This window comes from Moschus berezovskii, chromosome 9, assembly GCF_049115385.1.
Source record: "Moschus berezovskii isolate FMDL1 chromosome 9, NW_MosBer_1.0, whole genome shotgun sequence".
Lineage (NCBI taxonomy): Eukaryota > Metazoa > Chordata > Mammalia > Artiodactyla > Moschidae > Moschus > Moschus berezovskii.
The window spans coordinates 14532308-14676444 of record NC_142468.1 but is presented as its reverse complement, the minus strand read 5'-3'; the positions used below and the strand labels follow the sequence as shown (position 1 = coordinate 14676444).

Here is a 144137-nt window from a genome sequence, read left to right as displayed (position 1 = left end):
GTAGGGTCACTTCCTCTGGTGTCAATATAATTTCTCTCTCTGACCAAAGGACTCTGAATGTGCCCCTGAGGTCCTGCTAGCTCCTCCTTGCCTCTCAGGTAACCCTTTATGAGTCTGAGTAAAGATAACCTAACCGATGTAAGCTCTGAAGCCTGGATCTCTGTCTGCCCAAGTGGGTTGTATGTGTGTTAAGTCGCATCAGTCATGTCTGACTCCGTGACCCCATGGACTGTAGCCCGCCAGGCTCCTCTGTCCATGGGATTCTCCAGGCAAGAATACTGGAGTGAGATGCCATGCCCTCCTTCAGAGGGTCTTCCTGACCCAGGGATTGAACCCGCATCTCCTATGTTTACCTGCATTGGCAGGCAGGTTCTTTACCACTAGCACCACCTGGGAAGCCCAGCCGGGTTAGGTAATTACAAACACAGCCCAGGGAAGCTTGGCTTAAGAGGGCAGCAAGAGCTCCCTACAATTTCTCTGCTCCGCTGAGAACTCAAATTCTTTATCAGACAGAATTAGAAAATAAAGTGCTTTGTTGCTGAAGTTCCCAGAGAGCTTCAGGGCAGCTGTCTAAGGGCTAGAACTGAAGTGACCAGCCTTTTAGAGGCTTTTGTGAACAGAGATAACTGGGACATCTGCATTTCAACCCCACAGAAGGCAAGAAGTATGGTTGCAGAGGGGAGAGGGAGGTGAGGGTGAGGGGAGGCAGGGTAGAGACAGGAGGTGCTAGCAGAGCCGATCATACACTTCTCTTCCCAGCTCTGAGCTCAGTGCATTCAGCGACATCACCTTGGGAGTTTGAAGTGGGCCACAGTGGGTATGTTTACACCACATAAATTGCCCAAACACTGTAAACCAGGACTGTCCCCTAACACACAGACACACACCCACCTACACCCACACACGGAGAACTGATCTACCAGCTCACCCTGCACCTGACCCGTCCTGCATTGGTTCTGAGTCTTACCAAAGCCTGATCCTGCGCTCAGTCAGGGTGGTGTTATCTCCCAGCCCCACAACATTCCTACGAGTTGGATAGAGGTGAGCTGGACAAAGAAAGCCCCCAGAACTGGTCGATCCCTGCCCCACCTGGATATCCTGCCTCGTTTTGGCTGCCTCAGCCTATCCACTTATGTCTCCACCGCGGACCTTCGGCCCTAGACTGAGGTGGTTTCCACTGGAACCTCCATGGGAAGCAGCTGCGTGGAAGGGCTGATGACCACCCTCCCAGGAGGGGTGGGCAAGACGGCCACGTGCCACCGCCCAGAGCCGAGGAAGGTAGCTGGCCCGGGGCGGCGGCGGGGAGCCGCGAGGTTGGCAGGGCTGGCCCTCCGGGCTGGGGCTTTTGGAGGACTTAACACCCGGGAATCACCGCTGCGTGTGGAGAGACCGGCTCACCCCTGCTCCCAGGCTGAGGGAGGAAAATGGGTGGTCAGCCTGGGACAGCGCTTCCCATCAGGCGTGAGAGGAGTTTCTCCACAGACAACGCATTTCCCGGCAGCCCCCGCGGCCGGGAGGCGGAGCTCCGGCTCCTCCTGGGCCCCTGGGGGGCGGGGCTCCGGCCTCCCCCCCCCCGGCCCCTGGAGGGGGCGGGGCTCCGGCTCCCCTGGGCCCCTGGGGGGCGGAGCTTCGGCTCCCTCTGGGCCCCTGGAGGGGGCGGGGCTCCGGCTCCCCTGGGCCCCTGGGGGGCGGAGCTCCGGCCTCCCCCTGGGCCCCTTACACACCCTTCAAGCAGACCCCACACCGTGCTGACCTGCCCGCCCCAGGCTCCCAGGCAGAGGGCTCAAGGCTCCAGGCTGTCCTCACCAGGTCTGGGCAGAGGTGGGGCGAAGGCGGGGGCCCCTGCGAGGAAATGTCCAGCGAGGCAGCCTCTCGTTAGTAGTTTTTGGCTTCCTGCAACTGGGCCAGGTACTCCTCCTCGGAAGGGTTGTCTGCGCAGGCCCGGCCGTTGTTGGCGGGCCGCACCGCGTGGTAGCGGCTGCAGTCCGCCTTACACGGGATCCAGGGCAGCGTGTCCACCTTGAAGTGAAGCTCGGGCGAGACATCGGTGCTGACCAGGTCGGCACCCTTGCCCCGGGTCAGCAGCCGGCTGTCCACGTCGTAGCAGCAGTGCTGGGCGGCTGGAGTGCTGCAGAGAGTGCAGGCAGAAGCGGGTTGTGGACCGGTACATGTCCAGGCGCTCGCGCGGGCCGCTGGCATCCCTCCAGCGGAAGCTGCGGCCCTGAAGCTCGTCCCGCAGGCTCACGGCGATGGACACGGCTTCCAGCGCGTACACGCACTGGCAGCTGGGTAGGGCCCGCAGCACCTGGCTTCAGGTACTTGGCCGGGAAGTCACTCTTGCAGTTCAGCCACTTTTCACAGCTGTCCACATCCGCAGAGGGCAGGGGAGGCGGCGGGGGAAGGAGGGACCGGTCACCCTCTGGGTGGGGTGGGGGTGGCTTGGAGGCATCTTACGGGTAGGCGGGGAGGGACCCACACCCGAGCTGGGGGCAGAACGACCTGGCCGAACGGTCGGGAGACACCACACATCACCACGCAGACAAGCTGAAGCAACAGGCCATGACCACATGGACAACGGCCAAGGGGCTGGAGGAGGGGGCCGGCAAGCCCTGATGAGCTACCCTTTGTCCTTTTAGATGCTGGGTGGTGGGAAAGATCCTGGGATCTCGGGGAAGGAGCTGGGGGCATAGGGGGCAGGGACAGCTGTTTCAGCCTCCTGGTAAGAGAACATTTCCCTGTTTTAACCACTCTCACTGGTCCATTCTTGTTCTTAACCCTACCCTTCTCAGGCTCACTCTATCCTTCTGGGCCCCCAGCGGCTCCTCTGTCTATGCTGCCCTCCTCCCCTCTCCCTCCATTGGGACATGTGGCTTCTCTGACCACACAGAACAAACTGCTCCTTCCTCTTTGCTCCAGACCGTTAGGGCCCGCTTGGCAGTGCTGGGCCTAAGTTGGTCCTGTGCATCTTTCCCTCGAAGACCCGAGCCCCTTGAGGGCTGGGACCAGATTGTCTTCTGGGAATCTCCTGCCTGACACACAGGGCCGGGTGCACCTTCCCGGCTCAGCGAGCTTCTGCAGCATGCAGCATAGGAGTCAATTGCAAGCAGGCTTCTGGCAGCTGCCTGCCTCCTTGGGGGTGCAGGTGAACGCCAGAGACACAGATGGGGAGTGTGCTGGTGAAGGCGTGGTCTGCTCCTCACTGCTGGAAAGGAGCGGTCCTGGAGCTCTAGACCCTGACCAGTTTTGACAGTACCTGCTCCCCAGACAGAGCTTGCCAGGAACATCCAAGAGTGACCAGGGAGGGCAAGCCAGAAGATCCCTGTCCTGTTCTGTTCCATTGGCTGATCTCCCAAGCTCTGTGGCTCCTCTCAAGACCTTCTTCCCAGCAGGAATATCAGGCTGGGAAAGGCCAGTGGGCCTGGCAAGGGGGGGCTCAGAAGTGCTGTGGTCTCCTTGCTGGGGAGATTAACCTTCCAGCTGGAAGATGTGCTTTGCATCCAGGAGGCACTATTCCTGCCAGTGCAGTGAAGTTCCACTCTTCCGAGAGAGGTTCACCTCCAGACCCCCAGAGGGCAGGGCTAGCCCCCTACACTGACCTGGGCTGAGCATGTCCGTAGCATCGTGGGCCAGGGGCTGCCACCTCTCACTGGGGAAGCCCAAGGGGTTCTTGTCCTCAGTGTCTTGGGGAAGAGAGGAGGCCAGGCTGGTGGTGCCGCAGGGCATGTCTGTGCCCCCGGTGGGTGCCAGCCCTCACTAGGCTCAGGGTGCCCACAGCACCTGGGATGGGGCAGGACCACCATGTTTGCGAGCTTCCTGGCTTCCCTCTCCCTAGTCCACTCTGTACAAGGCTCAGACAGTGCAAGCCACTCTCTCTGCAGGCGCTGGGGCTCATCTCACCAGGACAGGGGGGCAGGTCACAGGCGCGGGACTTGGAGGCAGTGCAGGCGTAGCTGCAGGGCTGAGTCCTCCACTGGCCACCACCACATCTCCCACTGCAGGGAGACCAGGGGCTCCACTCCTCCTAAAGCTCATAGTCTGGGTCAAGGCAGGGAGCCAGGGGTGAGTGGGCAGAGCCCATGAGGTGCCCTGGTGTGAATTAGCAAAAGGCACCCCCTTTCTCGGAAGGACGCAGCCCCGGGGCCAGGACTCCGCTAGTGGATGAAGCAGGGGTTGAATTTCAGCCCCACTCACCTGCTCAGCCGGGCATCCCTGTGCAGTGAACACCTGGGCAAATGCAGGAGGTGTCACAAACCCCAGTCACCCACTCTGTGCCCACACAGCTACACAGAGCAAAGATACCTGGAGGCCACCTGATCACTGCTGGGGGGACCTTGGAAAAGTTCCCCTATGTCTTTAAGCTACAGTTTTATGTCAATCAAAACCATAGTTGACGATACTTCCCTGGCACTCGGGGTATTAAAGAATGTCCTCACTCCCCACATTAGCAACCCAGTCCTGCTCTGAGGGACCCGAAATGCACCAGGGCTCTCACTGGAACCCCTGAAGTACTGAACACACATGCCCTGCCCTCCCCTCACTTCCCAGGCAGGTCTGAACAGGCTGGCACCAAGTGCTTAAGAAAAATCAATAGAAGAAATGTCAAAAATCATGAAAATTCTGCCTGTTAGCTTACAGGACTCTGGTGAAACAGGGAAAGCCTGCTATGACTTAGTCTGAACCAATGATGAGACACTAGGGCTCTGGGAAGCAGAGCTGTAACACTTGGTGAAACATTCTTACCCAGGGAAAACCAGAACTGCAATGTACAAAAATAAAAATGCCTGTTGTGGGGCGTGCAGGCTTCAAGTGATATTTTCTGAACAGTCTGTGTTGTCATGTTGCTTTCTAAAATAATAATGGCCAAGACTTTGTTTACTATGTACTTAGACTTTAAACGCATTAACTCAGCTCTCTTTACACTTAGTTCCATGTAGTAAGCGTTGTGCCCATCCCCATTTTGTAGAGGAAGGAACCGAGGCCCAGAGAGGTTAAGTCACTTGCCCAAGGTCACTCAACGGGTAAGCAGCAGACCCAGGATTCAGACTCACACCGTCTGAAAATGAGGTCAGTTGTGAGTGGTGGGATTTATAATTATTTCTTAATTTGTTGGAAAACTGATAGATGTGAATAAATATATTATTAACAAATGCCTGTTTTGCTTAGGAGATCTCAGGGCTATTGTGAGAGTCAAATGTTTAAAAAAAAAGCCTTTGTAAGCCTTGGGCGTTACTATTGAGCTGATGATGGTGTTGGTACAGGGCCTAAGCTCCAGACCTCCACTACTGCCCCTACCCAGGAAGCTGTCACCCTTATTTCCGCTCAGGACCTCCAGGGGCAGCAGCCAGGGAGGTCAAGATGGGGGTACTCACCACAGCGATCAGGCTCCTCAAAGGCCCAGTCTCCGGGGGACAGCGGGCCCTGCTCCCAGCCTCCTGTGGCCTCACTGAAACCCGGCCCCTGGTCATCTCCACCATGTTCCTCACTGTCCTCCTCCTGGTCCTCACCCCCACTGTACTCTGGGGGGTCGTCCTCCTCTTCTTCCTCCTGCTCTTCCCCCGGGGCTCTGCCCTTGAGACGGGCCTCCCTTCCTTGCCCCCCGAGTAGCCCCAGGATAGGGGCCAGAAGAGTTCCTCAGCGGGCAGCCAGTGGGGGGCACCCTTGGACCAGCGATTGTTGGGCTCAGCCATCAGGTCCATCACCAGCTCATCCCAGGGGTCCACCACCACCTCAATGGTCACCTGCAGAGGGACAGACACACCTGGCCACGGAGGGAGGGCTCAGAGCCAGACTCTAAAAAGGGAGATGGCAGGCCTAGGGTCAGCAGGAGAGGCCCAACCCTTTCTCTAAACCAGCCTGTTCTGGCCAAACTTCTTGGCCTCCTTGGGGCAACTGGGGTCACAGCCTAAGCCCTGGCCTTGCGTCAGAATTTGTGGGAGATTCCTGACGCCCTGACCTCACCCCAGACAGACTTAACTCATGTGAGATGGGGCCAAATGTGATGGTTTTAGCATGTGTTGCCAGGTTGGAGATCCATCTTTTACAAGAAGCTGGGTTTGAATTCTGGCTCCAGTAGCCCACAGGCTGCCCAGCTTCTGAGGCCACCAACAGCCCTAAACCTCCATTTCCTCATTGTAGGTCCAGAAAATGAGACCAAGTAACAGCAAACCCCCCAGCAGCCTGGGAAAGGGCTCTTGTTCGCCACTTTGTGGACAGGAAATAAGTAACATGAATCGTTTTTGTGAAATTGAAAAACATCACTTTGCAGCTATTATGAAGTAATATGAGTTCAAAGGACAAAATTTGGGAGGGGATCCAACAAAATATAAAGAAAAGGGAAATCACCCATATTCCATTCTTGACAGGTAACATTTTGGTGATTAACACTCCAAGCTTAACACTCTTAATTAACACTCCAGATACACACACACACACACACACTTTAAAACAACTTTAGAATGTTATATGTTTTATATTTTTGTGTTTTTTTTTTCTCTTTTAGTGAAAGTGTTTTGTAAGCTGTAGATGGTACACAAAATGCAGGAATTATTATCTTTAGGGATTCAGGGCTGACAGTGAAGACTGTAAGCTGGAATTCCACCAACCTCTCTAGTTTTCTCTCCCATAAAGCCCCTCTGGTGGGCGATTACCCTATTCTTCTTCAGGGGACTGCAGCAAGGAGTGGGCCTGGCCAGGGAAGATCAGATCTTCAGGGCTTTCTACTTGGCCTCTGCCCATATTTCAGGAACCCCCTGCAGCTCAAGAAACATTCTCTGCTCATTTGGTCCTCATGATAGCCCTGCCAGATTGGTGCTGTTTTGCCCCTTGCTATGGTCTAACTTTGGCCACCTCATGCGACGAGTTGACTCACTGGAAAAGACTCTAATGCTGGGAAAGGTTGGGGGCGGGAGGAGAAGGGGACAACCGAGAATGAGATGGCTGGATGGCATCACCGACTCTGTGGACATGAGTTTGAGTGAACTCCGGGAGTTGGTGATGGACAGGGAGGCCTGGCGTGCTGTGATTCATGGGGTCGCAGAGAGTCGGACACGACTGAGCAATTGAACTGAACTGAACTGATGGTCTAACCAGACATGATTAGATAACATCATCAACTCAATGGACATGAATCTGAGCAAACTCCAGGAGATAGTGGAGGACAGGGAAGCCTTGCATAATGCAGCTCATGGGGTTGCAGAGAGTCGGACACAGCTGAGCGACTGAACAACATGGTCTAGGCTACAGAGCCTGGGAGAGTCACGCAATGGTCTGCAGCTAAGAAGTGGGGAAGCCCGACTCCTCCTAATCCACAGGTGGGGCATGGGAGTCACCTTGTCTGACCCACACAGGACCCCTGTTCTCCATGGAATACAGGATGAGATGCCTGACCTCACAGCTTAGCTGTTGAGCCCAACTTCTCTCCAGGAATCCACTGGGTTCATGGCCGCCCCTGTAGCCCTAACCTGGATGCTGGGGTTCAGGACACTCAAATCTGTATTGGCTAATCCCGGCAATTTCTGCAGCTCCAGCAGCAAGGGATCGTCCTCCAGGGTCCCGGGTGAGGGTGTCTTATCCAGGGTCAGGGGTGCTGATTCAGGGAGCGCCCAAATCTGTGTTGACATGGCCCTGCCTGGAGGTGGGCCCTGGAGAGCAGAGGGGTCTCATCCTCTTCTCTGGGAGAGCTGGGATCTGGGGAGGCTGAGACCTGAGGGAGGGATGAGCAGGGAGGTGCCTGAGGTCAAGGCCCATGAGGAAAAGGCTGGGAGCGGGTGGGGAGCAGGGCGGAGGCAGGAGGTTTGGGGGCAGACCAGGTCACACACTCACTTGTGACCACGAACCCAAACATGTCTGTCTGGGGATTCCCTGGTGGGCCAGTGGTCAAGAATCTGCCTTCTAGTGCAGGGGACGCGGGTTTGACCCCTAGTCGGGGAGCTGAGATCCCACAGGCCGTGGGTCAGCTAAACCCGTGCGCTGCAAGGAATAGCCCGAGCACCACAGCGAAGATGCAGCACAGCCAAATAATAAATCAATTAAACAAAGCCAAACACATTTGCTTTGACACCTCAGAGGGTGGACAACGCGCTCGGGTGAAATGATGCCAGCGTGAGGCATGAGGATGAGGGGTCAAATCAGGTTTCTACACACGGAAGAGACAGTCCCACCTCCCCATTCACAGATGGAGAAACGGAGGCCTGGAGAGGAAGGGAGGAGTTTAAGGCAGCAATTGCAAAGTCCAGTTCGCAGACACTTACGTCACAATCCCCCAAGGCCCTTGTCAGAGAACAGACACTCCGGCCCTCCCAGGTCAGGGCAGGAGGCTCAGAAAGCCTTGATGCTGGTGTGGACAGAGGGAACGGACCCTTCCCCTCTGACGCCCCCCTGCCACCTGGCCTTCCCAAGCCATCCGTGTGGGGGCTATATTTCCTGGCATCCCTGACCACAGCTATATCTGCCTTTGCCTGCCCACCTGGGGCCTGGATTTCCAGGCCATGTGTGTGTCCATCTGTCTGCCAGTCAATTCCCTCTGCAGGCCAGTGCCATGAGGTCCACACTGGGACTGTCCTTGCTGCAGTGCAAGTAGTGAGTGAAAGCAGATCCTGGATGTCTCTGGCTCTTTGTCTGGCCTTCTCTGCTCAGACTGGGACACCGGGAGCTCAGCACCTACTCCCAGGCTGCAGCCCCATTGCCCAGGTCCCTACACCAGGGCAGAACGAGCCTGTCCAGCTCTGCCCCGTGAGCCTCAGGGGCCGGGAGCCTCTGGACCCTGCTTCCCCCAGGCCACAGCCTTGACCCCACCTCCCACTTCCTAGTCGGGCACTGTGGTAGCGCTGGAAAACATGGATCTGGAGAGTCAGATCAGCTTGGGTTCAAATCCCAGTTCTCCTTCTTACCAGCTCATTCAATCTGGTGATTTCCCATCAACAAAATGAGGACAATAATTCCTGCCTGGAAGGACTGTCAGAATTTTACTTATCAAACACTTCCACAGCATCCACTGTGTGCCCAGCACTATTCCAAACACTTAACCGCTTGCTTCAGCCTCCCAACAACCCTCAGGTGTCAGTGCTAGCTGTCACCTCCATTTTGATGATGCAAACTAAGGCACCAAAAGGGCAAGTAACTTGCCTGGGGTGACACAGACATTTAGTGGGAGAACCAGGATTTGAACCAGGCAGCTTGGACCTAGAGCCCACACTCTTAACCAACAAGCTCAGCCCTACAGGTGAGAGCACTGGGAGTCTACTGCACAAATCAGGGGCTGAATCAGTCTGATTTCTCGCATCTCTCCCCTTTGACCACCTCCCTCTGTGGTCCCCAGATGCCTGGCTCCAAGGCTTCTGCCCTAAACACCTGGTCCCAGGGCCCTTCTTAACCGGCACTCGAAATCTCCCTGAGTGAAAGTGTTCTGGTCCAGAGAGCCAGGGTGGATGAGAGGAGGACAGAAGAGTAGGGCAACAACCCAACACCTTCACTGGCCAGTCCTGGAGGCCTGCAGCTTCCCCAGATGATGGCTTCCTAGCAGTTCCCACCCGTAATTCCTACCTGTCCCTGTGACTTTGTGTAGTCGTTCCTGTCTGCAGCCTCTGGGCACAGAGAAGGGAGACTTGGAGGAACAGGAGCCTTTCCAGCTGATTCAGATGGCTCAGCCTTGTGGGCATAAGCACCGGGTTTCGCCATTTGGCAGTGATATTGGTATTAATAGTTATCACAGGAGGGAGTGCTACTGGCATCCAGTGGGTAGAAGCTAGAGATCTTACAATGCATATGGGTTGCCATTTCCTCCTCCAGGAAATTTTCCTGACCCAGAGATCGAAGCCACTTCTCCTGTGTCTCCTGCATTGCAGGCGGATTCTTTACCGCTGAGCAACTGGAGAAGCACTTTCACAGCAAGGAAATAAAAAATCAAGGATTTTTCCAGGCTAGAATGTCAACAGTGCTATAGTTAAGAACCCCTGATGTAGAGGCTGCTAGGTCCGAATCCCAGTGGTGGCCTGGTTTCTGACTTGTGGGACCCTGGCAGGTGTGTAACCTCAGTGAGTGTCCTCATCTATAAATGGAAACAGTGACGGAACAGAACTGGTATCCAGCAGTCATTCAAAGTCATTTCCAGGGCACCCGCCCTGGTGCCCCATCGGCCCAGATGATGAGCAGAGCCCATAGGAAGCCCTGGCTCAGCTTCACAGCCACGCACACTCCCTTCCTCTCTGGGAGACTCCTGCCCTGTATCAGCCCCTGGGGAACTCCCCAGGGTGGAGGGGGATATCTGGCCTTAGTCTGGGTTCCCTGAGAAGCCAACCCTGAGACAAAGCTTCAAGGGCAAGTGGTTCCTTTGGAAGGTAATCCCTGGAGACCAAGCGGGTAGTCCGAGAGTGAGCCGGGAAGGGAGGTGGCTAATAAAGAATGCTCCATGAAGCCAGTGACCACAATGGACCACTAGGGTGCATCCCTCTGGGCGCCCCAGTTACCTGTCAGTCACTGGTTGAGGGGGGCTGGGTGGGGGAGAGGATTTGCACTCCAGCCATGTCCAGCTTGCCATGAACAGCTCAGAGCAGGTCCCAGTGCTGGCGAAAGCCCTCAGACAACGGGAAGTGAGGCCCGTGGGGAGGTGGGCAGAGCACCAGAGCATCATCTGAGCATGTCTTCCATACCAGGGCTGGGCCAGATCCTTTACATACCTCCTGACACTTACTCCAGCTAGTAAGTGTCAGCCCCATGCAGGAAGATATGTCAGTCTGCTTTGCTCACATGTATCCTGTACTTAGTACGGTGCCTGGCACCCTGCAGGCGCTCAGTAAATCACTGCTCCGTGACTGAATGACCGCCAGCAACACTGAGGGGTGAGTGTGACTACCTCTGTGTTAACGATGGGGCTATGGAGGCTGAGAGAGGGCGAGGGATTTATGTAAGATCTCACAGGTTACACTGAGGGAGCTTGCATTCACGTGCAGCTCTGCTGGATCTCAACGCCCAGGCGTCAGGGCAGAGGTGCCTGTGCAGACGCTGAGGCAATAACCCCTCAAGGGCAACCTCCCCGGCATGCAGAGCACCTCTGCTTTCACCTTCTTGTACAGTCCCTGAATGTGGGGGTAACGAGTGCAGGCTGGAGGCCACATCGCCTGGCTTCAAACCCCAACTTGGACACTTACTGTGTGACCTTGGGCAGGTTACTTAATCTCCCTGAGTTGCTCCCCCTGTGAATTAGGGAAATGGCTGGCCGTCCCTATCTGTAGGATGGCTGGGTTAGAATGGCGCCTGGCACATGGCAAGCGTGCGGTGAATGTCACTGAGGGGAGGTGATAGTTCTTGCCATCACAGTTAGCTCTTTACGTCTTATTTGGTCTGAAGACCACATCCGCCACCCCACCACTAAGGCAGGATGACCAGGCAGTGTGCGTGCCTCCAGGACGTTCTCAAGCAAGTGCTGAGGCTCCAGCCTGTGTAAGAACACCTGCTCCACCCCACGGGGCCACCTCCCACATCTGTTATGCTCAAACGTGGAGTTTCCCGTGTGTACAAATACACAACTCCATTCTTTCGGGGGATGGTGCCATTACCCTGCTAAACATGAGACACACAGATATATACCAAGGTATAGCCCCACCAGCTGTTGCCCCTCTCTCTATCACACACACACGCGCCCACATGCCAGGCTTGGCAGGACAGCCCTGACCCACGTGTTCCCAGTTAACACAAGAGCCTCCCCCCACAAACCCTTACTGCCTTGCTTGAGCCTCCCTCATGGCCCCTTGCCCCTCTCCTCTCATACCCCCTCTCCGGGGTTGGGAGCTTGTTCCAGATAATGAAACCCAGTTGCCAGGTGCAGCCCAGCACCCCGCCGCCTCTAACCCCCTGCTCCTGAGGCCCAGGTGGGCCCCTCCAGAGCCAGGCTGCACACAGTCACCCCAGCTTCCCAGAGGTGCTGGAATCCCAGCAGTCAACGCCCAGAGGGCCACAAGCAGAGAGACAGGGCTGGACATCACCCTCCTTGCTGGCGTGTGCTGTTCCAACCCAGCCCACCCTGGCCCCCCATGTAGACCTCAGAGCATGCCCTCCACACACCATGGCTGGCTTCAGGCTGTGTGACCTGTGTACCTGCGCCAGGCATATCGCTCTGCTGTTGCCATCTCCAAATGCTTAGAGAACCCACATTATCATTCTGCACGGGGCCACTGCTACCGGGCACCCTGTAGGTACTGACATATACCAGGTCCTAGCATCATCCCCACTTCCCAGAGGAGGCAAACGAGGATCAGAGAGGTGAAGTAACTTGCTCAGGGTTACACAGGGGGCTTTTGAACTGTGGTGTTGAGAAGACTCTTGAGAGTCCCTTGGACTGCAAGAAGATCCAACCAGTCCATCCTAAAGGAGATCAGTCCTGGGTGTTCATTGGAAGGACTGATGCTGAAACTGAAACTCCAATACTTTGGCCACGTGATGCAAAGAGCTGACTCACTGGAAAAGCCCCTGATGCTGGGAAAGATTGAAGGCAGGAGGAGAAGGGGACGACAGAGGATGAGATGGTTGGGTGGCATCACCGACTCAATGGACACAAGTGTGAGTAAACTCCTCCCGGAGAGTTTACTGGCGTGGACAGGGAGGCCTGGCGTGCTGCAGTCCATGGGGTTGCAAGGAGTCGGACACGACTGAGTGACTGAACTGACTGACTGACACAGAGGGCTGGCAGAGCAGGTCTGGAGGCAGGTGATAAGGCTGGAGAGCCCATGCGCTCAGTCCTTATGCTTTGCCAGCTCCAGGCAGGGGCTACACCCTCTGGCTCGCTGCCTGCCACTCCAGGGTGCAGAATGTGTCAAATGATCAAACCACTAGAGCAGGATGCCCTGCTTTTCTCATCCATCCTTCCCTTTGGTCCTTGGAACCATCAAGTAAGGTGAGAGTGGCAGGGGCGAGGTGAGGACACCGAGATCCAGCGAGGAGGCTGCAACCTGCCCGGACCACTGAGCAGCTGCGCCTCCGGGCCCCCGTTCCTGACTTTCCCTCTCTCCCTCACCTGGCTTGTTAGTGGTTCCAAGCTCTCAGAGCGAGACGGGTGGTCTGGAGGGAGAACGAAGGTCATATTCAAGGTGAGGGGAGGAGCCCAGGTGCCGGAGGTGGCAGAGGGCAAGGCCACAGGATTGGCCCCACACAGGCCTGGGTGCCAGTGGTCTTCGGTCACTTACTCACCCATTAGGCTAGAAAGGCCTCAACCAAAGAGGGCCAATCGTCAGAAAGATACCTGCTTCTAGGTGCCACCTACCTGGCAGGTGAGACCTTTGAACCCCCCAGGCTCCTCCTGCAGTCCACGCCCTGCTGCTGGGTAACTGGATGATGGACAAGGACTGAATTGCCAAATACCGCACCCCCAAACACACACACACGCATGACGCTGCCCTGGACAGTGTCCCTGGAGAGGCTCCTTCCTCCGTGTCCAGTCCTTCATCTCAGCTGTGCCCTCACAAAGCGCCTCCTCCCGCCGTGGGTGAGCCCCTGCTGCCGCAGCATGAGTGTCCCCAGCTCTGCCCCCTGGGGTGGATCCTTCCTGCAGGACAGTCCTTGCAGTGGAGGAGCTGCCCTCTCTCGGTTCTTCTCTCTTGGCCAGTTCTAACCTCCATCACCTGCCTGCGGCTGCAAGCCCCCAACTCTCCTCCGCCCTACCCCAGGGTCTTCCCTTGCCAGCCAAGGAGGTGGTGGGTGCCAGGGTTAGGTGTCCAGAGCCTGGAGAATTAAGCAAAGCTGGGTTTGGATCCTGGCTGATGAGTTACCAGATCCACTGTCAGTTTCCTTGCCCTTCAAATGAGGACAAAAAGACTAGGAACACAAAATGCTAGGCCCTGTGGCTGTTTGCTCAAGGCTGTTTGATGTTTGGCTGTTTGCTCCTAACTAGAACAGAAGATGGGCTTCCCTGGTGGCTCAGACAGTAAAAAATCTGCCCTCAATGAGGAAGACCCAGCTTCAATCCCTGGGTTGGGAGGATACCTTGGAGGAGGAAGTGGCAACCTACTCCACTGTTCTTGCCTGGGAAATCCCATGGACAGAGAAGCCTGATAGGTATAGTCCATGGGCTCGCAAAGAGTTGGACACAACTGAGCACACATGCCAGGCTGTATACTAGGGCTGTGAATGTGACTTTGGCTCTGAAACAACTCATCCTCTAGGCTGGTCTTGGGGGAAGATCTGGCAAACATACTAAAATAATTACAATATAAAGCGGTGAGTACAATACTAAAGTATTTATGCCCAATGGCTAGAAAAATGCCAGTTCAATTAATTAACTTTATTTCCACTATCATGTCTACCCATGAGGTGGGACTGGCCAGAGGCTGTTAGGTTCCTCTGGATAGTCTTCAGCAGTGGCTCCCAACAGCGGGTGGGAAGGCGAGTATCTCTCAGGGAAAAACGTCTGGTTCTGTGGTGGGGGTGGGGGGGGTGCTAGAGGCACCTAGTAGGTAGAGGCCAGGGATGCTGCTAGACATTCTACAATGTTACAACACAGAATTGTACAACCCCAAGATGACGGCACTGTGAAGGCTGAAAACCCTTGGTCTATAGCATGTACTCTCAACAGGGCCAAAAGTTAGATATCAGGGAAGAGGCAAACAAACAAACAAACAAACACAAAGTATTACAATGGTTTGTAACACTCTGAAGGGCCATAGTGCATGAATAGACAGTATATATGTGGTATTAACATTTCATGGGGGGAGGTACTTAGAACAAAATAGAGTCTAAAAATCTCCTTAGGAGGGAGGGCAGTTGTGAAAAAAATATGGATAGACAGCAGTCCAGAGACCCCATTAAAATGCAGTGTGTGCGTGCTCAGTTGTTCAGTCTTGTCTGACTCTTTGGGACCCCATGGACTATAGCCCGCCAGGCTCCTCTGTCCATGGGACTTTCCAGGCAAGAATAGTGGAGTGGATTGCCATGCCCTCGTCCAGGGGATCTTCCTGACCCAGGGATAGAACTCGTGTCTCCTGTGGCTCTGGCATTGCAGGTGGATTCTTTACCACTGAGCCACCAGGGAAGCCCCAAAATGCAGTGGTGGGAGGTTCCTTCTTCCCATTGCCTCTGGAGTGACCTCAGCAACCTGAGCACCAAGAAGGTTCCAAACTGGGGCTCTCTTATTTCACAGTGCTCTCTTGCACCCACCTCGGCCCTCAGTCTGGAAAAGGAGGACCACTCTGGCCTCCTCCCGGAATTGCCAGGCACAGGGGAAGGGCAGGACCTATACGATACAGGCCTGCTCCTGCAAACCCCAGAATGAGTCGGGCAGGGTCTGTTCCCGTGGGATGAGTGTCCACTGCAGTCCAGGAGGGAAGGGCGGGGCTGAGGACGACTAGTGATGGGAGACCTGGGTTTTGACAGACAGGGGTTTCTCTCCATGCAGCTCAGGCAGTAAAGAATCCCCCTGCAATGCGGGAGACCTGGGTTCCATCCCTGGGTCGGGAAGATGCCCTGGAGGAGGGCATGGCAACCCACTCCCGTATTCTTGCCTGGAGAATCCCACCGACAGAGGAGCCTGGTAGGCTACAGTCCATGGAGTCGAAAAGAGCAGGAAACGACTGAGAGACTAAGCACAGCACAGAAACTACTCTTGGTCTCACTCCTCACTCAGGCTTATCCAGAAGCCCACTCACGGGTCCCCTCGGCCCCAGAAAGTGTTCCTCTACCTCTTACCGGCCTCTTCTGCTTGTCCAAGCGCCTAGTATTACAAAGATCCCAGCCAGCAGTTGGAGGACCCCACTTACTACCTCAGTCAGTCAGTTCAGTAGCTCAGTCGTGTCTGACTCTTTGTGACCCCGTGGACTGCAGCACGCCAGGCCTCCCTGTCCATCACCAACTCCCGGAGCCGACTCAAACTCATGTCCGTTGAGTCGATGACGCCATCCAGCCACCTCTTCTGTCGTCCCCTTCTCCTCCTGCCCTCAATCTTTCCCGACATCAGGGTCTTTTCAAATGAGTCACCTCTTTGCATCAGGTGGCCAAAATACTGGAGTTTTAGCTTCAACACCAGTCCTTCCAATGAACAGCCAGGACCGATTTCCCTTAGGTTGGACTGGTTGGACCTCCTTGCAGTCCAAGGGATTCTCAAGAGTCTTCTCCAACACCACAGTTCAAAAGCATCAATTCTTCGGCACTCAGCTTTCTTTATAGTCCAACTCTCATATCCATACATGACCACTGGAAAAACCATAGCCTTGACTAGACGGACCTTTGTCGACAAAGTAATGTCTCTGCTTTTTAATATGCTGTCTAGGTTGGTCATAACTTTCCTTCCAAGGAGTAAGCGTCTTTTAATTTCATGGCTGCAATCACTTTCCCTCAATTCACACCCTTAAGGACTCAAATCCTTTGCAGATCTGACTGAAGAGGCTGCACCGGAGGTGGGGGACTGGACCGTCGGAACCTCAGCAACCTCCGCCCGCCGGCCCGCAAAGGGCTGGGGTCCTCGCCCACCCTCCTCTCGGAGCGCGCCCCGGGCCGGCAGCGCTGCCGGCGAGGTTCGCTCAGGGCCAGGCAGCGGCGGGGACGCGGCGGGCGGAGGGGAGAGGAACCTGGGCGGCTACGGGGTGACTCCACGCCCCACTCCGCCCGCAAGTTTCTCCCCGGGGGTGGGGGCCCCGCAGGTCGGGCGCAACGGGCCAGCGCCGGGCGCTCGGGGACGTCGGGGCCGGGCCCCGGCTGCCCGCCCTCGCGGGCCGGGGGAGCAGGCACCGTGCGCGCCCCGCCGCTCACCTCCGCCGGCTTCGCGCGGCTGCTGCCGGGGCTCCCGCGCCTCCCGGCCGGCGCCGCCAAGTGTGCGGACGTCCGGCCTCGCCTCCTCCCGGCGCGCAGGCCAGGGGCTCCGCGGGGGCGCGCGGCTCGCCGCGCTCTCGGGCCCGGCCCTCTCCGGCCCGGCGCCGCGGGAGGTGTCTCCCGCCCTCCCTGGAGGGCTCGCCGCCCGCGCTAGCGGACGCGTCTTGGGCCAGCGGGCGGTTCCCTGTGATCCGGCAGTCTCCCCGCCCTCGGTCCCCGCCGCAGCCCTGGCGAGTTCCTGTTCGGGGCAAGTGGCGGCCTCTCGGCCGCGCTCTCCAACCCTGCGCTGCGACCCTGGCGGGGTCGCCCCCACCCCTGCTCGGGCGCTCGGCGGGCGACGCCGGGGCTCACGGACCGCCAGGGCCTCGCGAGCAAGGGACGCGCCTCAGCCCAAGGCGCGGGAGTCTTCAGATTTTGGGCAAATGTGCCCGAAACCAAGAGAGGTTGGCTTGGGGATGGAAGGCCTGGAAATCACTCCTCCAGGGCTCCTTCAGCTCCCTTCCGGGAGGTTGAGACCCGTAGAACACCTGCTATTCTGCACCCAGTTCCCCCCCTGGTGTTCTTTGAGCACTTCAAGAGCTAGGAAAGAGCTGAGACTCGGGTGTGAGGATCACGTCCCAGGACAGCAGCCAGCCACATCTGAGAGAATGGTTGGAAGATCCTGCCCTGCCCTGTCATCCTGCGTAAAAGACTGGGACCACCGAAGCCCTCCAGCCAGACACTCGTGCAGGGATCCTCCTGTGTAGAGCGTGCCAGTCAGCTTGTGCAAACGATCGGGAACTCTTGAGTGGCAGTGACGATTTTAGAGGCCCGGATGGGACTGTCAGGGACTGTGAGCCCCGTGACACAGGGCAGGTGGGGTGGGGTTTGGACAGGGAGGTGAGGAAGCATCAGTTCAGTTCAGTTCGGTCGCTCAGTCGTGTCCGGCTCCCTGTTCATCCAGAGGATATGGAACAGCACAAAGGCTGCCTGGATTCTGGGCAGGGACAGCAGATCCCGGGAGAGGCTGGGAAGGATGGCCAGAAACCTGGCCCTGGGGTTCCATTTGGGATCTGGTTTAGCCTTAGAAACTCCTAGGAGACCGGACGCATTTCTAAGAAACCACCCCCATCGCAGACAGCCCTGCCCCGGATGGTCCAGTGTTCTGAGTAGCGCATCACAGGGGTTACAGCCGGGAGTCGGCCACGTGGGTTTGAAACTTGCAGCTATCATTTACTAAGCAGGTGATACTGGGCAGATTCTTTGACCCCTTGGTGGGTGCTTCTGTCATCTGTAAAAGTGTGGGGGATGGGGAAGGGCTACTCACCTCATAGGTGTGAGGAGTGAATCCAGGGACTTATATTATATTGAGCTATGTGAACTTGCAGGGCTTCCCTCATGGCTCAGATGGTAAAGAGTCTGCCTGCAAGGCAGGAGACTTGGGTTCGATCCCTGGGGTGGGAAGATCCCCTGGTGAAGGGCATGGCAACCCATTCCAGTATTCTTGCCTGGAGAATCCCATGAACAGAGGAGCCTGGTAGGGCATGGTCCACGGGGTCACAAAGAGTTGGACATGACTGAGTGACTAAGCACAGCACATACGAAGTTGCCATTTTGGGGTCAAAAGGGTCAAAATGGGTAATTTCATGTGGTTCAGCCTGATAAGATGTCTAGTGTATACATGTCAAAACTCACAGTAAACACTCAAATACTAGCCCAAAGAAACCTAGCATTTGAGTACCTGCTATGCCCTATTGCTTTTACTAAATGTGGAATTTTTTTAAGGGTTTTTTTTTGTGTGTGTAACATGTTTTTCACATCCAGTTCAATATTTTGTCGTTTCATCAAACTTTTGCACCTTGCACCAGATTAAACATGGAGTTTGAAAGTCACAAGTTCATTCATTCATGTGTACCTGTCTCCAAGTCAGTCACTACCACTCCACTGGGAGTCCCTCCGATCATTACCTGAACGGCTGTAATGGCCTCCTCATTAGTCTGTATCCACTCCTGTTCTCACTCCCTCCTTCCCAAACGCTGTTGGTTATCTTCTCTTTTGTTGATCAACTTTATTGAGGTATAACTTACATACAACAAACACACCTATTTTAGTTTTCTTTGTTGGGGGGTGAAGTAGAAAAATATAGCTTTATTGCTTCACCAGGCAAGGGGGACAGAGTGGGCTAATACCCTCAAAACCAAAGTGTCCCAACTTGGGGAAGATGGTGACAAGTTTTATTTTTTAAAAATTTATATGGCTGCGCCAGGTCTCAGTTGAGGCTTGCGGGCTTATGTGGAATTTTCCTGAACCAGGGATTGAACCCATGGTCCCCTGCATTGCAAGGTGGATTCTTTACCTCTGATCCACCAGGGAAGTCCAACAAGTTTTACGGTAATTGTAAAAAGAGGGCGTGATCAGCTGGTGGACATTCTTCTGGTGGGTGCGTGGTGAGGTAAGTAGGAATCCACACCATCAACCTTCAGGTCTAATTGGTCTGGGGTGTACATGCTTCTGGGCAGCATATCATCACTAATCATTAATTGTTTCCACTTGGAGGGGGTTACACTACCTGCAGAATAGCTCGAAGATACTGTCGTGTGCATCCTTTGATGGGGAACCAGGACCTTGCCCCAAAGCTGCTCTTGACTGTTTCTCTCGGCTCTGGCCTCCTCTCCCTTCCCTAATTAACAAGGGCTTGCATCTGCCCACTGGAACTCAAGAGGTCAGAGAAGCTGAAGATAGGCTCAGTTCAGTTCAGTCGCTCAGTCATGTCCGACTCTCCACAACCCCATGAATCACAGCACGCCAGGCCTTCCTGTCCATCACCAACTCCTGGAGTCCACTCAAACTCATGTCCACAGAGTCGGTGATGCCATCCAGCCATCTCATTCTCCGTCGTCCCCTTCTCCTCCCGTCCCCAACCTTTCCCAGCATCAGAGTCTTTTCCAGTGAGTCAACTCGTCGCATGAGGTGGCCAAAGTATTGCAGTTTCAGCTTTAGCGTCAGTCCTTCCAATGAACACCCAGGATTGATCTCCTTTAGAATGGACTGGTTGGATCTCCTTGCAGTACAAGGGACTCTCAAGAGTCTTCTCCAATACCACAGTTCAAAAGCATCCATTCTTCGGCGATCAGCTTTCTTCACAGTCCAACTCTCACATCCATACATGACCACGGGAAAAACCATAGCCTTGACTAGAAGGACCTTGGTTGGCAAAGTAATGTCTCTGCTTTTTAATATGCTATCAAGGTTGGTCATAACTTTCCTTCCAAGGAGTAAGCGTCTTTTAATTTCATGGCTGCAATCAGCATCTGCAGTGATTTTGGAGCCCAAAAAAACAAAGTCTGACACTGTTTCCACTGTTTTTCCATCTATTTCCCATGAAGTGATGGGACCAGATGCCATGATCTTTGTTTTCTGAATGTTGAGCTTCAAGCCAACCTTTTCACTCTCCTCTTTCACTTTCATCAAGAGGCTTTTTAGTTCCTCTTCACTTTCTGCCATAAGGGTAGTGTCATCTCCGTATCTGAGGTTATTGATATTTCTCCTGGCAATCTTGATTCCAGCTTGTGCTTCTTCCAGCCTAGTGTTCCAGAAGGTAGGCTAAAACACACTTATTTAAACTGTGAAGTTGAATGAGTTTTGACAAATGTATACACCCAGGTAATCACTACCATCGTCATGATACAGAAATTTCTCAGAACTCCAGTTTCCTTTGGAGTTGCAGGAAGAATAAATAAGATTCAGTGGAAAACAATGGATTGTCTACAGTACATCCTTTGAGTTATCTAATTCTAGTCTTTCACTGTCTTGGAGCTGTTCTACAACTTTGTACGTTGTAGGTAACTAATAGCAAAGCAAAATAATTCTTTTCTATTTAAATGCAAATTCTGTCCTGTCCTGTGGAGGTCCAATTGACCTACCACCCCTAGTGTGAAAGAAATCAGTTTTGTCATTTGTACATTTAATATTCCTGCCCCATAAAGTTTGTTTTCTAGTCTCCTTTGAATTGGTTGTAATACACTTAACAGTTTCCTCATCAAGGAGTTAAATAAAAATCTTTCATTTTTACATCTGTGAAAGAGTCAAGATTTTAGTCCCTTTCTTCAGTTAATCCCTACGTCCCCACCCCTGGCTCCTGGTGAGCACTTCTCCACTTTCTGTCATCATGGGTTAGTTTGCCTTTTCAGAATTGTGTGTATAATCTTTATTTATTCTTCTGTTTGGCCTCTTTCTTTGAGCATGTTTGGGATTCATCCATCTAGTTGTCAGTAATCTGTTCCTTTTCACAGCTAAGTAGTATTCCATCACATGACCATTTTGCTTCTTTTCCTGTTAATTATGATGGCATTTGGATTGTTTTCATTTTGGGGTTATTATGAATAAGGCAGCTATGAATATTCAAGTGCCAGTTCTTCTGTGGATGTTTTCACTTCTCTTGGATGAAACTGCTGTCAAAAAACTGCCAAATTGTTTTCTCAAATGGCTGTACCATTTTGCATTCCCCCCTTCATCAACACTTGGTATTGTAATTCTTTTTAAATTTAGCCATTCTAGCAGGTGGATGAGTGGTAGCAGCTTATTGCAGTTTTAATTTGCATTTCCTTAGTAACCAGTGGTATTGGAGAAGACTCTTGAGAGTCCTTGGACTGCAAGGAGATCCAACCAGTCCATCCTAAAGGAGATCAGTCCTGGGTGTTCATTGGAAGGACTGATGCTGAAGCTGAAACTCCAATATTTTGGCCCCCTGATGCAAAGAGCTGACTCATTTGAAAAGACCCTGATGTTGGTAAAGATTGAGGGCAGGAGGAAAAGGGGACAACAGAGGATGAAATAGATGGCATCACTGCCTCAATGGACATAAGTTTGGGTAAACTCTGGGAGTTGGTGATGGACAGGGAGGCCTGGTGTGCTGCGGTTCATGGGGTTGCAGAGTCGGACACGACTGAGCGACTGAACTGAAGTAACCAGTGATACTATTTTCCCATGTGCTTCCTGGCCACTAGTATTCCTTTTGTGAAGTGTCTGTTCAAATCTCTTGTCTATTTTTTACTCAACAGTCTTGTCTTACTGAGCTCTAAGAATTTTTTATACATTCTAGACAGCCTTTGTCAGATAGATGTTCTGTGGATATTTTAACCCAGTCTGTGACCTACATTTTTGTTACATTTTACTATTTTTAATAAGGCCAGTTTATCACTTTTTTGAGCCTTCTTTTTTGTGTCTGAAGAAATCATTGCACCTAATCCAAAGTCACAGATTTTCTTTTACAGTTTTTCCTAGAAGCTTTGTATTTTTTATTTTCTTATGTTCAGATCTATGACTTAATTGTTATGTTACGTAAGGGTTGAAGGTCCTTTTCCCATTGAATTAACTTGGCATGTGTCGAAAATCAACTAACCATGCAAGTGTGTGTCTATTTCTGGACTCCCTATTCTCTTTTATTGCTCTTATATGACTAGTCTAGTATCAACTGCTTGGTTGATACCACTCTTGGTTACTGCAGTTTTCTTTGCACAAAGTTTTGAAATCAGGTTCGATCCCTGAGTCAGGAAGTTCCCCTGGAGTAGGAAACGGTACCCCACTGCAGTATTGTTGCCTGGAAAATTCGATGGGCAGAGGAACCTTGTGGGCTGTAGTCCACGGGGGCCCCAGAGTTGGACATGAGCACATATACACGTGTTAAGTCCCGTTATGAAATTTTTTGGCTATTCTAGGTCCTCTGCATTTCCATACAAATTTTATTAATTTGTCATTGTCTACAAAAAAGCATGCTAGGGCTTCCCTGGTGGCTCAGAGGTTAAAGCGTCTGCCTCCAATGTGGGAGACCCAGGTTTGATCCCTGGGTTGGGAAGATCCCTGGAGAAGGAAATGGCAACCCACTCCAGTACTCTTGCCTGGAGAATCCCACGGACAGGGGAGCCTGGTGGGCAACAGTCCACGGGGTCGCAAAGAGTGGGACACGACTGAGCGACTTCACTCACTCACTCACAAAAAAGCATGCTAAGGGATATTCTTTCCAGTGCTTGGAAGTTTTCACTCGTTCCCCCAGTGAGATAAACTCACAACAGCCTGTGCAGCAGGCCTCCCCCACCTCACCACTGGCCCTTTCCTCAGTGACCATCAGCCACACTCTCTTAGACTCTCCACTCCTTAGAAGTTTCCTCTGTCACCTTCATCTAAACCAGGCGCTGGTTCCGATCGCCTCACGTCATTCACCTTCCCTTCATGGCACTTAGTCGTTTCTAATGTACTTTGTTCCTGCGCTTATTTGTTTACTTCAAAGTAGGAACCCTAACTTTTTTGTTTGTTGTGGTTACTGGTGATGTGCAGTGCCTGGCATGGGAATAGCACTCGGTATTTATCGGTTGAATGCTGTGATGACCCAGACAAAGTACAAGGCGGGAAGAAGGGGTGAGTTACGCTGTCAGAATCTCAGGTTGTTCTGTTACCATTCGAGCTGCTGTGCACCCGTCTCCCACCCCCCTCCTTTTGACTCCCTGTATGGATTCCTCTTGGGCTTCTCAAGTGGCTCAGTGGCAAAGAATCTGCCTGCCAGTACTGGAGATGAGGGTTCGATCCCTGGGTCAGGAAGATCCCCTGGAGAAGGACATGGCAACCCACTGCAGTATTCTTGCCTGGAGAATCCCATGGACAGAGGAACTTGGCGGGCTGCAGTCCATGGAGCTGCAAAGAGTCGGACACGACTGAGCGACACACCGCGCAGTGCCTGGCAGGGAAACAGTACTCAGTATTTATTGGCTGAATGAATAAAGGCAGATACAGCTTTTCGAGTATTTTATTGGAGCAAAACAATATATTTGCATGGGATGATTCTTAAGTCATCTCAAGTAGTCCCCTTCAGCTCTTAACATACACTCTCAGAATGGATATACCTCCCCCAAGCCATTATTTATAGCTCAACCATCATCCAACAAATCAAAAACAAAAAAATCATTCAGCAAAGAAGGGAGACGGGGTGACATTTTAACACAACACTAAATCTTAAAAAAATTAATTTATATAGTTCCCTTCTCTTTCTCAGATTATATGAGCATTACAGGGCTGGAGAAGGGTTATCACAGCACCTATTGCAAATTCCAGTTTTTCAGGAATGAAAAATATACAGGCCAACAAAATAAAGAGCTCAGCTCCCCATAAGCTGTGTCTCTGTTCTTCATTTATCTTTCCCCCTTCTCTTAATGTTAGCTGCCTTTATCCAGAGAGGGATCATTAAGACTGTGTCGGCATGCTGGCTGACTTTGTGACCTCACGAGTCTCCTCTGAAGAACCACTGAGGATGCTTTTTACTGTTACAACCCTTAAGAACTGAGGAAACAAGACCTAATGCTAAGGGTGATGACATTCCACCCTCGCCAGGGATACGTCCCACACTTCTTAGGAAGACCTGGGCCAAGCGACAAAGCTGTGCACGAGGAGCTGCGGGACTGTGGTGGGGAAAGCAGACACTGAGGGGGCTCCAGGCTCCTCGTCTGCGGGAGGATCCACTGTCCATGCAGACAGCAGCAAGGCAGGATGCCTGGCACAGCATCAGGGCGCTGAAGTAACCTTTACCGTTCATTCAACCTCCCCACAACTGCTCCAAAAGAACAGAGCTTTGGGTATGCTTCATTAAAAAACATAGGAACGGCAGTTTAAGATAACCACTGAATTCTTTACGGTCAGTTGAATAAACTCATCATACCACAAAGAATCTCAGCTTATAAGGCCATTTATTCATGTGTACTCCGAAGTAAACGCAACCTTGACCACAGCTCCCCCAAGTCCTTCCCAAGAATGACTGGGAATGTGATAACTCCAGACTCAGCAGAGACAGAAAAACATTTCCAATGTTTTGAGCTAGTCCCTTCAGTGTCCTCCCTAGAAAAGGCTCAATCTATAGGAAAAGGTGCTTAGAAGTACTAGAAATGACTAAAGGGGCAATGACATTTTTATAGATTAAGAGCAAAGGGATTACTGGCGAGGCCTGACATTTCTTCTGTACGATAAGGCAGGAAGCCAGCTGTCTAACTTAGCTATCTGGGCACATGGCAACTGGCTAGGAGTCTGAACACCGTGTTTCATGGAGGTAATGCTGAGGAGAAAATGGAAGATATTTTGATTAACTGGCTTCACGGGTTAAGATGCCTACTGGGCACTGAGCTTCCATGTTAGGCAGGTCGCAGCATATCAATCTATAGGCTGAGGCTGCATTGAAGCAGAGAGCTGCTCAACGGCCAAGACAAATCCTGTGATTTTCTTAACTCCCCCTTCATTACTCCTTGGGGCTACACTGATTTTACCTGTGTGAAGTGCTCAACAGTTCTTGATGTTCCTGACAGTGGACAGAGGAAAAGAACTCTTTCGTGTTTTCTAACCACATAGGTTATAGCAAGCAGAGATTAAAACCTATTCTGGTTTACCTAGAACATCAAGAGAGGCACCCTGGGAATGCGGTCACAGCAACTCTTTGTATTATTACAAAAGAACCAGGAGGGACTTTCCTGGCAGTCCAGTGGTTAAGACTCCACGCTTCCACTCCTGGAGGTGCGGGTTAGATTCCTGACTGGGGAATTAGACTTCTGCATGCCATGAGGAGTGGCCAAAAAAAAGAGAAACCTGGGCGACAGTCAATTATATTCAACCTTCTGAAGGTGGTTTGGCCACAAATTCATACAAAGCAAGAAGAACCCAAATTCTCTTTCTTCACATGACTAGCAGTTCTGTGCTGCTGCCTAATCCAGTATGACAGGTTGCCAGAGATCCTCATCAATTTGGAAACGGAGGCGAGAAGGAATAAACACAGCTTTGGCTTCTGAAAAGGCACCAGGCAAACACACAGCCCTCAGTAGCTGTGCCCCTTACTTCTGCTCACCTTCCATGACCACATAAGGAAGAAGCTTGTCTGACCAACTGAAATCACAAAAGTTTAAGATAGTGATGAAAAGATTAAAGGGGCCGAGTTCTTCAAACGAGGAGTACTCTGGGCTCCGGAAACCAGAATGTTTTTGAAAGGGAAAAAATGTTCCAAAGCAAAGTGAAAAGTTTGGTGCTCCAAAGACCTTAACCCTGAACCGTCCCTTTCAATATTTACTTGTTCCAAAACACATGCCATATTCTAGGGCAAAGCTTTTAATAAAGATGGGAGGAGAATCTAACATTGCCACTTGATCCATTCTTTGGATGTGATTTTGATGTCCCCTAGTTATACACTTCCAGGTTTCTGATGCAGTCTGCACAAAACAGTCATATAAAGCTGAAATCAGGATGAACACAATGCTACATGAAAAGAGGGATGAGAAAAAGTAGTAAGGATTAGTCACACCTCTATCAACTAACTCTGATGGGTCAGCTTTGGTAGTAATGGTTAGCAGATACCTGTTTGAATCCCATCAGATTCCTGAAGCAGGCTGTGTTAAACCATGTATTAAACAACACTTATTTGTTCCAGGTTTGTTTCTACTCATTCCCAATGACTTCATTTATATACACTTGTATTTTCCCAAATACGTGGTTAAATAATGGTGTTTGTGATATGACTGGACCCTAGATTTACATTACAGTTTCAGGAAGAGACAACCAGTGGGCATAATGTTTTGTCCTCTAGAAAGTAGAGTTCCTGGTGAGATCACAGTTTTATTACTTCAAAATAAACCTATAACTTAACTGCATTTATCCTGAAATAACTGCATAGCAAAGTGATATATATAGATATATTTAAATGCCCATATAACTGACATTTTAAGTTGCAGGGACTTCATGCAAGTCAAAATAAAAGACTGGCCATTAAGTTCCTTGCTTAAAGTCTGTGACTTCTGCAAACTCTGTGCCAGCAAAAGCTCTCTGGCATTCTAATGGGGTTCTATGGGGAGGACCTAGATGTGCAGGAATTGTTAGTATTTTATTTCACACGACTAATTACTTAGTTTACCACAGTCTTTTTTACTCCAACTTGTACATGCTAAATACAGTCCGTGCATCTCTACCTGGTTCATTTTTTTAAATTCTTTAAAAAAGTATAATAAAGCCTCAGACTACTTCAAGGGCTTAAGGTTCTCAGATGCTGAGAGCGACCTAAGATAACTTAAGACATGAAAACAAAACTTCACCAGCAATAGCATCGTTTATGTCCTCCACGAAACGTATCAGCACAAAATACCACATCTGATGACAAGATGTCTAGAGAGAACTTGGACTGAGAATTTACCAATAAAAGGAGTAATTTCAAAAATGTACAAAACTGCTTTCACACAAAGTTCTTCCATTCTGTTTCCACTCCTTCCCCTGTAATACTTGATGGCTACTAAAAGACAGATGATCTTGGGGACAAAAAAGTCCAAAGTTCTCTTCACTTAAGCTTTGGTCAACGGAAAAAAAAAAAAAGTAAGAACATGGTGATTTTCGGATTTATTCTTTGGTCAAGCAGTATAAAGCTCACTGAAAGACGTTCCCTTGCCTGGTATGAAAACAGAGTCAAAAGAGGATCTCAGGTTAGTGAAAAAGCGTGTTCAGAATTTCGCAGGGAGAAACAAGGAGGTAACGGAAGGAGATGGAGCCCCTGAGGCCCAGATGCCAGCTGAGACCTGCACTAGGTCACTGAGGACGAAAGAGCAACGCCACTCTGTGAGTGCTACTCACACGGGCCACCCTCTAGAAGGGCGAGCTGACAGACTCAGGAACATGACAAACGATTCCTGAGCCCTCCGGAGGGGCTACCCACATTCTGCTTCATCAGCTTCAATCCTAATCTGGACCCAGACCCAGGCAGAGGCTGTCATAATTCTGAAAAGTAGAAAGCAGTAATAACCAAACCAGACGTTCTGTGGATATGAGGAGCCACCACCTCTTTCCATCCCACCCCTGCCCTCTCGTGCTGGCAGGAGGAAGGATCACCGAGCGGCCGCTCTGCACACAGAGCAGAGAGCGTGGGCATCAGCTTCAGTACCGAGGTCTGACCAGGGTGGCACGTGGCTGCAATCTCCGTGTCTTAAAGAGGGGGTGGGAGTGTCAGATCGCAGCTTGGGAAACACCCAGAAACTGGACATAACCTTCAGAGGGTGACCATTACGGAGAAACATTTCATGGTGAAGAAGGATTATCCTCTGGTGGCCAGAACAAAATGGACGAAGGCCAAGGCTCAGAGGCTCCTGGCCAGACAGAGTTCCAAGCAGAGGGGGGCAGTTTCAGCAACGATAGTCTTGACTGCCTTTCTTACACGGCTAGACTTCAGTCACCTTTAAAACACTGGTGGATTGTGTTGTGACTGGCTCAGTAGGGATTCCAAGGCTGGCACCCTCTGAGACCTGGACTGGAGCTGAGTGGGAGGCACCTGCTCCGCAGGAAGGAGGGCCAGGGACAGCAGGAGCTCTGGCCGGGCCCAGGAGTGGGAGGGGGCTGCGAGAGCGAAATGGCCTGTGTGGTCAGCCAGAGACGGGCTAGGGTCAGCGTGATTTCACAGGTAGAATAGTTATAAAACAAAACATTTTTTTTAATAGACAAAAAAAAGCAAAGTGAGTCACCCTCTTTTTTTTTTTTTAACGGTGAAATGTAGCGAAGGAAGGGTGTGCAGCAGTTTCTCACTATTTACAAAACGCCGCTGAGAGTGGAGGTGGCCGCCGTCAGCAGCTGAGGAAACGTCTTGCACGTGAGATGTCCACGGAAGTGTGGTTCCTGCCACTGGCTCGGAGAGGCCACACGCAGTTCCTGGGTGAGGGAGACAGCTCCTGTAGCGGAGCACCAAAAAGGCTCAGTCTTCTGTTTCTTCGTATGTCATCTCATCAAAGGGCCTGTCCAGGAGGGGTACTGAGCGATGACGGGAATACTTCAGGTGCAGCAGGTCCCCAACTTCATCTATCTCCTTTAAAGCCTAGTACACAAGACACAGCAGGAGTCAGTCAGAGCCAGGAGGAGGAAGGCACACTTGCTGCTTTACCTTTCTGAAAACAATCATGGCACGGTTATCCTGTGGTGGGACCGTACCCAGTGCACTTACTCTGAGTAGACTAGAGTCTGGCAGTGGAAAGAGTTGGCTTTTGAGCAAGGACATCAGGCTGACCATGAATAACAGGCTGTGAAGAGCAGGGATTCAGGATGAAGGGTATAATTAATCAACATATGACATGCTTGCTAGAAGAAGTAGTGTATACCCTGAACTGGCCAGGATGGCTACAACTCTTCGCCTCTCGTTTTATCCTCCAGTACGTGTTCTTTCTGGTATCACACTACCAGAAACGCGATAAGAAGTTGGCATTGGGATGCTTCCTAGATGAGAGATGAAGAAAGTCCCCAAATGCACTGCTGTGCAGACTCAGTAACAAAAAGGAAAGAACAGAGTCAGCATTTAAACTCAGGTTTGATTTTAAACCCCCAAATCCTAACATGGACAGATTATCTTGTCTTTCCATCAAAACTCTCAGTATAACTTTCTTGTCTGTAAAGTTTGCTCTTCTATTTTTCAAAGATAATATGTTTCTTATAAAAATTAAAACACTAAGACAAGTGATGAAGTGAAAAATCTCTTCCTGATTGCTACACTAGTCTTACCTCGTAATCGGTGTATGGTTTCCTATATGTACTTAAAAACAAACAAAACCCAACCCTGGCTGAAGTATACATACGGACATACAGCAAAGTACACAGATCATAGTTCACACAGTTAACTTTCCAAAAGGCAGCACATAGAGAGTCAGAATAGAGAATCAATGTAAGAAAGGGATGTGTGATACGTGTGATCAGAATTTCTCAGAGCAATCCACTGAAGACAGCCAAAATTCTGAAATCCTAGGCTCTAAGGCTTTCTAATAAAAGCACCTGGCACAGGTCACAGGCCGCATTTCTGTCCAAGGCAGCTCTCTAGCACTGTCGTTGACTCCTCAGGCATCTGTGGATGTGAGTCTAACAGGCCTCGGCTCTGGTGAGAATGGCTCTATCTGGGACACCACCTCATTAGACTAAGAAAAGGTAGAAGCCCGGCTGTCTGACTGTGGCTCTCCAAATCTCCATCACATCATATAAATCATCTGTCCACTCAGGGTTATAATTACACAGGAAAATGTATACCATCTAGCTCAGAAAAGAGAATCAGTTGATTATTAGTTAACAGACACATTCAACTGTTCTTAAGTTTAGCCTTTAAGAAATCAGTGTTTATGGCGGGGGGGGGGACACTAATAAAAAGTATAGCATATTTATTCTAACGTAAGAAAAAAATACTCTTCACTCCAAATGTGAAAAATATAAAAAGCAAGTAAGAGTTAGACTTCAATATGCTATCAGAACAGTGGTACCTTTGAGGAGAGGTTTAATTAAAAGTTCCACATGGAAACAATTTAAGATTGAATTTCAGCTGAGAGAATCTCTTAAACCATTTATTCTCCCAACCTCTGGTATAGGACTTACTAATTTAAAACAACATATGACTCACTAAATCACAAAGTAAAGGATATTCAGAAGAACATGATATTGTTCATCAATTAAAAAAGAAAATGAGCAAGAAAGCCACGGCAGCCCAAAGGGATGTAGACTGATACTGTAACAAATATCTCAGATGAACTGGTTTTACTGACACAAAAGAGAAAACTGTAACTACAAACTGCTGGCCACGTTGCGAGGTTACCTGGTTAGACTAGGAATAAGGAACAGTTTGTTAACAAACAGTCTACACTGAACTTCTGGGTGACAGGGTAAGATGAGTTCTTAGGGAAAAAACATGTTAATTATAGGGTTGAATATGGTCTTTGAATAAGAGAATATTCTAGAATAGCTGCACATCCCTGAGCTGACAATTTTCCTCTTCTGTTTTTAAAAATAACAGTTTTACTGAGATATAATTCACAAAATTCACCTCTTAGAAGTTCATAATTCAGTGCTTCTGAGTATATTCAGAGTTGTACAACTTTCATCACTATCTAATTTTAAAACATTATCACTTCAAAAACTAAACCCCATACTCAAACCCTCATTCCTCCCTTCCCTAGGCCCTGACAACTGCCAGTCTATTTTCTGGCCTGGTGGATCTGCCGCCTTAGGCACTGCTTAGGAACGGTCTTCTGTGTCTTCCTTCACTTTGCATCCTGTTTTCAAGGCTCACCCCTGTTGTAAGGGTATAAGTTCATCCTTTGGCATGTGGTTATCCAGCTGTTCAGTACCATTCACTGAAGAGACTAGACCTTTTCTATTAACCAGTTTTAGGCTTCCATGTTGAAAACCAGTTAGCCACAGATGTTTGGGTTTATTTCTTGACTCGCGATTCCACTCCATTGGTCTACAAGCCTATCTTTATGCTCGTACTCCACCGTTCTAATTACTGTGGCATTGCAGTAAGTTTTGAAATCAGGAAGCTTGAGTTCTCCAACTTCTGTTTTCCTTCTCCATATTGTTTTGCTGATCTGGGGCCTCCTACGGTTCCATACAAATTTAAGGATCAGTTTTCCTATTTCTGCAAAAATAGCCACTGTGATTTTGATAGGGATGGCAGTGGGTCTACAGATCTTGCTGAACTGACATTTTAATAAACTGAAATCTTCCAGTCCATGGATATGGGGTATCTTTACATTTATATAAGTTTTTCTTCATTTCTTCCAGCAATGTTTTACAGCTTAATATGCAAGTCTTCCACCTCCCTGGTTGAACTTATTCCTTGGTATTTTATTCTTTTGAATGCTATCGTAAATGAAATATTAATCTCCTTTTCATGTGTTCACTGCCAGTGTATAGAAATACACTAATTTTTGTGTTTTTCACTCTGCAACTTTGCTGAATATATTTATTAGCTAGAGCAGGTTAGTTCTTTAGTGTGAATTGTAGAACATTTCCTTTATATAGAACCATGTCTCAGGGCCTATTAATAGATAAAACTCCGTTCGTATCTCGTAATATTCATGTCTACTTCCATAAAAAAATCATCAAGATAAAATGACTTTAACAAACCTGCAGTTTCGAAAAAAATACTTTATGCTTGAAAAACCTAAATGGAAGGGAAAATCAAATAATCCTTCAAGTGGATATTGTGAGAAAAAGATCAGAACTGTCAACTGGTAAACACACTATTGGCAATAGAAATCTACCAAGATACCTGGTTACAGCTAAGTTATTTCATGAAATGTGTTTGGTTATCAGGAGTAAAAACTTTTAGAAGACATAGTGAATAACTTTAGTCATTGCTTTTAATGACAGTTATTTTTTAAAAGGTGTGTTGAAACTCCTAAATACCCAAACAGGATGGAAGAGAAACTGGTATCATTGGGTTAAAAAATAATCAAAGAAGAAATTCATCAGTAAGATTTTTGAGTAAAGGGAAAATCTATCGGAAAAATCTCAAAAAGGTATAAAAATAATAAAGAAGAAAAAAAACAAAGATACAATATCAATAAACTGAATCCAATTTTAGCATCAGATGATTAAGAATATACCATATTTGTAGAAGATTTGCTATGAAGAAATAGGGACAAAAAAATCAAAATCTTTAGCAGTTAGGAAAATCAAAATGTCAATTAGGCCATTTTTAAAAATTAAGCTTTAGAAAATATGCATTCATAATATTAAGATTAGTAGCTCTCCAACTAATTAATATTCTGGTATTTCTCTCACCTAATTTTAATGGCAAGCCATTCCAGTACTCTTGCCTAGAAAATCCCATGGATGGAAGAGCCTGGTAGGCTGCAGTCCGTGGGGTCGCTAAGGGTCGGACACGACTGAGCGACTGAGCGACTTCACTTTCACACATTGGAGAAGGAAATGGCAACCCACTCCAGTGTTCTTGACTGGAGAATCCCAGGGACAGGGGAGCCTGGTGGGCTGCCGTCTATGGGGTCACACAGAGTCGGACACTACTGAAGTGACTTAGCAGCAGCAGCAGCAATTTTTTTTCTATCAACTAATTTTATACAAATATCATGTTCCAGTGCTCTATAAACTCTCAGAAAGTAGTATTTATTTAAAGTCTGAAATCCTTTTTTTTTTTTTTAGAAGTCTGAAATCTTAAAGCGGCTGGAGACAAGACAGTGGAGCAGAAGGACTTGAGCTCACCCTCTCTCGAAATCACAACCACCTGCTAAACAACCACTGACAAAAAAGACCTGTCACAAGAGACAGTCTACATCCAAAGACAGAGCAGGAGCCACAGCAAGACGGCAGGGAGGGCACATTCGCGATACAATCAAATCTCACACCCACTGGGTGGGCAACCCACTGACTGGAAAATAATTACACTCCAGAGTTTCTCCAAAAGGAAGGAGAGTTCTGAGCCCTGTGTCAGGCATCCCAGGTTGTGGGGGGTGGTCTGGCAATGGGAGGAGCAGCATTTGGCTTTGAAGGCCAGTGGGGCTTGACTACAGTCCTCCACAGGACTGGGGGAAACAGAAACTCCATTTTGGAAGATGCAGACAACATCTTGTATGCACCAGGACCCTGGGGAAAAGCCGTGACTTCATAGAAGCCTGGGCCAGACCTACATGCTGGTCTTGGAAGGGTCCCCAAGGGAAGGCAGGGGTGGCTGTGGATCACACTGGCAGTGGAGGTATGGGGGAGTACTCATTCGAGTGAGCTCTCTGGAGACTGCTACTTTGACACTAAGACCTGGCCCCACCTAACAGTCTGTAGGCACCCAGTGCTTGGATGCGGCAGCCCAAACAACCAACACAGCGGGAACACAGGCCCACTCATCACCAGACAGGCTGCCTAAAGACTTCCTGAGCCCACAGCTGCCTCTAAACACTCCCCGTGATATGGCCCTACCCACTAGAGGGACAAGACCCAGCTCCACCCACCAGTGGGCAGGCACCAATCCCTCCCACCAGGAAGCCTGCACAAGCCTCTAGACCAGCCTCACCCACCAGGGGCCAGATACCAGAAGGATGAGGAACTTCAACCCTGCAGCCTGTGTAATGGAGACTGCAAACACAGAAAGTTAGACAAAATGAGACAGCAAAGGAATATGTTCCAGACAAAGGATCAAGATAAAACCCCAGAAGACAAATCAGTGAAGTGGAGACAGGAAATCCACCTGAAAAAGTATTCACAGGTAATGATAATAAAGATGATCCAAGATCTCAGGAAAAAAAAAAAATGGAGGCACAGACCAAGAAGGTACAAGAAATGTAAAACAAAGAGCCAGAAGATATAAACAAGAGTTCAACAACACAATAACTGAAATGAAAACAGAAGGAGTATTTTTATTATTAGTGATTCTACTAGAAAGCATCAACAGAATTAAATGAGTAAGAAGAACAGATAAGTGACTTGAAGATAAAATGGTGGAAATCACTGGAGTGGAACAGAATAAGGAAAAAAAGAGTCAAAAGAAATGAGGACAGTTTTAGAGACCTTTAGGACAACATTAAACACACCAATATTCACATGATAGGAGTTCCAGAAGGAGAAGAAAGACAGAAAGGAAACAGCCACCCAAGTCCAGGAAGTGCAGAGTCCCACACAGCATAAACCCAAGGAGGAACACACCAAGACACATGTTAATCAAACAAACAAAAATTAAAGACAAAGATAAAGCATTAAAAGCAGCAAGGAAAAAGCAACAAATAACATATAAGGGAAACCCCATAGGGTTATCAGTTGATTGTTTAAGCAGAAACTATGCAGGTCAAAAGAGAAAGGCATGATATATTTAAAGCGACGAGAGCAAAACTCCTACAACCAAGAAGCCTCTACCCAGCTAGGCTCTCATTCAGATTTGATGGAGAAATCAAAAGCTTCACAAACAAGCAGAGGATGAGAGAATTCAGCACCACTAAACTAGCTTTACAACAACTGTTAAAGGAACTTCTCTAGGCTGAAAAGAAAAGATTAGAAACAAGAGAAAGACAATTAGAAACAAGAAAATTACAAATGGGAAAGCTCACTGGTAAAGGCAAACATACAGTTAACAAAATGGCAATAAACACACATATAGATAATTACCTTAAACATAAATGGATTAAATGCTTCAACCAAAAGACAGACTGGCTGAATGGATACAAAAACAAGGTCCATATATATGCTGCCTTTAAGAGACACACTTCAGATTTGGAATACATACAGACTAAAAGTGAGGGGATAGAAAAAGGTATCCATATAAATGGAATTCAAAAGAAAGCTGAAGCAGTACTTGTATCAGACAAAATAGACTTTAAAATAAAGACTGTTACTAGAGACAAAGAAGGATACCATATAATGATCAAGGGATCAATCAAAGAAGATCTAACGCTTTGATTGTGTGGATCACAACAAACTGGAAAATTCTTAAAGAGATGGGAATACCAGACCACCTGACCTGCCCCTTGAGAAATCTGTATGCAGGTCAGGAAGCAACAGTTAGTTCCAAGTCGGGAAAGGAGTACGTCAAGGCTGTATATTGTCATCCTAACTTATATGCAGAGTACATCATGAGAAATGCTGGGCTGAATGAAGCACAAGCTGGAATCAAGATTTCTGGGAGAAATATCAATAACCTCAGATATGCAGATGACACCACTTTAATGACAGAAAACAAAGAAGAACTAAAGAGCCTCTTGATGAAAGTGAAAGAGGAGAGTGAAAAAGTTGGCTTGAAGCTCAACATTCAGAAAACTAAGATCATGGCATCTGGTCCCATCACTTCATGGGAAATAGATGGGGAAACAATGGAAACAGTGACAGACTATTTTTCTGGACTCCCAAAATCACTGCAGATGGTGACTGCAGCCATGAAATTAAAAGACACTTCCTTCTTGGAAGAAAAGTTATGACCAACCTAGACAGCTTATTAAAAAGCAGAGACATTGTCAACAAAGGTCCGTCTAGTCAAAGCTATGGTTTTTCCAGTAGCCATGTATGGATGTGAGAGTTGGGCTATACAGAAAGCTGAGCACTGAAGAATTGATGCTTTTGAACCGTGGTGTTGGAGAAACTCTTGAGAGATCCTTGGACTGCAAGGAGATCCAACCAGTCCATCCTAAAGGAAATTAGTCCTGAATATTCATTGGAAGGACTGATGTTGAAGTTGAACCTCCAATACTTCGGCCACCTGATGCAAAGAAGTGACTCATTGGAAAAGACTGTAATGCTGGGAAGGATTGAAGGTGGGAGGAGAAGGGGACGACAGAGGATGAGGTGGATGGATGGCATCACCAACTCAATGGACATGAGTTTGACTCCTGGAGTTGGTGATGGACAGGGAGGCCTGGCATGCTGCAGTCCATGGGGTCTCAGAGTCGGACATGACTGAGCGACTGAACTAAACGGAACTGAACTAAATGCACCCAACATAGGAACACCTTAATGCTTTAAAAAGTCTGAAGTCTTATGTATGAGGTAATTAGCATATTAAAGAAATACCAAGAGATGGGAACATATTAAGAGACCATAAATCTTTATAGTCAGTAATAATTATGAGTTCCTATTGTATGCTTGGCACACAGAATGAAAAAAATACTTAGTTCCTGCTTAAGACTTACCTAATGGAAAAGACTGCCATTAAATAACTACAGGTGTAAAGAATTTTCTAGGCGAGAGTCTTAGGATTTTCAGAAACATCTAGCAAGAGGGTTTGGGAAAACCCTTGAGCAGGTCTACATGGAGATACGACGAATGAGCAAGTCAGTCAGACAGGGAGAGAAGGGTCAAGAGAGAGACCTCCTCACACAGAACAGGTGGGCACGCTTAGAAGAGAAAGCTAGACCAGAAAGAGAGTAAAGAGCTAAAGAGGCTGTAATGAGCGAGAGTGGAACAAGATGAAGCCAGAAACCTCCCAAGAGCCCTGATGACACAGCATCCGGTGGGTGATGCTAACAGCTCTGCAATTTTCTGCTGACAGCCATGTATGAAACAGCACTGTGCGCTCCCTCCTCGACCAGCAACCATCTATCTCAGGTGCGCAACGACCATGAGGACCAACAGCTGACTGACTGCACCTGACTCACAGGCCTTCTTAGCACAAGGTATATTTACATCAAGGTGAAAGTATCTACTTACAGTATCCAGCATTTCTCTGGTATGAGCTGCAGACAGGCAAAATCTGGCTCTGGACTCAATGATTGGGGTAGCAGGAAATCCTACCACAACTACACCAATGTTTCGCTTCAGCATCTCCCGTCCAAAGGCGCTGCAAAGGGAAAACAAGAAACCAGGAAGAATAATAAAGCACACAGTACATAGGTCTTGCCGTCCTGAGTGATTTAATCTCTTAAAGGCACTAGAGATTTCTATTAGGAATTTCTTCTAACTTCTGTGAAAGTTAAAACTGACAGTTTACAAACTCTATTCAATCCTAAAGTGTCTTCTTCCAAATGGTTTCCTTTAGAAAGGTGAAAGGATAAGTGTTGGCAGAGACCAATTTTTAATAAGGCTTGTCTAAAGTAATTTTCAGTTGTAGCTTTAAGGTGTCCCTGACATGTAACAGTGGCTCAGAGGTTTCAAAATGAACTTGAGTTGAAGCCTGGTCCTTGAAATGTTAGAATTGGCAGTATAAAAAATTTTTTAAGATTAAGGATGTGGAGGATCTGCTATAATATGGACGTTTTTCTGCTGGTGGAAAGACCAAGCATTAGCCTTCCAGACCATGTGTTTTCTGGATCGATTTAGGTGTTGAGCTGCCATTGGCATTCAGGGTTTCCTTAGGTATGTGTGAGGCCAGCTCATCCCCAGTCTTCAGAGGACCACCCAGACCACCATACTCCCAGGTTCCCTGATTTAATTTCCCCTCCTATAATAATTCACTTTAATAAACATCTGCTGAGTTCCAGGAGCTATGGTGGGCACTGGATATTCAAAGGTGAAGAAAAAACTTGCTCCTCTGATGAGTTCACTTAAACCTGAGAAATGATCCTTATTCAAATTTATATTTAAGACCTAGTCAAACTCACAACTCTGAAAAGATGTGCCTTTTTTACTGACTAAGCAGATGACTCTATCCACTTCATATTGGCTTTTCAAATATATTTTTGTTTTGTTATACATCTGTGCTTCTCAAATACACTGAAAGCTATTTCAGGGCAAAGATTTCCATTATATACGCCTTGCACAAGCCAAAGGGGCTGGTGCACTGTGCACATCTGGTAACTGTGCAATTACATGGCTGACCTCATGGCTCACTGCTCCCCCGTGGGCACTGCACTTCAGCCCCAGTCACCTCCTGCTAGTCTTCTACTGGCTAACTATAACTATGTTCCTGTATTATGGCCTTTGGACAGAAGCTTCATTCTCCAAGTGGCTAACTTGCTCAGTTATGAGTTCCAGCTCATATATCATCTTCCCTTCCCACTAAGGCTCACCCAGGGGTGACCATCCCATTTAATTCTGTAATCTGCCCACCCACAAGGCACTCTCTCTCACCCCCTTATCCTACTCTGCTTTCTCCCATGGCACTTAAAACCTTCTAACATACATATTACAAATTTCTTTATTTATTCTGTTTGTCTGACTTGTGCCCCAGTAGAGCATAAACTCCAGGGATTTTTATTTCTGTGATTCGTTAACTGATCTATCTTAACCCCCTAGAAGAGTGCATTTAACTCAAATGTTTGCTTAACGAAAGACTAACAAGTTAACACATTTTACAAACTGGAATCCACTGTTTGCTCTATGGCACATCCAGCAAACAAAGGTTAACATAATGTGACCAAGACAATTTTACCTAACAGAACATATAACCCTGGTCTCACATCATGGGAGATCTTAAGTCTAATAAGAGGCTGATCTGTCATCTGCAAAAAGGTACCCAATTTTGGAGACTTAATGGTTAAGAATCCACCTGCCAATACAGGGGACATGGGTTCTATCCCTGGTCCAGGAAGATCCCACATGCAGTGAAGCAAGTAAGCCCGTGCAACCCAACTACACAGCCTGAGCTCTGGAACGTGCGAGCCAAAACCAAAGAGCCCATGTGCCACAACTGCTGAAGCCTGCATACTCCAGAGCCCTTGCTCCACAACAAGAGGAGCCACTGCGGTGAAAAGCCCGTGGACCACAACCAGAGAGCAGTTCCTGCTCGCTGCCACTAGAGAAAGCCCACGCACACAGCCAAAATAATTTAAAAAAAAAAAAAAAAAAAAAGGTACCCAATTTTGGCTGGCATGTAGAGCATCAGAGGCACCACTGGAGAATCTTCGTTTCCATAGATGATGAAGCCCATGCTTTTCAGACGTCTCCTGAAATACCTGACGTTTTCGGCTAACTGCTGAATACACTCTTTGCCTGGAAAATCATGGGGAGGGAAACAAAATAATTTTTGCATGGAAACAGTATGGAATATAAAAAGACAAATCTCTCTTGCTTTGGTAGATTCTGTCATGGTAAGAGCTGAGCGCAGACTGCATCTTTCTGGAACCATCTCCTAGAGTAACGAAAATAAAAACAAAAATAAGCAAATGAGACCTAACTAAACTTAAAAGCTCGTACTCTTGGAACACGGACACTATGAACAACTAAATCACTTTCCTGTATACTTGAAACTAACACAACACTGTAAATCAACTACACTCAAGGATAAAAAAAAAATTTTTTTTTAAAGAAATATTAGGTAACAGGAATGTAAAAAGAGAACAGAGTAACCGTGTTTAATTACAAGTTACTGCTAGTCCCTGCCAGCCCATCCCCTGGAGACTCACCTGCCTCCAACACCCCAGCCCAGGAGGCCCATACCATGTCACCCTGATTGTCTGGCTCTGTTCTCAGGAAAAGACATGGTGCCCAGAGACTTCCTCTCATCCTGCATTCTTTCCAATTTCCATTGTAAGATTTCTGTCATCCACCATCTTCCAAAGGGGGGCATCATGCAAAATTTTGGTCAACTATTGCCAGTGTTTCTCAATAAGGCTGCTATCAGCATTTGGGGCATGACAATTCTTGGTTGTTAAGGCTGTCCAGTGCCTTGCAGAACATTCAGAACCACTGGCCTCTTGGCAATAAATGCCAATGCACCTCTCCATAGGCTAGTCTATGACAATCAAAACTGCTCCTCAGTTCAGTTCTGTTCAGTCGCTCAGTCGTGTCCAACTCTTTGCGACCTCGTGGACTGCAGCACGCCAGGCCGCCCTGTCCATCACCAACTCACAGAGTTTACTCAAACTCATGTTCATGCACCCATCTCATCCTCTGTCATCCCCTTCCCCTCTCGCCTTCAATCTTTCCCAGCATCAGGGTCTTTTCTAATGAGTCAGTTCTTCGCATCAGGTGGCCAAAGTACTGGAGTTTCAGCTTCAACATCAGTCCTTCCAATGAGCATTCAGGACTGATCTCCTTGAGGATGGACTTCCTTATGTGTTGTTATTCATATGCACCATCTGTATCCTAGCAGAACTCATCTGATTTTTGTTCTCGCCAAAATTATGGAGTAAATTCTAATAATCTTAGAATGAAATTGTCCACCCAAACTGCTAAAAAGGCAATCAATATCCTCATTTTCTTCCTTCCTTTAAATGACTCTTTCTGTTCACTGATTTTTAGGTGGTCAAACTAGTCAAACTCTTCTAATCTTTTGGTGCTATGTATATGCTATGCTAAAAGTAACACTAATAAAATTATTATTTGTATATGTGTATGTTGCTGCTGCTAAGTTGCTTCAGTCATGGCTGACTCTTTGCGATCCCAGAGATGGCAGCCCACCAGGGTCCGCCATCCCTGGGATTCTCCAGACAAGAACACTGGAGTGTTGGTCTTCTCCAATGCATGAAAGTAAAAAGTGAAAGTGAAGTTGCTCAGTCGTGTCCGACTCTTGGCAACCCCATAGACTGCAGCCTACCAGTTTCCTACATCCATGGGATTTTCCAGGCAAGAGTACTGGAGTGGGGTGCCATTTCCTCCTCCAGGGGATCTTCCTGACCCAGAACCTGGGGCTACTGTACTGTAGGCAGACTCTTTACCATCTGAGCCACCAGGGAAGCGTTATATGTATATATATGTCCATGTAAAAGAATGTAGACTATATGACAAATAACTGACACTGGTTATTCCTGTTTATTTTATGTGATATATATTTGAGTTTTTGAAAATGAGCGGGTATTGCTTCTATAAACAAAATAAGAATGAATGAGTAGGAGGATACATTTACATGTAGTATTAAAGGGATTTCCCTGGCAGTCCAGTGGTTAGGACTCAGCATTTTCACTGCTGTGGGCCTGGGTTCAATCCGTTGTTGGGGAACTATTAATAATATCCTGTAAGCCATGCAATGCAGCCAAAAAAAAAAAGGTACTATTAAAAATTCCACATTTGGGATCCTTAACAGATTGATCCCAAAATTCCATTCCGTCTATAGGGTCGCACAGAGTCGGACACGACTAAAGTGACTTAGCAGCAGCAGCAGCATGCAGCAAGAGGACTCAAACAAAATATATAAAAAAGAATTTAAAAATCAGAACTTAAATCAGAACATGAAAACACATCTTATTTGTACAAATAAACAAACTCCACATCCAGAGTTTTCCTTGTTAATCTCCTAGATTAATTAATTAGAATCATATAACACAGTTCCCAAATTAGTTTGTTCTTGGCTGTTACTGATGATCTACTTTCTAGCAAATTGACGAGGATAAAAACATCATGCATGGGACCAACTAAAAATTAATTAATGAGCAGAAACTAAAATACAAAGTTAACTGAACTTAATGTTGTAAAACTGTCAACATTCCAAGGAAATTAGAGTTTAGAATCCAAAGTTGGGTCTTCACTGCCAAGCCCAATACGGAGGGGGGAGCAGCTGACAAGCTTAGACCAGAGTTTATTCATTTACTTACTTCTACTGAAGCTGAGAAACATTAAAGGCAAATTTCAGTATTCAGGAGAGGGGGAGGGGAATGGGTGGGAGGGAGAAAAAAATTTTTTTAGTATTCAAAAAGAGTGGACTAATTAACTGAGAATACTGTGCTGGCTAATTTTATGTGTCACTCTGACTGGGCTCCATGGGCCTCAGCTGTTTAATCAAATATTATTCTGTTTGTGTCTGTGAGGGTGTTTTGAATGAGAGTAACATTTAAGTTGGCTGACTGCCCTGTGTGTGTGGGCCACAATCAATCAGCTGAAAGTCTGCTGCTGCTGCTGCTGCTAAGTCGCTTCAGTTGTGCCCGATGCTGTGTGAACCCAGAGACAGAAGCCCCCCGTCCCTGGGATTCTCCAGGCAAGAACACTGGAGTGGGTTGCCATTTCCTTCTCCAATGCATCAAAGTGAAAAGTCAAAGTGAAGCCACTCAGTCGTGTCCAACTCTTCGCGACCCCATGGATTGCAGCCTACCAGGCTCCTCCATCCATGGGATTTTCCAGGCAAGAGTACTGGAGTGGGGTGCCATTGCCTTCTCTGAGCTGAAAGCCTAAATAGGACAAAATAAGACCTGCCAGGTTGCCTGCCTGCTAAGGTGAGACATGATTATTTTTCCTGCCTTCATACTTGAACTGAAGTGCCAGCTCTTCCCAGACCTCGAGACTGACGGCGTTTGGACTAAATCATCTGGGTCTCCAGCTTGCCTGCTGTAGACCTGGCGTCTTTCAGTCCCTGTAACTGTGTGAGCCAATTCTTTCTCTTCCTCTTTCCCTCGGCCCTCCCTATAAAAATACTGCATAGGAAAAGTTCAGCAGATGTTTTATGATGATGACTGTGGCATGGATGTCTTAGAAAGCTTGGAATCTCTCCAAGAGACAACAATCTATTCATGTGACCAAGTTATTCCAGGTGCTGTGGGACTCAGATGATACTTAATAGAACATTTTCTTGAATAATGGCCATACTTTTACTTAGAAGTTAAAAATAACTTTTAACTGCTGTTAGAGCCACTTATCTTCGACTCTCTTTTTACTATGCTCCACAAACAGCTGCAATCCCCAGTTCTACCATTTGAAGTACAAGCATAGAATTGGAAAGAATATTAACCCATATAATTACTGTACTTCACTTAAAAGGTTGTGGTTATAAGCAAGAGATAAGAACCACTTCCCATATCGAATAGTAAACTGACCAAGCACTTCTTTTGCCTTTTGTGTGTGCTCAGTCGTGTCCGCCTCTGCAACCCCATGGACTGCAGCCCGCCAGGCACCTCTGTCCATGGGATTTCCCAGGCGAGAATACTGGAGTGGGTTTCCATTTCCTCCTCCAGGGAATCGTCCCGACCCAGGGATCAAATCTGAGTCTCTTGTGTCTCCTGCACTGGTAGGAGGATTCTTTAGTACTTTTAACCTTTGTCAACTGCAAAGACAAACAGCTCTCTAGGTCTCTGGGAATAAAGCACCTGTCACTGAAGATGTGTGGCTCAGACAAAAACTGAATGGCAGACATTACTCAAAATTACATATAGCAGCAAATTATTTTAGAATAAAGAAATCTTGTAACCATGCTCTCTATACATCCCCACAAGAGCAGGACTTGCTAAATAATTAAAAACTGAACAAGCAGAAGGTGTAGTGAAGTCCCTCCAGTCTTGGCGCTGTGCTGTGGAGTAGAGACAAGAATCTGTAAACCCCGAAGTGAAGCTCTGCCTACCCAAGGCAGCCGCTGTATGGAGACCCCTGGGGAAGCTACTGTCACAGGTCTGACCAGGAGGCAAAACCTTCACCTGAGGATTTGACAAGTAAGAAGGAAGGAGAATACATTAAACTCAAGGTCACTGGACAGGAGAGCAGTGAGATTCACTTCCAAGTGAAAATGACGACACGTTTCAAGAAACTCAAAGAATCACATTGTCAAAGACAGGGAGCTCCCGAGAATTCATCCAGGTTTCTCTTTGAAGGTCAGGAAATAGCTGATAATCACACTCCAAAAGAACTGGAACGGAGGAAGAAGATGTGATTAAAGTTTTTTAGGAACAAAGAGGGTCATTCAACAGTTTACATTCTTGTTTTTTTCCTTTTCTTTAATCCTTTAAAAAAAAAAAAGCTCTTTTGTAACGTGGTGTTCAAAACAGAATTGAAAACTGGCACCCCATCTCTTTAAAAAACCTTGTAATTTGGATTCTTGTGCCATGATTCATTATTGTCTGTTTTCATTATGCTGAATTTTGGTGATCCAACCTCAGCCCTCTTCATATTGCCCTCTCTGTTTTAAAATTAACATGGGGGCACAAAGAGGCCACCTCTTCCAGGACTATGTATTTGCAAGTTTGTGATAAAGAAGATCCATTAATGTCAGTGGTTTTATGATCACTTCACTCCTGGACTTGGATTTTCAGTGGGAGATGGAAGTTTTTCAGAGAACTGAACTATGAAAAATGACCTTTCCTTAGCTTGAAGCTAATTTTAAAATCTGAGGGTCAGGACCAAAAGAAGAGGAGTATCAGGTTGGAGTCATAGTGACAGAGGTGGTGAGAACAATGATTCACTCCAAATACAGCTTCACTGAAGAGAAAGCGTTTTAAGATGAAAGAAAAACCTCCTTAGAAGATCCCAGAAAAGTTCTACTTTTCATTAGCAGTTAAAGTTATTCACGGAGATGTGATTACAGCAGAACACTGCTCTTTTTGCTACTTTTTGGCCTGGGATAGTGGTTTTAAATGGACACTGTCTGTATCAGCTTAATTAAAACAAACAAAATATTTGCTTAAAAAAAAAACTTGAATAAGTAAAGGTAAAAATGGGAGAGGAACCTTTTCTACAAGTTGTAGCAAATATTTTGTACTCATTAAAATTTTGATACAGACTTCCCTGGTGGCTCAGGGAAAAACGTCTTCCTATAATTTTGATAATTTTTGCTTAATTTATGAATCTTATAAAAGCACAGATATTTAAGTTGATTTTCATGTCAACAGAAATATATTAATATATTAATAATTATTAAGGTTAAATCATGAAGGAACTTCTACTTTATGATAATATATATTATATATATATATTCACATTTAGATGATACCATAGTATGTGAATTGGGCAGAAAAGGGATTCATTCTTAACCAGCTCATCAAGCTTTCTTCGTTGAAGAAGCAGTCTCTTCTTGACTCATCTTTCTTAATCACTAATGATCACTCTCTTTGATCAGTTCTAAAGTGGGTGGGGGCTAGGAGGCAGCAAACAACACTTTCAACTCTCAGCACTTTCTAGATCAATAAATGATGTACTTGACACAAGTATCCAGACAAGATGCCTAGTGAAAATCGGCATCTCATGGCCTCCTAGAAAGGAGAGCAAGAGGGACAAAAGAATGCCAGCAAACACACAAATTAACTGACCTTTAAGGTCATCAGTTCTTTAACTTCTACATGAACACCTATAGAGATGTAGGTGAAAAATTAGCATCACTATATCTAGAAATATCTTAAAATACCAAAAGGGACTGGAGAAGGCAGTAGTGGTGAAAGAGAGAATAGCAAAGGACCTAAAGAAAAACATCAATGAAGCTATTTTTAAAACCACACTATGTTGGAACTTGAATTAATCTGTTCATGTTTTTCACATGATCTGAGAGAAAGAAGGATGAAATATACTATTAAAAATGTTACCTAAAATTAAAATATTAGCCAAAAGGCAGGGCAGACTGATTTTAATAACACTTAAGCCCCAGTTAAAGGGCACCAGGAAACCTCCCATTGGGCTATTAAGAGACCAAGAGAATAGAAAAATATAGTGAACAGTTTTGTAAAATGGATACTTATAAGGGACTTTCAGGAAGCAAGAATTCAGTAACTTTGGAACACTGAAGCAAAATGAGTTTACCATGCTCTAGACACAGCCCCTGTTTTGCTAGGCTGTTAACAAATATCGAAGTGCTCAACCTGGGCAACTGTCAAATTAATGAACGACAAAGCAGATGGCTTGCCTCCCCCTAGTCTATGGATGCTGTTCTAAAGCAGGCCTTCAGCTCGTCACCTCCCTACAAGAGTGCATGTGTGTGCGTGAGTGTGCTCAGTCGTGTGCGACTCTTTGCGACCGCATGCATTTAAGTATCTGAATCTACTACCTGTTAACGACACTATTTCTATTTCTTTTCTCGGCAACTAGAGGAGCTCTGTGAACACCAAGCACCGTAAGTAAATTCCTTTCATGAGCATGGTTCATCACCCTCTCCCTAGCAAGCAGCTTAATCCCTTAATCAGTTTCAATGTCCAAAACGAGGATTTCCTGAGGACTGCCACAGGATGCGCAACAGGCAGCGGGGCCAAGGCTTTAAGTTGCTGATTCAATATAATCAAGAATTTAAAAGAACGGTTAGAAACAGAGGGCCCTAACCAAAAGGAAGAAAAGAGGCCAAGTGCCTCAGAAATGAAGGAACTGAGTTGTAAAGGGTGCCAGCCCATAACTAGGACAGAAAGGCTTAATTTGTCCAAAGACTGTCCTACTGTCCTCCTTGGTACTGGAATGTATCGTGGCTACTTTTAGACAGAAATGAAGCAATGAGGAAATACGACTACAGTGGTCAAGCACCCATGGGCAGGTGAAGGGGGTTAGCAAATAAAGCGAGGCTTGGAATTAAACCAGAGTTTCAGAGGCAGAAGGCAAGGCAATGAGCAAGCACTGAACATTTAGGGGAAAAAAAAGAGTATATAGTGGGCAAGGCTTTTGTAGATTAGTTACAAAAGAATCTGAGATTCTGAATTAATAGGCTATAAAAATATAAGTAGCATTAAAACAAAAAATTACAGCCAGCCTGTAGAGGTCTGACCATAGGCCCCTGATCCCTTCGTTGTTTCTTTTCCCTTCCTTAATCGGTTCTAATTTCACCCTTGCTGCTGATTCATTCAGCAAGGACCATCAGTTCTTTGTAAGGAAGCATCAGCGCATTAAGTTTCAAACACAGTGAAGATAAACAACTCAGCATCAACATCAAACTCGTGTTCCACATGCCAATATGTCTCTTATTTTTCTTTTTAAAAGAAAACAGATCAAATATCTTGTCCTCCAATTTCCTTTCCTGTCCCCAATTATTACCGATCAGTAGAGTTGCTTTTGGTTCTCACTGATGTAAGCCAGCTCAAGAAAAAAGAAGAGATAAAAAGACAACTCGCAGATCTCTTAAAAGTTAGTTTGCATTATTCACTTAGGTTTTCTTTAAAATGCAAGGTCTAGGGCCTTGTCCACCAAGACTTATGGTCTTGAATCCTCATTTTTTCCAGTGGTCTCTCATTGTTTTAATTATTAATTTTTTGGTTGTGCTGGGTCTTCATTGCTTCATGGGCTTTTCTCTAGTTGCAGTGAGTGCGGACTTCTCATTGCTGTGGCTTTTCTTGTTGCAGAACAAGGGCCCTAGACACTCGAGTTTCAGTAGTTGCAGCTCACAGGCTCTAGAACAAAGGCTCAGTAGCTGTGGAGCACAGGCTTAGCTGCTCCGCAGCATATGGTATCTTCCCAGACAGAGATCAGACCGGTGTCCCCGACGTTAGCAGGCGGACTCTCATCCACTGAACCACCAGGGATGTCCTCAATTCCTCATTTTTAATAAACTCTACAGCAGTGGTGCCACACGTTAGAATCCTTTGGGATGCTTTTAAATAAAAACTTATAAGAGCCTCACCCCTAGATATTCACTGGGTCGGCAAAGGGGCCGTGGTAATTAGGTATTAGGCATTATTACTAATTACTATTACTGTGTGTGAACAAGGTTAGAAACCACCAAACTAAAAGTGACTTTGATGCAGGTGGTCCATGGACAAAGTCTGAAACGGGCTGAAAAGAATACAGCTTAATGAGGTCCTTCTGAAACTCATTCCACTGTCAAAGCAGATGGTAGGCACATACAAGTATTTAGATCATTTATTTTTTCCTAAACCACAGGTGACAATTAAAAAAATCAATTCCTCTTCAAAAAGCTCTCAAATCTTAAGGAAAGCCTTAAGGAGACTATCTTGTTCTTAACCAAAAAGAGTCCATCTGTCTTGCCACTTATTTATACATATTTAGTATTCCCATGGCAATAAGCTACAATAAAGTTGATGAAAATCTAGGATAAAGTCTCCTGAACAAAGCCCTCAAAAACAATTCTGGGGGACAAAGAGCAATTCCAGCCGTAAAACAAAGACCAGGCTATAAAGTTGCCAGATAATAACTGATGAGAAGAAATGGTCATTCGTCTCAGTTAAACAGTAACTGAACAAATCAAATCATGGAAAAATCTTTTAAATCAATTTTATTATGAAATAAATCTAAAGTAGTTCATCTACTTCAATCTTAAAAATAATAATAATATGACTCAGTACTTTAATTAAGAGTTTAGTTCCCAGGCTTTCCTGGTGACTCAGAGGTAATCTGCCTGCCAACGCAGAGGACATGGGTTTGACCCCCGATACAGGAAGATCCCACATGCCAAGGAGCAACTAAGCCCGTGTGCCACAACCACGGAGCCTGTGCTCCAGAGCCTGGGAACCACAACTGCTGAGCCGTTGTGCCCTAGAGCCCAAGCTCCGCAACTAGAGAAGCCTCCACAAGAAGCAGCCCATGCACCTCAAAGAAGAGTTGCCCCTGCTCACTGCAACTAGATAAAGCCCATGCAGCAATGAAGATCCAGTGTAGCCAAAAATAAAAAATAAATCAATAAATAAAATTATTTAAAAAAAATTTAGTTCCCTTATATCATCTTACCACATATTCTCTAAAATAGTTCAAGGCTCTTTTCCTGTCCAAGGGGAACATCCTCAAACTCCTTATTTATGCTGTGCATTAATAACAATATCCTACTAAATGAACAAGTCTACATTTGTTCAGAGATTAGCTTCCAGCCTGTTGATGCCTGCGGACATCTTAATAGCTAGCTTCAAACAAACTCGGAAACAAGAAGACCACTGTGTGGCAAGAAATTTTTATTAGTACATGGATTTGGAAAAAAAGAAGTAGGAGTGGAAGAAGAAATAGACAAAACCATGCCACAGAAGCTCCTGAGTATTCAGGATGGGAAAGGGGTTACTGATCCATGGGCAGCAAGGAGGTAGCAGGCTTTCATTGGTAGCGGTGATTATAACTAAACAGCGTTTTGTTTTTTTTAAATTTGCAGACCAGAAAAAAGAAAATTAAAAATACATTATAAAATAGTCTATTTAATAAGATGTTAAATATCACTAAAGGAACTTCAGAAGCAGAAGTGGATGGAGTTCAGGAAAGCCACATTCTACTCAGATATTAAGAAAACCTGTCCTATGTGTGAGCTCAAATTTCTCTACCTATAAAGTGGTTATGCTGCTTGCTAATTTCAGAAGGCTTAAGCCATGAATTAAAAATGGCTTTTTGCAAGATAACAGCCTACTTTACAGAACGAAATTCTTTGATTGCTGGTTATTTTTCTAAAGTAATATATTCCATAGGAAAAATCCTTGTAGCTAGAAAGATTAGTAAGAAATATAAAATCAGTAAGGTCTGAATTTGCTTCGAATAGTTAGCTGGATTTAAGGAAGTTTATGGATTTTCTTTGGTGGGGCGGTGAAGGAGGAGGAGAAGGACGGAGGAAAACGAAGAAAGGGGGAAGCTGAACCAAGAGGAATTTATTTGTGGCTCTGAAGCCAGTCCTTCTCAGAATCCTACCCCTACTACTAGACTATGGGCATTTTCAAAGGTGAGGATCATGCATTGTTCACTCTGTACCCCTCAAAAGCACAGCCACCACAGGGTACAGAGTAAATGCTTAAGGAACGTTTGATAAATGAAGAATTAAGTATTTCTTAACACTGTTCTAGGCAGTAAGTTACAAGTAAAGGGATCTAATCTAACTCTCAGTATTAGATATACTGCTAAACTGTACTGTGGCTAAGAATAAAACTGTGTTCACTAGGAAATGTGACTTTTACTTAGATGAATCTAATAGAAAAATAAATTACATAAAAGCAGATATGTAATAATAAAGAAAAGAAGCGGAACTCAAGCACTCCTAGCCTCAGAAAGCACAGGAATCAGAAAGGACGGACCCAGGCTCAACCAAAGGAGAAGCCTGCCGGCCAAACGTAACCAGTGGGTGTCCGAAGTTCTCTTTATGCCCATTAGCTCCTCCTCAAAGACTCAGGGTGGGCCCCCCACCAAGGCTTTTTGTAAAAAAAAAGAATCTTCTCAGTTCTAAATTAGCTTTAGACAGTTCCTGGGATTCTCAAGGTGATCGTTTAACACCTCATTAACAAGTCTATTATAGGAATTAATCCAAATGAGCCAAACCGAATTTTAATTAAACCTCAATCTGCCCAATGGGCTCTCAGTTCCCCTCAATACTAAGAAGTACAAAAAGTGCAGTTTCTACAAAGAAAGTTACTTCTGTCATATTACAATCTATCAGTAAGATGCATCTAACTAGCTTATTCCATAATTTTGCCATTCTGGCTTTAAAATTCAGCTATCCCTTGTGGTTCAGCTGGTAAAGAATCCACCTGCAATGTGGGAGACCTGGGTTTGATCACTGGATTGGGAAGATCCCCTGGAGAAGGGAAAAGCTACCCACTCCAGTATTCTGGCCTGGAGAATTCCAGGGACTGTATAGTCCATGGGGTAGCAAAGAGTCGGACACGACTGAGCGGCTTCACTTTCACACTTTCATACAAAGTACTTTAAGAATCTATCCATCCATTTTCTAATATTTCTGGATCATGTGTGCATTCATTTGTCCAGCAAGTTTATCGAAAAGCTACCAGATTTCAGACACTAAGCGAGGTGCTATGCTTGTTATGGACTATGTCTTTGGACATCAAAACACATGAAAGCCCAGCTCTGGAAAATGGAAAAGCACAGTTTTAGTTGCTTCGGCCAGACATTTTGCCTTGATTCATGAATAGATCTTACAGCTAAATTTCCATTACTGGATGTGGATTAGTGATGTATGAAGTGAAATCTAGAATTTCAAATGTCTTGTGCAATTTGTCAGAATTTCCTCTCATTTTTTTCCTACTCACCAGCCTATTCTAACTTCATGTGTCCACTCAGAGAACATGCACAATTCCCAACCACTGTTACCTTACTGTGGTTCCTAGGGAACACGGCTCTCAGGATCTACTCATCATTCTAGTCATATGGTTTGGAGAGGAAATGCAGAAAAAACTGGGAGAAAGAAGAAAGGCATGCTCACAATGCAGGGTCGGGAAAGGATCTCAACTCACCCTGCGTGCTGCAGCCTTTCTGAAGGCTCTACACTCCTGTCACCAAAGAATAACATGTCTTTCCATAAGCAAGATGAAAACAGTAATCAATAATCAACCACAGATCAATAATCAACAATCAACCACAGACTACTTGAGTGCGTGTTTAAACCTTACTTTCAACCTTAAGCAGGATTATTTCCATGAAGTTATTATGTACTCTGGAATCTAAAACAAAAAAGGTTTTAATCATAAAAGTAACATATTCAATCTGGTAAAATAAAATTCATTCCGACACCTCCATTCCCACTTCCATCAAGAAGCTGCAGGTTCTGTTTCAGGCTTTCCTCATGGCTAGTACAGAAATGCCAAACGTATCCTTACCCCTCTGATGCTTTCTCTGTCAATCCTGGATGGTGTCTAGGTAAGGCATCTATCTGGATTCCTCCTTTCCAGGTTTTGTCCACTAATCACCACTACTTTTTGGTAATATTACTAATTTTAAAATTCTTGTAGTGGTTAGTTATCTTCATAAATTTAAAGACTATCTTTTTGGGGAGGGCATGCTACACAGCCTGTGAGATCTTAGTTCCCCCACCAGCGATGGAACCCGGGTCACAGGAGTGAAAGCACCAAGTCCTAAGTGCTAAACCACCAGGGAATGCCCTAAAGACTATTTCTTAATTTCAAAACGTGTTGTTTGTAAATTTAAGACAGTATCTACTGATTCCACTAAGTACGATAAAAAGAAACCAATACACTTGTATGCTATCTCCTGCCTTCTGTCAGCTACTTTCATATTGTCAAGGTTCTTGATGCCTCTGATTTATAACGATAGCCAAACTTTCCATGCTTTACCTGTAACTGACTCCCAAGAAGAGAAACTAATTAAAAGCAGTAATACTTCACTACGCTTGTGTTAAACAAAAGAAAGTTTTCCAAGTGTCAAGGCTAAAAGTGTTTTCTCTTTTTCAACCCCCAACAACTCAACAATTCATTTTAGTTTTGATTTTATCTTAAGTTAGAAGAGAACAGTTCAACATTTCACAGCTCACAATATTTATTATCATTATGAAACAACTACTTCAGATCCATTAATTCTGATTTGGAGGGGAAAAATAAAAAGAGAAAAATCATACTAAGCCAGTACACAGTCAAAGAAGGAACAGAAGCACTGTGTGAACATACAGTGCTATAAATCCTACCATCTGACACAGGTCATTATCTTCGCTAAAGGAAAACTGAAGTATTTAATGGCAAGCAAGTATTTACATTTTGTCTAATCTGCTTTAGACTTATCTATCTATAAGTCCTGTTTACAAGATATTTCTCCGTCCTAATTTGATTCTTAATGTTCTTCCAATGACTACTAGTCTCCGTATCTGTATCATTAATGAGAAACAACACCTGCCAGTTACAACGGGACAATGTCTCCTTTTCTGGCTCTGAAAACTAGCTCACAAATGGCTGCTTCTTGCTCAAGCTAACCGTATCATAAAAGCACGACGATCTACCCCACTAAGAGAAAAGCAGTGACAGCATCAAAGATTATGTTTATATTAAAATATTAATTTCCCTAAGTCCTACAATTCTAAGAACAGTGGTCAGTATACATGAAGTATCAATTCAAGCACAATCCTGTTTGAGTGAATGATCACTCTTATCCTCTATTTAGATGTATAGATTTCATAAGTTCTCAAAGTTTAAGAATATAAATAATGGACAAAATCGTTAGGTCATTGGTCTTATGTTGCCTGCCTTTAAGGCACCAAAGTATTAATCATTGAACCATTCACCAAGTATGTACTGCATGCCTACTATGTGCAAAAGGAGAAAGGGGCAGCAGAGCATAAGATGGTTAGATAGCATCACTGACTCAATGGACCTGAATCTGAGAAAACTCCTGCAGACAGTGAAGGACGGGGAGCCTGGCACACTGCAGTCCATGAGGTCGCAAAGAGTTGGACACGACTTAGCGACTAAACCACAACAATGTGCCAAACATGGTTCTAAACAGAAGGAATAAAGCAAACAAGATGCACACTTCCTATTTTCATGGAATTTATATTCTACTTGGGGAAGATAGACAATTAATTTGAGAAAAATCAAGTCAAATAATTATCTACTCTAAGGTCTTGAAGTAGGCACTATTTAAGATGCAAAGGAGGTACAAGACATATGTTTCTGTCCCTTAAGAACTAATAATCTTATGAGGAAGATGACTCATGCATAGAAAAGCTACAGGAAAGGGTTAGTCAAGTTTCATACATATAGCTTTGGAATAACTCATATTTTCACACATTGTACTATGAAATACTAAGCCATCAATCTATTTGCATCAACTGACCAACCAGCCTTTGGAGTTACTGCCCAATAATATTGCCTATTAACTAAAAGTTAATTTTTGGTAAAGTCTCCATGTTTCTATAACAGCATTATTCTAATACCTTACAACATTTCATCCTTGTATTACCAAAAATGTTTGCTGAAGAGAAAAAATAGTGTGAATACTGTTAAGATACAGAGGACTCTGAAACTTCATTCAAGACAAAACCAAAAATTATTAGACATGCTGAATGTGGCAATAATAAACTTCATATACTCATTGGAATTATGCTATTACAAGCATAATTAGCTGTATGTTAGAGAGAAAAACAGAGAAGGCAATGGCAAGCCACTCCAGTGCTCTTTCCTAGAAAATCGCATGGACAGAGGGGCCTGGTGGGCTGCAGTCCATGGGGTCGCTACTAGTCAGATACGACTGAGCGACTTCACTTTCACTTTTCACCTTCACACATTGGAGAAGGAAATGGCAACCCACTCCAGTGTTCTTGCCTGGAGAACCCCAGGGACGGCGGAGCCTGGTGGGCTGCCGTCTATGGGGTCACACAGTTGGACACAACTGAAGCGACTTAGCAGCAGCAGCAGCAGAGAGAAAAAAATTCAGTAACATAAAATACTTGAGATATACAGTCAAAATTATAATGAAAGAGGGTGCAATATAGGGGTAGGGAGTGGGAGGCACAAACTGTTGAGTAAGGTAGGCTCAGAATGTGTTGTACAACACGGGCAACAGAGCCAATATTTAGTAATAACCGTAAATGGGAAGTAACTTAAAAATTGTATAAAAAAATGAAGAAATTTTTAAATAAAAACCTTATTTACCTTTAAAAATTGCAATGAGAAAGCTTAGAGATTTCATTATATGTTTAGTGTTTTAGGACTGGGACACCAACAATAACATCTAGCAAGTAAGTCTATTGATTTATACACTTTGAAGAAAACACTGTGTTCAAACATTAAGCATTAGCTCTGTTAGACAATAAATGTGTGAAACTGTAAACTTGTGAAACAAGGTTTTGGGGAGAAAAAACACGTATTAACACAGAGGCATCATAAAAAACAGCAGTTCAGTTTGTTATGAAAAATGAATAGCATCTGGGTGACAGGAGGATCAGCATCGTCAGAGGCACCAAACTGGTTTAAATAAGAGTTCAAACAGGAAAAGATAAGGTTAAAAATCAAACTACAGAGGATCTCAAACATCCTATAAAGAATCTGGCTTTATTCTACGAGCACCGAGGAGTTACTGAACACCGTCATCCTCTGCTTCAGCATCTTCAGGCAGGCAACGACAGAGCTTTTGTCAGGAAGATTAGCAGGTGGTGCAGGAGAGACTGGAGAGAAGGCAGTTACGGGAGGGGCAACTGTTTAAGGAACAGGGAGTTAGGGCCTGAAAACAGGCAGGTGGCAGAGGGAATAAGCAGAAGTGACAGACAGAAGCAACAGACTCTGACTCAGTACGGGGAAAGGCGGCCATGATTCCAGACCTACACAGCTTGAAGACGGCGCTATACTACATTTAGTTGAGAAGATGAAGAGGGGATACAATGAGAAAAAGCAGCATCACTCCTGCCTTTTCCCTGGTAAAAGGCAAGTAGGGTGAATCTTAATCACGAGGAAAACCAGATGAACCTGAATTGAGGGATATTCTAAAAGTGCTAAAAGTGTCAACGTCATGGAAGTCCAATAGAGCCTGAGGAGCTGTGGCTGAAGAAGACTAGAGACAACCCAGTGCAACAGGTGGCCCTGGCCCACACTCCACACCCTCGGGACGCTGAGCTGAGGTTACTACTGCTACTCACTGACATTAAGTGACAGCATGTTCACATTAGCTAATTAAATAATATTCATTGCAGAAGGAAACGGCAACCTACTCCAGTATTCTTGCCTAGGAAATCCCATGGACAGAGGAGCCTGGCGGGCTACAGTCCATGTGGTCTCAAAGAGTCAGACACAACTGAGGGAGGGGCAGGCACTCGCCAGAGGCCCCAGAGCTTTTGATGGCAGAGCCAGGACTGTGGCTGAGGACTCCTGACTCCCAGGCCTCCCTCACCAGATAGGAGCATGGAAAACTAGAATCTAAACTACGCCTGAGGGCTTTCCTGGTGGCTCAGTGGTAAAGAATTGCCCCCCTACCAAAGCAGGGGACGCGAGTTCCAACGCTGGTCTGGGAAGACCCCACACGGCAGACCAGCTGAGCCCACGCATCACAGCCACTGGGACGGGGCTCTGGAGCCTGGGAACCACAGTACTTAGGTCTGTGGGCACCAGAGCCTGTGCTCTGCAAAAAGAGGAGCCACTGCAGTGAGAAGCGTGAGAAGCCCACGCCCTCAACTGGGGAGCAGCCGCTGCTCGCGAAAAGCCCACGCAGCATAAAGCCCCTGCACAACCATAAATAAAGTCTTTAAGAAAGCAAAATAAATAAATAAATAAATAATATTCATGTACTAGTGCTAATTTCTTGCTTTGATTGGCTGTATTATGGTCATGGAGGAAAACACCTTTGCAGGAAGTACACACTAAAGCACTTGGGATGATGGAGCATAAGATCAGCAATGATTCAGGAAAAAAAAGTATTTCTGTGTGCTGAACTTCCAACTTTTATGTGAGTCTGTGATTGTTCGGCAGATAAGAAAAAGATTTCAAAACATTATGATGACAGACATTAACTTTGCCACATGACTACCGGTTTACATCAGGAAATTTAGGGACAAACATTTTAAACTATTGTGACTTTTTTTCATAAATTTTAGTTCTCTTCCCCTGCTCCTGGCTCCTTAATACCAACTGGAAAAAGCAAGAACACCAAGGAAGATTAGAATGTTCCTATTTTCCCCTACAATTTCCATATTTTTCCCCAGAAGTTGTAGGAAGTTTCAAAAACAATATACACATTTAAAAATGAAAGACATAACGAAAGATGATCTTTGTATGGAAACAAGAGACCTGAAAATGAACAAGGGTCCATACTAGGCCAAGAAAGAAAATAAATATTTTAGTAAAGATAATGTATGAGCCCCTTAAGTTGCTAAATCAGTCTCAAAAATGAAATTCTGCCACAAATTTATGATCATATATAAAATGCTAACAATTCCAATAAGAAAGTAGCTTAGAGAAGAGATACATAAATTCATGATCTCAAAACACACATACACACACCATTCAAACAAAATGTTTTCAGAAAAGTGAATCTGGGTCTCAAAGTAAGGGTGTGGTAATGAAACTAGAACATATAGGTGGGAGTACAAGTGGCCCAGGGTAAAAACAAACCAAAAAATGCTGTGCTAACTGCAGCTTACTTAGAGCCTCTAGTCCTACAATTCTTTGAATTATTTGAAACTGAAACAGGAGGAAAAAATAAATAAAAAAGGAAATCAAGTTCCTGGTGACTCTTGTCTTCAGTCCCGTCTACAATGGAATTCTGTTGGTTTAGCATCCTCTTTGGTGAGGAAAAACTTCTAGAGTGGCCCCACAAGAAGGACTGTTCACAACGAAATAAGTTTACACAACAGAGAAATTAAAGGTGTGCGAGTATATAAAACTATTCTGTCTTACAAAAAGGAGAAAATATTATGTCAAAAATGAGCTATTTCAAATAGTGCTTAATGTTTGTATGTCTGATAACAAAGTCAATCCAGGACTAAGCACTGACAATACATTACCTTTGCCCTTCCCTGGCAGCTCACCTGGCAAAGAATTCACCTGCAATGTGGGATACCTGGGTTCGATCCCTGGGTTGGAAAGATCCCCTGGAGAAGGGAAAGGCTACCCACTCCAGTATTCTGACCTGGAGAATTCCATGGACTGTATAGTCCATGGGGTCACAAAGAGTCAGACAGGACTAAGTGACTCTCACATTCACATGTGAGGTATTTGCCATTAAGTGAAGAAAGAGTTCGTTCATTTGCAACATCAATATTATTATGTAACAGTCTCTTCTGTTCACACATGGGCCGTGTTTTGCTTCCCCCATTTCCAGTTCACTTCACCACTGAAATTCACTCAAAGAAAAATATCAGTATAGCTCTTAAGCAAATCTGAACTCCAGACAAATTCCTTCAAAAGATAAGCATGGATATATTATATTCTGTTTTTTTCATGAAATCTGAAGGGGCTATAAAATTCCTAACCTCTGGGAAACAGGCCACAAGTCTGTCCGTATTAAGCAGCCCATAGAAACTGTTCAAGAATTTGAGTCTGGTACTACACAAGGCAAGAGAACCAGTGTGCCTCTGTTTTCATATCAATCTAACATTCCTACAGGACAAGCCTCTACCTGTGACCCACCTTGCTCACCACCACCCCCATGCACTCCACCTACACGACTATGCTTCTGCCACAGTGGCCTCCACGCTACTGCTAAACACAGAGTCATCTACATCTCAGGGCCTTCTTGCCCTGGATTTTCAGGTCTAAAGTTTCACCTCCTTCAAGGGCTCGATAAAATCTTACCTTCTCAATGACTACCCTATTTAAAACTGCAAATTGCTTCTCCAGAACCCAACATATACTTTCCTCCTTCTTTCCAGAGTACTTACCACTTTTTGGCAACTGTGTAATTTATTTCCCTTATTAGAACCCCACAAGGCAGGAATCAGGGGGTATTTTCTTCTTTGACAAATCAGGAGTGCATAGAAACAGCACCTACCACACACTGTGGGCATGCAAGCATTTGGTAAATGATTAATAAAACTTCCAATTCTCTATGACATGGTAATCTCTGGGATTAATACAACAGCCCACTATCCTCTACATCCCCAGTGACCCCCAAGTACACAGCTCATTCAAGTGATCTGCTTGGATGTCCACCGTCTACAGATTCTGATTTACAGAGTCTAACATTAATACGTAATAAGATACTCAATGTTTGCAGAGTTAATGGGATTCAATGTTCTGAACATATGAGATCAAGTTTCTCTCAAGGCAGGTGACTTCTATTATAAAATCACATCAGGTAATTAATTGCAGATACCTCTTTTTTAAAGGTTACCTTAAAGCACAGTGAAAAGGCTACTGCCAGATTCTACCTTTTCTTCTTCAAGGACAATGAAAAGATGCGTTCAATAATGTCATAAAAGTATTACCCTAACCCACTCAAATCTAAACAACAACAAAAAAAATCAGGCCAAACTTAAATAGGATGAGTTAGCAGGCTTTATAAGAAATGGTATTTTTTACTGGGGCTTCCCTGGTGGCCCAGATGGTTAAGAATCTGCCTGTGATGCAGGAGATCTGAGTTTGATCCCTGGGTCGGGAAGATCCCCTAGAGAAGGGAATGGCTATCCACTTCAGTATTCTTGCATGGAGAATTCCATGGACAGAGGAACCTGGTGGGCAACAGTCCATGGAATGGCAAAAAAAAAAAAAAAAAATCTAACTACTTTTGGTTAGATTTTTATTATCCTGTATTTTGAGAGAAACAATGTAGCCAACAGAAGTCTGTCATACTACTTGGAAGTTTTAGGGACTAATTTTAAAACATATTATCTAAAAGCTAGCGGTGGCAAGTTTTAAAAATGGCCACATATTCTTCAACCTGACTCCCATTTGAGGTCCCCCACGTCCTGCAATCTGGATTGGCTTTGATGACGTGCTCTTAACAGCAGATCAGAGAATGTCGTGGGGTTTCAGCACATCCTTTGGGAATGTATGCTCTCTGCAGCGTCCTATCTGGTCACCAGGCCATGAGGACTTCCACCACATGGAGAGGATGGCTCAGCTGAGTCCAAACTTCAAGTCATGCCAGCCCAGGTGATGTGTGAGGGAAGACATCTCCAGGTGTTCCCAGCCCCCAGCCATCAATCTTCCAAGTTCAAGCCCCAGACACTGTGGAGCAAAGACAAGCCATCCCTGACTGAACTCCTGACCTGCAGAATCTGTAAGCATAGCTAAGATAGCTGCTGTGTCACACCACTAAGCTTAGAGGGTGGTTACAGAGGCAACAGATAAACTGGAAAACAAATGCTAACCCAAAGCCTATATCTAATTATCACATTTCATTTTCTCTCTACCAGTAGAGCCTAGATTTCGTCATTTAGCATAGATAAGTCATTTATCCAGAGGTCACACATCACTCGGATCCATGCTCTAGGATCGGGCAAAGACATAATCCAAGGTAACTTTGATAACTGTTAACATTTGTTTTTTAGTCACCTGATGGACAGGGAGGCCTGGCGTGCTGTGATTCATGGGGTCGCGGAGAGTCGGACACGACTGAGCGACTGAACTGAAGTGAACTGAAACCTATGTCAAATAACTAGATAAATAATAGCTATGTATATACATATACAAACACATATGTATACTCAGGTCAAAGCACACTATTTCCAGCAATACCTTATAAGAAAGAAAGAAGATAACGTTGTAGTTCTATTAACAGGGAGCTTTTCACAAAGCTACATGCAGTGTTCACAACATTACTGAATTACTTCCTTCCCCAAGGAATCATTTTATGAAGCTGAAAATGATCAACAGTTCCAAGAGCTAACAATAATGTACATACCACAGATCAGAAAAAATATTAAGGTGGAATTCTGATTTAAGAAAACAGGCTCAAATCAATGAAAATGAGATGCACTACTTTCTCCCTGTTTCTCAAAGCAAGCCAGATCAACATACTACAAAATATGACACAGCTGAAGAGGGGAGATTATCAGGCTGATAATGTTTTACAAGAGTAAAACTGATTTTAGAAGCTTTAAAAAAGCAACAAGCAAATGTATGTCTCATACTCACAATGGAGAGTCTTCTCAAAGTGAAAAAACCAAAACCCCAATTGCTCCCCTTTTATTATAATGTCTCTATAGTCAACGCTGCCCTCTAGTGATATAAAATAAAAGTCAAGTATCAGGAAGTGAACACTCTTGTTCACTTGAGGATGTTTTAAGTCAGGGCATCTAGTTTAGAGTACAAATCCCACCAAAGACAGAATAAGTAGATTCGGGATGACCTTTATTAATTATTACATGTTAAAGTAGAAAATCTTTTAAAAGGCATTAAATAAAGGACACTAATTCATGGAAACAGCAGCTTTTACAAACTATGGAAATGAAACATCACGACCTAGTGAATTATTTACATCTTCACATGAAATTATGCAATTCAAGACCCTGAAGACTTATCACCCAAGATTTACCGAGAATACGTAGGACAGTGAGATTAAAGCCTCACTGTCTATAGACAAGACAACTCAACAGGAAGTGAGCCAGGCTAGTTGTCCTGGCACGTGTGAACACACTGAAAAGTGACCACAGACACCAAGACCTCACACACCCATCAGCTCTGCCCAGAGTATGCCTGACTCCTCATTTTAGGAAAAAAACTCAAGAAAAAAGAGCACGTCTGGCCGCTGAGTACTGACTGAGTCCAGGAAACTTTCCAGGAAAAGGCCTTACCGAGGGTGGTGCCATCCTGCCCCATGATGCACTTCATAGAAGTGATGATCTGCTCCACCACAGGCGGGGAGAGCGACGTGGCGTACACCGCGCTGTGGGAATGTGTCCGCAGGTAGTCGATCAGCGCCTGGGGAGGGCACAGAAGCAAGTCATTAGAGGCCATTGGTGAGTGCACTGGCAGCCTTCTGCCCAGGTGAAAGGAGCCTCCTCGCTTCAACAGCACTGACTGGGGATGTCAGTCTGAGACACGAGGCCCACCAACACGGGGAGAGCACACTGTCAGCATCCTGGGTTAGAAGAAAAAGCAAGAGCGTTCCAGAAGAACATCTGCCTCTGTTTCACTACGCTAAAGTCTCTGACTGTGTGGATCACAACAAAAGGATCCATATTTGTTGGAATGTGGAAAATTCTTAAAAGAGGTGAGACTACCACCTTACATGCCTCCTGAGAATCCTGTGTGCAGGTCAAGAAGCAACTGCTAGAACTGGACATGGAACAATAGACTGGTTCTAAACTGGGAAAGGAGTACGTCAAAGCTGTATGTTGACACCCTGCTTATTTAACTTATACGCAGAGTATATCATAAGAAACGCCGGGCTGGATGGAGCACAAGCTGGAATCAAGATGGCCGGGAGAAATATCAATAACCTCAGACATGCAGATGACACCACCCTTATGGCAGAAAGTGAAGAAGAACTAAAGAGCCTCTTGATGAAAGTGAAAGAGGAGAGTGAAAAAGTTGGCTTAAAGCTCAACATTCAGAAAACAAGGATCATAGCATCTGGTCCCATCATTTCAAGGAAAATAGATGGGGAAAAAGATGGAAACAGTGGCAGATTTTATTTTCTTGGGCTCCAAAATCACTGCGGACAGTGACTGCAGCCATGAAATTAACAGGTGCTTGCTCCTTGGAAGAAAAGCTACGAAAAACATAGACAACATATTAAAAATCAGAGACATCACTTTGCTGACAAAGGTCAGTATAGTCAAAGCTTCGGTTTTTCCAATAGTCAGGCATGGATGTGAGAGTTAGACTACAAAGAAGGCTGACTGCCAAAGAATTGATGCTTTCAAACTGTAGTGCTGGAGAAGACTCTTGAGAGTCACTTGGATATCGAGATCAAAAGAGTCCATCCTAAAGGAAATCAGTCCTGAATAAGGACTGATGCTGAAGTTGAAGCCTCAATATTTTGGCCACCTGATGCGTACAGACAACTCACTGGAAGAGACCCTGATGCTGGGAAAGATTGAGGGCAGAAGGAAAAGGGGGCAACAGAGGATGAGATGGTTGGATGGCATTACGAACTCAATGAACGTGAGTTTGAGCATAAATTCTGGGAGATAGTGAAGGACAGGGAAGCCTGGTATGATGCAGACCATGGGTTGCAAAGAGTTGGACATGACTGAGCGACTAAACAACAACATGCAATGTCCTTAGGCTTTGTTTTGTTTGCTATTTTGGCCATGCTGCACAGCTTGTGGGATCTAAGTTCCCCAACCAGGGACTGAACCCACATCCTCAGCAGTGAAAGTGTGGAGTCCTAACCACTGAACCACTAGGGAATTTCCTGTTTTGTTTTTTAAACATGCTACAACATGGAAGGATGAAAAACTAGTTTTAAAAAAAGACCTCATATTTAGAGAACATATCATTTAATATTAAAACAGATCTATAATCCTAAACTAAACAAGAAAGTGTCTGGATTGCTTTTAGATATGACTTACTTCTAAGTATTACAGAAAATATCATCTGCATCTTACCCCACACCTACAAAGCCCATCCTTACATTCCTGAGTATGAGAAAGACAGTTCTCTAATATCAACTTTAAAGACATTAAACATCCTCCAGATACACAGAGATTTATAAAATGATATAAATGTAGCAGAAATTAAACAGAAATTTACTGGGTTTTTCGTAAGAACATTAAAGCTATCTCACTGAATGAAAAAACAAACAAACAAAACCTTGTCTGCCAGTAAGAAAAATTTCCAAACAATCAGTTATATATCCCTACTCTCTGATGCCTTTTAACTTCACTAAATCTTTAAATAAAATATGCATACAAAGAAGCTTATGTTTCAGAACCAAATCAGGAAACACAAAATGCAACCAGGAAACAGTGTAGTGTGTTACTTCGAAAATACAAAATATTGAACAAAACCCAATATAAAAAGGTAAATATATTGTATCTTGATGATCTCCCAGAGTATTATTCTTCTATCTTTTGGTGTAGCAACAAATCTTACCAAAAAGCAATCAATTATCCAAAGTAAGCCTGGAGATAGCCTTTTCCTAATAACAAAAATTTAGGGCAAAAATCTATCGAACCTGACCAAAACCACTGAAAATGGGGTTTCTCTAAAAGGAATCAATGATGAAGAGAAAGTCCCTGCTTTAAGATTCTCAGGGTCAAATTTTAAAGAGGAATTTAAGCACATTTAGAGTACCATGTACAAATATTTGACATGCATTGTTTCTTTCCTAACATTGTGTATAGATTTTTAAAAGAACTGTTTTATTGATATACAATTCACATACTATAGTATTCCCTTTCTCACAGGGTATAATACAGTGGCTTTCAGTATATTCACAGAGCGGTCCAACTTTCATCTCTACCTAATTTTAGAACATCAAAAAGAAACCTCATATTCGTTAGTAGTCACTTTCCACGTCCCCTGTTCTCCTTTGCCCCGGCAACCACTAACCTATTTCTGCCTCTATGATGTGCCTATTCTGGATATATCATAAAAAGAAATACTGTAACTGGTGAGCTTTTTTGACTGACTTCTTTAACATAATGCTTTCAAGGTTATTTCCACGTTATAGCACGGGCATGTATTATTTGTTAAGCCCTCGCTACAAATGTGAGCCAGGCACACTTATCTGTTTTACTGATTAGGAAATTTAAACATTAAGTACTTTGCCCAAGGTCTCACAAAGTTAGGAAAATACTCAAACCCGAACCTAGGGTTCTGTCTCTATGGCTCAACCATTCCCACCATGCTATACTGATTTTCAAATACCCTAGAGTTCATTATGTAGTTTTGGATTGGCAAAGACAATGCCTTGCAGTACACCAGAGCCAGCAAAGTAATTCTTTTCCTCCTGTCTTGATGATCACCCAAAATGCATTTGAGTCCAGAAACTGGTCTTCTGTCCCCACTGGCTCCCATGACATCCCTGCTATGTCTGAAATAGTGAGCACAACTCAGACCCCCAAAAGAAGACTGTGCGAATGGGCAGCACCACTGTGTGTTCTTTCATACAAGAGGGTATTCTGTCCTCAGACCAGGATGTAGTTTAGAATGAAGCTCCAATAGAAAAACAACAAACAATCAACAGAACCCGCCTTTGGTTTATCAGAGGCACTCAGAGGGCAGTTGAAGTGTGAAGCCTGCTGGCACCAGGTGCCTGATCCACAAACAAATTTAGGATGTCCACATCCAAGTTCGGGACTCTATCTCCTCAAAACCGAAATCTAGTAGCCAGTGCCTTCAGTTCAGTTCAGTTGCTCAGTCGTGTCCGACTCTTTGCAACTCCATGAGTCACAGCACGCTAGGCCTCCCTCTCCATCACCAACTCCCAGAGTTCACTCAAACTCATAGCCAGTGCCTTAGTGTACCTTAACTGCTCGATTGTCAGGGTCTGTTTACCTTCTTGCCTCCGATGTATCCTCCAGAAGCACCAAAGCTTTTTGTGAATGTTCCCATCATGATGTCCACATCCTCAGGATCCAGGCCAAAGTAGTCCACCACACCTCGTCCTGTAGGGCCCAGAGCCCCAATGCTGTGAGCTTCATCCAGATACAAGTATGCCTTGTATTTCTTCTTCAGGGCAATCACTTCAGGAAGGCGAACAATAGACCCCTCCATGCTGGCAAAACAGGGCAAAATACACAAACACGCTGAGCCTTCTTAACTCTCAAAACCAGGTTGGCCACTTTATTATTATTGTTATTTTAAGTTCATTGCTTTTTTAAATGATCTGACAAGGCCGCTTGTGGTTTTAAAATGGCAATGACAGACAATGCCATGGCTAGTAAGATATCCAGAGGAAAGGAGATTGGATCTTTTAAAACAAATACCAGAATACAAGTGAGCTCAATTCACCACAGAGAGACAGAGGTCACAGTAGATTCTTCTAAAGTTTGTAATTATAGGCAACATTTGACTTTGCATATATTACATGTGTAATTAAAGTTACACGAAAGAATAAAAAACATTAGGAGGTGGGAGAATAAATACAAGGGCTGCAAATAGGTAAACAATATAAAATATTTCTTAAAATTAAATGGCATGTAATTTGTTCTGACACATTAGAAAACATATTCTAATTCTTTTCCTTATGTGTAAACTCCCTATACAAACAGTGGAAGAATCATGGACCCAAAAAGATGAGATGATACATATAGCATGATGAAAAGAATAAAGACAACCCAGGTATTTTAACAAGTCAGAAACTCTGTCTCCTTAGTTTTCAGAGGGGTCTAGATTAGACCCCTCTTCAACTTTCAACTTCTATGACTTCATGCGGTAAAGTGGACATCAGAACAAATACAGCAGGATTACCTATATATTCCCTCCACAAGGATTAGAATTTTCTTCCAGGGCCTTCGTGTCCGAGGCTGACCGTAAACAATGGCATCTTTCAACAGCTTCTCTAGGCTTTGCATATCTGTAGCACACAAAAAAGAATCTCAGCACAAAGTATCTTCCTCTTTTATAACTTTATTCCTAAAATGAAAATATACATTTCTTATTCAGGAAGCATGTCTCAGATAGCCAAGGACAATAACATAATTAGAATCGGACAGAACAAAAACGGGGCAAAATGGGTAGGCTACTGACAACTTGAATTAAAATCTCATTTCAAAAACACCAGAAACTCAATTAAATGAGTATGGTAAAGTTGACTCAGTTGGTTAGCATGCTTATGAAATGACCAATTTTTTTTCATGAAATTTCAGTTAGCTTTTTCTGTATTTAAACAATTAAATGTATCTTTAATCCTAGTGAGTCATTCTGAAGTAAATGCATAAAGAAAGCTGAGTAAGAAAATGAGAATAAACTACTATAAACACATACACCTTCTAAACAACAAATATGGGAGAAAAACGTCACCTTTCACCCAGGATATACCCAGGATATATTCAATAAAAGCTTGTTAAATAGTTTTATCATAGTAGTGGTTAAAAATAACACCCGCCTGGACAGGCATGATTCTATATGTTAAACAAGCCTGGCAATCTAGTAGAAACTGTTCCATGTTTGATTTGACCAGCTGTCTGTCTACAACCAAGTTTTTGGGCTCTGCTGTTACGGCAATTACCAGGCCAAGGAAACACTTGGTGCGTACTGCCATTAAGGAGAAGAATAACTTTCCTGTTAAAGATAAACGCCTGGAAGACCACTGTTACTACCACTACAGACTTCACACTTGAAATATACGCCCCGAAACAAGGCCCTTAAGAGTCCTCCACCCAAAAATGTATGCAAATGAAGTTTACAGTATAATTTGTCAGGGGTGGGAGACGCCCCCGTCATAAATCTGGTTCTTTACTATTCATCACTGAAGGGAGGGGTTACAAAGTCACAAGGATTTGCTCTCTTTATAAAATAATCCGTAGAAAAGAGAAGGTAATAAAAACACACACTGTAAATAAACACAAAATGGCCAAAAGTTGACTGTTTACACCTTCAGTTATTCATAACAAAGCAATCTTATCTGCTATCTAACCCAGAAATAGGAGATGCTCCCACAAAGTAAAAAATCTGATCTGAAGCTTCAAGTCTTGCTACAGAGGGCAATGTGTCGCAATTAGCAGAAGACAAGTAAAAATGGACTCATTGTTTTAGCTTCCTCTGTTTATACAGAGAAAGAAAGAGAAAAATAAAATGTTGATTCAAAATTTTACATGAAAGAAAATATCTATGGAATTCTTGACCATATTATCTACTTGGGAAACAAAATTCAATATTTCTCTCATAGTATACTCTCGAAATCCCATGTAAATTAGAGATTTAGACAAAAAATATACCACAAAACAACCAGAAGAAAACGAAAGAGAATAATCTGAGAATGAGAAAGGCCAACACTCAAAATCCAAACAAGTCGTAAGACAGTAAATATGACATCAACATTTCAGTAAGTCCACACAGCAAGACACTAAAAACAAAGTTAAAAATACAAAATACTGCAACACAAAGGGCTCTTATAATCAGTAAAAAGAGAAACAGTTTGAAAATCACCAATTTACAAAGAAATACAAAGACAATAACTCTGTATAAAAAGTTGCTCAACACCTAATAATCAAATAAAAATTAATGCTATTGGACTTCTTAGATTATGAAAGAATTTAAATGCTACATGTTGGCCTGTAAGTAGAAACAGTCACTGTTTTGATTTCAGGTGTTGTTGAGTAAAAATCTGCACAGTGCTTGGAGGCAATCTGGAAAAGTACAGCAAATTTATATCATTTTAACCATGCATTCTAAAGACTGTTCGGAATTTACCCTAAGGCACTAATCAGACTAGTAAGGAAAATATGAATGTAGGTGGTACTGCTTCCAGCAGAGAAACTCAGAAACAGCCTGGATGTTCAAACGAAAGGATGGACTGAATGAGAGCACTGCCTGCCACCTTGCTCTTACAGAAAGAGGGCAGGCACATGTACTGCCATAGTTCCCAATGTGTTTTACGAAAACAACAAGTCATACAACAGTGCTTCGTAAATCCCATTTACATAAAACAAAATACTATATATATCATTCTCACTGTAAAGCATTTCAAAGAACAAAGACGAAAGGAAGGTCATTACCATCCGCAAACCTTCCATCCAGAAGCACACATCTAGTATCTGAGTGTACCTTCTTTCAGACTTTTGTCTGACGTTTGTCGTCTTGTAGACCTTTGTGTACACATTTTGGTAACATGACATTAAACAGTTTGGTCATATCTCTTCACTACACAAAAGCATTTTAACCTTGAAAGTTATGCATTTTTATTACAATCATTTTAATAATGCACTAAGATATTTCCATTTAGGGAGAAAGTCTTGACTTAGTGCCACTGTTCTCTGCTCTTATGGCCTTGTTCATATATGCATTTCAGTATTCGTCTGTTGTATTCTAACTACTGGTTTGTCTACAGTCTCTTTAGCAACCAGTCAGAGATCCTTGAGATCAGGAAGCCAGCTTTATTCGCTTCAATACCCACAATGTTATGGCAAGACAGGTATCTAGTATAAATGCACACTGAACAAGTGATTTATAAACAAGGAAGATGAAAAAGTTCAAAGTCAGAAAAAGAATAATGTTTTACTTTGTACCAAAAGGCTTCCTTCAGCCTTTATTTTTATTCCAATGAGAAAGATAGTAACTTTTAAAACACAAGACCAGAACTTACATTTTAGGTATTGGTACTTCAGTTTCATTTACAGTTTCTACTGTTTATGTAACTAATTGTTATCACTGCCACTAATCCAAACAATCCTAAACCCTAAAGCCAGAGTAGATTTCACAACAAACTCACTGTTGTGTTTGAAGACTCGAATGGTTGCTCCTGAGAGTCTGGCTCCCAGAACCAGAGAAGCATGGTTGAGTTCATCACTCAGAATCAGGCAACCCTGCAAAACCACCAGGAGAGGAAGATAAGAATCTGAGGGGAAAGGTTTAGTTAGACGAACTACAAAACACTAAAACCATTAATAATTATATCTTAATAGGGAAAGTATGCACACTGGCAAAGGTATCAATTTTCTCTGAAGTCTTTGTTTAATACTGATATTATAAAATATTTATTAGCTTATTATATACTATAATATTATATAAATCATATTATTATTATTGCTTATATGCTATAACTTTTTCCATCCTTTTACTTTTAGCCTGTGTCTTTAATTAAAAAAATTTTTTTAATTTAACCTGACAATCTGTCTTCTAATTAGAAATACAAACCGTTTATGTTTAATGTGATATCAATATAGTTGCGTTTAAATCTTCTCCCTTGCGCATATGTGTCAAGTCACTTCAGTCAACGTCTGACTCTTTGCGACCCTATAGACCATAGCCTGCCACGGAGGCTCTGCCACTCTGTCCACGGAGATTCCCCAGGCAAGAATACAGGAGTGGGTTGCCATGCCCTCCAACAGGGAATCTTCCCGACCCATTATGTCTCCGGCATTGGCAGGCAGGTTCTTTACCACTAGTGCCACCTGGGAAGCTCTATGCACGCACGCACACACACACACACACACACACACACACCTTGCCCGTACACACACACACACACACACACACACCTTGCCCGTACACACACACACACACACACACACACCCCTTGCCCATACACACACACACACACACCCCCCACCTTGCCCGTACACACACCTTACCCGTGTATCTCTGAACAATGTGCATTACAGTAACAACAAGTATTAGGGACCTACATATTTTCATATTTTTCTACTAGAAGAAACAACCTGATTAATAATTTCCAAACTAAACATCCCTTCTTCCATAATTTTAGTCTTTTATGAGATTTTATTTATAAGAATTCCTTTAAAATGAAATGAAGAAAGTAAGAGTCATCTAAAGGCAATACAGAAAAAATCATGAGTTCCAGTAAAAAAGCTTCAACTGATGTAAGTATCCACAGGATACACTTATACAAAAATTTTCTGGCTTGCCTGAATGTTTTACAAAACAAAAGAAGATATACATGAGGGAGCTTTCATAAGTGACAGACTAAATCTTACTTTGCTAACAAGAGCAGGAATGTTCATTGAATTTGTTGCGAATCCCATGCCATATGCCATAGCAGCTTCTACTCCTAAGAAACTTGCCACAAGCTTCTCCAGTTCTTCATGCTTGTCCAGGTTCCCTGTGTGAAGAAGTTAATGAAGTCAATGTCACCAAAGTTCAAATTTAAGAGTTACTCATTACTTTAGAAAAAGAAACCATAGCCTATGTTATAACCTTTTCAGACTAAAGTCTAATGAAGGAATCAGTATCATGAAGAGTCAAGGCTTATAAAGATACAATTGTTGGATAAAATCAGATGCAGCACCTGTGGTGGCATTTCTGTAAAGAGGGTTGCCAACAATGTCTCTCATTCCTGTTCACACATGCTGGTTCCAAGTCTATGCCTTAAGAGGCCTGGCAGCACCTGTTTTAATACACTTGAAGTCAGCTGCCATGTAAAACAGTCTAGAAAGCCTTTGTAAAGAGAGATCATGTGGACAGGGAAGGGCTCTTAGAGACTGAGGAAGGAAGGGGCAGGGCTCACCATCAGCTGAGGTGCCAGACATGCAAGTGATGCTATCATGGATACGCTATCCTCAGTCATAATACCCCAGCTGACCCCATGTGGAGCTGTGATAAATGTCAAGTCCTTTCCAAATGACAGAATCACAAGCAAATAAATATATGTTTCTGTTTTGAGCCACAAAGTTTTGGAATGGTTTGTTACGTAGCAAAAGGTGAGTTTAAAAACACCTTCCCTAACTTTGTATTATGATTTTAAATCAGTGCTCAAATCCATAAGGACCGAACAACGTTTATCAATGATACTGGCTACATGCAGAAGAGAAAAGATGCTGAGAAAGAAGACTGCTGAATTAGGATGCTATGTGTTCTTTAAAGCTTAAGCAAGTGATTTATCCTCTTTGGGCCTCTGTTTCTTATCTGTTTAACACCAATAATAATATCTGCTTTATCTACCTCATGACATTGTTATAAAGATCAAAAGAGATAAGATGTTCGAGCAATTTATAAAGGGCCATAAAGATATAAGCTGTGGTAACTCTGTGTCATCACTGCATAAGGCTCCCTTAAGCACATCACTGGGGATCCCAAGGAAGAACGACCCAGTGGCACTTGCCATTCTCTAAACCCACGAGAAACCATAATGAACGACTGCTTTCACCTATTTAAGTTTTGGGGTGATCCACAGGAATAAATATCCAGAAAATTGTCTTATATCTTTTATGGTTATCAGTTCTCTTGAACAAGATGGAAAAATTAAGACTCTTCCTTTGAGCTTAAATAAATTAAATCTCTTTGTAGACACCTGTTTGCTTTTATGTTTTATAGACTTATAATAATAATAAGAGTTAACATTCATTGAGGGTTTACCACGGTATCAGCACTTTACATGAATTAGCTTATTTAGTTCTTGAAACAGCCCTATAAGGTAGGAACTATTATTAGCCCCAATTTACCCGTATGGAAGCAGATTAACCCTCACCTGCCCATGGGCTCAGTATACCAGTGAAAAGTTCTCTCAACCACCATCATTTGACCAATAAAGTCAACATGAAAGCTATAAATGAAACAAATATCTAATGGAACTTTTCTAGAGATAGTCTGTATGTAAAACATAATGGAAAAGATAAAAATATCTCAAAACACACTGAAGCATTAAAATCATCCATCACTTCAGAAAAATAAAGCATTCTTTACTTGATCTAAACTCCACCGCAAAGCTTGTACTTGGACGTTCATATTCTAGCTCTGCATCAGTATCAGTCCCTCCTGAGACAAAAAGTTAAGAACATGAGCTGACCAAACCAACAGCCTACACTTACCAATTTCCTGCCGAGTGCTGCACACTCCAACTCCATACTCCTCTAGGACTTTGGCAGCTGCCTCCTGACATGGTCCAGTGTTCCTCGCAAACCCGAGATAGTTGTAGGAACCCATGTTTATAACATCTTTAATTATATTCCCTGTGTACCTGTATATCAACAGCATAAAAGTTCATGAAACTCAGGAGCAAGTCAAATACTTACACGTGCTAATAAACTTATTGATAATACAAAAGGAAGCACCGTCTGTAGGAATTAAGAGAGAATATGGTCTCCATGAAAAGCAGCTCAGACTCACCACCAACTAGGAAGGTGGGCGTTAAAACGGAGTACCAATGTTCACTTATCAACAGGGATGTCTAAAAACTGACTCTATTGGGGGACTCCCTGGTGGCCCAGTGATTAGGACTTGGCCCTCTCACTGCTGTAGCCTGGGTTCAGTTCCTGGCCAGGGAACTTCAATATCCCACAAGCCATGCAGCATGGCCCCCCCAAATTTTTAATTAAAAAAAAAACAAAAAAAAAAACACTGACCATATTCAGTGTTGGCCAGGACACTTTTATAAGCTCTAGATAAGAATATCCTTTCCTTTTGGAGGGCAGTTTGGCAGTACTTACCTATCAAAAGATACATTGGGTTGATACATTCATTCTTTTTTGAACGAACTTTTTGGCCAACTCAATACATATTTTTGACTGAGCAATTCCTACACACATATAAAAGGATATACGCTTAAGGAAACTTCAAGTCACTACACAATTCATCTACCATGTCCCTTTCTCAGGCACATGGACCAGTGACATTCCACATGGTGGAAGCGCAGTCAGCCCTGGACCCCACAGCAAAGACATCCCAGTTCAGAGGCTTTACCGGTCTAAGATGGTCATGAAGTATAGACAAAGAATAAACTGCTGCTGTCTTCACTCAGAGATCTGGGGTTTTTAAGATAGGATGAGGCAGCCCAATGTGTTTTACATTATATGTATCTATACTGTAGAATACTAAGTAGCCACTACAAATAATGAGCTTGCTGTGAATAAGCTCAAGAAAGATGTTACTGACGTGTTAGCAAGCAAAAAAGCAAGATGTAAAATACTTTCTACAGTAAGATCCCATTTGTGTAAATCAAAACACTGTGTGCAACCCCAGTAACACACTACACACATACGCCACAGAAAATATCTGGAGGAATAACATACAATCAACTGATAATAATGGGCACCTCTAGGAAGCGAGCATTTGTGGGGAAGTGGATTCAAAAAGGACAGTGGTTAGTTCTCACAGGGGACCTTCACTTTATTTGTATTATCTTTTTTATTTTTTTAAATAATGACCATACAACCATGAAATGCTTGTAAAATATAAACAAAATTTTATGAATATATAAAATTTTCCACTCTGTGTTCTGTGACAACCTAGAGGGCTGGCATGGGTGGGAGATGGAGGGAGGTTCAACCGGGAGCGGACATATATATACCTATGGCTGATTCATGTTGATGTATGGCAGAAACTAATTATCCTCCAATTAAAAAAATTAGTTTTCTAAACAGTTCAATTCATTTAAGTAAAAACACTCCTTGAATCATCTGAGAAATCAAAATATCCATAAATAAATTCAGACACTTGACTCTACTAAAAGGCCCAACAAAAAGGACGATTTTTCTTTGTTTTTTTTTTTTCAATTATAATTCAACAGTGGTAGATGTCATAGACAGATGCATTTTAAAAATCTCCAAAACAATGAACAACATGCAAGAAAGTTAATCATGTTGTATTGTACTCTCAAAACTTCTACTCCTGCTTTGACAGAATACTCTTAACTGCAATAGGAAATCTTCTGAGGTGAAGAAATGCTCTGAAATAGTTTTGCAACCAAGACTCACTTGAAGGACCAGTTGTAGTCGTGAGACTGTCTCTCCATAATGTCCACCCTGGCTCCAGGCACGCTGCAGATGGGCCGGTTCCAATTGTCTCTGATCCTCATGTAGAGATTCCTCGTGTAGAAGTTCTCAAAATCCTGGTACAATGACACGAAGTCCTGCCAATGAATGGTGAGATGCCATACGTTTAACTGAGCTTCTCTGCACAACTTCTCTTCTCATATTACAAGAGCACTTTAGAAGGAGAGGTCAGTTATTCAGAATTAACTGATATGGAAAACATTTGGGAAGGCATCCATTCTTTCTGTTGTTTTAAAACAACTCAACCAGATAAAAATCACTTAGCTTTGACTGATGAGCTCTAAGAAAATGGTTGCAAGTAACTACCTAACTGCACAAAAGTAGGGTCAAAGAATTTAACTTCATAAAGCAGGCTTCATAAAAATAAAACTTAGTTGTACAATTCTGTCAATAAATGGTTTTCCTTCCTAATAACCTTAAAAACACTGCTCTTTGCTCCATCTCTGTCCCCATAATGTATTAGGGGAAATGCCATAAAACCCTGTAATTCCAGTTTCAACCAAGAAAAATAATTCCAAAATTAAGATTCCATTCTCTGCATATTTTCAAGGATCAAAAGGAAATTAATTCAAAGGAAATTTTCCAAAATAAGAAAAACTAAAAGCTAGGTTATAGAAACACACCTATCTCGGGTTTCTTTCCTTGGATGGGAGTTTTTAAAAAAAATCTCAAAATGAATTTCCATGATCAAGACTTTAGACTTTAAAGATCTCCCTTATAAGTTATGCTAAAATCTAAGACTGTAAAAAATACAGGCACAGTGAAGCTTTAATTAAGGCATAATGTTCTGCTCAGAACAGAGTGACCAGACCACATGAGGTCTACTTGAAGGTAATCAGTAAACAAAACAGAAGAAAACTGTACCAGAGTTTGACAACAGTCAGCAAACTACTGAGCTTCTAGCCCTCAGATCTGGGCTTGGTGCCAACCCAAATTAATCTTTTAAATAAGCTAATCAAAAATATTAAAAGTTTAAGCCTTATTCTTTAAAAGATTTTCACTGCTAAAGAAGGTTCTACATAAAACTTTAAAATTAACAACCTTCTAGGACACTGGACTCTGAAGTGTCTACTAAATAAGCCTCACAGTAGATAAAAATCTCCTCAAATAAAGCTAAAGCAGAGTCACAAAGTTCTCAGGAATTTGTGGTACCTGATACCATCTCTCCTGCAATTGGTTCTAACATTTACATTTCCTTAAGAGAAAATATCCACAGATGCTCGTCTGTCACAACTGGAAACTTACTGCTCAAATATTCGGTGGACCAAAAAGCGTCTTCAGTTTTTTGTGTGCTGTGTGCTTAGTCGCTCAGTCGTGTCCGACTCTTTGCGACCCCATGGACTATAGCCCACCAGTCTCCTCTGTCCTTGGGGATTCTCCAGGCAACAATACTGGAGTGGGTTGCCATGCCCTTTTCCAGGGGCTCTCCCCAACCCAGGGATCGAACCCGGGTCTCCTGCATTGCAGGTGGATTCTTTACCGTCTGAGCCACCATGGAAGCCCAAGAATACTGAAGTGGGTGCTGTGCTGTGCTTAGTCACTCAGTTGTGTCCGACTCTTTGTGACACCATGGACTGTAGCCCGCCAGACTTCTCTGTCCATGGGGATTCTCCAGACGAGAATAATGGAGTGGGTAGCCTTTCCCTTCTCCAGGGGATCTTCCCAACCCAACTCCTGCATTGCAGGCAGATTCTTTACCATCTGAGCCATCAAACTTCCTGACCCAGGAATCAAACTGAGGTCTCCTGCATTGCAGGCAGATTCTTAAAAATAAAAAACATTTTTCATTTTCACCAAGAACTTTACTGAACATATTCACCATTTTGTTCCACTACCTTCTGCTATTTTTCAGGCAACTTCAGGAGTTGACATTTTTCCCACTAAGAGAATTTTGTAAAATTCGAAATAAATGGAAATCCAAAGGCGCAATGTCTGGTGAATATGGTAGATGAATCAGAACTTCCCAGACAAGCTGTAACAGTTCCTGCCTGGTCATTAAAGAAACATGCAGTCTTGCAGTACCCTGATGGAAGATTATGCATTTTCTGTTGACTCATTCCAGATGCTTTTTGTCAAGTGCTTTCAGTTGCTCTAAGAGGAAGCAGTACTTGTTGGAATTTATTGGATGAAGACCAATGAAGCCTTTGGTGTTCATTTCTCTTGCCCCATGATCTCTTTCGTTCCAACATTATTGTACAGTATCCACTTCTCATTGCCCATCACAGCTTGTTTTAAAAATGGAACTTTTCATTATATTTCAGTAGAGAATCACATATGGAAATACAGTCAAGAAGGTTTTTGTTCACTTATGTGGAGCCCAAACACCAAAGTGATTAACATAACTGAGCAGGTGTAAATTATTTCCAATGCTTTATCTGGATATTTTGAATATGTTAGCTATCTCCTGTGTGATATAATGTTGGCTGTTCTCAATTAATGTCTCGATTTGACACATTAGTTAACAACTTCAACTGGTCTCCCTGATGGTAAAACATCATCCAGCAAAAAATCTCCAGCATGAAACTTCACAAACCACCTTTGATAGATAAGTCATGGTACCATCTCCATACACCATACAAATCTTTTTTTGTGTGTTTCAGCTGCATTTTTACCTTTCTTGAAATAATAAAACATAGAATCTGCCTGCAATGCAAGAGACCCGGGTTTGATCCCTGGGTTGGGAAGATCCCTTGGAGAAGGGAATGGCTACCCACTCCACTATTCTTGCCTGGAAAACTCCATGGACAGAGAGGAGCCTGGTGGGCTACAGTCCAAGGGTTGCAAGTCAGACACAACTGAACAACTAATACCTCCACTTTCTTTTTTCAATATGGAGAAAATGTTGTTGTTTTTTCTCTTCCATCTTCAATATTTAAATAGCTACACAAACATTCAACAATTTTGATAATTTTTTTTAAAATGCACACTGATATAACACCTGTCACAATACAATCTAACAAAATTTTTGAATGAAGTTAAAGACAACTAAGTGCTACTAGAGCCAGGAAAAACCAAACAAACTTTTTCTCCAACCCAATAAATAAGAGTCACATTAGGGGTAGAGGAGGAAAAGCTGAGCTTGTAGTTCATTGGCAGTGTGAGAGACAGGTTATAATAAGCGATGGCTGCAAACCTAGCATTTCCCAAATGTCTCAAGACAAAACTCCAGGGAATTCCCTGGTGGTCCAGGGGTTAAGACTCGGAGTTTCACTGCTGTTGGGCCTGGGTTCCATCTTTGGTTGGGGAACTAAGATTCCATAAGCTGCACAATGTGGCTAAAAAATAAATAAAACTCCAGCATCTACTGTATAGAAGGATTTTGCCCCCATGACAAAGAAGCTTTCTCTGAAAAGCTGAATAATGGGGCCATGTGGGGGTACATACATCCATACAGAAAAATGGCTGACCAAGCCTGTGCTTATTCTGCATGCAAACCAGTCTTTCAGCCACAGGAGGTAAGTGACGCAGATGACAAGAATCCCTGAGGGAATGTTTTACTTGAACTGCAGAGGTCAAAAGCCAGGGGCCCACTTTCTGACATCTAGTTTATTTCTCTCATAAACTAAATTATTTCTCTCATAAAACCTAAAAATAAGTAAAACAGGTACTAATTATAGTGCAGGGAAGCAATTTTTTCAGAAGAATTAATAATTTCTATCACAACCTAAGTTGAACTTACCAACCATATTATATACAGCCATATTATATACCTTTACACATCTATACTATGTCCAGATATATGCCCTTCCTTATCTTATTAGACTGAATCACATGAAATTATCATTTCAGCAGTTCAAAAATGGTCAAATATTGGTATTTTCATGTGATCTGATGTATATTTATTATTTAAAACGCAATGAAAACAGGAAAACAAACTCACAAACTTAGGACAAAATACCTTGGCACTATTCATAAAGGAAGACTGATAAAGTTGCTTACTTTAAAAGAACTTCTGTTCATTAAAAGACACACACAGAAAACCTATGGCTGATTCACACTGCTGTTCAGTAGAAGCCAACACAATACTGTAAACCGATTCTTCTTCAATTGAAACCAAGTAAGTGTTTAAAACAGATACACACAGGGTGGCAAGACAAGTCAGAGAATGGGCTCAGACAGTGGTGAAGTGTCTTCTGGGAGACACAAACATTTCCTGTAAACTGCTAAGAAAAACAAAACAGAAACCCAACAGATAAACAGGCCAGAGATTTTAACTGGCACCTCACGAAATAGAAACATCAAATGATCATTACACACCGTGCAAAGGTGTTTCGCTTAATTGGGCAACTGAGAAATGCAAATTAAAACTACAATGAGATAGTAGGACTGACAAAAAAAAATTTAACTCTGACAACAGTAATTGTTGATTAGGATGTGGAACAATGAGAACTCTCAAACACAGCTGGTAAGTGTAAAAAAATAGTACAATCACTCCGAAAAACAGTTTGTCACTATCTAGTAAAGTTGAACACATGCATATTCTATAACCCATGTATTCCAAGACTTGAGAAATTCACAGATACATGTTCAGGAAACATATCAGAAAGTTGACAGCCGTTTTATGAGTCACTGAAAAAACTGAAAGAAAAAAAAAAGCCTCAATGTCCACTGATACTAGAGTAGATAAATTTTAGTAGTTATACTCTTACACTGGGATTCTATACAGCAATGAAAATGAAGCAAAAGTACACCACAAAACGGCTGAATCCTATGCTGAATACACAAACTAAGGCACAAAAACAAATATACAATTCAAATCCATTTCAGAATGTTCAAGACTGGGCTTAACTAAATTTTATTGCTTATAGATATACATGCAGATGATAAAATCATAAAGAAAAGTCAAGACAATCGCTAGCCCGGGGAGAGGGAAAAGGCAGGACTGAGAAGGGACTGTGGGGGTGCAGTTTCTGAGGTGACAGCAATGCGCTACCTCTAAGGTGGGAGTTCCATCACTGCTCACTCATATAAGCACTCATTACAACCACACCCACTTTTTTATTAACCTTCCAAGATGTGTGCTGTACCTATGTATATATTGGTTATATATAGCCAATGAACAGGTTAAAAACTAAAGGAAAGAGCATTTTCCAATAAATCTCAAAAGTTTTACATGACAGTCTGTTGAACTGCCTGGCTCAACAGTGTGGAACCCAATTTGCCGTAACATCTGACCACAAGAAAACCCACTGTGTCTGCTGGCACTAAGACATGTATCTATTCGGGAAACATCAGGGTGCTTCCAAACCTTCGGCCACTGAAACTGAAGTCTACACACCTGAAACCTTTTCTTTAAAAATGCTCTAGAAAAACATCTATTTCTGCTTTATTGACTATGCCAGAGCCTTTGACTGTGTGGATCACAATAAATTGGAAAATTCTGAGAGAGATGGGACTACCAGACCACCTGACCTGCCTCTTGAGAAACCTATTTGCAGGTCAGGAAGCAACAGTTAGAACTGGACATGGAACAACAGACTGGCTCCAGTTCAGCGACTGAACTGAACAGTACTGTTGAGACTTTTCATGGTGATAAGCAGGATGACTGACTGACTGACTCTGTGTGTGCTCAGTCACGTCTGACTCTGAGACCCCAAGGATTACCCCGCCAGGCCCCGGGATTATCCAGACAAGAACACTGGAGTGAGTTTGCTATTTCCTCCTCCAGGGGATCTTCCCAGCCCAGGGATCGAATCCCTGCAGGTCCTGCATTAGCAAGTGGGTTCTTTACCACTGAGCCACCCAGGAAGCATGATAAAGAGGATACAGAATATCAAAGACAGGCTAATGAAAAAAAAGTCTTTAATGGTCTAAATTTTTATTTTGGCAACACCTTTTCTAGAGAAGGAAATAACCTCATAAGGTATGCCCAGACATAGCTGAAACATGACAAAACTGTTTCAATACTTAAATTAAGAGAATTTGAAAATCCTATATAATTCCCACCTGAAGAAGTAATGAAAATGAAAAGCAATCCAAAAAAGAGGGAATATAAGAATATGCATAGCTGGCTCACCTTGCTGTACAGCAAAAACTAACACAACATAGTAAAGGAACTAAACTCCAATAAAAATTAATTAAAAAAAAAAAGCATTATGTGGCTAGGGGTATTAGAAACTAACAATGTCATCTCTAGCTCTACTTAATGAAGACAATCAGGTGAAATAACCTGAGAAAGGTTATTAAGTTGGTGACTTTAAAATCTTTGAATTGTGGTCAAGAGCTTTCCCTACTATTCATGTAAGTCATATTACTTACTGTGTGTTCTTTCATGTTTTTAATGTTATAGGAGGTCACTTCCTTGTTTCTGTAACATCAGTGAAGGAATAAAATGAGATTTCAAGATTAGAGACATCTGTTTTCTCTAAATCTAAAAGTGGGTCATCTGTGTGTCTGCATCTGAATATGTATTCACACACACAGGACTGTGAATACATCAAAGCCCAGAACTTTTCACTGTAATTATTACCACCACTCACTTCTTAGCACTCACCTCTTAAACACTTAACTGAATGTGTAATATGATACATTAACATGTGCCAAGCAGTCTTTCAGGCACTGATTATACAGTGAACAAAAAGAAATAATACTCTTTTGCCCTTGTGGAATTTATACTTTGGTGGAAGAAACAGGGAACAAGACACATGTATAAAGTATGTCAGTAGTGAAAAGTGCCAATGAAAACAAAAATCAAACAGAGAAGCAGGATGTAAAATGCTGGCGTCATGCTGAAACTTAGCTTGGACGGCCAGGGAACAATGAGGAAGAGAAAGCAAGGGAACCATTCACAAGACTACCTGGGGCAGAGCTTTCCTGGCAGGTGAACAGCAAGTGCAAAGGCATTGAGGCAAAAGCATACTTCCTTAGAGCCTTGACGGAAACGCAAAGAGACCAGTGTGCCTGGAGCAGAGGAGTGAGAGGCTAAGTAAGCAATAAATTATGCCTAGGTGATAAATTCAGTTCAGTTCAGTCGCTCAGTAGTGTCCAACTCTTTGCGACCCCATGAATCACAGCATGCCAGGCCTCCCTGTCCATCACCAACTCCCAGAGTTCACTCAAACTCATGTCCATCGAGTTGGTGATGCCCTCCAGCCATCTCATTCTCTGTCGTCCCCTTCTCCTCCCGCCCCCAATCTTTCCCAGCATCAGAGTCTTTTCCAGTGAGTCAACTCGTCACATGAGGTGGCCAAAGTATTGGAGTTTCAGCTTCAACGTCAGTCCCTCCAATGAACACCCAGGATTGATCTCCTTTAGAATGAACTGGTTGGATCTCCTTTCAGTCCAAGGGAATCTCAAGAGTCTTCTCCAACACCACAGACTGATAAAAAGGGGTGAAGTCTGAATTTCCTAATGGACCACAAAAGGGATATGCCAAAAAGAGGAACTGAGGATTAACTCCAAAGTTTTAAGCCTAAGCAACTGGAAGAAGAGAACTGTTATTCATGGAGATGGGGAAGACTGCTGGTTGATTAGAGAAGGGGATGTCAGCTCAGTTTTAGACACACAGAGTTTGAGGGGCCTATGTGGGGATGCCAAGTGGGCAGCTACCTACACAGTGTAGAGCCCAGTGAGGGAGACAGTGCTAGAGACATATATTTAGACATTATCATCATACAGAGGGGCACTGAAAACCAAAACAGCGGATGACATCACCAAGGGAGTGAGTACAGATGAGAAGAGGGGCTAAGCATGAAGCCTGCGCCACAACCTACATCCACACTGAGAAGTTGGGCAAATGACAAGGATGCAGTGGGAGAGGACAAGAAAAGACAGCCAGAAAGACAGGAGGAAAACCAGGCAAGCAGGTTCTGGAAACCGAGTGAGCAAAATGCTTCAGTAAGGAGGGAGTGATCAACTGGGTCAAATGCTGCTGCGAGGCCAAACAGGACGAACACTGAGAAAGGACTATCAGCTTTTGCAATACAGGAATTTGAAGTTTCAGTTGAAGTGGTGGGGCAAAATTTGGACTGGAGCAGGTTCAGTGGAGAGCAGAAAGAAAGACATTGCTACATCGAAGAACTCTGCTTTAAAAGAAGAAAGGAGCCGTAAATGAGAAAGGATCGAGAGAAGGTTTCTCCCTGCTGTGATACAGGACAAACAGAGACGAGGCTGACTCGGGAACCCCAGAGGCCGGCACTGACTCTGCAGTGAGCAGGAGCGGAGCACGGGCCTGTGCTCCTATGACAAGCTCTACTGGACAGCCACACTTCGGCAGAGAAGACCGTTTGTCTACATTTTCAGTCATCTACGACCAAAGATGCCATGGCATTTTCCAAATGCTTTAACGAGAAGCAACAAAACCAAAACATAGTTTGAAATCTAAGGAAACCTCAACACGGTTTCTTAAACTGGGATCTAAGAGCTGTTGAGGGCTTACAGGTAGTCTCTGGGACCTATGAATTTTATTATTGTTTTTAAACTTTATCATAATAAGCATTTTGAAATCAGTTTGCCAGTTTGACACTGCAACGTTACTCTATTTAAACTTCGAATGACTGAGGACAGGGGATAGGACACCTGTTTTTTAAACTTCCACATTCTGAGTTAATAGTAAAAAAACAGTTCCAAACAGCTGAATGAAAAGAACAGCTAAATAAAGAAACAGAGACCTCAAGATTCAAAAGTCAAAAAAACTTCCTAAAAAAGCTACATTGTTGCTAAGCAAAAAAGCCTAATAGGTGACAGGGAAACTCTTGCAAACCTAGCTACATCACTAGTGCGAAAGGGGAAAGTGTTAACATTCAATAAAACTCTTTAAAAAGGTTTATTCTGGATTTAGATTCCCAGTGAGAAATCCCTAGAAGAAATAAAGACAGATGACTACTCTATATGATGAAATATGATTTGGCAATAAAAAGAATGAATAACTGAAATACTACACCATGGGGCTTCCCTGGTGGCTCAGACAGTAAGGAATCTACCTGTGATGCAGGAGACAGGAGTTCGATCCCTGGGTAGGGAAGATCCCCTGGAGAAGAGAATGACACCCCACTCCAGTACTCTTGCCTGGAGAACCCCATGGACAGAGGAGCCTGGTGGGCACAGTCCACGGGGTTGCAAAGAGTCAGACACACGGAGCGACGAACACTTTTTTCACTTTTTATACATGGATGAATTTCAAAAACATCCCAAATGAAAGAAGCCAGACAAAAAATTACACACTATATGATCCCATTTATATGAAATGTCTAGAGATGGAAAGTAGGTTAGTGGCTACTGAGCATGGGCTGAGGGAGGAAGGGAGATTGTTATTGGATATGGGTTCCTTTTTCAGATAATGAAAATGCTCTAAGATTAGCTTATGGTGCTGGCTGTACATTTTCTGTAAATAGTAATAAAAATCATTCAACTGTACGTTTTAAACAGGTGCCCTTCATGGTGTATAAATTATATCTCAATAAAGCTGTTCAAAAAAAAACAAACAAACAGGCAGAGGACTTCCTTGGAGGTTCAGTGGTAAAGTATCCCCCCTGCCAATGCAGGAGACACAGGTTCGATCCCTGATGAGGGAAGATCCCACATGCTGTGGGGCAACTGAGCCCGTGCTCTGGAACCTGAGCTGCAGCCCACGTACCACAGCTACTAAAGTACTGAGCTCACATGCCACAGCTACTAAAGCCCTAGAACCTGTGGTCCCCAACAAGAAAAGCCACACAACGAGAGGCTCGAGTACTGCAACTGGAGAGCAGCCCTTGTGGTAACGAAGACCCAGCACAGACAAAATTAAATGAATAAATAAGCATTAAAAAAAAAAGTGTTGGATAATGAACAAGGGCCTCCTGTAGACCACACGGAACTCTGGCCCAATGTTACGTGGCAGCCTGGATGGGAGGGGAGTCTGGGGAAGAATGGATACAAGTATGCATATGGCTGAGTCCCTTCGCTGTTCACTTCAAACTATCACGACACTGTTAACTGGCGATGTGTGCTGTGCTTAGTCGCTCAGCTGTGGCCGATTCTTTGCGACCCCATGGACTGCAGCCGGCCAGGCTCCTCTGTCCATGGGGATTCTCCAGACAAGAATACTGGAGTGGGTTGCCACTTCTTTCTCCAGGTAATCTTCCTGATGCAGTGACTGAGCCTGTGTCTCCAGCACTGTAGGCAGATTCTTTACCGCTGAGCCACCAGGGAAACCCATGTGGTAACTACCCACCATAATTTGCTCCTGACTTCTAGGTATTTGCTATTTAGATGTTGGAACATTTTTATTAACTCAAGCTTTTACTGTATCTATCACATACATGTTTCTGAACTACTAGCTTCACCTAATAAGAAATCAGACTGAGAAAAACACATTTTCATCCAAAACACCACCAATAACAGAGAATCAAGCAGCAAAGAATTTCAACAATTTTATGCAAGTTATGTAAAACAGAACACAGTTATGCAAAACTCACCTTTACTACCATGACTGTGTGGTTCATTTCTACCCAAAGCAACAAAGAAAGAAGAACTAACATAAATAGTTTAAGCGGGCTCTCTTTTGTAATGGAATGAGGGAAAAAATAAGGATATGGTAACAAGCACCACTCAGGGAAACAAGAAAGTAACAATTTTATATTTGCATTTTACGATCCTAAGCAAGCACTTTCCCTCCCCTCTTTGCAATGCCAACACTTTAAAAATAGCCTATTCCTCTCACTACATCTAATCCAGCGTAAGAAGACACACCCGATCTACCATAAAGCCAAATAAGCCTTCCTTCCCTTCTAAAAGCTGAACTGTTACAAGAAAATGGCAGAATTCAGGTTTTAGCTACTAATGTCATCTACTATGAAAATCCTACTGAAATGGATTTGAATGACTCAGTACGGTCGTCCCACGAACAAACTCTATAGGTAAATGTCCCCTCTGTTCTACATACTTCCTCCTGTTACTTCCTTCAAGAATTATTTCCTGATTTACCCTATGCTACTCAGCTTACTTTTTTGTTCTACATCTGCATACAATCCAAGTATTATTTATCTGCACGGTGCTTTGCAAAGGCCCACAATTTTGAAGTGTTTATGTTTCCTCAACAGAATCAGATTTAAGAGGAAAATCTACATGTTCCAATCCTTCTACACAAAGTGAAGTACACACATAGGCAATCCCAATGCTTCGAAATAGTCAATTCACCCTCTGGAGACGTGAAACAAGTTCTAAGACAGGGTCCTCCATCACAAAGGAGTTCAGATGCATCCCCGCGGGTTCATCTGCTCTCCCGTCACACCGTGAGAGCGCGCGCACCAGCTGTGCACACTCTTCAGTCACTCCCCTCCTCAAAACTGCCTACCAGACATTCGAACACAGCTTCTCACACGTGCACTTTCCAGGCTCTCCCAAACATTCCCCGTGCCTCTGCCTACACTTCTACCTGCTCAGCAGCAAAGCTCTCTATACCACAATCGGCGCTCCCCCAACTCCCACCTGTACATGCCAATCATTAGGTTGGCATAGTGTACAGACATAAGAGGTCCCTGTAGATAAAAGATTTTCTAGTCTGAATAGTCAGTGAATAAAACTTTAGTTCCCACAAGTCACCACCAGCACCACCAACTCAGTCTAATAAGGAAGATATTGGTTTGTACATTAGTCATCCTGGTACTGTAACAACACAGGAAGTAGACAGTAAGCTAATAACCTATAGTGGGTAAACCAAACCTGAGGGGCGTGAAAAATCAGTACTGTGATGCACCCTACCAGAAAGCCTACTTGGGATATACATGGGCGGGGGGGAGTGAATAAGAAATTTAAGCTGTTCTAGTTTTAATGATGAAAATTAGTCTGGCATTCAGAGCTCCTAGAGTTCAGAAGGCAGGGTTTTGCTTGCGTTAGATAGGGCAACAAGGAAGGGCAGCTTGTGGCTCTGGGGCTGGAGAGGGGACAGCACGGTTGAGCTGAGAAGAGGGCCTGGCTCCTGAGCTCTTGCAGCTGCAGGATCCTCAGCCCCCATGCTGACCAGTTTCCGCCTCCTAGGGGCCTGGGACGCCCTTTCCTCCCCCGTGCTTCCCGATGCCGAGCCTGTGCCCCGCGCCCGCCGCCCGCTCCCAGTGCCACCGCCCGTCTCTGTGCTGGTCTCGCCGCCGCCACGCTGCCTCGCTCCTCTGACGCCCCAGGAAAGCGAGAGGCTCGGGGGCCACAGGCGCCCAACTCCCGAATCCCTTCTCTGATGGACCACATGCCCTGGCCTGGAGGGCCGCCCTCTATGCTTCACACGTGAGAACACACAAGTTTGCTTTTTGCAAGATCGGACATTATTTCACTCTATTTATTTTTTCAATGGAAAAATGAAAAAAAAATAAAAGCCTTTATTATGGGAAAAAGAAAATCATTTTAAATCGTTTATCATTTTAAATAATAAAATCGAAAAACTTAAAAAATGCCCATAATGAAAATTTTGGTTTGGGAAAGAACATACTGTTGTTCCTTAGTACAAGACAACTTAGGCTTTGTTTGTTTGTATTTTATTGGAGTATAGTTGATTTACAACAATTTTTTAAAGAGTTGTATATTATATTTAACTATGTATATTATACTTAACTATAGAGAAAAGTGAAGTGAGGGGAAAGAGAGTCTCCCAGAGACAGTCATTACATCTCTGTTTACCATGACTAAAACAAGATTGCTTTCCATGGAAACAGAGTAGCTCAGTCACATTCTGCTTCCGGGTTTGTGTTTTTGGGGAGCAGAGGTGATCTGTGAACAAGACAGGCGTGTCCAACATGTCTATGACAAAACACAACACGCGTTCTGAAGACCACGATCGTTCCTGAAGACTGCAGACACAACTTAGAATACCATGTGGTGTTGTGAACAGAAAGGGCACGGCTTCAGGCTCTTCACAGACCTGCCTCCACAAGCTAGCTCTAACAGCACATATCTGGGGAAACAGTACTTAACCTGTGAACTGCAGCTTTCTTAGCCATAAGTAAGTATATATTCTTGCGACGATGAAATGATGTTAAATGCTTTGATTTCTGTGACTTTACCTTTGTCCTCACTTTCCTTGTGGAATGTTTTCATTTAACTGCATCTAGATTATTATTATTTTTTTTATTTTAACGTATACCCAAATGCCTAAAGAAAAAAAAAGAGTGAAAACAGCAAGATAAGAGGCTTCCGTTTACAGAACTGAAGACTGACAATTACCTTCTGCTCCTCTCTTTCGGTTGCATGGTGACACTTTTCAATTCTCCAGTGCCTCAAGAAATCTCGAAGATATCCAAAGAGAGTCAGGACACCATACCCCACATAAGTAAGCACAGCAACCAGCATTGGCGTTTCTTCAAAACCTTCGTTAAAGGGTCTTTTATACAGTCCTCCATTTTGTGTAACATGATGTATCTAAAAGGGAATTAAAAATGTTTATTTCAGTCATGGTAAGAAAAAGATTACTACTTAAACTCTGAGTCCCTACAGATGTGTAACCTTCAGAACTCTCAAGGTAATTGTCAAAAAAATAAAACAATCCAAACATCCACTAAGTTCTAAGCAGGGCATAATTTTTTTCAATGGAAGTAAGTTTTAAGTTATTTATACTTCAGCTGAACAGCAAAGAGAAACAAGGGAAGGAGGACTGTCTAAGAAAAATGCTTAACACTGATTTCTATCATTTGATTTTACGAAAGAGATCCTAAAATGGTATAGTTGGAGAATGCATAATTTTCTTTGTTCTAATGAAGAAAATAGAAATGGACAAAGAGAATGCCTGTTCTGAAAATAGCATATTAGCTTACAAATAATCAAAAGTAAATTCAGTTTTAGAATAAAACATTCATAAATCTTTTACTAGCTTATATTCTTAAAGTCATCAAGCCACAGCACTTCAAATAATTATCACCACAAGGCCCTATGAAAACACATAGTTTACGCTGGCCTTTGTTGTTCGTGCTAACACAAATGAATTATGTGCAGAAGTAAAATGCTTACATAAGAGGGATCCAGCACTGTAGACAGCAAAAAGAAAGCGAAATCTAACACAAGGGGAAAACTGTTCGAGTGACCTGTGACAGTCCTGAAATCATTCTGTTCTCCCTCATCCTGACGGAGTGACTCTCCAAACACTGTAAGATTACGCCTGCTGCTGCTGCTGCTGCTGAGTTGCTTCAGTCGTGTCCGACTCTGCGCGACCCCACATACGGCAGCCCACCAGGCTCCCCCGTCTCTGGGATTCTCCAGGCAAGAACACTGGAGTGGGGTGCCATTTCCTTCTCCAACGCATGAAAGGGAAAAGTGAAAGTGTAGTCACTCAGTCGTGTCTGACTCTTCGCGACCCCATGGACTGCAGCCCACCAGGCTCCTCCATCCATGGGATTTTCCAGACAAGAGTACTGGAGTGGGGTGCCATTGCCTTCTCCAAGATTATGCCTAGCTTCCTTTTTTTAGGGATATCCAAATTTTAACACATAAACACCAACATACTATACTTTTGATCTCATAGGTGAAAACTTTTTACTCTTTGTTCAATTTTAATTGAAATGCTGCTTTAGAGTAAATTTCCACTGAAGTAGTTTGTACGTACTTTTAATCTTAACTCTGAAACAACCAACTGCTGTGAGGATAGTCAATCACAATTTCAGTTCAGTTCAGTCGCTCAGTCGTGTCCGACTCTGCAATCCCATGGACTGCAGCACGTCAGGCTTCCCTTTCCATCACAATTTACCAGGAACATGTATTTTCAATTGAGCACTGTACTAGAGTTAAGAATTCCAAAGGAATAGAAGACTCTTTCTTGGACTCTCAGGCAACCTGATCCAAGGACTAAATATATTTTAGATGAATGTATCCTGGGAATGTTAGCTTGAGAAAGCTACTAGAATGCTACAAGTCAGAACACTTTGGGAAGAAATTACTGAATTTGATGGAGGAAAGATATTGCATAGGCGAGATACATGGAATCTGTTGGTACTAATTCAATTTGGTGCCTAAAGAACTTCTGAAAACTATTCATAAAACTGACTTAGGTCTTTATCAATCTCTTCCCCAGAGGTGGAAGTCTGTGTTAACATCTAGTGCGTAGTAAACTTTTATGCAGGAGCAAAGCTGCAATGTGTTTAGAACAGAATAGTTAAAAATAAGTCAATATTTGAAGATTAAAAAAATGTTTAAAATACCATGCAAGCAAGCTATTAAGCTGGACAAAGCAAAATCACGATCATTTAAAACACAAGAAAAATAACATCCTGATTCTTAAAAAAAAAAACTATAAAAATATTTTGCCGTAGGAACACTGTTTGAATACCAGCAGCTAACTCATCTTTTAACTCTGAAATTGTTGGAATTGTTTTTTCTCAATAGAACATATGAATAAAAAGTAAGGCAATTTTCAGAGCTCCTATGTCTCTTAACAATTGTGTGCAGATACATATGCCAGGAATGCTGTGGGTGGATCTCTTTAAAAAAGATATTTCCCTTTATTTTCAGGCACACCCAAACCAGCAAGACCATGTAAATTTACACAGTTGGCTGGACTGAGCATGAAGCAGGAAGCTGAATCCTTAGTTTGCTTTGAAATACTGTGTGATTCTCTCACAGCTTCATTTAATAAAATTAAATGCATTTTAATGAACTGAGATTCAACTGTGAAGCAACTTCTATAATGTGGCCTCAGTCAAAGCACATGTGTGTGAGTCGCTCAGTTCTACCCAACTCTTTGTGACCCCGTGGACTGTAGCCCGCCAGGATCCTCTGTCCATGGGATTCTCCAGGCAAGATTATTAAGGCAAGAATACTGGAGTGGGTTGCCAGTTCCTTGTCCAGGGGATCTTCCCAACCGAGGGATCCAACCCACGTCTCCCACATTGCAGGCAGATTCTTTACCATCTGAATGCTAAATATGAACTCTGACGTGATTCAAATAAAAACAATGGTGTTATCACCCTATTTGTGTATAATATTCCATAAGGGAAAGCACCAGGTTGATTTCTGTTCACTGTACAACCAGCACTCAGGATAGGATTTATTAAGTGCTAACAACATCAGAAAACTTAAGATCGTGGCGTCCAGTCCCATCACTTCATGGGAAATAGATGAGGAAACAGTGGAAACAGTGAGAGACTTTATTTTGGGGGGGGCTCCAAAATCACTGCAGATGGTGACTGCAGCCATGAAATTAAAAGCCACTTGCTCCTTGGAAGAAAAGTTATGACCAATCTAGACAGCATACTACAAAGCAGAGACATTATTTTGCCAACAAAGGTCTGTCTAGTCAAAGTTATGGCTTTTCCAGTGGTCATGTATGGATGTGAGAGTTGGATCATACAGAAAGCTGAGTGCCGAAGCATTGATGCTTTAGAACTGTGGTGTTGGAGAAGACTCTTGAGAGTCCCTTGGACTGCAAGGAGATCCAACCAGTCCATTCTAAAGGAAATCAACCTTGAATATTCACTGGAAAGACTGATGCTGAAGCTGAAACTCCAATACTTTGGCCACCAGATGCAAAGAATCGACTCATTTGAAAAGACCCTGATGCTGGGAAAGATTGAAGGTGGGAGGAGAAGGGGATGACAGAGGATGAGATGGTTGGATGGCATCGCCAACTCAATGGACATGAGTTTGGGTAAACTCTGGGAGTTGGTGATGGACAGGGAGGCCTGGTGTGCTGCAGTCCATGGGGTCGCAGAGTCAGACATGACTGAGCTACTGAACTGAAAAAACATGACTTTTAGAACAGAGGTGCCTGGTGGGCTACAGTCTATGGGATCGCAGAGTTGGATGTGACTGACTGAGCACACACAGGAGGACCTTGGGCAGAATGTTAGGGGCTGAGTGTTTGTGTTTCTGCCCCCATTCAGATGTTAAAGGCCTAAGTCTTTCTGTGTGAAGGTATCTGAAGGCTGGGCCTTTGGGGGATAGATGTGTTTAGGTCCCAAGGGTGGGGCCCTTTTGATGTGACCGTGTTCAGTCGTTTCCAACTCTTTATGACCCCATGAACTGTAGCCTACCAGGCTCCTCTGTCCACGGGGTTTTCCAGGCAAGAATACTGGAGCAGGTTGCCATTTCCTCCTCCAGGGGACCTTCCCAGACCAGGGATCTAACCCGAGACTCTTTTGTCCCCTGCACTGGCAGGTGGATTCTTTACCACTGTGCCACCTGGGAGGCCCTTGATGTGATTGTTGTTGTTTAGTTACTAAGTCATGTCCAACTCTTTAGCAACCCCATGGACTGTAGCGTGCCAGGCTCCTCTGTCCATGGGATTTCCCAGTAATCCCAAGAATACTGGAGTGGGTTGCCATTTCCTTCTCCAGGGGATCTTCCCAACCCAAGGATCGAACCTACATCTTCTGCATTGGCAGGCAGATTCTTTACCACCAGGGAAGCCCATCTGATCTTAGAAGAAGAGCAGGCAGAGATCTCCACTGAGGAAAGGCCATGTGAGCATACTATGAGAAAGTGCTTGTCTTCAAGCCAGGAAGAGAGGGTCCTCAGGAAGAGGGTCCTCCCTAAGAACTGAACCTGCCAGTATCTTATCTTGGACTTCCCAGTCTCCAGAATAGAGAGAAACAAATATCTGTTGTTTAAGCCACCCTATCTATGGTATTTTGTTAGAGAAGCTTGAGTTGAGAGAGAGGTAAAGGGACATAATGCATATAACCTACTCTCAACTGGTTCAGGAAAAAAGAAGGGTGTGTGTTTGTATGGAGAGAGAGAATAATAGGGAATTTTCTTCATGAACCATTTGTGAGTCAGCAGCAGTTATAATGTACCTTTATCTTTTAGTACTTCAGTGCATATTTCTAAAAACAAAGACGTCCTCTTACCTAACTACAGGACAATTATCAAAATCAGGAAATTGCTAGAATACTAATATGGACTTTATTTAGATTTTGCTAATTGTCCTAAGAGTGTCTTTTGTAGCAAAAGAAAGATTTTGATAATGTATTGCATTCTCTCTTTCTTTTCAGAAAAGAAAAAAAAAGGGGGGTTTCACTGTAAAATAACTAGAAGGAATAATCCTGAGCAGAGGTTTCAAGAATCCCATAAAAGCAAACAAAGCAACTATGTAATGAAGCAATAATGAGGAAGTAATTACTGGAAAATGGAACCTTACATTTCTGATATAAACACAAAATCACAGAAGCATGATTTCTTTTAAAGCAAACACACACATTCCCGCTGAACATGACAGCAGGATGACAGGACCTGCCTTATCACCACAGAACGTGCCCACCTGGCGGAGAGCTTGGGACAGACATTATTTTAAAAACTAAAGTTCAATATGAACCACCCATTATGCCTCAACAATCAAAGGACTGTTATGTCTTTTCTTTTAAATGAACCCTATTCATTTCCAGTGATGTGCTGTGCTGTTCCTTAAAAATCAGTTCTGCTGAAATGGTCTTTTCTTGGAATTTTCCTGCAATGTACTAGCCTCTCTCTACTGCCTACCACACATACTAGAGAAAATAGTTTGGAGCTTTACGCCCATCACACAAGCTATGCCACACTCTGAACGTGTTGTTTCCAGAAGTGTCCTCATTTTGAAAAGCAGGGAGTCCACGTTTTTTTTCTTCTTGAAATCAGGATGAATTCCTGATTTCTTGTTGGTTAGTATCTCAGATGGAATGGACTAAGAAACACTTCCAGAGCCAGCTGTGTTTCCACATTCCCGTATTCCTCTTGCAAACTCCAAGTATGTACGCTCTGCTGCTTTCAGCCTGCGGCTCCCCGTGCACCCTGTGCAGTGGCGCTCGGCACAGGAGTTGCTACCGGCACCCACTACCCACACCTCTGCAGCACTCCTCTGTCTCCAGATAAGCATCAAGGTACAACTGATGAGTGTAACAAGAGATCGTGTGCCAGGGCGGGGCTGAGGTCTTCCCTGAGGTCTCTTCCGCCTCTAATGTGTTCTGGGCCTGGAACACAGTGCTTGCCACCGTGGCTTTGTAGTGGGTGCAAACTGGAAAGGCCACCAGAGTCACATCGGTCTCCCTTTTCTGGGAATATTCCCTCACACCAGGGGTGGGCGCCTGGTGGTCACACCTGTGCAGTAGGACCTGATTTCCTGGCTCACAACTGGCTGGCACAGGGGTAGGCACAAAATGAACCCTGTTAACTCTCTCACGTGGGGATTTAAAATTTCACTGGTGAAGGAGTCTGAAGAGCACTGGACCGCCAACATCCTGGGGAAAAGGTCCACAACTAGCTGCAGGGAGTAACTCCCAAGCACTGTGTTACTTCCTATCATTTTACCTTTTCTGAGTGGCTCATCAATGCCTCCCCACTCCCTCCTTTTGATTTTGCTTGTATACTCATCATCCTGACAGTAAGTCGCCTTTTTGTTCAGTGAGAGTCAGTTGCTATCAACTGAAAGAAATATAACAGACACAGAATCTGTGTTAAAAATATTTTTTGAACTTTTTTCCTGCACTTACTAAAATAGTTTTTTGTATGTTGGCATAGCCTGAAAACTTTTAGGGCTTTAGTAAATTTTAAAAACTGGCTCCCACGTTATCAATTCTGTGCATTTGTAATACTGCTTACGATCTTATCTAGGAAAAGGGATACCTGGCTCAACATTGGAAGTACTCATTTCTCTACATTAAGGGACATCAGATTCTAACTGCCTGCTGTAAGTAACCTCTCCCTACATTCTCATTAATACGCATGACGACACACTCCCAAAAAGGGGGGAAAGTCAGAACTAGCATTTTTTTTAAAGGGCAACAAATCAAAGAGGCCATAAATCACAATTCAGATAATATTTGTCTGCTAAGTTTGTCTAACTACAGAGAATATGCTCATCACCATTAAATAGGACTAATTTTCCACAGCATAAAAATCACAAAACAAAGGGCAAGTAATAGGTTATTTAACAAGATTTTAAGGAAACTGGAAGTGGAGCCTGGGAGCCTTGATGTGAGCAATGAAGTCAAGCCTGGATCCGGAGCTGGATGAGATCAAGTCGGGCTCGCTGGTTGGTTAACCGGTCAGCTCCACCCGGGCTGCCTTTTGGGCAGCCCCAGCCCAACTACTCAGGGTTATCATCCAGCTATGGTGGGCAACCAGGACCCACAGCCACCCCTTTGCCCCGTGGAGCCGACAATGGCCCAGTACCAGGCTCCCAGCAGACCCCTCCCCTACCTTCCCCAGGAGCACCTCCGGCCTCAACAGCACAGAGCCCTTGTGGCCAGACAGCCTAGGGCCAGTTTAGCCAAGAAGATGAACAAAATGGGCCAAGCTCCACTGTCCAGATGCACAGGAGCCTTGGGTCTCAGCCATCTGGGCTGACACTGGCGGTCAGCCAGCCAGCTCGCTTCAGCCCTCTGGCCCTCCCCCGACAAAGGCACAGGTGACTGCTCACCTGGCTGGAATACTGATCGGCAGGGCTGTGGCCCTCCCACTGTGAGGCTAGGCTATGGCCCACCAACATCACTGCCCCTCAGCATCAGGAAGGTTCCCTAACCCTGGTCTGCATGGCTCCTATCCTCAGGGCCACCCTGGGGCCCAGCTTCCCTAGCAATCTGTCCCACTACGGGCCTCCAGCTTCACACTCTGAGCTGGACAGAGTCTGAGGGGGAGGGGACAGCCAGAGCCAGCCCAGTCAAGTGTGCTCCCCTCCCTCAAGCTCTGTCCTCTAGCATCCAAACGACTGGCCCCCAGGACCACAACCACCCACACACTCTTCCCAGAAGCTAGGCTACCAGCTGCAACAAAACGGTTCCTGTGGACCAGCCAGGGGCCTCGGACCAATTATAGAAGTCCCTACCCAGGAGCAGCCACTTTCGTATGTATGGATGTGAGAGTTGGACTGTGAAGAAAGCTGATCGCCAAAGAATGGATGCTTTTGAACTGTGGTGTTGGAAAAGACTCTTGACAGTCCCTTGGACTGCAAGGAGATCCAACCAGTCCATTCTAAAGGAGATCAATCCTGGGTGTTCATTGGAAGGACTGATGCTAAAGCTGAAACTGCAATACTTTGGCCACCTCATGCGATGAGTTGACTCACTGGAAAAGACTCTGATGCTGGGAAAGGTTGGGGGCGGGAGGAGAAGGGGACGACGGAGAATGAGATGGCTGGATGGCATCACCGACTCTGTGGACATGAGTTTGAGTGAACTCCGCGAGTTGGTGATGGACAGGGAGGCCTGGCATGCTGTGATTCATGGGGTCGCGGAGAGTCGGACACGACTGAGCGATTGAACTGAACTGAACCCAGGAGCAGCCACTTTCGTAAGGCAGCCAGGGCTTCCCGACTACTGCTTCCTAAGTGCCTGGACCCTGATGCCATCCCAAGCCCTATTGAGGTTACTGAGATGACAGGAACAATCGGGGATCAGCGCCATCTGTTACTGGAGTATGGGGCCAGGTGCCACCCTTAGTCACCATCAACCTCCTGGTGAATGACCAAGGGAATGCAAGCCCCCGATACATCCGATGCACAGCCTACACTACCCCGTGCCCATCTGACATGGGTAAGGCTCAGGTGTCCCGGCAGCTGTCATCAGGCCGCTGGCAAGGCTGCCCCCAAAGGAGGCTTCACTGTGTAACACTGACCACGGGGAACCGGGCTCTTTGCGCTGCAATCACTGCAAACCATGTATGTGCCCTTCATGCAGTTCCTTGAGGGAGGGAAAAGCTTCCAGTGCTACTCCTGCAGCTGTATCAATGATGTTCCCCACCCTAGCCCCAGTGTTTTCAACATCTGGCTCATACAGGCAAATGTGTGGGTGCTTATGATGATCTTGAGCTATTCCTGGGCTCTTACGGATTCTTGGTCACTGTGGATGACTGCAAGAACATCACGTTCCCCACGACTCTTGCCTTCATCTTCATGACTGACGTCTCCTATAATGGCACCAGGAGTGGTCTTGTTAGGCTCCTCTGTGAGCAGCCCAAGGTGCTGTTAGACTTTCTTCCTAGGGAGGGTGCGGCAGAAGAGTCAGCGATCCCCGTTGGCTTTGTCACCTGTACTAAGGTGCTCCACCTGTACCATGCGGAGAGCTCCCTGGCCCAGCCACAGATGACAGTTGTATCCCATGTGGGTAATATGCTGGATGGCTTCCTGGTCAATGTCAATGAGTCTCGGGCAGTTCAGTTCAGTTCAGTCGCTCAGTCGTGTCCGACTCTTTGAAACCACATGAATCGCAGCACACCAGGCCTCCCTGTCCATCACCAAGTCCCAGAGTCTACTCAAACTTATGTGCATCGAGTCGGTGATGCCATCCAGCCATCTCATTCTCTGTCGTCCCCGTCTCCTCCTGCCCCCAATGCCTCCCAGCATCAGAGTCTTTTCCAGTGAGTCAACTCTTCACATGAGGTGGCCAAAGTATTGGAGCTTCAGCAGTAGCATCAGTCCTTCCAATGAACACCCAGGATTGATCTCCCTTAGAATGGACTGGTTGGATCTCCCTGCAGTCCAAGGGACTCTCAAGAGTCTTCTCCAACACCACAGTTCAAAAGCATCAATTCTTCGGCGATCAGCTTTCTTCACAGTCCAACTCTCACATCCATACATGACCACGGGAAAAACCATAGCCTTGACTAGACGGACCTTGGTTGACAAAGTAATGTCTCTGATTTTTAATATACTATCTAGGTTGGTCATAACTTTCCTTCCAAGGAGTAAGCGTCTTTTAATTTCATGGCTGCAATCAGCATCTGCAGTGATTTTGGAGCCCCAGAAAATAAAGTCTGACACTGTTTCCACTGTTTTTCCATCTATTTCCCATGAAGTGATGGGACCAGATGCCATGATCTTTGTTTTCTGAATGCTGAGTCGACCTTTTCACTCTCCTCTTTCACTTTCATCAAGAGGCTCTTAGTTCCTCTTCACTCTCTGCCCAGAGGCTCTAGGCAGACTGAATAACAGAGAGGACAGGAAGCTCATCAGGAGACAAGACTGTTTCAGCCTCAGGCGGGTGCCTATCGGACCCTGGCCAAAGAACTTGTGGCCCAAGGCTCTGGTGCAGACCTCGCCCTCTTCCGGAGTCTGTGTGTGGGCATGGCGATGCTCTCTGCAGTACCCCGGCTCGCTGGCGGCTCTCTGTTAACACACCTGCTTTCAGGTGAAGCATGACCAGCAGCAGCTCCTTAGTGACCAGAATCAGGATCTAGAGAAGGTCACTGGTTTTGACTGCGGGTCCAGACAAGCACTAATGTCTACGCTGTAGATTTCTCTGGGGCTTTCTACATGAGTGACACAACAGATGTGGGGCTGGATGGGGACAAGATGGTGACTGGGGGTTTAAGCATAACGTTTGACTCAATGAGGGGAGTGGAGCCCTGCGGTGTGCCCTGCTCTACCCCGGCTGTGCAGAGCAGCGTTGGTTCTGCATCCACAGCCTGGGGCAGGGAGGGGCGGGGCGGGGCAGTGGGGCGGGATTCTGAACAGCCCTGTGAAGATTATTCCTAAGGCTCTCATCTGTGCCCAGATGCTGGCCTGTTACAGAAAGAACTGTGCGAGCTCCTCCTCTGTAGGACAGTTGATCCTTTCCCAGGGCATGAAGCTGCTCCCAGTTCAGTTCAGTTCAGTCGTGTCCGACCCGAAGCTGCCCCCAGTATACCTGAACTCTGTGTTGAAGAGTGACGTCCTGGAGCTGAGGTCACTAATGATGACCGTGCCCAAGTCCGAAGGCTGGTTACCTCCATGGACGTGGCTGAGACCGATGTCTTGTTCCATCCTCAGCCACTACTGCTGACAAAGTCTCCCGTTGAGAATACCACTAAATCAGTATCTGGAGCATCTAGAGTGTCTAAGCAACAGGGGTCTGTATTTGCTGGAGAATGGGCTCAACCTCTTCCCTGGAGGGAGCAACTGTCCAGCAGGGTGTTGTCCAGAGCTTCTTCAGCCTCCTTCAGTGAGGCCACCAGGGGTCGGATGTTCTGCCAGTTTGGGATAATCTGCTGTCCAAGGAGGCGCGAGGCCTCAGTGATGGTCTGAGGGCACAGAGATGACAGTACATGAAGCTTATCGCAGTGAGACGAGAGGACAAGCTGGAGGTGCAGTGCAAACACCTCCCAGTGAAAAACAAGAGCCTGAGCGGGGGAGGATCCCATGAGGACCTTCTCTGTCACAGGCACAGGAGGTTCGGGCAGCAACTGGGCTAGAGCACGTGGGTAAACAGCGCAGGGTCCAGGCCAGCCTCCAGAGAGCACCCCAGGACAGCAGCTCCACAGCTGGCAAGTCACACAAGCTGACCTTAAATGAAGCGTAAGGGACACCTTCTTTCTTGGCTCAAGTACCTGACCACTCTGTCATGCCTTGCTGTTGGAAGGGGCCCTTATCCCCTTACATTACCCTCCTTTTCCTGCTAATCCTGTTGTGAGGAATGCAGTTTCTCAGCTCACTGTATGTGATTTGGTGTTGGGGGATTTGGAGCCACCCAGACCCTCACAATATTACATGTCCCTTTGGACCAGCCTCCAAGAAGAGAAGGGCAGGCAAGGAGAGTAGGGATCCCAGGGAGAAGGGCTGCTAATTCAGCTGTTTCATCAACAAACTTGCTATGCTCGGGATAAACACACACACAGGTGCACAAGGGCAGGGTGTAAACCACAGAGAGTGGAGAGAAAGTGGTCAGTCTTCTAGGGTCTAGACGTCAACAACCAACTCGGTCACTGAGGGGGGTTGACCAGCTTTCTTGCGCGGCGTCCATGGCTTGTTCTTTCTCCTACAGTGACTGGTGATCCCTTGGTGGATAGAGGCACATTATCAGACACAAATGGGCCTGGGAACAGAGCTGCAAAACGTATTGAGACCTGGGAGAGGTATCAGCCTCCTTTCCAGATGCAGAGGCCCCAACACTGGACACTTCTGCAGGAAGCCTCGTCATCAACTTGCAGTACCTCATGGAACCAGCCCACATCTCACTCTGAGCTCCCGCTGGAAACACCGCTCTCCAAGCTGGAGGCTGATGGGGAGAAAAGCAGAGGTGGCCGGTCCTTCCTGCCAGGACACAGTCTCTCCACAGGCTTCGGTACTGACAGAGAGCCTGATGGTTATCTTCCAGCCAAACCTGGCGGGGGCAGGACAAGGGCTGGGCTTGACAGAGACCAGGTTTGCCTGCTCCCAGCCTGGGATACTCCTGCTCTGGACCTCCCATTCCTCGTCATTAGTTTATTTTTCAATGTATCTTCAATTTGTAAAGAAATAAAATTAAGACGTAGGGAATTCCCTGGTGGTCCAAGGGCTGCAGAGCAGCTAAAAATATAAAGTTAAAAAAAAAAAAGATTTTAAGAAAACTGATTGTTTAGAAGAGGAAAAAAAAAAAAAAGACACTCCAGTTAGAGGTTTTCCTTCTACCATACTGCAGAAGAAACAGCTAAGTGGCCCCCTGTATACATTCTCTTTAAATTCCCGTTAGCGATAGACGTTCTTCAGTTTTCTCTGGGCACAAGGCTACCCAGCTACATACCACATTCCCCAATCTCTCTTGGAGCAAAAGACAGCCGTGTGAGGAATTCAGGCCAATAGGAAGTGAACAGAAATGATGGGTACAGCAGGGCTGGAGTACATCCTTTAAAACAGCAAGTGCTGCCTTCCCTCCACTTTCTCACCTCTCTGCCTGTGGTCTAGAATGTGGATGTGGTTGAAGACGTTAACTGAAGAACAGCACCCTTAAAGGCTGCAAGACAACAAAGATTAGATCCCACGCCCGACCTATTCAGGACTACCTACCTCCCAATTTTACGAACAGGCCGTCTCGACCGTATTTATTTAAACGTCACACAGCAACAAAAACAAAACAAAAAAATCAAAAACAACACTGAGACTTTTGCTTCCAAGTTGCAGTTAATAGGTAGAGCCAAGCCATCACTTTCACAGAAAACCTAGATAAAACTATATAGATTACTCAAAACAAGAAGTAGTTTTAAAGACAATGAGAAACTGTTTCCCACACAAAGAGAACAAGGTGAACTAAGATTCCAGAGAGGGAAGAGCCTTTCCTCAGTGAGCTAAAATCACTGGTCATTTTCTCTCCTCACGGCATTCACAGAATCTGATCATCAAGAGATCATAACTAGACTTGCCATGGGCAGAAGAGCTCTACCAAGGAAAAGAAAAACCAACAGAGTTTATAAGAGCTATATAGGTTGGTGTGAAGAGTCCTGGATATGTGACCAGTTTTCTGCATAGGACATTTATCAAGTGCTGGAGAAGCTATGGAGATGGACTAAAAAGGTGATGTGAAGTCAACCACAATCTTACCACGCTTAGGAGTTAAGGTCATACTAGAGGGAGGAGCCTGCAACAAACACACAATGGATCCCATCCTTGAGACACTGTACTCACTAGCTGCTGCTGCTGCTGAGTCACTTCAGTCGTGTCCGACTCTGTGTGACCCCCTAGACGGAAGCCCACCAGGCTCCCCCGTCCCTGGGATTCTCCAGGCAAGAACACTGGAGTGGGTTGCCATTTCCTTCTCCAATGTGTGAAAGCAAAAAGTGAAAGTGAAGTCGCTCAGTCGTGTCTGACCCTTAGCGATCCCACGGACTGCAGCCTACCAGGCTCCTCCATCCATGGGATTTTCTAGGCAAGAGTACTGGAGTGGCTTGCCATGTACTCACTAGAGTGAACTGAATCTACCTAAAAACTCTGCCCAGCCCACCAAACTCAAGACCTGGTTAGATGGAGGTGCTCAGGCCCTTCCCATATCTCTAAGAGAGCAAACGGCAAAAGGCAAAAAACAACTGACTTTAGCCTCTGCCAGTCTTTTAGTCATAACATCCAGCAACCAACCAAAAACCGCTGCTTTCCCAGGAGGCTGGGAGAGAACAGGAGTATGACTGAAAGAGGGAAGGCACGGTATAGAGTAGCTTTCTATCTCAGTACTGCTGGTCTTGGGGTATGTGTTTCCCTGGTGGCCCAGTGGTAATGATTCTGCCTGTTAATGTAGGAGATGTGGGTTGGGAAGGTCTCCTGAAATAGGAAATGGCAACCCACTCCAGGATTCTCCCCTGGGAAATCCCATGGACAGAAGTGTCTGGAGGGCTAAAGTCCATGGGGTTGAAAAAGAGCAGGACACAACTTAGCGACTGAACAACAAAGTTTTGGGGTTTCTCTCACACCTTGATCTCTCCCTTTAATTTCATGTCTCCAGAAGTATAGAATTCTCCTGTTTAATTTTTTTTTAACATTTCTAAAACTGCAAAAATAATTTTTGGACATCAGACTCTCCTAGGAACCCAGAGACCCCTTCCTACCAACAAGCTCAAAATCATCATGATCATCTCATTCTTTTCACTCATTCAGCAAATATTTCATTTCTATTTATATGTAAAGATCTATACCCTGTATTTGACGATACAAATAAAAGATAGTCCTTTTTCAAGTCCTCAAGAATTCTATTTTTTTTTTTAGAGAAAAAGAAGACAAATATCATCATGATTTTTGAGATAAAAGAGAATAGAGAAACTTTTTTAAAGGATACTCTCTAAAGGGGTTTACATATAAATATGCAGAATGAAAACTGCACACAAAGTGAGAAGCATTTTGAGCACAAGTATTTCTCAAGTTGTCCCACTTTTCCTCCTCACATGACTAACAACAAAACCAAGGAAATTTAAGCAATCTGTCCAGTCACAAGAAAGCTGGATTGAAAGTCAAGATGAGAATGCAAGTTTCTACATTTTCCACTTAAATTGCCACTTCTTAGTCATATTCCCTGGTGGCTCAGATGGTAAAGAATCTGCCTGCAATGCAGGAGACCCAGGTTCAAACCCTGGGTTGGGAAGATCCCTCTTGAGAAGGAGATGGTAACCCACTCACTTCAGTGTTCTTGCCTGGAGAATTCCATGGGCAGAGGAGCCTGGTGAGCGAAAGTCCATGGGATTCCAAAGAGTTAGCCACGACTGAGCAACCAACACTTTTTTTCACTTTCAGTCATATTCCTGAGATATTCTATGAATCAAATTTACTTTTAATTATTTCAGAGATAATATAACTTAATCTGTTTAAAAATTATCAGTGGCTTAAAATGAGACTTTCACTTTAAACTCAACCTTTGTGCTCATTTTTTGCTATTCATATAATTAGCTATTTTTCCTATTCATATTATCAGCTACACATGAATTGAGACAGAGGCTATCTGAGTTTCATTTCCCCTACTAAGAAAAATGTCTGTTTCTAGGAAACCAGAACTAACACTAATTAACTTAGCTATCCTGAAAATAACCTGCTTCCTTTTCCTACATACAAACCACGCCTGTGCAGGAGACGATAAAGATATCCCTCTTCAGTGTGTACAGCAGAGGTCTCTAACGGGTGCTTCTGTCACAATCATGTGTCCGTTTTAACACTGGTTTGTCTTTTTTTTTTTCAGCCATGCTGTGTGGTGGTATTGAACCCAGGCCATGACAGTGAAGATGCCAAGTTCTAAGCACTGGACCAACAGGGAACTTCCTTGGGTTGTCTTTTTATTGTTGAGTTAGAAGAGTGCTTTATACATCCTAGATAACAGGCCTCTTATCTGCTATATGATTTGATTTTCAAATACTTTCTCCCATTCTATGGATTCTCATTTCACTTTCTTTATGGTCTCCTCTGAAATACAGTTCTTAATGTTGATCCAGAACAATTTATCTTTTTTTTTTTCCTTTGGTTGCTGATACTTTTGGAGTCATGGACAAAAAAAAAGAAAATGGCCTGACCAAAGTCTACAAAGGTTTATCCCTATGTTTTTTCCTAAGAATTTTGTAGTTGTAACTCTTACATTTAGGTCTTTGATCTTTTGCATGTGCCAGTTGCCCCCACACTTTTTAAAAAGATCATTCTCTCTCCCCTTGAATTATCTACTCTTGTAGAAAAATCAGTTGACCACAAATGTAAGGGTTTTAGTTCTGCCCAAACCTGGGATCCCTGCATTGGCAGTGCAGTTTTAGCCACAGGAATATCAGGGAAGTCCCTACAGTAAGTTTTGAAATTGGAAAGGGTGAGTCCTCCAACTTTGTTCTTTTTCAAGACTTTGTCTATTCTGGGTCCTTTATGTTTTCGTATGAATTTCAGGACCAGATTTAAATATTACCAAAAAATCCAGCTGATACATTGATAGGAGCTGCACTGAATTTGGAGACCAATCTTAAGTCTTTTAATCCCTTAATATCTGGATATTTTTGCACTTACTTAGATCTTTGATTTCTTTCAGAATGTTTTGTAGTTTTCAGTATCCAAGTCCTGCAATTTTTCTGTTGCATTTTTCCTAAACATTTAATTCTGTTTGATGCTGTGTGTGCAAAAGCTGTGCTTTACTGGCTTTATGGAGACTAATGCAAACCCGGCTGCCCTTCCAGTTCACGCCCACTACAAAGACAGAAGGGAGGGCACAGGCCCAGAACATGTTAGAGGTGGAAGAGAGCTCGGAAGAAAATGTAGAATTCGTGGCAGACCTGCACTGGCATACAGGTTTCCTGCAACATCCGTCTGTCGTACCTCCGTGCTTATCTAAGAGACAGGAAAGTGTTGCAGAGATGTGGGTGGTGAGGGACAATAATACCTCCTATGCAGAGCGTCACTGCCCAGAGCCCACAGGGTGCGGCTGACGGGAGACCGAGCAGTGAGTGCACACTTGGAAGCCTGCATTTCTGAATTATCAATAGGAATATGGTAACATCAAAATGTAGATTTACTTTATGGCTGGCTTTGGAAGCACTTCTTAGTCCATTCCATATGAGGTAAGTTCACAAAAAATCAGGAACTTATCCTGATGGCAAGGAAAAAATGTGGATTCCCTTCTTTTCTACATGTGCCTGCCAAAAGAAAGAGGACACTTCTGGAAATATATGTTCAGAGCATGGCATAGCTTGTGTGATGGGAGTAAAGCTCCAAACTATTTTTTCTAATATGTGTGGTAGGCAGTAGTGAGAGGCTAGCTCATTTCAGGAAAAATCCAAGGAAAGTTCAGCCTCTATAACCAACTCTCAAGAGATGAATTCTATTGTCATTCCTAATACCTAAAGTCCTCAAAAATTAATTTGTTCAAGTTGTGAATTGTCAAATCCAGTGACATGATAAATTAAGACAAACCTGAATACAACCTGGTCTTGTTAATTTACTACCTGGGCCAGTTATTTAAATGGTCTGGAATTCAGTCTTACTTGTAAAATGGAGATAATATTCACTTACCCAAGCTCTTGTGAAGATTAGCTAGGTAGAAAAGCTGGGAGAAGCTCTGACCACAGTAAATGGTACCTATTACTAACACTTAAAATTGTTTTTTAAATTTATTTTTGGCTGTGCTGGGTCTTTGCTGCTGCACGGGCTCTTCCCTAGGTGCAGCGAGCAGGGCTACTCGTCACTGTGGTGCGCAGACTCCTCACTGCAGGGGCTTCTCCTGTTGCGGAGCACAGGCTCTAGGGCCCGCAGGCTTCAGCAGCTGTGGCTACCGGGCTCCAGGGCACAGGCTCAGTAGCAGCTGTGGTGTACGGAAGCTTAGTTGCGTCTCGGCATGTGGGTTCTTCCCGGACCAGGGATCAAACCCGTGTCTCTTGCATCGGCAGTGACTCTGCAGCGCTGAGCCGCCAGGGAAGCCCCTTATGGCTATTATTATCCTTAGTTTCTCACCACCAAGATTGCTGCTTACCCCTCCTTACTGACACACCCTCCACTTCCTTGGGCTTTCTCACACCACCTCCCAACACTTCTCTTCTTTCCCAATCAACTTTCTTCAACAGTGGTGTGTGTGTGCATGTGTATCTTCTCCCAAGAACATTAGGATTCCCCAATATTACATCCTTGGTGCCTCCTCTGCTTCCTTAATGCCCTTTTCTATCTATTTTACCAACTTCCATGGCTTCAACCACTACCCCTTCATTCCTTCAACTAAGATCTCCTTAGTTCCTATCACAAACCAGGCACAATTCAAATAGTAAAAGCTCAGATGTTTGCTGAAGGGGCTTACTTACTAAGCAGAAGAAGGCTTATTATTTAGAATAATTCAAAACCACCACACTGGACAGGTCAGTACTTTATTTGTAGTTTTTAGAATAATTCAAAACCACCACACTGGACAGGTCAGTACTTTATCTGTAGTTTCCAAAGCTTTCCAAATCATAAAAATTGTTGAATACTTTCCCCAACCTCAACGTGCAGAGTAACACTGGATCACATGCATAGTCTCGGTATAACTGTGTATTTTTTACTCAGAAATATCAGAAAACAGCAGACTGATTTACAACAGATCACATTCAAAAATGAGCCCCCAACACAGGGGTTATCCCAGCCCTTTAGGGTCTTACAGTACACATGTATTATTTCTACAGTCAGAAGGAAAAACTATTTTAAAACAAAAGGAAAAATCACCACTTTCACCTTCACAACGGGTCTTGAAGGTAGTCTTAAAGACAACAAACGTTACAATAAATTTTCTGAGCTTGAATAAGGCAAGAGCAAAGGGTTTACTTGCTTAATTCACATTAAGTCACAAATTACAAATTATATTATAGAAATGTTCTTAGAAGCAATTCAGAAGGCAACTGGCTTTTGAGGCCACAAACCATGTATTTAATCAAGTAAGGCACACCCACTCAGAATGCAAACACAGCCTCTACCCATCCCTCTCAATTGCCTATTCTGCCAATAAACACTGCTTCTTTCTTTCAAAAATGGAATCTAATTGAATCTCAACCAATTAACTACTTGCTCAGAACACTATGAAGTTTCTAGGCCACCTAGGCTAACCTTAAAAAATGGGCAAGCCTGCCTGCCCTGAATATCCAAGTTCTAAGATCCTATATTAAGAATACAGTGGGGGGCGGGGGCAGAAAGAATACAGTGATTTATGTGTTAAATACTGGTCTCATTTCCCAAGAATTTTTATTAACGAGAATTCCTCAGTTCCCCAAATGACTCTGGAATCTTTCAGATCCAACTAGTAAGACTTGAAATGTTCTTCCTCTTGGAACAAAAAGCACTTGAAACAAACATCTAATCCCATGAGTTGTAAATAGTTACAACATTATTTCTGCAAAGCTTTGAGGTCTTCTGATGTCTCATCAGGCCCTGTGAAAGCTGAACAGGTATATTCACCGTTCTAGCTACTCCTCCAGTTCCTGTGTCATAACCAACTTTTTTCCCAGGTACTGTTTCCTCTCACTGGAAACAAAAGCTAGTAGCTACTCAGTAATCCACCTTTCATTAGTTACTCATTTGCCTTCTTCCAAGCAGCAAAACCAGTACTTTGTTCTTTCTACTTTGTTTATTATTTAAATAAGAACATAACTTGTGCCCCGATTCCTTAAGATAAAATCTTATTTACTGGGGCAACTAGAAGGCTGTCATTCTTCTAATATCTCATAAAACTATTCCTAATGGGCTGGTGATGGACAGCGAGGCCTGGCAAGCTGCAGTTCATGGGGTCGCAAAGAGTCGGACACGACTGAGCGACTGAACTGATACTGAATGGGAAAAACTTACGTTCAAACTCTCTCAAAAGCAGATCGTTTTTTTCTTCTATGTTGTTAACTAATTTAGGAAAGTTAAATGTATAAACAAATCTCAAAAGTTCTTCAAAGAAATGGAAGACAGAAAAAATGTAATGTTAACAAGGGGCTTTAAAAGCAGAAACCAACAGTACTATATTTCAGGTGCAACCAAAATATGGCATTTATTTAACCAAATGTTAACTCCACAGTAATCAACTCTTGGTAATTAAGATCACTGAATACTCCAAACTGCTGCTAAGAAAATTTCCTGCAAAACCTCTAGAGGTCTTTAAAAATAGGATAGGATCATCTATCAAGATTACTTTTAATGATATAGTTTTTTAATAAAGTCCTACAAATAAAGGGACTGAATTACATAAACCCCTAAGGTTCCTTCCAGCTCTTAATTCTGCCAAAGCTTCCAATTCTAATTCTTTCAAAGCTTCCCTAATGCTAACTGCCACCCTTTACCTCAAAAGATCCTGACTCTCTTCTCTCACTCCCTCTGAATGGCAGAGAAGAAAAATTACCGCTTCTCTTCCTTGTGAAAACTCTATCTGCCATCGTCGTTAAAAAACAGCAATGTCTCCACCTTTAAGGATGGCTACTGTACAGAAAAAAAACTAATTTTCCTGTGATATCTCTCCTTAATTCTCACACTGCCATACCACTAACACTTCTGACCACATGTGTATCCGGGGGCCGGGGAGGGGGAAACCGGTGGGAAGGGGGGCTGCTACATACCACCAAGCAATACTGTGACACAGCTGGGTGTCCTGCAATTTTTTTCCTTTTTTAAAAAAACTGAAGAATATCGTTAATTTACAATGTTGTTAGTTTCAAGTGCAGATGTCCTACAATTTAAGTCACTTCTACACTCAGAAGACAGCATCAGATCCCACAGGCAAGAGTTCAGTCCCACAAGCCTGCCCTGCTCCACCCCCAACTTCACATGCCAGCATCAAGTCCAGGTTATCACCTGTGCCTCTGACCAGTCAGAGGCTCCTTGGACCCCTTCCTTGTGTTTGGTTAATTTACTACAGCAGCTCACAGATTCCAGGAACACTGTTTCCTTACTGTTTACCAGTGTGTTATAAAAGGAGATGATAACAAAGGATACAGATGGAAGAGAGATGCAGGCAAGGCATGTGGGGAGGGGCACAAAGCTTCCAGGTGCACCGCTGTCCCAGCCCATGCACGTGGTCAGCAACCCAGCAGCTCTCTGAACCCAGTCCTCTCTGGACTTTTATGAAGGCGTCATCACGCAGGCATGATTGATCATTAACTCCATTTCCAGCCTCTCTCCCCTATCTGGAGAACTGGGGGTGGGGCTGAGAATTCCAAGCTTCTTTTCTTGTTTATTTTTGGCTGCATTGGGTCTCAGTCGTGGCAGTGGCATTCAGACCCCGTCGCAGCACCGGGACTCAAGTCACTCCGTTGCATATAGCATCTTAGTTCCCCGACCATGGACTGAACCCGTGTCCCGTGCATTACAAGGCAGATGTTTAACCACTGGACCACCAGGGAAGTCCCAAATCCCAAGCTTCTAATCATCTTTTTGGTGACCGGGGCTCCCATTTAGAAGCCAAATGCGAGTCAGCTCATTAGAACAAAAGATGTTTCTATCATCCAGGAAATGTGAAACTGAGTCAGAAACTGGAGGTCAAAGACCAAATATTAGAACAAAAGATGCTCCCAGGACTTTTATCACTTAGGAAATTACACAGGAGTGGGTGTAGATATATACACATTTTTCTCCTATAAATCTCACAGCTATTGTAAAAAAAAAAACAACAACAGAAAATAACAAGTGTTGGTGAGCATGGGGAGAAACTGGAACCGTTGCGCACTGCTGACGGAACGGTACAGTGGTACAGCCACCGTGTCATACAGTAGCATGTTTCCTCAAAAAATTAAACATACCATATGATCCAACAATTTCATATCCAAGTGTATACCTGAAAGAACTGAAAGCACGGTTTAAGAGTTATTGGCTGACAGTGGCATGATTCACAACTGAAACATGAAGCGACTTGAGTGTACACTGACAGATGGATGGCTATGCAAACGCGGTATATATACACACGACGGAATATTATTTGGCCTTTAAAAAGGAACGAAATTCTGATACACGCTACAACATAACGTGAATCACAAGGATGCTATGCTAAAAAAAAAAGTCAGTCACCAAAAGACAAAAAAGTGGAACGTGGCATGGTGGCTACCAGGGACTGGAAGGGGGAGAGAACGTGGAGATACTGTTTAATGGGCACAGAGTTTCAGATTTACACGATGAAGAGTTATGGAGATGGATGGTGTGGATGGATGCATGACACCGGGAATGTATTTAAGTTCACTGAATTGGACCCTTACAAATGGTTAATATGGTAAATTTTATGTTACGTGTATTTTGCTGCAGTAAAAAAAAGAATTGGAAAACAGAACACAAAACCAAACAATATCTGATTGTTTCATAATGTCCTTTCTACCACAGCATCTATTGATATTTACTCAAACTCTAAACCCAAATCCAACAAAGAGGCCAGCATACACATTCATCCCTTCAAACACAGAAACGTAGACTCCGGAGAGCATAGAGGGACCTTAGAAGTGTCTAACTTCTCTTCTGTTCATTAAAAGACAAACAGGGGACATCCCTGACGGTACAGTGGTTAAGATTCCATGCTTCCCATGCAGGGGGCTCAGGTCGATTTCTGGTCAGGGAATTAAGATTCCACAGGACTCAGGGCCCGGTCAAAAAACAAAAAAGTGGAATATGTGAAGAAATGAACTTATATCTCAGATTTAAAAACCACACTACATTCTCTTTTTAGTAAAAGCAAGACTAAAGCCTGTGCACTTAACATGTTAGGTGTATTTTTATGGCATAATCTGCCATATTTCCCCCAGAAACCGGGGGAAAATACACAGAGCGCTAGAGTTCTGGGGAACCACAGCACATCCTTTCAGTTAAAACAAACACAACGCCAACAAATATTTTAAAGATATTCTTGTCTCATGAAATTTCTTTTGCTTAAGAAAAAAGGGGGGAAACAACACCCCACAGCCAAGTCCTCCTATTAGCATAAAAATTAATACCTAAAGTCTTTGTCTTAAAAAAATAAAAGACTCATGAGAAACTGTTTTCTAGAAGGGATAGTGCAGCCCCAAATATTCTTTGGGCACTCCACCAAACCATTCCTACAAATGCCACCAGTGTGTCTTGAGTGAAAATTTTCACTAAGATACAGTAGAAAAAGACAAGTTTTCCAGTTATATAGATTTTTAAATTTCATTTCAGCAGCTTAATATTTCTTCAGTATATCAGTCAGCAATCTCTGAAGAAATGTCATGCCCACCAGTGCTAAACAATTCAGGATTATGGGAGGGAGAAATCTTATTTACTACAAATACTAACTCTGAACACAAGTATGGTAAGTGAAAAGAGCACTTAAACACAAAGCACCTCTAACGCGTGAACACCTTTCTCTTGATTTCCTCCTCGCTCTTAAAAATCATAATGCACTTGTTGGCCTGCGATGTATTTTCTGTTTTCCACCATTAGGTTTCCCTGTTACAGGCTCTACCACAACAATTTTATCTCATTAGCCATTGCTAGGAAAACAACTTTTTCAATGGGCTTATAATGAGCTGATTCTTATCACTTCCTATCTCATACAATTATCTCTTCAAAAATGGAAACAAAATTTTGAGTCTGTTGTTGTCTTATGCCTTAAAACTTCAGGGGAGGCCAAGTCTCTTTTAGTATTTCCCCTCTAACTCTTACAGACTTAATATCTCAACAAGACCTGGAGAAACACCTATTTTCTGTTTCACGCCAGATAGTATCAGACCTATCTATTGTACCTACTGATTGGGGGAGAAAGCTGGCACATATTTACAGTAATACTAAATTACAACAGTCACATTTCCTGCTATGGGGAACAGACTACTTCTGAAAAAAAAAATGATTTCCTTAATTTCTTAATGAGATTTATCAGTATTAAACTCAACCACAATATCACAACACTCTTCCGCCAAGACTGACCTTTCATCTTTTTAACCAGCTCCTCTTTAAAAACACGTTTCAGAATACCTGTCAGTCCACAGAACTGGAAAGTTGACAGTCATTACTGCTTTGAATTCAGAACTTTTCAAAATATTTCAGAACTGCCAGGGCCTGGTTGATGACTCAGCCTTGGTGAATTAGTAGACAGACTCATTGCAAGTTGTGCATTTGGGCTCAGCCTGGTCTGACTCTTTGTGACCCCATGGACTGTTAGCCCTCCAGGCTGCTCTGTCCAAGAGATTATCTCGGCAAGAACACTGGTTGTGGTTGCCATTTCCTTCTCCCGGGGATCCTCCCAACCCAGGGATGGAGCCCGCGTCTCCTGTGACTCCTGCACTGGCAGGAGGATTCTTTACTTCTGACCCACCTGGACTTCCAGTTATCACCAGGCTAAAAAAATCCCTTGCGTGATAGCACTCCTGCATGGGGTCAAAAGGACCACCTAACTCAACCTGGAGCCCGGGATGGTAGGGGCGGGGGAAAGGATTCTCACCTAGCACCAAGACCATCGTGCTGTTAAGCCTCTGGACTGGGTTCACTGCCAGGTTTGTGGTCCAAAGTCTCGCTTTGCGGAAAGGGGTAAGGAAGAGACAGGGTGCGTTTCCAATTGGTACCACCTCCTAACTTTTCTTTGCCTCCTGAGGATTCTAAATGTGGTTTTCCCCGGAGGGCTTCAGAAGCAAAACCACCTGAAAGGGCTGGAGGAGGGAGCCTCCGAAGCGGGGGGGACAAAAAAACCAAAAGCCCACGAGTGGACCCTCGCGGGCTCCGAGGGGCGGGGGGCACTCCCTGCCTCCCCAGAGCGGCAGCACCTACTTCTGGCGGGATCGGGTAGCAGAGCAGAGCCAGACCTCCGAGGTGGGGTGGGGTGAGGTGGGGGGAAAACCTCAGGCGCAGAGAGATAGGGGAGCCCCAGCGGCCGCCCTAGAGCCTCCCGGCGGCGGGAAGGCCGGGTCAGCGGCAGGACGCGGCCGCCGGCACCTCTGAGCCCCGCGGACGCTCACCGCGACCTCCCCGCCGCCTCTCCTCACGGGCGCCGGCTCGCGGGCACCGGGCCCCCCGGCCCCCGGCCGCCCGGTCCCTCCGTACCTGGCCGGCAGTGGCTGCGGCGGCCGCGGCGCTGCTCCTCACGTACCCGTTCCGCACTTCCCCGTTCGCCACGCAGCTGTTCGCCCGCACCGGGCGACGGCAGCAGCAGCAGCCTCCGGGATCCGGCCGCATCGTCCCGGCAGAACCCAGGCGGCCACAGGCAGACGCTCTCTGTAGGCGGCGGCCGAGGGAGCGGCGGCCCCGAAGTCCCGCTCCGCGCCCCTCCCGCCTCCCCGAAACCGGAAATGGCTGCACGCCGCCGCTTCCCTGCGGGGCCGTCGCGCGGGGGCGGGGCCCGCTGCCGCCGAAGCCTGCGGCGCGCCCAAGGCGGGGCCCCCGGGAGCCCGAGACCGGTCCGGGGCGAGCGCGCAGGAGTGGCGTGCGCCTGAGCGGGCCGCTGGCCAATCAGGAGTGGGGGAGGAGGCGGACCCTCGCTCCGCCTGGCCAATCACGGGCTAGAACGATGCGGCTTCGCGGGTGTGTCAGGAGGGTTTGCTAAAGGGGGAAAGCTTGGACCTGGCAGCTGGGCTGAACCCAAGTCTCTAGAGCGGGTTCCCGGTTCTCTTGGAACGGTGGCGCCCTCTCTGCCTTTGCCTCCGGGGGAAGTGCTCGGTTTGAGTCCCAGCCTTCTATTTAATTAGCTAATTCTTTCTTTACACGATACCTTTTTTTTTTTGACATTCCCTCACCGTTCTATAATGCTTATCGTACAGTAACACATTTTAAGTAATAATTCACATGTCTCTTTGCCCTTCACATCTGTTCACTTTCAGGGTTTTCTGTACAATTTCTTTTGTACAGAGAGTCAAGAAACCTGGTCTTGTTCCAGGTCTGCCAGTAACCAGAAGCTAAACCTTGAGTATTTAACCACTTTGGGAGCCAAATTCTTTAAAATGGAGTGAATACGGCCTGCTTAATAGACTCATTGCAAGAATTCTATTAATGAGCCATTTTGCATCTATCACAATACCCGGCTCATACTAGAAGCATTTAATATATATTTATATACGTTATTTTTCACCTATTTTTATCTATATCCCCATAGTTATTAGAGAGGAAATGGTGGTTTAGTCACTAAATCGTGTCGGGCTCTTGCGACCCCATGGACTGTAGCCTACCAGACCCCTCTGTCCATGGAATTTTCCAGGCAAGCATACTGGAGTGGCTTACCACTTCCTTCTCCAGGGGAACCTCCTGACCCGGGGATCGAACCCAGGCCTCCTGCACTGCAGGCAGATTCTTTACCGACTGAGCTACCAGGGAGGTCAATACATGTATGATGCTAAAAAAGTTTATGGTTTTCCTCTCACAGTCTACAAGAGAAAAGATGTACATACATGAAGTAAAACAAAAGGCTGACCAAAGGCTGGAGTGATTAGGTAACAGGAATTCTGATGAGGAAGGCTGGTTGGCTGTGACAAGTCTAGACTTTCTATGTAGGAAGTTTTCAGGGCAGGAATCTAATTGGAAGCAGGGGTTCCGTTCTGTTCCGTTCCGTTCCGTCGCTCAGTCGTGTCCGACTCTTTGCGACCCCGTGGACTGTAGCCTACCAGGCATCTCCGTCCATGGGATTCTCCAGGCAAGAATACTGGAGTGGGTTACCGTTTCCTTCTCCAGGGGATCTTCCCGACCCAGGGATCGAACCCGGGTCTCCCGCATTGGAGGCAGACGCTTTAACCTCTGGAAGCAGGGGTAAGGGATTTAATTGGGGCTTAGACAGTGGGCTGAATGAACTTGGAGAAGGCTTGGGAGGAAGATGTGAAGTGAGCTTGATCTTTTCTTTTTTTTTAATGAACATTGGGGTGCATATATCTTTTGTTTGTTTGTTTAGATATATAACCGTGCATGGAGTTTCTGGGTCATGTGGTGGTTCTTCTTTATGGTCAACTCTCACATCCGTACATGACTACTGGAAAAACCATAGCTTTGACTATGTGGACTTTTGTGAGCAAAGTTGGACCATAAAGACAGCTGAGTGCTGAAGAATCGATACTTTAAAATTGTGGTTCTGGGAAAGACTATTGAGAGTCCTTTGGATAGCAAGGAGATCAAACCAGTCAATCCTGAAGCAAATCAACCCTGAATAGTCTTTAGAAGGTCTGATGCTGAAGCTAAAGCTCCAACACTCTGGCTTCCTGATGCAACGAGCTGACTCACTAGAAAAGACCCTGATGCTGGGAAAGAGTGAAGGCAGGAAGAGAAAGGGCAACAGAGAATGAGATTATTGGATGGCATCACCAACTCAATGGACATGAGTTTGAGCAGATTCCAGGAGATAGTGAAGGACAGGGAAGCCTGGCATGCTACATACAGTCCATGGGATTGCAAAGTCAGATATGACTTAGCGACTGAACAACATGGTAGTTCTATTTTTTAATTTTTATTTTTGGCTGTGCTAGGTCTTCATTGCCTCGTTGGGCTTTTTCTAGTTGTGGTGAACGGGGGCTACTCTCTAGTTACAGTGCCTGGGCTTCTGGCTTCCCTGATAGCTCAGTTGATAAAGAATCTGCCTGCAATGCGGGAGACCCCAGTTCAATTCCTGGGTTGGGTATATCTGCGGGAGAAAGGATAGACTACCCACTCCAGTATTCTTGGGCTTCCCTTTTGGCTCAGGGGGTAAAGAATCCGCCTGCAATGCAGGAGACCTGGGCTCGATCCCTGGATTGGGAAGATCCCCTGGAGAAGAGAAAGGCTGCCTACTCCAGTATTCTGGCCTGGAAAATTCCATGGACTGTACCGTCCATGGGGTCGCAAACAGTTGGACACGACTGAGTGACTTTCACTTCACCTCACTTCTCCTGTTGCAGAGCACAGGCTCTAGGGCATGAAGGCTCATTAGTTGTAGCCTATGGGCTCAGTTGCCCCAAGGCATATGGAATCCTCCCACTTGTTGTTGTTCAGTGGCTAAGTCATGTCCAACTCTTTGCTACCCCGTGGATTACAGTGTGATAGGCTTCCCTGTCCTTCACTCTCTCCTGAAGTTTCCTCAAGTTCATATCCATTGAATCGGTGATGCCATCCAACCGTCTCATCCTCTGTCACCCCCTTCTCCTGCCCTCAATCTTTCCCAGAATAAGGGTCTTTTTCAGTGAGTGGGCTCTTTGCATCAGGTGGCTAGAGTGTGGGAGCTTCTTCCCAGACCAGGGATCAAAGCAGTGTCTCCCACATTGGCAGGTGAACTCCTAACCACTGGACCACCAGAGAAGTCAAGGGAGCTTGATCTTGAAAGAGGAGTAGAATTTGGAGAGCTGCAAATGAAGAGGAAGGAGTAGGTCTTCCTAGAAGAGGGACCCTTCAGAAGCTCAGGTATAGAGTCTGGAAACAGCAAAGCCTTGAACAGGAGAGTAAGGGTTAAGGAACCTGGCTAGATTAAGGAATCCTGCTCGTCAGTCCCGCCCTCCAGAGGGTAAGACACCAGGTCCTTGTCTAGTTCTGCCACTTACTCACCATGTGTGCCACATCATCACCAAGTCACGCAACATCAGCCTTTGTTTCCTTACCCGTCTCCCAAAGCTGATACCCATACTACTTACTTCACAAAGTTTTCGTGAGCATAAATGATTTTGTCGTTACTGTTGTTGTTTAGTCACTAAGTCACGTCTCACTCTTTGTGACCCCATGGACTAGAGCCCACCGGGCCTCTCTGTCTGTAGGCTCCCCCAGGCAAGAATACTAGAATGTATTGCCATTTCTTTCTCCAGGGGATCTTCCCCACCCAGGGATCAAACCCCGTATCTTCTGAGGCTCCTGTATTGGCAGGCAGCTTCTTCACCACTGAGCCACCAGGGAAGCATGAAATAATACACAAATGATCTAATGATCATGCCCACCATTGCTAAATCACAAAAAGCATGCCTCAGAAGTTAGTAGGAAACACCCCCAGGCTCTATGCAAACAGCAAAACCACTCCTTCCAGAGGCTTAAGCAGCCTTATCATCACTTTATTGAGTTCATATGCAAAGTTCTGTGCAAGGTACCAACCAGGCTTACAACTCTTTTATCCTCCAAGATTGCTCAGATCTCTTCTGCTGTGAAACCTTTCTTGAACTCCAATCTCCCAGCAAAATTAGTCACTTTCTTCCCTGTGAACTTTATACACACCTCTGTAAATATATGATACATTGCTTTGGGATTCTTTATTTTGACAGGGAGGTTACACAATGATTAGAAGCTAGAGCCCTGTACTCAGATAGGATTGAAGACCCATTTCCGGCACCTAGAAATTTTGTGACTTTGGCAAAGCCGCACAACCTCTCTATGACTCAGTTCCTTCATCTGCAAATTGGGACATATCTCATAGAGGTGTTATGAGAATTAAATAAGAAAAGCATTTAGTTAGAGTTTCATTAGTTTCTAGCACTACTAGGCAATTTATTTGAAATTAATCTGTTGCTATTGGACTCTTAGTCCTTTTCTTAAGATACTATTCTGAGGCTGACTTCCAGGCATGAGCAAATCAGTCAAGGTTTATGTTTATTATACTAGGATATGATGATTAAATCTTCTTTGCAATTTTCTTGCTTTATGGTCCAACTAAAACCCATTACATTAGACTTTGTTTGTTTGTTTGATCTAGAAGAAAATAAATTTGTTTAAAGGTGTCAAGATGATCACCTGAAACTATTGAATATAAATATTACTAAATCTAACTCAAAAAATACAACAGGAAATCCACTTCCATTGACTCTGAAGCTACTGTGTTTGCTTTCAATCTGTATTTGCCTGTATTTCTGAGAATCAGAAAAATCTGAAAACTGCCTTGGCAACGCATCATGACTCATCTATACGCTTGTATGCAGCAGTGGGGAACTAGAAGTACTAGTCCCGACACTGTGATGTATTAAACTGCCCCAGCAAAACAGACTGGCTGAATTGTTCAATTAGGTTTTCACCTTGGATCCAGTTTGCCCGTGGTCATGTAGCCAGAGCCTAGGAAAACATTTCCCTGTAGATGGATGTTCAAGGTAATAGGATATTTTTTCCAAAATTTTAAATACATTTCCATTAAAACTGTCTTCCAAAATTTTTTAGATATTTTATTAATTTTGATTTTGACAACATATTTTGGAGTATAATATTAAAAAAAAAGAAAAGCATTTAGTACTCTGACCTGTCATGTAAATAAGTGCTGGTGACAATTAGTTCACTAGAATAAATGAACTATTTGTTAAATGAATGAATGATTGACTGAAGACATTTACACCCAAACTAGACAGAGAGCAGGCTCCTTGAATTCAGGTATTGGTCTAATTTATCTTTGTGTGCTAAGCACGTACCACAGTGCCTGAAACACAGTAAATGTCCAATAAATGTTTTACCGATGAATACATGGATGAATGAATGAAAACCCGGTCCTACCTCCAAGGAGCCTTATATCACATGGAGACCATGAATTAAGGTTGTTTTGACTGCAGATAAGGGGCCCTCCCCGGTAGCTCAGTGGTAAAGAATTTACCTGCAATGCAAAAGACAAGGGCAGGGGATATGAGTTTGATTCCTGGGTCCAATACCTCAGTCGGGAAGATCCCCTGGAGAAGGAAATGGCAACTCACTCCAGTACTTTTGCCTAGGAAATTTCATGGACAGAGGAACCTGGTGGGGCTACAGTCCATGGGGTGGCAAAAGAATCGACACAACTGAGCAACTGAACAACAACAAAGTCAATGTTAGAAAAAATCAAGAAGGTATGGACCTAACAGAAGCAGAAGCTATTAAGAAGAGGTGGCAAGAATACACAGAAGAACTATACAAAAGAGATCTTAATGACTCAGATAACCACGATGGTGTAATCACTCAACTAGAGTCAGACATCCTGGAGTGTGAAGTCAAGTGGGCTTTAGGAAGCATCACTACAAACAAAGCTAGTGGAGGTGATGGAATTCCCGCTGAGCTATTTCAAATCCTAAAAGATGATGCTGTGAAAATGCTGCACTCAATATGCCAGCAAATTTGGAAAACTCAGCAGTGGCCACAGGACTAGGAAAGGTCCGTTTTCATTCCAATCCCAAAGAAAGGCAATGCCAAAGAATATTCAAACTACTGCATAATTGCACTCGTTTGACACACTAGCAAAGTAATGCTCAAAACTCTCCAAGCCAGGCTTCAACAGTATGTGAACTGAGAACTTCCAGATGTTCAAGCTGGATTTAGAAAAGGCAGAGGAACCAGAGATCAAATTGCCAACATCCATTGGATCATATAAAAAGCAAGAGAATTCCAGTAAAAATCTACTTGTGCTTCATCGACCACACTAAAACCTTTGACTGTGTGGATCACAACAAACTGTGGAAAATTCTTCAAGAGATAGGAATACCAGACCACTTTACCTGCCTCCTAAGAAATCTGTATGCAGGTCAAGAAGCAACAGTTAAAACCAGACATGGAACAAAGGTGGTTCCAAATTGGGAAAGGAGTACATCAAGACTGTGTATTATCACCCTGCTTATTTAACTTATATGCAGAGTACATCATGCAAAATGCTGGGCTGGATGAAGGACAAGCTGAAATCAAGATTGCCGGGAGAAATATCAGTAACCTCAGATATGCAGATGACACCACCCTTATGGCAGCAAGCAAAAAGGAACTGAAGAGCCTCTTGATGAAGGTGAAAGGAGAGAGTGGAAAATCCTGGCTCAAAACTCCACATTCAAAAAACTAAGGCATCTGGTCCCATCACTTCCTGGCAAATAGATGGGGAAACAAAGGAAACAGTGGCAGATTTTATTTTCTTGGGCCCCAAAATCACTGCAGATGGTGACTGAAGCCATGAAATTAAAAGACGCTTGCTCCTTGGAAGAAAGGCTGTAACAAACCTTGACAATGTATTAAAAAGCAGAGACATTACCAACAAAGGTCCATATAGTCACAGGTATCATTTTTTCCAGTAGTCATGTATGGATGTGAAAGTTGGACCATAAAGAAGGCTGAGTTGGACCATAAAGAAGGCCAAAGAACTGATCCTTTTGAACTGTGGTGTTGGAGAAGGTTCTTGAGAGTCCCCTGGACTGCAAGGACATCAAACCAGTCAATCCTAAAGGAAATCAATCCTGAATGTTCTTTGGAAGGACTGATGCTGAAACTCCAATACTTTGGCCACCTGATGCAAAGAGCTGACTCATTAGAAAAGACCCTGATGCTGGGAAAGATTGAGGGCAGGAGGAGAAGGGGACGACAGAGGATGTGATGGTTGGACAGCATCACCGACTCAATGGACATGAGTTTGAGCAAGGTCTGGGAGATGGTGAAGGTCAGGGAGGCCTGGCCGCTGCAGCCCGTGGGGTCACAAACAGTCGGACACCACTGAGTGACCGAACAGCAACAATCAAGAAGCGTGTATTTATTCGATCTCTGCTCAAGATAGGTAAATGCTGGGACCCAGGAAAAACCCCAAGCCTTAGCGACAGGAAACTATAGACCTTTCCCCTAGAAACTTCTGGGGCTTAACTGTGGTCACCTACAACTTTCACGTTCCCTAGGTCATGTTTATAAACTCCTAGGAGACAGAACTCCGATTGGCCCAGCATAAGATATCTAATGCTTGAGCAATCAGTGACGGCCAAAGCCCAAGTTCAAGCAGGTGGAGGTGAGGAATCAGTTACATACAGAGAAGGAGGATTCACTGCAGGGAAAGAACAGCCCTATCGTTATCCACTACAAGGAATGAGAATGAAAAGGACAAATAACAATTGTTTGGCGGAGGCTTCCAGTAAAGCACATTAAAAAGGGCCATGCAGGACTACAGCCTAGGAAGAGAAATAAAGTAAGAGAAACTAGGCTATATCATTGGAGGAGCAGCTGGCCTGCACTGTCAAAGAGGTGTCTCGTTTGCATGCAACACAAGTTAATGCTGCCTGACTTGCACTGTGGAAACAGTGACAGACTTTATTTTGGGGGGTTCCAAAATCACTGCAGATGGTGACTGCAGCCATGAAATTAAAAGATGCTTGCTCCTTGGAAAAAAAGCTATGACCACCCTAGACAGCATATTAAAAAGCAGAGACATTACTTTGCCAACAAAGGTCCATCTAGTCAAGGTCATGGTTTTCCAGTAGTCATGCATGGATGTAAGAGCTGGACTATGAAGAAAGTTCAGTGCTGAAGAATTGATGCTTTTGAACTGTGGTGTTGGAGAAGACTCTTGAGAGTCCCTTGGACTGCAAGGAGATCCAACCAGTCCATCCTAAAGGAAATCAGTCCTGAATATTCATTGGAAGGACTGATGCTGAAGCTGAAATTCCAATACTTTGGCCACCTGATGTGAAGAGCTGACTCATTTGAAAAGACCCTGATGCTGGGAAAGATTGAAGGTGGGAGAAGAAGGGGACGACAAAGGATGAGATGGCTGGATGGCCTCACTGACTCAATGGACATGAGTTTGAGTAAACTCTGTGAGTTGGTGATGGACAGGGAGGCCTGGCGTGCTGCAGTGCATGGGGTCTCAAAGAGTCAGACATGACTGAGAGACTGAACTGAATGGAACTGAACTGACTTGCACAGGCAGAAATTCATTGGAAGGTTATCTGCAGCTTAGAGACCTGGCTGAAGACTGGGGGAACAGGCTTCGAAAAACTCAGGAGGCAGAGGAGAGCCAAAGGGCTAGGCAGCAAGGGCCTTAGCACAGGTTTGTGACAGAAGCTGGTGAGCACACCACCGCTGAAATAAATGAGCTCCTTAGTGATCAATGCAAAGAAATAGAGGAAAACAACAGAATAGGAAAAACAAGAGACCTCTTCAAGAAAATTAGAGATTCCAAGGGAACATTTCATGCAAAGATGGGCTCGATAAAGGACAGAAATGGTATGGACCTAACAGAAGCAGAAGATATTAAGAAGAGGTGGCAGGAATACACAGAAGAACTGTACAAAAAAGATCTTCACGACCAAGATAGTCACGATAACGTGATCACTGACCTAGAGCCAGACATCTTGGAATGTGAAGTCAAGTGGGCCTTAGAAAGCATCACTACGAACAAAGCTAGTGGAGGTGATGGAATTCCAGTTGAGCTATTTCAAGTCTTGAAAGATGATGCTGTGAAAGTGCTGCACTCAATATGCCAGCAGATTTGGAAAACTCAGCGCTGGCCACAGGACTGGAAGAGGTCAGTCTTCATTCCAATCCCAAAGAAAGGCAATGCCAAAGAATGCTCAAACTACCGCACGATTGCACTCATCTCACACGCTGGTAAAGTCATGCTCAAAATTCTCCAAGCCAGGCTTCAGCAGTATGTAAACCGTGAACTCCCAGATGTTCAAGCAGGTTTTAGAAAAGGCAGAGGCACCAGAGATCAAATTGCCAACATCCGCTGGATCATGGAGAAAGCAAGAGAGTTTCAGAAAACCATCTATTTCTGCTTCATTGACTGTGTGGATCACAATAAACTGTGGAACATTCTGAAAGAGATGGGAATCCCAGACCACCTGACCTGCCTCTTGAGAAACCTGTATGCAGGTCAGGAAGCAACAGTTAGAACTGGACATGGAACAACAGACTGGTTCCAAGTAGGAAAAGGTGTATGTCAAGGTTGTATATTGTCACCTTGCTTATTTAACTTATATGCAGAGTACATCATGAGGAACGCTGGGCTGGAAGAAGCACAAGCTGGAATCAAGATTGCTGGGAGAAATATCAATAACCTCAGATATGCAGATGACACTACCCTTATGGCAGAAAGTGAAGAGGAACTCAAAAGCCTCTTGATGAAAGTGAAAGAGGAGAGTGAAAAGGTTGGCTTGAAGCTCAACATTCAGAAAACAAAGATCATGGCATCTGGTCCCATCACTTCATGGGAAATAGATGGAAAAACAGTGGAAACAGTGTCAGACTTTATTTTTTTGGGCTCCAAAATCACTGCAGATGCTGATTGCAGCCATGAAATTAAAAGACGCTTGCTCCTTGGAAGGAAAGTTATGACCAACCTTGATAGTATATTAAAAAGCAGAGACATTACTTTGCCAACCAAGGTCCGTCTAGTCAAGGCAATGGTTTTTCCCGTGGTCATGTATGGATGTGAGAGTTGGACTGTGAAGAAAGCTGATCGCTGAAGAATCGATGCTTTTGAACTTTGGTGTTGGAGAAGACTCTTGAGAGTCCCTTATACTGCAAGGAGATCCAACCAGTCCATTCTAAAGGAGATCAGTCCTGGATGTTCATTGGAGGGACTGATGCTAAAGCTGAAACTGCAATACTTTGGCCACCTCATGCGACGAGTTGACTCACTGGAAAAGACTCTGATGCTGGGAAAGGTTGGGGGCGGGAGGAGAAGGGGACGATGGAGAATGAGATGGCTGGATGGCATCACCGACTCTGTGGACATGAGTTTGAGTGTACTCTGGGAGTTGGTGATGGACAGGGAGGCCTGGCGTGCTGTGATTCATGGGGTCGCGGAGAGTCGGACATGACTGAGCGACTGAACTGAACTGAACTGAATGAGCTCTTCCATCCGTGAGTCACTTACCTGCGTCAGTCATGGGAGAGAGTATCTGACTGGCTGAGTTTGGGTCACATTGGTCCACGGGGTGGTGACACACAACCAACCAAAAAATGTATGTGGGGTCACAAAGAGTCAAACAACTGAGCACCCATGCTACAAGGCATCTGCAGTCAGAACTCAGAAATGAGACTTGAGATTTTGGGGAGCAGGCAGCTGGAGCCTGTCTCTCAGTGGCAGAACTCTGCCTTGTGTTTCCTCTGCTCTAGAAGCGCTTCTCTGCCAGCGTTTCCTCTGTCCCACTCAGCCACCACACCTGCACTGCCCCCGCCCCCCGCACTTCCCAAGGGCACTTGGTCCGCTGATTATTCTGATCATCCGCGGCTCTGCTTCGACGTGGACTTTTGCTTCTGACTCCAGGAAGGAGGGGTGGCGCTGCAGATAACAATTATGATGATGGTGGTGGTATTACTCAAGACTCTGCCTTGCAAATTTTGAAACTGAGTTCAAGTTCGATTAAGCATAGAGGAGGTTTGGCTCACATAACCAAAAAAGAGGTAAGAGTAGATCCGACTGGATCTGTTGTGATCAAGAATCTGTCTCCATCTCTGGCTTAGTGTCTCTCTGAGTTGGCTTCATTCCCCGATAGGGGGCCAGCATGTGGTGGTAAAGATTGCACACGGCTGGTTGGCAAGCTTGCCTTCCACCGGCTTTAAAATCTCAGCTGAGAGAGAATGCCTCTTTTCCATAATGTTTGTAGTTGTATAAGAAAAATAGAAATACCATCTCTACAGACAGAATTTACTTTTTAAAGTGAAGTCACTTCAGTCGTGTCCGACTCTTTGCGACCCCATGAACTGTAGCTGAGAGAGAATGCCTCTTTTCCAGGGCCTCAATGAGATTCCTAGCGATGCTCCCACTGGCCCAGCTCAGGTCACATGTCTCAGGTGAGTTGATTGGTCAGGCATGAATCTTGTGCCCACCCACTCCTCCAATTCTGAGCCACAGAATCTAAGAATGAGAGACCAGTAGTTTTCCAAATGGAAGAGATGGGTGCTCTTAGCAGAAAAAGGGGTGTTGGGCATGCATAAGCAACAGATGTCCCTTACACTGCTCATGTTAAATATAATGACAAGAAGTGAAATGTAGGAATGCTTAGGAGACTCTCAACACTTTCAGACAATGTTATAAGACATATGGGTTCTAGATGCTCTCTCTTCATCAAATCTAACCTCCAAAATTTACCCCAAATTTATGTTTGATTAAAGTGAGTGTCATGTTTATCAAATTCCCATCTCAAAGCAGTTAATGTTTGTAGTTGTATAAGAAAAATAGAAATACCATCCCTACAGACAGAATTTACTTTTTAAGAGAGCATTAATTGTGACAAAGGACTCATAGATGACCATACCAGCTCTAAATGCTATGTATTGTTGATTTTAAATGACATAAATTGAATTGTACTCTATAAATCATACCTCAGTTTAAAAAATAGTTAAAAGAAAAATGACACAAATTATGAGTCATTCATCCCTAGGCTATGTGGCATGTGTATTCTATGGGGCAATGATGTTTACATATTTAAACAATTTGTTTACAGTGAGGCAGCCATTTATTTTCCACTTGTATATAGAACACTTCAAAGATTTTGCTGTCTTCCCCATCACTCTCTTTATGCTCACTTGACAATGCTACATATTCTTATACAAAATAACTTCCTTTAAAATGGCTTTTGGCGGGGGGTGGGGGGGGCTTCCTTGCACCACGACTAAATAACACCCTTATCTTCACCGAAGATACTGGCAGATTCTTTACCATCGAAGCCACTTGCAGTCAATGCATCCTATCTCATGCAGACTTACATACCACATTTATTGTGAATCTCAAGGAAGCCAAGGGCAGTTGCTCTCCAAAGTCAGGAAGCAGGAAGAAGCAAGCCATCTCATCCTTAGGGAGTTACTCTTCCAGCCTCATCTTTCCTTCTCTCTGAGAATCTGTGTCCTTTCTTCTTTACAGACCCCTTTTTCACTGGTTCGACATTCAGGTGGCAAAGCCCTCCCTGCCTGCATCTCCTGCGTCTAAGAACAGCTCAGGTTGCACTTAGCATCTTCAGCTCAATTCCAAAGTCTAGAAGAAAGAACAGGCTTGGCCCAGTTGTTAGTCCCATACTTTCTGGTCCAGTTAACACCATGGAGGTAAAGATCCCGTTTAAGTGCTTAAACTCAAACATGGTGCTGAGGGTGCACCCAGAAATCTAATTCTCTCTCTGTGTGTGAAATCCTCAGAGAAGGGACAGGCATGGGCTAAAAGCTACCCCAAAGTGTCTATCGTATTGGGTCAGGAAGAGAGGAAGGGAGATTAAAAATCAGGTTAAGTCTGTCAGGGAGTGGGTGCGAAGGGGCCACTCATCCTGAGAGAGATGAACAGATTCCAAAAGCAGGTGAAAAGCTGAGAGAGGTAACAGCTATCCCAGGGGGTTCTGAAAATTCCTCCGAGGAGAAGTCAAAATTCGACCTTGTAAGGACTTTTCTTCAATCAAGAGTGGGGAAGAGAGGTGAGTGAAGGAAGAAGGGCAGATAGGACTGGCCCTGGAGAAGAACCAGCGTTGTCCCTGAGGAAACCAAGAGGGTGGGGTTGGACGCCTCTCCCAACCCCCCAGCCCCGCCCCACCCCACAAGAGTGAAAGCCCGGACTGGAGGTTTTTCTAGGCTGAAAGCCCACAGGGAACGTGTGTTTGCCTGCGTTCCCTAGCAATCGCCGCGTTTCTCTGCAGAAAAGGTCACAGAAACAGATTGGGGTCAGCCTTGATTCGGTTTCCCTACGGAGACAGGAACACGGCGGGGAGGTCCGAGGGTCGCCGGGCGCCCACGTGTCCTGAACTGATAACGGGCCGCGGTGGGGGCTGCGGCTGCGAGAGGGGCGGGGGCATTTCCAGGAGGGCGAGGGAGGCGGCGCGCGGGGGAGAAGGGAGAGTGTGTGATGCGCAAGCTCTTTGCCCTCTCCCCCTGCGCGCTGGGAGAGGACCGGCGGCGGAAGGGATGCGCTGGCCGGGGAGACTGAAGCCTGTGTTTGGCAAGAGCACCGGAAGGAAATCGGGGAGGCGAGATAGCAGGGGGTTTGTAGTGACAGTGGGGACGGTCCTGGGAACCCAAAAGCCAGGGTGACTAACTGCCCCTCCCTGTTTCTCCGCATTCCTACGTGGTCCGTCCGCCGGGAGCTCAGCCCCCTGCCCCACCCCCACCGCCTTTTCAGCACTGGGCTCCTCCCTGAGAAGTCAGAACATCCAGTGTGTGCTCTGCACATAGGGGGCGATCCACACATATTTCTTTAATGAGCGTATGGAACTCTATGCCTAGAACAAATATATAAACAGGTCATAGACAATCATGCGTGCCTGCTAAGTGGTTTTGGTCGTGTCCGACTGTGCGACGCTATGGTCTGCGGTCCGCCAGGCCCCTCCGTCCATGATGAACAAACACAGTTCAGTTCAGTTCAGTTCAGTCCAGTCGCTCAGTCGTGTCCGACTCTCCGCGACCCGATCTAATAAGGGAGTACTCCAGGGAGGAAAGTAAACTTCTATGATAAATCCACTTTACTCTTTGAAATCTGGATTTGTTTTGTGCAGGTAAAGAATAAGGAGGTAGGAAAAAGATTTGGAACCACTGGATCATTTAGTAATTTCCCAGATTAATTCCAGGGGAACTTTCCGTTGAAATGAGATTTTTTACCTGGATGCCTAAACAAACAAACAAAAAGGTTGAAAACAGTAACAGCAAAACCAACAGCTGCTCTCCTGCCCCATCCTCAGTGAAGAACTGGTTTTAATAAACATTCATCTACTGCTACTCTGGAGTTACTGATAAAGAACTGAAGCCCAGATGGATGTGAACTAAAATTATTGTGGTAATCCTTTCACGATATATGTAAGTCAAATCATTCTGCTGTCCACCTTAAACTTATAAAGTATTGAAGGCCAGTTCTCTCATAAAACTTAAAAATAAGTTTAGTGCAAAAAAAAAAAAAAACACCCGCTGAGGCTCAGAGAGGCTAAGTGACTTACCCAGTGTCACACAGCAAAGAAGGAAAGAAAGAGGGCCACAACTAAAAAGGCACCGGAATTTGAGTAGAAGCCATCAGAAAGCTATGGCCTACAGGCCAAATTCTGCCTGCTATCTGTTTTTGTACAGCTTGAGAGCTGAGAATATTTTTTATATTTTAGGTAGTTAAAAAAAGATCACTTCTTTAATAGTTATCAAAAGAAAAAATAATATTTTTTGACAGGTAAAACTTATATGAAATTCAACTGTCAGTGTCTATAAACATAGTTTGATGGGTACAGAGCCGTGCCCATTCACTTACAGCTGCTTTCACACTAAAAAGGTGGAACTGAGTAGTTAGCACATAAACTGTAAGCGGTCTGCAAACAAATCCTGGAATATTTACTGTCTGTCTCTTTACAGAAAAAGCTTGCTGACTCCAGGTTGGGAATTCTCAGCAGTTCCTTAAGTTTTCGATGACTTTGGAAGTCTCAGATTCTGGGAGAATCTGAGATGTGAGGGGGTGAGAGGTGAAGGGAAAGAGGACTGCAGATATTGTGGTTCTTTGGTTAAAAGCCCAGAAACTGAGGGCAAGTGCAGGGCCAGCTGTAGGCAGGACAAGAAAAAAAGACAGGGCCAATGGGAGTTGCTCTGCGGTCATCAGGAAATCAGGACCAACCAGACTTTCTGAGACTCTCCCATAGTGTGTTCTGGACCCTGATTATAAATAAGGGATTATAAACAAGTTCCTAGGATGCTGCACAAGAGGCTCCCCGTGCTATTAGGAGACTGACTACGCATCGCAAATTACAAGAAGACTCTGGCAATTATGCCTGGCAATGTCAGCTTCTCACCAAGCCCTGTCCCTCCTCCTGCTGTATTAGCTAACACTTACTGAACACGTCCTGCATGTCAGGCATTATGCTCAGGCCCCTTTCAAGCATTATATCCTCCATGAGCTAGACTTCAGCTATGTATTTTTATCACCATTTTGCAGATGAGGAAACCGAACCTTAGTGAGACTAAGGTGACACTCTGGTGACTAAACCAGGAAGTGGGTGGGGTCAGGATTCAAACTCAGGCCAGTCCGATTTGATAATGTCTTAAAAAAAAATTTTTTTTTTAAATTTCTTTTTGGCTGTCCTGGGTCTTGGTTGCTTTGTGCGGGCTCTCCTCTAGCTGTGGTGAGCGGGGGTACTCTCTACTTGTGGTGTGCGTCTCCTCATTGTGGTGGCCTCTCTCCTTTCGGAGCACAGGCTCCAGGGTTTCAAGGATTTTACGAGGCCCGTGGTCCTTATAGTTGTGGCTCCTGGGCTCTAGGGCACGCGTTTAATAGTTGTGGTGCGCAAGCCCAGATGCCCTGTGGCATGTGGGGTCTTTCCCACCCATGCATGTCTCCTGCATTGGCAGGCAGATCCTTTACCACTGAGCCACCAGGGAAGCCCCAGTAATACCCTTCTTATGCAGCTCACTGTGTTGTCAGCGAAGGGAGTTGGATATGTCTGAGTCCTTGTACCGTCTTTGAGCAGGATGGGACTGAGTCATTCAGGGTCTGGCCAGGAGAAAGGAAACCACAGTGAGTCCTTGAGACAAAGGGAGTTCAGTGCAGACAATTGGCGACAGAAAAGCTGAGAAGCCTGAAGGAGAACAGTGAGACAGCTCAGAAATGAGCAATCCCAGGCAACTACCAGTGCTCCTTCGCTGGAAGGGGGTCTTCACCTGTTCAAGATGCTCTAATAAAAGATCGTGGACAGGGTGGTTCACACAACAGAACTTTATTTCTCAGAGGTCTAGAGGCTAGGAAGTCCAAGATCAAGGTGCCAGCAAGGTAGGGTTCATTCTGAGGTCGCTTCTCTAGGCAGCCACCATCTCACTGTGCTGTGGTGAGGGGGCAGAGAAAGGGGGAAGGAAAAGAGAGAGACAGCTCTCGGGTATGTCTCCTTAGAAGGACCAGGACCCTGATGACCATATTTAACCGTAATCACCTCCCTAAACGGCATATCTCCAAGTACAGATACAGTGAGGTTTAGGGCTTAAACACATGGATTTGGGGGGGTGGGGGGACACAGCCATTCAGTCGATAATGAAGAAGGGAGATGGTGTTATGGAGCCCAGGGCCCAGATCAATCAGTTTTAGTCAGAACTCTGGAGGATCTGTCCAGTAAGAGCTAGAGGTACCGAAAACATGCAGCAGCTGCTAAAGATGCATCAAGGCAATGAGAAAAGTAGAAAATACTCTGGCCTTTCCCTTTCTCCCGCCTCCTAATTTCTTGTCTTCCATTGGCCAGGCCCAGCAGCAAGCCAGCTGGCTCAAGAAGCGCAGTCTACAGGCGTCAGTTCTGCTTCGACACAGAGCAAGGAGAGGAGGCAAATAGATCTGGACCAAAGGGTTTCGTAGAAACTCTCCTGCTCTGCGCTTGACACACATCGCTTAGGTTGTCATTACTCAGAGCTGTGGTGAATTGCCTGCCAAGAACTCACAATGAATTAAAGTATAAATTCAACATACATATGATGAAAACACTTCACTCAGTCATGTCCAGCTCTTTGCGATCCCATGGACTGTAGCCTGCCAGCCTCCTCTGTCCATGGGGATTTTCCAGGCAAGAATACCGGAGAGGGTTGCCGTGCCCTCCTGCAGGGGTCTTCCCAACCCAAGGATCGAACCCAAGTCTTCCGCATTTCACGCAGATTCTTTATCATCTGAGCCACCAGGGAAGCCCAAGAATATTGGAGTGGGTAGCCTATCCTTTCTCCAGGGGATCTTCCCGACCCAGGAATTGAACCAGTGTCTCCTTCACTGCAGGTGGATTCTTTACCAGCTAAGCTACCAGGGAAGCCAAAGGTGCCAAAGACATTTATATACATATATATATATATAATATTTATATATTAAAGACATATATATGATAGTTATATATATATAGACATTTATATACATTCATTTTATATATATATATGTAATATCTGGGCTTCCCAGGTGCCACTAATGGTAAAGAACCCACTTGCCAATGCAGAACACATAAGAGACATGGCTTGGATATCTGGGTCAGGAAGATTTCCTGGAGGAGGGCATACGAAACCATTCCAGTATTCTTGCCTGGAGAAGCCTATGGATGGGTGAGTCTGGTGGGCTACAGTCCGTAGGGTCCCAAAGAGTCGGACACAACTGAAGTGACTTAACATGCATGCACACATAATATGTACACACACACAGAGTATGATCTTATTTGTGTATGTCTTAGAGTAATTAACACTACAACTGCTGTAATAAACCACCCCAAAGAGGCCACAGCCTGATAGAATAGCAGTCTCATGTGGGTTAGAGGTTCTTCCAAGTGGCTCGCCCTTCAGGGATGACTCATGGCGGGATCCTCCTCTCACATGACGGTATGCTTTTAGAGTCCTTCCTTCCCATGCAAACATCGAGAGCCATCCACCTGAGAGAAGGACTGTGCAGAAGAGTGGGTACGTCCCTTTAGGGGATCCTTCTGGAGGTAGTGTTCCTCACTTCTGCCTACCTTCCACTGGCCAGAGCTCAGTCCCAGAGTTCCAACTTAACTGCAAGTGAGGCTGAGAAATGAGGTCTTTCTGCAGGCCCGGGAAGGAGAAAAGGACTTGATGAGCTACTGTGTGTTTTAAAAAGCAAAATAAGCAAACATATGTTTGTACATGCATGGAAATGTTTCTGAAGGATATACATAAGCAGGACTAGCAATATAATTTGGGGGCCCAGTGCAAAATGAACATGCTAGGCCCTTGCTCAAAACTGATCAAGAATTTCTGATGGTAATGGCGGAGCATTAAACCAAGTTCGGAACACTGTGCATGGAGGTCTGGGTGACTCCGGGGATAGTATACCCTGGAAGCTGACCCTGATAAGATACTCCTAACAGGATTACTTCTGTAGAGTGGTACTGGGGACTGGGGCAGCGGGGGAGAATTTACTTATCATTTGCTACTCTAGCTTTTTTTTTTTCCAGGTACCTGTATTACAGCAATACTTTGAAAATATTTCACTCATAACGGATTTGAGTTGAGACATATACAGCCACCTCAAGAAGCAGAATGCCTTCTGAGTTAGCAGAAGCTGACGTAATAGGCTGATTAAAGCCATTGACCTCTCTTAAAAAATATGTCTGTTGGAAAGGGGTTTGTTCCGCAATGGGTGCTTAAAAGGAGAGTTGCAAAAAAGCAAACGTTGACAGTTTCCTATCTAAGCTTTGTCCTGGGAGGGTGATTTGTGTGTATCTGGTATATATAGTTGTAATTTTATGTATCATTTTATAGAGCATCTGATGAGTATGTAATTATTTTATGAGTTTAAACTTATGGTATTTACTTCTCAATCAATGAGAAAATATAAATCATTTTGATACACAGGGAAGAAATGGACAACTTTGCAATCTATTGTGTTATCAGAGTTAGTATTTTTGCTTCATTTGCCCATGTCTTGGTCAGGATAGGTTACATTATGCTGCCATAACAAACAATCCTGACATCTCAGTGGCATGTGACAAAGTTTTATTTCTCATTCAGACTCTTTATCCAGCAGGGAGTAGGCTCTGTTCCATGTTGCCTTCACCCCAGAGCCTGGCTCTCCTCGTTGTGATCCAGACAAGAAAGAACAATGATAAGCAACCGCTAGCTGTAGAGGTGACACAGATCACTTCCACTCAAATTTTTTTTGCCCCAAACCTAATGTCAACAAGGCAAGGAAATACAATCTTATCCAAGGGAGAAACAGTGAATACTCTTAAACAACAATACAGTCTACCACCGCAAGACACTATAGAAGCTGGATTCATCAGAAATAATAAAAGTTCAACTGACAACTTCAAGGATTATAACTAAATGAATCCCCAAGCTTGAGGTAAAAATGAGAAAGTTTATTTCAAAGATGAATCACTAGGCACTAAGCTTATTCGTATCATAAGTATTAAAGTCAGATTAGAGGCACCCATCTTAGAACAAATATTAAGCTCTTCATATTATGTTATCACCATCTGGTACGTTACGCATTCACTTTTTATTGCCCAACTGACTTTTACCCTGTGATAAGAGCAAGTCTCTAGGAGATACGCCTGACCTTTGCTCTGCATTCAATTGAGTGCAGAGGGCATGTTCTCCTTGGATGATTTCCCATGAGCAACCATGCTCATTTCTCATCAGGTTAGTTGCTTCATTGTTGAACGTTGTTGTTGAATATGAAGGAGCTCTCAGGATATTGAGTGTTAATCCCGTATCAGGAATTTGCAAATATTTTCTCCCATTGTATGGGTTGCCTTTTCATCTGTGGACAGTGTCTTTGGAGGGGCTTCCCAGTGGTAAAGGATCCACCTGCCAATTCAGGAGGCACACGAGACATGGGTTCAATCCCTGGGTTGGGAAGATCCCCAGGAGATGGAAATGACAACCGGTTCCAGTATTCTTGCCTGGAAAATTCCATGGACAGAGGAACGTGGTGGGCTTCAGTCCATGGGGTCGCAATGAGTTGGACACGCCTGAGCGACTGAGCACGCACACACACACACACACAGCTTCAGTCAGTGTCCCATTTACAAGGTGTTCAAGCGTATTCATAGACATGCCAGGAAAACACATCCCCAGGACTGCTGTAAAGTCTAGCTGTGCTGGTTACCAGGCTGTGGTATCCAAATAAAGAAATAGATGGGATTTGAAAATCGAATACCCGAAAAGGTCAGGCGATAACTTAGTTGACAGAAATGATGACAAAGAGCACTTGACCTTCAAACGTATTGTCGTCAGGCTGGGGGGAAGGAAGGAGACTGGTAAAGGGAAGAATCTGAGCTTCTGGAAAAAACAGGTGCTGCTCAGCTCCAACCAGTGGTCTCTCCATAGGGAAGAAAAAAGCAAACCTTTTAAAGTTGCAATTTAAATTTATGTGTGAAACCTGCTAATTTTAAATCTTCTCACTAATTCAAACTTTTGAACAACTGTGTGAGTCAATCGAAACACTTTTGGAAGCTCTACTTGGAGCTATCAATCTGTCATCTCTGAGGTAGGAAACCAGGAGAGAGATTTGAAGGAGGGAGGAGAAATCTGGAGCGAAGTCGGGGAGGAGGCCCAGAAGACGGAAAGAGGAATGGAGCAGAGAGGGAGCAGGAGAGGGGTGTGGGCCAACCCTGGAGAGGGGCGTGGGCCGACCCTGGAGGGACAGCCCGCTCAGCCGCTCGGTTGTGTCCGACTCACTGCGACCCCACGGGCTGTTGTAGCCTTCCAGACTCCTTTCTCCATGGGATGCTCCAGCCAAGAATACTGAAGTGGGTTGCCATGCCCTCCTCCAGGGGATTGTCCCAACCCAGGGTTCAAACCTGCCTCTCCTGCTTTGACAGGCAGTTTCTTCACCATTGAGCCACCTGGGAAGCCCTAGAGGGAAAAAAGACAGAAGTGTTGAGACGGAATATTTAGAAATTTGCATGATGTGTAAACTCTTCGCTCTTCTTTTCATAAAACCTCTGGTGGCTCAGATGGTAAAGTGTCTGCCTACAATGCAGGAGACCCCAGTTCGATCCCTGGGTCCCCTGGAGAAGGAAACAGCAACCCACTCCAGTACTCTTTCCTGGAAAATCCCATGTATGGAGGAGCCTGGTAGGCTACAGTCCATGGGGCTGCAAAGAGTCGGACACGACTGAGAGACTTCACTTTCTTTTTTCTTTTCAGGAGAATGGACCTGCATTGGTGATTTTGGAGTCAGATCTGTGCTTTCTTTGTACAGTGGTTCCTCGGTTCCAGGACCCCTGTGGGTAGGTACCTAAATCCGAGGATGCTCAGGTCCTCCATGGACGATGGCTACTGCAGTGGACGCTCTGTATGTGGGATGCAGACCCTGTACATCACTGTGTTGAGATCGGTTCAGAAGAGGCCCATTACATTTGAGTTGTGTTCTAGTCTCTGCACAACACCCTCTTGTTCTGAGTCCAGATTGCAATCCAGTTTCCCAGAAGGGGAGGAGAGGCCAGGTGGGTGGGAAATTCAGAGCTTGGGCTTCAGGAGCATGAAGACCTGCGTTTGAATCGTGGGTCCACTGCTTATTTGCTATAAACATTTCTGAACCTCCTTGCAAAGTGGGGATAAAAATAGTACCCACTGTACAGTGTTGTTCAGTTCAGTTCAGTCGCTCAGTGATCTCTGGCTCTTTGCGGCCCCATGGACTGCAGCACGCCAGGCATCCCTGTCCATCACCAACTCCTGGAGCCTGCTCAAACTCATGTCCATTGAGTCGGTGATGCTGTATAGTGTTGTAGAGAGACTAATTCAAGAAGATGAAGATAAAATGCTCAGCACAGTACCTAGCACGCAATAGGCATTCAACAGAGTAAATGGAACTGTTATCGTGACCATTTTTCTATTTTTATTTTCATTTGTAATCATAAGCTCACAGGGAGAGAAACTGCTGGTCAGCAAACACAAGTAGTCTATCAATCCATTTACAGGGTCTAGTACTTATTCAGTTCAGTTCAGTTGCTCAGTCGTGTACGACTCTCCGTGACCCCATGAATCACAGCACGCCAGGCCTCAATGATTAAACTGTTTTTCTGGTTTTATGCTTCGGTCTCTTGGGGTTTGGTGACGTGAGTCAGCCATTGGAGCATGAGTCCTGCTTTACACAGTCTGGCGTTCTTCTGTTTGTGGAGAAATTTGCCTCCTGCCCTGGAGCGGGGAGGACTATTCCCATGGCCTGTGAGTTCCTCTGGACAGGAGCCAGGTGTGAAAGCTGTGCCATCCTAGGCTGAGTTCTAAAGAAAAGAGAGCAAAGTACCCTGGAGAGCAGAGTGTCATTACTGTGAAGGGAAATGCGCATCAGTGGGCTCCCTTAGTTTTGGTGATGTGAGTAAGTAGGAGCTTGGCTCTGAGGAAATCATATAAGAAAGCCTTCCTGTTTATGGCTTTAGTAAAGGTCACTTTACACACTAGACCTTTTATGACCAGTTGGTATAAGGACCTCAGGAATCTTCTAGAACCAAAGATTCCCTCTTCTTAAGCCTCCCTGACAGAAGCTGGAGAATTCTGTTTGGGTGAATCTCGATGGTTCTTGACCTGGATCTTATAGCAGCAGCATCACTTGAACCCAGGACTGCTGGAATGAAAGTGCCATGAGAAAAGTCTTCATCTACAACTCAGACTGATATGGAATCACACACACACACATCTGGAATGCTAGAAAATAAAATGAAAACGGTGATTCTCTTGTTCTGGTGGAATGGCTGGCAGCTTTCACGTTCTACCATAAACATGTGTGTGCTTGTATTTTTCACCAGACTGTATTACTTTCATACTCAGGAAGAATTTTTAAACAAAATCCTGTATTTTCATTTTGAAGGAAAAAAAAAAGGAAGACATGGTAACAGCCTAATCACTTGAGTACTTCGGGTGGACAGAAAAAGTGTTTCTTTAGTGTTTGTTGCCTAAATTAGAGGACAGAGAGCAGAGAAGGCCGTCGGGAGGAAGGAGGGGCAGGAGGAAGAAGGACACAGGCTGGTCCTGCCAGGGGACGGGGGACAGTGGGGACGGGGGACAGCCCTCCCGTGGGAGCAGCTGGCTGGGTCAGCACAAACCCTGGCGGTCCTGGCTGACTTGGGTTTATTAATTTAGAGACAGGAATTAAGAATCAGTTGTTCTGGCAACCAGCTCAAAGTTACACCCTGTTTCTTATTCTTAGTTAATCTTTAGACTGCAAACTATGCCCATGGGTCTGCCCTTCCTTATTAACAATGTGTGACCAGGTTTGAGTCCGGAACAAGATGGGAGATTCAAAATCAACCGGAGAAAAAACGTGGCAGGCAAAGCCAACCCTTCCTTTCTGCCATTGGTTCAGAAACTAGGTTGAGGCCTTTCCAGGCAGGAGTCACAGGGGCCCTCAAGTCCCATGCACAAGCCACACTCAGAGGAGGCGGCTTGGAGCTCAAAAGAGCATTGTGGCTGTTGGTGTGTCCATGGGAATATGACTCTCACGCGCTGTTCATGTGTCCATGGGCATATGATTAACCCTGCTCCTGTCAGTTTCCTGGTCTGTAAAACGGGGATGCTCGTAGCTCCTGGCTTTGGGGTTCTAGTGAATATTCAATGACATAAGGTCACTAGAGGCCTCAGTGCTGGGACTGGCATTATGGCTCAGGCTGCGTTAGCCGTTGTTCTGCAGAAAAGTGCTCAAAGAGACCCTCTGAGAGGTCGAGAATTCTCCCCCCGGGAGTCAGAAGCTACGTGAGTCTTCCGGGGGGAGTAAGAGTCTGTTTGACGAGCAGAGGTGGGCCGTTTACTGCCAGCAAAAGAAGAGAGGTTTGAAAACACTTGGTGAGTGGGGAAGAGCGAGACCTCTGGCCTGACCCAAGCGCAGGGGTGCGTGCCTGCGGGAGGCAGAGGTTGGGGGGCGGTGGTGGCATGGAAGGGGTGCAGGCGGCGGGGGGCGGCTGGCCCTGGGAAGGACCTCGTTCACCAGACAAAGGCGTGGGCGTTGCTTTTCCCTGGAAGACCAATGCGGGGGCCATGGAGCTTGAGAAACTTTGCTTTGTTTTTGAGGTTTCTAAGCCAAGCACCACAGGATCAGGTAGCGTTTTTGGAAAGCAGGTTCTGGAAGGGGCGTCCATTCAGAAGAGTGGCCAGGAGCCTCTCGCTGTTGTCCCCGGGCTGGTCACTAGAGGGCGGCCTGGGCTCAGAAGTGCCACCTCGCTGCTGCTTGTTGCCGCTCTGCTCGTCCCTGGCCGCAAAGGGGTGCCTCCGAGGGAGCAAATCTCCGACCCACGTCGGCCCTCGGCTGAGACAGGCGTGCTGGGTGACAGGCAAGGGCACTGGCAAGCTAGGAAGAAAAGGAACGCCGTGGTGTGCTGTGGGCGCCTTGACCTGCGAGCGCCTAACAGCTGACCTCTCGTCTGGCCGCCGCCCCCACCCCTGGCCCATCCTCCTCTTCGGTGGCTTCCTTACTCCCACACCACGCGTAAAGCACACCGCAGTCCGCAAGGCCAAGCTTCGTCCACACCCCGGCAAGTAGCCCTTGGGCCGGGGGTGCGCACATTGGGAAAATGACCCTGAGGATGCGCAGGGAGGAGGCTTGGGCCATTTGAGAAGAGCATTTGGGGGTCTCGGTGCTCAGAGCACAGTCTAGAAGGGGGTCAAGTACTCTGGCTAGGCCCCTCTGCAGGGCCTGTGGACTAGTCGCCTTGAAGGGAGGGATGTGGTCAAAGGAGGGAGTCAAAGAAGTGTCCGGTTTCACCCAGATACTCAGCGAAGGGTCTTGTGTCATTTGTCTTTCCACGTGATATCCAGCTTGAAGCCCAAAAGCTAGTGGGCAATAAAAGCTGTTTAAATGGGGAATTCCCTGGCAGTCCAGTGGTGAAGACTCTGCACTTGCAGTGCCGGGGGCACAGGTTTGATCCCTGTTTAGGGAACAAGGATCCCACGTGCCACCAGGCAGTTTCAGCCAAAAAAAAAAAAAATGCTACTTCTCCAGCTCTTGCCTGGCTTATTACGTGAGAGAGCAGAGTCACTCTTCCTCTGTCGAGGACTCTGTGGTTTTAAGAACGATCCCTGAGTTCTTTGACACCCCTCTGGAGAGATGGAGCTGAATTCCCTTTCTGGGCTGGACTCCCTTCTAAAGAATACAGAGAAGAGTGACGGCATTTGACTTTGGAAGCTGGGTTCTAAAGGCCCGGTGATATCCCCACCTTTGTCAGTTAGATCACTGCCCTGGAGGAACCCTCGTATGTCAGGGGCCCCGCAGACAGCCCTGTGGAGAGGCCGCAGAGGGAGGAGCAGAGGCCTCTGACCAACAGCCACGCTGGAAGCTGATGCTCTGGCTCTGAACAACTTCAGACCATGGCAGCCTGACCTGCAGCCTCATGATCGTTCTGCTAAGCCGCCCCTGGGAAACAGTGTGAGATAAGACACACTTGTCATTTTAAGTTACAAAGTCTGCGGGGAGTTTGTTAGGCCGCAGCGGATAACGGCAACAGGCTTCAAGTGGCTCCCAAATGTTACCATTCTTATTTCCACCTGAGTTTTGTATAAGTCAAGGCATAAAACAAAAGTAAGCATGGAAGGTGAAACAGTACCTTTATTGGTGGTCAGAGACTGTTCTTTAGCCAACGGAGTTTGCTAATACAGAGCCCCAGAATTTAAGCAGACCTACCCACTCGGTCCCAACACTGACTGGAGACAGACCTCCTGCCCTTTAAGGGTAAAAGCAGGGACTCCCCTGGTGGTCCAGTGGTTAAGACTGAGCACTCCCAATGCAGGGGCCACAGGTTCAATCCCTGGTTGGGGAACTGAGATCCTGCAAGTCTCAAAAAACAGAATAAATAAACAAAAATAAACACTCTCCCCTCCTTCCTACCTCAGTTCGTGTAATAAAAGTCTTTATTGTTCTGAAATACATAAGTAAAATGCCTACTCCTTAAAAAAAAAAAAAGAGTAAAAGCAAAAAGGTGGGGAGAACATTTACCCAAGAGAAACAAGTAGGCTGAGTGAAGGGTGCCCAGGTACTCTTTCCACGGTTAACAGGAAGTCACTGGGCAGAGAGAGTTCCAGAAGTTCCACTAGTTAAGCTTCCTTCTCTGGAAGGAAATGTCAGGAGTGAGGAAGACGTTCCCTTCCCCATGGTCTTCCCTTCCACCTGTCTGTGGGCCTATCCCAGGCATGTGACCTGGGGCCTCTCTTCCCTGTGGGTTTGGCACCGCAGGTGACATCTCACTGGGGCATCTTTCTAAGAGTCTCGGTTCTTTTTCTGCTTCTCCCTGTTGTGTCCCGGTAACTTGATGCTTTGCAACATGCTCTACACACAACAAGACATGTTGAGAATCGTGATGCTTCAAACTTGCCATGTTAAAACAGAGGTGTTCTGTTTTCTCTTTAGCTCACCTTCTTTTTCTTTCCCTTTGTGGGCACTGTTTTATTAAATCGTCAATGCCAGTGGACCAAATCGTCTTTGCAGAAATATTGTGTAAGTGTGAAATCATCACTCTTCTTTTTTTCTCTTTTCACAAAGACCTCATCGAGGAGAATCATTACATTTTATGGGTGGAAATGTGGTTCTGAAAATTACTTAATGATCAGCAAGCAGTGGCAGAGATCCAGAAGAGAACTGACAATCCCCATCATCCATTTTGATAGCTCAGTAATAATATGCACATCTATTTCACATTTGCAGCGATTTCCAAGTCTGATGACATTTTATTTCTTATCATTGGGAATCTGGTGAAACATCTATAGTTTCTTTCTTTGCTCTTTCTCTAAATTTATTTACCTATTCCTTGTGAAAGGACGTTTAGTCTGTTTCTGGTTTTTCACTGCCACAAATAGCAATGCTATGAACATCCTTGTGCTTCCAGGTCTCCCTGCCCTGATCCATCCTGTCCACTGCTGCCTGAGTTAAGGGAGGGGCAGAAACAGAAGCTTAGCAGGCCCTTAGGGGTCTCTGGATAAGTACCTGCAGGGTTTTGGCCTAATCCCTTTCCTCTTTAGAAAATAAAGAAGCATTTGTGAGCCAGATGCCACTATTCCTCTCTTTCCTATGCTCTTGGGCGTCATTAAAGGGTTAGAGATTTACAAAGGGTTGGAGATGCATAAAGGAGATTTATAAAGGAAGACGGATGTGTGTTAGGAAGGCTGGAAAGCATATGGACCCCGGCAGGCTTCCGCGTGGACCTGTCACAGGGGCTCTGCACTCATCTGGCCCTCTAAATTCCCTGGAGGGCTCCGTGCCATCTGGGGGTGCTTTTGCAGCCCACATGATTGGCCGAGGTATTGCAGGAAAGGGTATGGTCGTGGGTGGCACGGGGAGGCGTGGGTGGACGGGGAAGCAGGCTCAGGAATGGGTTTCGCTTCTGCAGAGGGATTTCTGCCAGAGGTATGTGTGTGCGCATCGCGGGGGCCGCTGACAGGGAGCCGTGTGTGCCTGAGTGTGGATGTGACCAAACTCAGGGATATGCTGCTGTTAAATGAAGCGAGGCATTGCCATGGCAACACAGCTCTCTGCTCCCAGCCAGATGCCAAGCCCTTAAATTATATTTTTCTGGCTGAAAGCGCCTCATTCGCCTCTGGTCTCCCAAGCAATGGGGCTGCGGGGGCAGCGATGACTCACCCCCATCTCCAACCTTTCAACAGAGCCCATGAGGCAACAAGCGGCAGGGATGTCACGGGAGCAACTGATGAATTCTGTCTGGGGGAGCCCTGGGAGCATACCCTCTGGTGAAGGGGCTTGGACAAGGCTGTGGATAGGTTCCCCCTTCTATTACCTCCTGGTCTAGTGATCCGGGGTTAACCTTCTCCAGCACTTCGTTCCAGAAGGAAATTTGTACAATGCGTGTCGGTAGAGATGCCAATCATTTCTTCCACTAATCATTTCCTTTCCTTCCACCCATTATCTCTCCTTTGATTTCTTTAAAAAAGATAAATATATATAATTAATTTATCTCTGTGCTGGCTCTTTGCAGAGCAAGGGCTGTAGGACTCACGGGCTTCGTAGTTGTGGCCTATGGGCTTGGTTGCTCCTCAGCATGTGGAACCCTAGTTCCTGACCAGGGATCGAACCCGTGTCCTCTGCATTACAAGGCAGGTTCTTTAATCACTGGGCCACCAGGGAAGTCCTATATCCTTCCTTTGATTTTGACGAGGAAAGTGTCCCTACATCTCTGGCCACTGCTGACCAGACCGGGGGACACAAGGGACTGGAAGAATACCAAGCAGATTTTCTTCCAGCAGTTTGGATCCAGGTTAATTACCTATTTGCACCCAACCTGGAAGGCTGAAGGGGCAACTTCAGGGGAAGCTTTGTGTAAGGAAAATTAGAAAGGGGTCTGCCGTCCCAGGAAGCAGACACAGGCAGAGACGAGGGAGGGAGGAAGTATGCGAGCTGCTGTGGTCCAGGGGGCTTTCTGGCCTCTAGTTCTCAGGAAGGCAGTGGCACCCCACTCCAGTACTCTTGCCTGGAAAACCCCATGGACGGAGGAGCCTGGTAGGCTGCGGTCCATGGGGTCGCTAAGAGTCCGACACTGCAGCAACTTAGCAGCAGCAGCAGCAGTTCTCAGGGAGGCTCTGCATTTCCTGCCCTCGGGTACTTTTCGTAATTTGATAGGCTTGTGTCTTACAGTGGAATGATTCCTCTTTAAAGCAGGAAGAGCACTTGGATAGGGTTAGGCTGATGACACGGAAGTGTCTTTGCTAGCCACATTCCTGCTCAGGATAAGCAGTAAATCCCTCACAAAAGGCTGCCTGGGAAATTTTTCTTCCATCATTCAACAGTATTTTATTGAGTAGCTATGTACAAGCAATGGGCTTCCCAAGTGGTGCTCAGTTCAGTTCAGTTGCTCAGTCATGTCCGACTCTTTGAGACCCCATGCACTGCAGCATGTCAGGCCTCCCTGTCCATCACCAACTTTCAGAGTTTACTCAAACTCATGTCCATTGAGTCGGTGATGCCATCCAACCACCTCATCTTCTGTTATCCCATTCTCCTCCAGCCTTCAATCCTTCCCAGCATCAGGGTCTTTTCAATGAGTCAGTTCTTCACATCAGGTGGCCAAAGTATTAGAGTTTCAGCTTCAGCATCAGTCCTTCCAATGAATATTCAGGACTGATTTCCTTTAGGATGGACTGGTTGGATCTCCTTGCAGTCCAAGGAACTCTCAAGAGTCTTTAGAGACTTGGGTTCGATCCCTGTGTGGGGAAGATCCCCTGGAGGAGGGCATGGCAACCCATTCCAGTATTCTTACCTGGAGAATCCCATGGGCAGAGCAGCCTAGCAGACTACAGCCCATAGGGTCGCAAAGAATCAGACACGACTGAAGTGACTTAGCACGCATGCACATACAAACAATATTCTAGATGTCAGGGAATTATCAGTGAACAACACATAGGAAGGCCTGCTCTTAGATTTTTCTTTGGAGGACCCACATAATAGAACAGAAGGTATGACAGAGACGTTGCTAAGGGCTGTGAACAGAATGAATGAATCGTACTGCATCATAAACTATTTAGCTTTGAAAAGGTCCTCATAAGTTTCCAGATGCTTTTATTCCCATAAGACCAAAGAAACAACAGAGATAATAAAAGGTCTTTAGCCCCATGGGAGGGTAGTGAAGCTGTAGTCAGCTCCTTCTTTGCCAGCTATTATGTCCCTTCCTGTAAGAAGCCTTTTCCTCCCAGCTGTCTGTTAGATGCCCCTCCGGCTGCACCTTTTTCTTGGCTCATCACGGCATATTTTATTACCTGTTCATGGAGGTGTTTTTCCCACTCACTGTAGACCCGAGGGCAGAAACAGTGCCCATCACGTTCACAAAACACAGTGACTCACGCTGCAAAGATGCTGGATTAATAACAAGGGCTGCTGCTGCCTGCCTGACAGCGGCAACGCTGATGTTTCTTCAACTCCTGTAGGCAGTTCTTCCACCACTGGAGTGATCCCTCCAAAGGCTGGACTAGTTGGATAACAACACAGACATGGCATGGCTGTCTTCAGAGATAAGAGAAGAATCCTCCATGGCCAGAACCCAGGCAAGGTTGACTGTTTTCCAGCTGTTGAGACCAGAACCTTTGTGTTGAGCACCTCCTAAAAATGAAGAAGCAGTGTGTAGGGCCTCTAACTGGTGACTCCTAGGAAGTGCTTGATTCCTTTTGATGGGAGCAGTGGGAGTAGCTGGCCAAGGGTTGGGCACATGTTCAGGCCTAATGTTGCTTTGGGGATAGGATAGTTAACACCTAACAAAAGGGAACACGTGCTATGCCCAGGAAAAGAAGACGTGCCCGAACACACACCAGTGTGCCCCAGACAGCGGATTTTGTCTCTCCTCCTGCTTTCCCTCACCACAGAGCTAACAGATAATAAATTCAGGGCCCTGTAGACTTCATCTGTCCAGTAACATCCCTAGAATATAGTAACCCTTTTCAGAGGACACCTGTGGCTCTCACCAGTTGGTTCGACCTTAAGGCCGACTATTGACTGCCCTAGCAGCCAAAGCCCACGTTGGTGTTTCCACAGTGGACGGAGAACAAGGTCTCTAGGTGCAGTGAGCCACCTGAGCTCAGGACGGACCCAAACATGGTGGGGGCTGGTTCTCTCGCCTGGATGGATAGCATCATACATTCCCTAGTCAGCCCCTGGAGAACCCAACCCGGAAATCTTTGTGGGAGCAGCTGAAACTGTGTGCTTTCTGCACCACTTAACAGAGTGTGTGCCTGCAAAGTTGATTCAGTCGTGTCTGACTCTTCGCAGCCCTATGGACTGTAGCCCACGAGGCTCCTTGTTTCATGAGATTCTCCAGGCAAGAGTACTGGAGTGAGTTGCTACGCCCTCCTCCAGGGGATCTATCTTCCCGACCCAGGGATTGAACCCGAGCGTCTGCATTGGCAGGCAGCTTCTTTACCTCTACCACCAAACCACCTGGGAAGTCCACTTAACAGAGTATCTGTTCTTATTTATAAGAGGAAACTTTTGGAGAGTCTGGGGAAAAAATAAGATTAATGTCCTCCATTTTTCATATAATTACGGCATAGAGTTCTTTACAGGGTTTGCTATATAATTTAAAAAATTATGAGTAGTGCATAAATATGTTCTTATAGAAAAAAAATCAGACCACACACAAAACCTAGAGAGTAAAAAGTCCCTTCCCATGGATGTATCTTTCCCCATCTTTACACACAGGCACATGTCTACATATAACAGTCTTGTTTTGTTTTTACATATTAGTTCTTGCACTGTACATAGAATCCTACCATGTCATGTTTTTCAATAACCAACTGAAAGTTATTGAAAATTTCAATAACCAAGATAGCCAATATATCTTAGAGCCCTTTTCATGTCTGTCCATTCTTGTGAAGGGCTCCATAGTATTAATATTCCACAGTGTGTATGAACCATAATCCAAACAACTCGTTCCCTACTGATTAACATTTGGGTTGTTTCCAGTTTTCCACTATTGTGAATGCTGGAATGAACATCTTACATGCATTATTTTGGGTCCTGGACAGGCTTTTCTACAGGGAAGATACCTAGAAGTGCTGGGTCAAAATTGAGTAAAACACTGATGATGTAACAGCTTTATCAGTGTACACTACAGCAATGTATGCAAGCTCATTCTCACATACCCCATCAACTCTGGGCATCCATTCAGTCAGCAGATATTGATGTACGGTGAGAAACTATCGTGTGCCAGCCACTCTTCTAGAGAACTAGGGCAGGTCTGCTCGGGGCACTCAGAACCTAGTGTGTGGGGGGACAATATTATTTCCTATTTCTTATAATGCAGTTTTATGCCATATGCTATGGAAAAGAGAGTGTGGTAAAGAAAATGAGGAACACCAGTGGGACTGAGGTTGTGGACAGGGCAGTGAAGGCAGGCCTCACCCAGGTGATTTACTGTCATTGCTCAGTTGATCAGTCATGTCCGACTCTTGGCGACCCTATGGCCTGCAGTACATCAGGTTCCTCTGTCCTTCACCATCTCCCAGAGCTTGCTCAAACTCATATCCATCCAGTCGGTGATGCCAGCCAACCATCTCATCCCCTTCTCCTCCTGCCTTCAATCTTCCCCAGCATCAGGTTCTTTTCTAATGAGTCAGCTCTTTGCATCAGGTGGCCAAAGTATTGGAGCTTCAGCTTCAGCATCAGTCCTTCCAATGAATATTCAGGACTGATTTCCTTTACGATTGACTGGATATAGTCAGAAATTTGTTTTACCAATAGAACTAATTGACAGCCAACAAACTCATCTTCATGAAGGCTCAAGTTTGGATAGGACAGTTGATCAAAAGCAATGTCAATAAACATTTACTACCCAGGCTAAGAAACTAGATTTGCATTGCTTTTTCCACTGTAATCTTTGAAGCAGAGGAAACAGGTGAGGTGTCTTTCCTACTGATATCCGCCAGCCCTTCACTCACACTGAGATCAATAACCATTCCTCGGACTCCTTTCCACCTCATTACCAGCCTAATTTGCCTTAGTAGAATATACCTAGGGTATTAGGGTTTTTATATTTTTCCCCTGCTCTAATAAACCAACCTTCTAGATTAAATGAAAACAGAAAAGGGCTTAAGACCAGCTTGAAAGCAAAGTGTTAGTTGCTCAGTCATGTCCTACTCTTCACAACCCCATGGACTGTAGCCTGCCAGGTTTCTCTGTCCATGAAATTCTCCAGGCAATACTGGAGTGGGCAACCATTCCCTTCTCCAGGGCATCTTCCTGACCCAGGGATCAAACCCAGGTCTCCTGCATTGCAGGCGGATTCTTTACCATATACCTTAGTGAAAAGTGGGCTTCCCTGACAACTCAGTTGGTAAAGAATCCGCCTGCAATGCAGGAGATGCTGGTTCAATTCCTGGGTCAGGAAGGTCTGCTGGAGAAGGGATAGGCTATCCACTCCAGTATTCTTGGGCTTCCCTGGTGGCTCAGCTGGTAAAGAATTCGCCCGCAATGCAGGTAGACCTGGGTTTGATCCCTGGGTTGGGATGATCCCCTGGAGAAGGGAAAGGCTACCCACTCCAGTATTCTGGCCTGGAGAATTCCATGGACTGTACAGTCTGAGGGGTCACAGAGTCAGACACGACTGAGAGACTTTCACTCTCTCTCACTTTCACTTTAGTGAAAAATTGGGAAAATCAGAGCATGGCAAGCCAAGTCTTGCTGAGTCTGTCTGTTGAACTTATCTCTATCTCACTGTGGGCCTGGGATCCTTCAGGAAAAACCTGATGAAGCGTGCTGGAAACAAAGAGGCTCTCCTGAAATAATAAGCAAAGAGCAGTGAGAAGATCCCTCGAGCCTGATGGATCCATCTGAGCCTCAGACTGGAATGGAGCTGATGAGGGCAGTTAGCAAGCAAACACGTTACAAAGCTGCTGCTGCTGAGTGCACTGTGTACCTTACCTGCCCCTTTCAAAAAGCATCACAAAGCCTTCTTCAAAAGAGCAATTTATGCTGGCTGTAGAAAATTTGTAAGATATATTATAACCCTCCAGCCTTTTTGTGCACATACAAAACACATTGGTAAAGTGCTTGTATATACTGTTTTTAAGCTGTTTTTCAGTTAACATATTGAACATTTCTTCTGCTCACTGACGAGATCTCTTAAACGTGATATTGTTTATATAGTATCTTATTACATAAAACAGCTTCATCAAACAAGCTCCTCTTGTTAGACAATGTTGATGTCCCAAGATTTATATTCTAATATATTTCAAGCAGAGGCAGAA

General features: G+C 44.9%; 2 protein-coding genes and 2 pseudogenes across 2 annotated transcripts; 2 read left to right on the top strand and 2 right to left on the bottom strand.

The window, feature by feature from the left end:
- Positions 1 to 1875: 1875 nt before the first annotated feature.
- On the bottom strand, positions 1876 to 9675 carry ISM2 (isthmin 2). Its single transcript, XM_088840180.1, is given in 10 exon segments — positions 1876 to 2131; positions 2133 to 2311; positions 2313 to 2374; positions 3600 to 3680; positions 3898 to 4035; positions 5370 to 5576; positions 5579 to 5738; positions 7461 to 7606; positions 7609 to 7702; positions 9541 to 9675. Coding segments are annotated over 10 exon segments (1458 nt in total).
- Positions 9676 to 23550: 13875 nt separating this feature from the next.
- SPTLC2 (serine palmitoyltransferase long chain base subunit 2) lies at positions 23551 to 110736 on the bottom strand. Its single transcript, XM_055437499.2, has 12 exons — positions 110475 to 110736; positions 86108 to 86302; positions 72899 to 73053; positions 71015 to 71163; positions 69185 to 69309; positions 67960 to 68053; positions 64998 to 65103; positions 64083 to 64302; positions 60428 to 60554; positions 38796 to 38931; positions 36712 to 36841; positions 23551 to 28633 (listed from the first exon to the last, which is right to left on the bottom strand). Exons 1-12 carry the CDS (start codon positions 110604 to 110606, stop codon positions 28514 to 28516), a joined length of 1689 nt encoding a protein of 562 aa, XP_055293474.1. The 5' UTR covers positions 110607 to 110736; the 3' UTR covers positions 23551 to 28513.
- LOC148776396 (small ubiquitin-related modifier 1 pseudogene) lies at positions 40727 to 46897 on the top strand (annotated as a pseudogene).
- LOC148776395 (protein transport protein Sec24C-like) lies at positions 92851 to 97006 on the top strand (annotated as a pseudogene).
- Positions 110737 to 144137: the final 33401 nt, after the last annotated feature.

Bases quoted from the DNA above. Each gene is read 5' to 3' on its own strand.
- SPTLC2 (XM_055437499.2), bottom strand. From the start codon at position 110,606: ATGCGGCCGGATCCCGGAGGCTGCTGCTGCTGCCGTCGCCCGGTGCGG. The intron at 65,104-67,959 runs GTGAGTTTGTTG...TGTGTGCTACAG, and splicing joins TCGAGTCTTCAAACACAACA to ATATGCAAAGCCTAGAGAAG. The intron at 64,303-64,997 runs GTAATCCTGCTG...CTGTTTTGCCAG, and splicing joins CTTGTGGAGGGAATATATAG to CATGGAGGGGTCTATTGTTC.